Genomic DNA, 144179 nt, shown 5'->3' with positions numbered 1-144179 from the left:
TACCTGGAGCACACCAGTGTCGTCACCTGTATACCCTGGGGATCCAGCAGCCGTGATTGCAGTAAAGAGGCACACAACAGCCAATGGTTGTAACTGCTTTATTAACCCCTATCTCTTGTAAGTGAGCATACATACTGTATGAGCCAAGCTCCAGTCCCTACTCTCACAATTCTATATACAGTGTAAACTATTACTGTTTTTTTCCTTCTGGGTTGATCCTGCTCCTTCTGGATTTTGGAGGAGATACAATGAGTTCAGCCCGTAGAAAGTCTAATTTCTTGTGGCTTGCCCATAGTCACAATGAGTGGTTCAAACTTGGCTCACCTAGTGGCGTTACAACGGAGTCACTCTGTCAGCCCATTAAAAAGGAGCGCCAAAACCAGTTATATCTATGTACAGTATACTGAAACGGCAGAAATATAATTGTAGCCCTCTTTCCTCCTAGGGCAAGAGTCTACGGGTGCTGACTTTACCTGTTGGCTCGCAGAGATCCCAAACCTCCGCCACGTGGAGCCCGGGGTGATACAACAATACAACTTGGTACAGTGCCTCCACCTGGGAGGGATCCCAACGTAGTGGGAGTAGCCCCTCACAGGAACCTCAACACTGATATACACACATTATATAATAAAATAAGCTCTTTACTGCATAACATATAATAAACAGTGATAGCCGGATAGTAACCCTACTGGTTACAGCTACCCCTTCGCCTCGCGGGGCCTTATCCCACCACCGTGTCATCCACACAGTGTCCACCGTACCTGAGGGGCCCTCAGGTTCCCAACCACCCTGGTGTCCACAAGGATAACAGCCCCCACCCCTATATGTGGTCAGCGCTGTCACTATGGTGTGTGTATTCTGTTGGTGCACTTTTAGGATATAGGTACCTGCCGGGTGCCCCACCACCCGGGCGCGCCGAGTAGACAATGGGAAGGATCCGCCGATCCAGCGATGTCCTCCGCGACGAGTCCACCTCCGCGTGAGGTGGTATCCTGCAGAGTGATCCCACTCGCAGATAGTCTCTCTCTCTCTCGCTCTGGGGATCTGGTCCCAGACCACACTAGTCAGCGCCGCGCAGCTTGCAGCTGTGTCCCTGGCTTATCAAATGGCTAATGGGGCAGGGTCCCTACCTAAGGGCCTGTCCCTGTAGCAGCCACAATCTTAGGGCATGAGTCGGGGCCTAGTTGGGGCCATGGGTGGAATCTGGACTAGTGCAGAGGGTCACAGAACCCTGCACCTACCTCCTACCCTATCCTTGTCCCAGCACCGACTGACTTTCCTCTCTCAGCGCGCTCACACCTCTTCCTGGCTGCCTGCAATCCTCGCAGCCCTATTGGCCGATCTGCACCGTGTGATCCGCATGCCCCTATGCCTGCTGGGAGATGTAGTCCCTTGCGGAGCCTTCCCCTATTGCCACCGCGTGCTTCTAGGGTACTGCGCATGGGCGAACCTGCAATGGCCGCCACTGATTCCTCTGCGCAAAGTGCAGGCCTGCGCGTGCCCTGCGGAGGGAGCCGCCGACGAGCCTGTCGCCACCTGCACCTCCCCACAACAGCGGAGGTAAGGCAGGGGGTGAACCGGAGTACCGGGGAGCCATGGGGGACTTGGCTACATACCATTCAAATGTTTAAGAGTAATCAAACAAAAGAGTTTATACAGAAGCTGAAATATACTTGCACCATTTAGGTGTTCAATGTGCAGCACCATTATCAAGCATCAATGAGGGTTGAACGCAGAGGAACGTCTTTATCCATCACTACTTCAGCAGATCCAATGGTCTTTACACAAAGAACCTGGCTAAAAGAGGGGGGAAAACCCCCCAGGAAATCTGAATTACAGCATGTCATGATCAGGGGTTGATCAGACAACCAGGTTCATTAAGATCGCCCGTCAAACCACAGGAGTTTAATAAAACAGGTTTATTTAGCAAATGCTATTAGGGAACCACACATAGCTATATACAAAGGTAACTTTCTGGGGGTAATCAGGAAGGGGGACTAGGGGGAACTATGGGAGGTGTCCCGGGGTAAAGTACAGCGAAGTCACCCACTGCGATATTACCACCAAAGTCCTTTAGTCTCCAGGCACTGAGATGGAGTTTACCAATAGGACCAAATAAGATAAAGTTCCTTGAAAGTGGGAGTCCCCAAAGCCAGGGAATAAACGGGAAAGAAATCCGATCGTAGGCTGAAAAGGGCCAGAACAAAGGGTGGCTTTCCCAGCCTCTGAGAAAGTGGGAAGAGCGTCCATGTTCTCCGGCTGGAGAAAGTCAGTCTTGGGTTGCTCCAAAGCCTCTAGAATGGGAGCCAGCTGGTTCTGTAGTCTGCAATAGAGTCAGCTAGCCAGGCACAAGGTAGGAGAGATGCTGCGGGAGCGAGCGGGTCTGACACAGGGTTCCTTGTGCGTATTGCTGAACAGGTTTTCCCCGACCGAGGAAACTGCTCACTGTGTCCGGGAAGCAGGCAGCCTTGTCGGCAAGCCGAGCCGCACTCACGGCTTACAGCAGGATGCAGACAGAGCACAACGGGCTCAGGACACTCAGCACAGAATCCACACAGAGACTCACACAGAGACTCCCGTAGAATCAGGATCAGAAAAGAACACACAATGATGGCTATTACTGGGCAGTTATACCCCAGGGTCAAGTAGAAATGTGTCATGGAGTCTGGTTTGGGACAAAGGACATCTGCACATGGTCCTAATTCAATCAGCCAGGGCTGCACACGACCCTCAAACATTAATATGGCAGGCCGAGCCCGGGCCAGACAGAGAGGAACCTGGGCGGGCACTGGCCATTTACCCAAATACCTTCCATTTATAATACTTTGCGACATTCCTATAGGGAATACATTACACATAGTTTACACATGCAGTATATAAGGAGAAACTCATGACAGGAATACAAAGCAAACATACAGGTTGATAGTGGTAACAGACGGTGGGCATATGGTCTGCAAACTAGAGATCTGCAAGCCCCACCGTCTCATAACATAACATTGTCAAATGTATTGGAGACTACTTCCCCCAGAAAAGCAAAGTTAACATGGAAACTAATTCTAGATAATGCCAAACCAAACACCAAAAGAGACACCAACAACATAAAAATAAGAATCGGATTCCTGTCCATTAAGGGGGCCTCTAGCCGGGATGGTGGAAATGATGGCTCTTCAGAAAACTTGTGCTTTTCAATACTGTCCAACAAATATGCACTCATAATTTTAATTTGGGGATGGAAATGTCTCAGAATATTGCTTTTGATTTTGGAAAGAGATTTGTTTGAGAATGTGATAAATTGTGATGAATTAAACATGACATTTCCCAAATAACCCACCTTTTATGCCCTCCCCCAAAATCCATTACGATCATCATAAACCTTCTGGAAGACGCATTGTATCACGTTGGGTAGCATTACGGGACATCTCAGGATGTATGCTGACATGTTCTTTTGTGTTTAATTTACCATCTCTTGTAACTCAAGCAATGTTTGGAAACATTTACATAATATACTGTACAGTTGAAACCAGGCACTATAGTGGTTTCTGTAGAGGGCGCACTGTATGTATCAGGGCACAAGAGGGGCAATCGTGGGACAAACACAATGCTCAACGGAAAAAAAATCCATTACTTCAAATAGGTTGTGTTTATTTAATACCTGTACATGATGCAGATTTGGTTGCCCCAGATTTGCACCCCTTTTACCTTGATAAACACTGTATGCCCCAATGGAGAATCTACCTAAACAAGCAGTGCTGTCTCTATCTCTGTGTTATGCTCTTGTTTCCTGCTCCTGCTGTTGCTAGGTAACCTGTTGCCATCAGTAACTCCCCTTCCCAAGCCCCTGATGTTTGGGTTTGTCCCTCCCTCCTTGGCCATTGGTTTAGTCCCGTCCTGTCCCCTCATGGTCAGCACTGCAGTTAGAGCTTTTCAGGTCTTGCAGTGATCTGCTTTGTCACCCCTCCCCTTCCCCCCCCCCCCCCCCCCATCCACTGGTCTCCCTGTGATAACATTTGTTTTTGAACATATTCCTTACTTTGTGCATTTTGGAGCGTTTTCCCTTCATTTCTATTTGTGTTCCCATAACAAAGATAATCAGACATTCCAAGAAGACATCAACTTTGTATGAAAGAATGAGTTGCGCTATTTGTATGTCTAAGCTTATTAAGCCACAGTAAGCCTAGGACAGAACTAAAGCATTGAACAATTTGTAATCGCACCTCAGATTTGGCTCCTGAATATGAAGCTAGATTTGAAGGCAATAGCACCACCACAAAATTCTTAAAACTGGATATTAGTGAGCTAAATTCACCAACAGTCAAGTAAAAGGATGGGCATGATGTGGGTACCTATAATTATTATTAGCATTAATTTGTAAAGCGCCAACATATTCCGCAGTGTGGTACAAAGGGGAGTACAGAGATTTGCTAATAACATAAACAGAGTTGCATACAAATAAAAAATAAGGACAACCAGCACAAACAGAAACAAAGAGGTAATGAGCGCCCTGCCCCTAAGTGCTTACACTCTAGAGGGAATGAGGGACAATGTTGAAACAAGTGTAACGTTGCTCGTCTCTGAATAAGAAGCGGACCCGCAGGGCTGAGTCCTGTTAGAGTAGACTTGATCCAGGCAGAGGTCAAGGCAGGTGGCAAAGGTGCAAGGCAGTGTCAAGGCAGGCGGCACAGAAGCGGTGGTCGGTGTCACAGGCTGAGGTCGGCAACAGGGAATCCAAAAGAACAGGGAGGGTTCCGGAACATGGCAGGCTCAGGAATCAGAATACACGCAAAATGCATACAATGCTCGGGCGGAGAATGGGAGTCACTGGCTCCTATTTAAGCCCTGGAACAGCTGCAGTCAATATAGCAGGCTGCCAGTAACCAAAATGTCCACAGCAGCCAGGTAAGGGCGGGTTCCAGCCAAAGCCTGGACTGAACCCTTACAACAAGAAGGTCAAGTGACTGCTCATGGTGGGATGGAGTGTGCCTCAGAGAGGAGACCTGCTGGTCCGATTAAGGTAACATACCCACCCTCAAAGCTTAATCGGATCAGCAGGACTCCTCCCTGAGGCACACTCCATCCCACAATGAGAAGTCACTTGACCTTCTTGTTTCAAGCATGGAAATTGGTCCCGCCGCACAGCTTGTCCCAATGGGGTTGGATGGGGGGAGGGTGGGTAGTAGGATATTAGAGGCACAGGGCAGGAGAGAGGGGAAGAGGTAATTTGGATGTCATCAGCATAGAGATGACACTGAAAGCTAAAAGATTGTATTAGTTCTCCAAGAGAAAAGGTGTAAAGTGAGAAGAGCAGAAGGCCAAGGACAGAGCCTTGTGGGACCCCAACAGAGTGATTGAGTGAAGATGAGGAGACACCAGAGAAGGAAACACTGCAGGAACAGTTGGATAGGTAGGACGTGAGCCAGGAGAAGGCTGCATCACAGAGGCCAATGGAGTGGAGAATGTTCAGGAGTAAGGATGATCAACAGTGTTGAAGGCAGCAGAGAGATCCAGGAGAATTCGTATGGAGAAGTGACCCTTAGACTTAGTTGTGAGTAGACCATTGGCCACTTTTGTTAGCGCTGTCTCAGTGGAGTATAGAGGACAGAAATCAGATTGTAAAGAGTCAAGCAGGGAGTTGGAGTCAGGCGTTTGTATACAAGTCTCTCGAGGCAAAGGGGAGAAGAGAGATAGGTCGGCAGTTAGAGAGGGAGGTTGGATGAAGAGAGGGTTTCATTCGAATGGGCGTGATGAGGGCATGTTTGAAAGAAGAAGGGAATGTGCCGGAGATGAGGCAGAGGTTAACATTTTGTAACTTATGGGCCAGAAAGTGATCTGTAAGCCTTTAACCATATGTTTATTATCCCTGTACAAATCGTATTTCATTGTATATGTAACCCTCCTTTGTGGGATTTACTATATTCAATTAAGGGGTTAATGGACCATAAAGATGTTAACTGTATGGGTAACTACAGTGTAACTCTTTCTCGTCACATGCGTGGAGTTGTTGGGAAGAGAAATCCTTAACCACGCCCCCTTTCTAGAAGGTGTTTGTCCTGCCACCTGGTGGAGGGGATAGAATATATCATTATAGCCACTCCCATTGTAGTAATGGCGATCTGTGATGTCACCAGGGAGTGTATGTGGAGTTGTAATGAGCTTCTGACCTCAGATTCCTGGAGGTTGAGAGGAGCCTATAGTTAAGAAGTATGTTCCTAAGTGTATAGGGAAGACCAGCCCCCATTTGTTATGATTTAGATAGCGACAGTGCCCTTCAAGATAGGACCCCAAGGTATGGCCAAAGTTAATTTGCATGTTCACAGAATAGGAGGAAGGCACGCTACAGAGCTCCCTGTTAGGACGGCCACGGGTGCCACGGGATCAGCCCTACAAACAGATCCACACCTGCTGCACATATTAGTCTGTCTAGAAGTGGCAGTACAGGAATAGGACAGGAATGGGGTGTAGACCCCCCTAAAGTAACGAGTCGACCAGGACCTAAGGAGGAACCCCTAGAGACAGAGCATAATGGATGCCATGAAGAACAGGGATGGTTCAATATGATAAGTCAGCAAAGTGCCCGCACCTCCTCAGCGTGAAAAGAGGGGGGTGACTGAGGGCGCAGCACGTTAAGAGTACAGACAACAGCTTTGGCAATGTGTAATGTACCTGCAGGAGAAGAGCCCACGCATCAGGGGGCCACCAATAGAAAGTGGTGTCTGTATTATAAAAGTTCCTGGCGCCCATCATTGTGTGCCAACCCCCAGCCGCCCGCATCCTGCACCCGGAACAAGGTGATGTACCCGGAGCAGCCGTAATACAGAGACCAATGTAAACCTCCTAGGAGCTGGGCAGGGAGATTTACACATATAATCTACGTTGTAACTCTTTTATTTACCCCGGTTATGTTTAATCCAACCCCAACCCTCGCTCTTTTAAAAAAAGGCTTTAATAAAAATGTCAAACTTAAAATAAAAGTGAGTTATGGGGGGGGGGAGGGAGCCTTAGTGCGCCAGAGAGGGAGCGGAGGAGATGTGAGGGCAAAGGATCAAGGGGTCAAGATGTAGGACGAGACGATGAGAGGTGAGCGGAGACCTCATCCTCACTAACAGGAGAAGATGAGCTTAGTGTGGATTTGGGTGTGCGAGGGGAGGTAGGTGTTGCGTGCAGGGCCAGGTTAACCACTAGGCCAGCTAGGCGGGAATGTGAGAGTGGCAGCCGCTGAGTTTTCCTAGTTCAGTGCTGTGTAACCGTCCGGGGGGATTTCCCCGAGCAGGGAGAGAGCAGGGCTGCTGCTAGAGAGTGGGGTAGATTCTTTCATCCTGATTCGCTGCTGATGGGTCCCCTCCAAGACGGCTCGGATTCTCGATCACGCCCAGACTGTAACTCGCTGCTCCTGCTGACACACCGCAAACTCTCCAATCCTCAACCCAACCTGATAGCTCAGGCTCACGCAGGTTTGCCCTCAATATGGCCGCCCCCCTTTTTAATCCCATTTGCCACCTTTAACTCCCTTCTGAGCATTACGCCCGCACCCCCTTCTACCCTCATGGCCCTCACCACCTACTTCACAGACTATATTCAGCCAATCAGACATGACATCTCTTCAGATCAAATGTGCCACGCAACCATGGCTGGTGCAAGGGTATTCGTGCTCTAGGCAAACCGTCCGCCATCTCCCGCTCAAGGACCTTTTGGATTCTTTTCTGTCTAATTGAAAAATGTAAATGTTATACCCAATTGATTTTTTCTACCATTCATACACACTCTCCCCTCTCTCCCTGTCATTCTCTCCCCCCTCTCCCTCTCTACCTTATTCTCTCTCCCTTATTTTCTCTCCCCCTCGCTCCCCCATTGTCTGTCCCTCATTCTCCTCCGCTCTCCCTCATTCTCTCTCTCTCCCTCATTCGCTCTCCCCCTCTTTCCCTCATTCTCTGTCCTCTCTCTCTCCCTCGTTCTCTCTCTACCCTCCCTCCACCCTCTCTCATTCTCTGTCCCCCATTCTCTCTCTCCCTCAGTCACTCATTGTTTCTTCCCCCGCTCTCCCTCATTCCCTCTCCGTCATTCTCTCCCCTTCCAATCTCTCCTCTCCCCTTCATTCTCTCTCCACCTCACTCCTTCTTTCTCTTTCCCTCCTCTCTCCCTGATTCTCTCTCCCCCTCATTCTTTCTCCCACTTCTCTCTGTCATTCACTCTCCCGCCTCTCTCCCTCACTATATACCCCTCTCTCCCTCCCTCATTCTCTCTCCCCCCTCTACGTCATTCTCTCTCCTCCTCTCACCCCTTCATTCTCTCTCCCTCTCATTCTCTCCCTCCCATTCTCTCTCCTCTTTCCCTCATTCTCTCTACTCCCTCTCCCCCTTTCTTTCTCCCCCACAGTAACCCATACCCCCCCGCCCCCACCCACCCCACTCTCTGGTCCATGCTGCTTCCTCCTCTGCTTGGCCCCACCCAAATTAGTACACAACGAGCTCCCACGGTGTGCGGCACCACCACAAAGCCAATATAGCCAGGATGGGGCGGCTGACTCCCCACTGACACTGACTTACACCGGCGCAGCGTTGGGCTAAGGCCCCACTCCTTCAGTCAGCACGCCCGCACTGCAGACAGGCGGCGCGCTGACAGGCAATTGACCGCTACCTGCGGTCTGTAAAGAGCGGGAGTGGCGGCCGGGGGCATGGTTTGAGCGGAGGGACCCGCTACTCTCCCCCTCCCTCCACATGCCCTCTGCTGCTCCCGTAAATCCCCCCGCCCCTCCCCTGCGGATGGCTGCAGCGGGGGGTCGGTCTCCCGGGCTGCAGGAGACGGTCTGAATCAGCTGTGCATCGGCAGCATCTGGTTACCAGCGCATCACTACGGTCGTATTCATCCTCTCCGCGCGCGCACACGCGCACACACACACACCCCTACCTTGTGGAGGAAGCTCTCTGACAGCTCCCGCTCCCGCCCCCGCCGCTGATAGGCTCATCAGCGCACCACGTGATGCGTCACCGCTCGGGATCGCAATTTTCTTGCATTCCCTGGCGGCTGACGCATCACAGCGCGTTGTGAGCCGTGCAGCGAGGGGGGGACTGAGACCGGCTAGGAAAGGATACCCCTGCTGGTGAGGAACGTGCACGCAGCCACGCGCGCCGCCGGACGCAGCGGGACCAAAGCCTTAGTGGGGAGTGTGCTATAATTGTATAATGTATGTAGTGATCCTCTGCTGAGGATCACAGGTTGCCCGAGTTATTAGGGGTACAGTAAACCTGTTGTATCCCCCTTATACCGTGTCTGTATTTTCCCCGCTATCTGACTGCTGGCCATGTGTGGTCTTGTGAGTTATCAATAGGGACGCGGGCGACACCTCAACAATAATCTGAGAGCTAAAAAGTGGAGGGGTTATATCATTAATAACTAGTAGTGTTTGATATATGTGTATATGGGCTCATCCAGTTATCTATTTCTCCTATATGTAAGGTGTGAGGGCCATCTATAGTCTATAGTACTGGGGCACATAGATAGATCATACTTGCCTATGTTCTGGAGTGCCCAGGTGCACTAACTTTGTTTGGCTATTTAACCTAACGTTAACCTAGATTGATATCAGGTTAATCGTAAGGCCTGTCCACTAAACAGAATAAAGTCCCATTATCCCAGTGCTGCTGCTGGTAATAGCATGTGGTTATATTTCTCTGGGCGTTTAGTTGCCTCTTTTGATCAAAACATGATTGAAGCGTTCTAGCCCCATCAGGGTAAACCCCAAATATAGCTAGGCTAAATGTATATTATTTCTCATTGTTCTGTGGTCTAAGCGTAGTGATATATGTGAACGTGCCTACATCACACATAGCATTATGCATCATTCAAAACCCTTTATAGCACTTTAGGCACTTTCATCAGTAAGGTTAGTCCTGAGAACAATAAGAACTAATACACATTTAGTACTCCCACCCCACAGACAGCTTGTGTAGAGCACTGCATACACTGTGGCGCTGTATACATTTATATTTACATACACACACACACTCTCTCTTACATCAGCAACATTCAGGGACCATTTAACACCTCAAGTCATAAATTGCATACTGCACAGGGGGGAGGGATAGGTTTCAGTCACAGATCACATTCTAGGATGCACTGTTTTAGAGCAAAACCCTGTCATGCTTTATTCATTGTAACATCGCCAGAAGAAGAGATCAGTTTATCTTGAAAGCTCCACAATTAAAGCATTTCGTTAGGCATAGAACGGTATCGTCTATTTTGTTTTCTATCTATCTATACGCACATATAATGTACAGTTTGGTCCGGAAATAATTGGACACTGATACAAGTTTTGTTATTTCGGCTATGTACCAAAATAAATCCAAGTTACAGTTAAATAATGAATATGGGCTTAAAGTGCAGTCTATCAGCTTTAATTTGAGGGTATTCACATCCAAATTGGAGGAAGGTTTTAGGAATTACATCTCTTTAATATGTAGCCCCCTCTTTTTCAAGGGACCAAAAGTAATTGGACAATTGACTCAAAAGCTGTTTCATGGACAGGTGTGGGCTATTCCTTTGATATTTCATCAACAATTAAGCAGGTAAAAGGTCTGGAGTTGATTCCAGGTGTACATTCGCATTTGGAAGCTGTTGCTGTGAACCCACAACATGCGGTCAAAGGAGCTCTCAATGCAAGTGAAACAGGGCATCCTTAGGCTGCAAAAAAAAAGAAAATCCATCAGAGAGATAGCAGGAATATTAGGAGTGGCCAAATCAAGAGTTTGGTACATTCTGAGAAAAAAAGAACGCACTGGTGAGCTCTGCAACACAAAAAGGTCTGGACGTCCACAGAAGACAACAGTGGTAGATGATTGTAGGATCCTTTCCATGGTAAAGAAAAACCCCTTCACAACATCCAGCCAAGTGAAGAACACTCTCCAGGAGGTAGGCATATCATCCAAGTCTACCATAAAGAGAAGACTTCATGAGAGCAAATACAGAGGGTTCACCACAAGGTGCAAACCATTCATAAGCCTCAAGAATAGAAAGGTCAGATTAGACTTTGCCAAACAATATCTAAAAAAGCCAGCCCAGTTCTGGAACAGCATTCTTTGGACAGATGAAACTAAGATCAACCTGTACCAGAATGATGGGAAGAAAAAAGTATGGAGAAGGCTTGGAACGGCTCATGATCCGAAGCATACCACATCATCTATAAAACACGTGGAGGCAGTGTGATGGCATGGGCATGCATGGCTTACAATGGCACTGGGTCACTAGTGTTTATTGATGATGTGACAGAAGACAGAAGCAGCCGGATGAATTCTGAAGTGTATAGGGATATTATCTGCTCACATTCAGCCAAATTCAGCGAAGTTGATTGGACGGCGCTTCACTTTACAGATGGACAATGACCCAAAACATACTGCGAAAGCAACCCAGGTGTTTTTTTAAGGCAAAGAAGTGGAATATTCTGCAATGGCCGAGTCAATCACCTGATCTCAACCCGATCGAGCATGCATTTCACTTGCTGAAGACAAAACTTAAGGCAGAAAGACCCACGAACAAACAACAACTGAAGACAGCTGCAGTAAAGACCTGGCAAAGCATCACAAAGGAGGAAACCCAGTGTTTGGTGATATCCATACGTTCCAGACTTCAAGCAGTCATTGCCTGCAAAGGATTCTCGACAAAGTATTAAAAATGAGCATTTTATTTATGTTTGTGTTAATTTGTCCAATTACATTTGAGCTCCTAAAATAAGGGGACTGTGTATGAAAATGGTTGCAATTCCTAAACGTTTCATACGATATTTTTGTTCAACCCCTTGAATTAAAGCTGAAAGTCTGCACTTGTATTGCATCTCGGCTGTTTCATTTCAGATCCATTGTGGTGGCGTACAGAGCCAAAATTCTGAAAATTGTGTCAGTGTCCAATTATTTCCGGACCTAACTGTATATGTGTTTATAACCCTAATACTGAGGTATTTTTCTCTCAGAATGAGTGAAGTGATGAGTCAGCCATAATATGACCCAGGCAGCCTGTGCGCACTAAGCACATATTGCCCACAAACACAGTCATCGGAGAAAATAACCCTCATTTGCTGCTGGCACTGGGCTGGTTATTGATTTTCTGACTGTGAGGCAATCTTTGCTCCTTACAGGATTTATTAGGTGTACCACGGATGTGGTTTTCCCTCATTACCCCCTCGTTCAGCACCGCACGGCTTATTGCATCAGTTACACAACAGCTCAGCCAGCGCCGGTCGCTGCGTGAGGGGCGGGTCACATGAGAGGCGGGCGCTGCGTGGGAGGCGGGTTACATGGGTCATGTTTTTTTTTTTTTGCCAGAAGTAATTTTACAATCTTTGAAGTGGATCATCAATCCCAAAGGAAGACGTGTAACAGTACTAAGCGGTAAACAAGTACCACCAGTGGTAGGAGTGTAACAGTACTAAGCGGTAAACAAGTACCACCAGTGGTAGGAGTGTAACAGTACTAAAGGGTAAACAAGTACCACCAGTGGTAGGAGTGTAACAGTACTAAGGGGAAAACAAGCACCACCAGTGGTAGGAGTGTAACAGTACTAAGGGGAAAACAAGTACCACCAGTGGTAGGAGTGTAACAGTACTAAAGGGTAAACAAGTACCACCAGTGGTAGGAGTGTAACAGTACTAAGGGGAAAACAAGTACCACCAGTGGTAGGAGTGTAACAGTACTAAAGGGTAAACAAGTACCACCAGTGGTAGGAGTGTAACAGTACTAAGGGGAAAACAAGTACCACCAGTGGTAGGAGTGTAACAGTACTAAAGGGTAAACAAGTACCACCAGTGGTAGGAGTGTAACAGTACTAAGGGGTAAACAAATACCACCAGTGGTAGGAGTGTTACAGTACTAAAGGGTAAACAAGTAGCATCAGTGCTAGGAGTGTAAAAGTAATAAAGGGTAACAAGTACCACCAGTGGTAGGAGTGTAACAGTACTAAAAGGTAAACAAGTACCACCAGTGGTAGGAGTGTAACAGTATTAAAAAGGGTAAACAAATACCACCAGTGGTAGGAGTGTAACAGTACTAAAAAGGGTAAACAAATACCACCAGTGGTAGGAGTGTAACAATACTAAAAAGGGTAAACAAGTGCCACCAGTGGTAGGAGTGTAACAGTACTAAAAAGGCTAAACAAGTACCACCAGTGGTAGGAGTGTAACCGTACTAAAAAGGATAAACAAGTACCACCAGTGGTAGGAGTGTAACAGTACTAAAAAGGATAAACAAGTACCACCAGTGGTAGGAGTGTAACAGTACTAAAAAGGATAAACAAGTACCACCAGTGGTAGGAGTGTAACAGTACTAAAAAGGATAAACAAGTACCACTAATCTTTTATTTTCACAAACGACTTTTTTTATTTACAGGCTCACAATCCCACGTTCTTTCTTCCCCCACCAAACAATGTTGATGTATTTATTAAGTTGCATTATACGGGGCGGGGTACAGAAATAAGAAGGGGGGAGGTATGGGAATACAAATAATGGAGGGGGGGAGGGAAAGATGAGAGCAATTACATTGCGTATACATTAGATGTCAGTTAGAAAGATAATACACGATATTTAGTACAAATCTATCAACAAGACATTATAGCCAGCGACTCTGCTGACCAATATCGCCTCGCGTATATCTTGCATTGATTAAATGTCTTGTGGAAAGGCTGTTATCCACGGGAGCCAGAACCCATGAAATCTAGATACGGAGTTATTTATTATTGCCGTGAGTTTTTCCATTTCTAAAACATCTCACTTTCTCCCAGAAATGTGACAAGACGGTGTGTCGGTCCGCGGCGCGTCGTGCGGCTGTCAGGAGGTGTGCAATCAGTTTATTAGTGTTAGGAGGGATGTCTGGAACTGGGTTACCCGGAACCATTATCACAGTGCCAGTCAGGATAGCTATCCCTAGTGCGTGATGGATCTGTGCTTTAATTTGCACCCAGAAAGGAACAACCTTCAGCCCTGTCCAACATAAGTGCTATAGATATCCCGTGTCTGTTCTGCCAATGGAGGTACGTTGTTTATCCTTTAAAAGGTGAGATATAGTAGTGATAAAGTGCTTAATTTGATTATATATGAAACTCGCTGATATACCCGGCGTTGCCCGGGATTTAATTTTCCCGCTCCCCCTCTCACTCCTCTCCCCCCTCTCTCTCTCCACTCCCCCCACTCTCTCCCCCTTCCCTCCTCTCTCTCCCCCTTCCCCCCTCTCTCTCCCCCTCCCCCCCCCCCCCGTTCACATCAATCCGGTCCACCCCTTCACATGAATGCGCCCCCCCGTTTCCCCCCCCAGTTGACAGCTCCAGTCTCCTCTGAGTCCCATGGTGCACCCCTCACTCTCTCCCCCGGCGGGTGGGAGAGTTGCTCGGCGGCTCACTGTTTTTTCTCGGTGGGGACGGCTCACTTTGGGTTGGTCGGGGGTGGCGGGTCAGTGGGGGGGGCAGGTGGGAGGGTGTCTCGGCGGCGGCTCAATGCGGGTGCGGGCGGGGGGTTGCTTACTGGCGGCGGTTTGCTGCGGGTGCGGTGGGGGGGTTGCGCGGCGGCGGTGCACTGCGGGGGTGGAGGGGAGTGTTGGTTAGTGGCGCCGGCTCACTGCGGGGGCGGGCGGGTTTCTCGGCGCCGGCTCACCGCGTGGGCGGTCGAAGGGGTTTCTGGCGGGCGGCTCACTGCGGGGGCGGGTTGGTCGGCGGTGGGTCATGGGGGGGGCTGGTTGCTTGGCAGCAGCTCACTCACTGTGGGGCGGACGGGTTGTTTGTCGGCGGCTGTCCGCTACTGGGGCGGGCGGGAGGGTTGTGCAGCCTCTCGCTCTGGTTTCCCCCAGTTCACAGGTACGGTCATCCCCAGTTCCCAGCTCCGAACGTGGCCATGCTCTTGACGTCACCCCGCCTCGCAGTCACAGAGCGCGAGAGCCAATGAGAGCCAAGGCCCGCCCCGCCAATGAGAGCCAGTGAGAGCCAAGGCCTGCCCCCGCAGTCAGCCAATGGGAGAGCGCGAGAACCAATGAGAGCCAATGAGAATGCACACAAACAAACCCACAAACAAACAGATTTTGACATTTATATATATAGATACTCAGATTGAGGAATGTTATATTTTTCTTGTATTTCCTTGGAAGTTTTAAGTTTGCCAAAGAACATGACAGGAGAGGGAGTGGCTCAGTGAGTAACGACACTGACTAGCACTGAGTTTGAAGCATCGGAGCCTGGTTCAATTCCCGGTGTCAGCTCCTTGTGACCTTGGGCATGTCACTTTATCTCCCTGTGCCTCAGGCACCAATAAAAAAACATAGATTGTAAGCTCCATGGGGCAGGGACCTGTGCCTGCAAAATTACACTACGTATAACTAGCAGCAATATACAAGAACATGTTATTATTATTATTATTATTATTATGACATCTCTAACCCTCTGTATAGTTTATTTTGATTAGCAGCACCTGTCTGCTACTTAGCATCTTATTTCCTATGGAAGCAGTAAGGGTGTACTTAGTTTTCACACATGGCTTCTCCATTTTGGCTTTATTTTTGTTAAATAAATCATGACACGGTGTAATATGTCATGTGTTGTTGTTCATCTGAGGTTGTATTTACCTAATTTTAAGACCTGCTAAGGAACAGATGATTGTTATTATGTCCTGATATGTAAAACCATAGAATTCAAAGAGGGTGTACTTTCTTTTTCACACAACTGTATCACTATTATATGTCATTAGCCTAAATTCGCTATTCAGCAGAGCATTATTTGTTTTCAACTCACAAATAACTTCCTTTTCAATAGCAAGCCCATAGCCATATCCTATTGGACATCACATCTAGTCCAATACGATACATATATGAGTACTGATCACATAAAATAATACTCCTCTGGAGCATACCCCCTCACACTTTTAATTGATTTTATATTTTTTTGCAACAATCTATGTATCTGTTGTGATGTTTTAGAATTGAGGTTCAATTAAAAATTATTTTTAATATTAAACTCACTGTACCACAAACCTTACTTTTGGGGGGCATTCAAAGAGTGCGGGACATATATATATATATATTTCAGAAAGTTATTTCTGTTGTATACATTTGCCACGCTCAGTAGCACTCATTTTGGCATAAATATATATTCATGATGTGGTGGATGTAGGAGTTTGAGCTATCTGGGAATATGTGTGTTAACATATATATATAATTGTAGCCATGTGTAAAAATGGTGTACATATCTTTCTCATGCTGGCAGTAATCCTGGTAAGCAGGCAGGGTTGCCAGTAACTATCATGGAGGTTTGCCCTCAAACCCTGGTGAAGTGTCATATGTAACAAAGGAAGTGACGACATGCTTTGTGTCCACTGTTAGTGACACAAAGGTGGGTCTGTTTCTGGAGTCTATATAAGACACAGAACTGCCTAAAGTTAGTTGTTCAGAAGAAGAGTTCAAGGTGGTCAGTCTGCAGCAGTTCAAGTCTGTCTGTCAGAAAGTCAAGTGACAAGCTGAGTACACACTGTGTCCAGGGCTCTGGCACAGATGGTGATCTCCCTTAAGGGGAGAGGTGGAGAGCAACTCAATTAAGAGAGGAGGAATCTTCTGCATGGAGTACCTCAACGAAATGAGAGGCTAAGTGCTGGCCGTGATGAGGGGCAGTCTGCCAGAGGAGATGACATTAAAGATGCCCTGGTTCAAAAGATCCCTTCTGTGTGAGTGTGGAGTTATTCCCCAGGAGGATGCACCAAGAAGGAGTTCCCCATCAGATACTTCCCCCTGCTGCCGTAGGGATCCTGATGAGGTGGAGGCGCTGTACCGAATGTGAGTAGAACTCAGAAAACTATCTCAGACGCCTGTCATGGTGATACTCCCCAATACCAACCCAGCGGGAGACTCAGGAGTCCTGTTGCCAGCAGGTGCACCACATATCCCACATCCATGTAATTGAGGGATTTTCTTACATATGGGTCAGGATCAGAAGGGCCCATGGGAAAACACAGTTACATATATATACTAGCTTTTGTACCCTGTATCGCCCGGGGAATGTAATATTGAATACATGTCCTCCCCCTCCTCCCCCCCCCCCCCCCCGCTGGCGGCACATCTCCCCGGCGCAAACCTCACCCCCCCCCCCCCCAGTGACACATCTCCCCAGCGCCCCCCTCTCCCCCCCCTGCTGCTGGATGTAGTGCGGGGTAAGATTTGTCTCTGTGTGTGTGTGTCTGTGTATATGTGTGTGTCTCCCCCCGCTGCCGGAACATGCCCCCCCCCCCCCCGCTGGCGGCACATCTCCCCGCACTGCTGTAGCATGTCCCCTCACTGTCAAATCCGGAACAGAATGTCCAGTGAAAGTTTTGTTGTTGTCTGTGGTGCCGTTTCTGAGATTTCGATGCATCGACATGTGGTTTGTTTTGGGTGTATAAGGATATATATCTGAGAAGCCCCCACTCCTCTGTGTGGCAGACAGGAGCCATCTTGTGACAGACACACGCCATCACCTCATAGCCACCGACCATCACCTCACAGCAAACCCCCCTGCCACCCGTAAAAGGATGTTTAATCCGGATTCACACTACTTTCCGGTTGTATTATTTGTTTTATTACTGGGACAGGGCTGCGCCAGTCACCGCCCCGGGGACTGGCCAACGCCAACATATACACATGAAATACGTGCTGCCGTACAGGAGGGGCCTTGCTCGGTATACTCACTCTGCCCTCGAACTGCTTCTCATCCACGTCGCTCATGGCGGCGGCCGCTGCTCTAACAAAGCGGATACTCGAGGGAAGGTCAGACCGGCGGCGGCGGCTGCTGCTCCCGCGGATATCCCAGTCCCTCTGTGCTTTTTCCTCTCCGTGTGTTCTTCCTCCCCCCCACCCCCCGTTGGCACATCTCCCGCCCAACACCCCCCCCATTGGCATATCTCCCCCGCACATCTCCCCCCCCCCCCCGCTGAAACATCTCTCCCGCACATCTCACATGACCAGTGATTCACAACCTTTTTTGTTTGGAGGAACCCTTTAAGTATTTTGTAAAATATCGGGGGAACCCCTATCTGGATGACACATGTTCGATAGGGGTAAATCACAAAATAGATGTGTAAAGCAGTAGGGGTAATAAATAATAATTAACTCATACTTTTGAATAAACAATGTGTATATATTTTGTAATGATTTTGGTTTAAACATCACCCCCCCTTCATCTCACATCACCCCCCCCCCCCTGCATCACATCACCTCCCCCCCTGCATCTCACATCACGCCCCCACGGATCGATCGATTTCTGTCCCCCTCTCCTCTACACCTCCCTCCTTCTCTCTCCTCTGTGCCTACCTCCTTCTCTCTCCTCTGCCTCTCCCTCCTCTCTCCTCTGCCTCTCTCACCTCTGGCTCTCCCTCCTTCTCTCTCCTCTCCCTCCTAATCTCTCTTCCTCTCTCCTCTCTCCCACACACACAGTGTCATACACACACACAGTGACACACACTGTGACACACACAGTGACACACACAGTGACACACACACAGTCATGCAGTCACACACACACACACACACACACACACACACAGTCACAGTCACACACAGTGTCACACACATACACAGTCACAGTCACACACACATTGTCACAGTCACACAAACACTGTCACACAGTCACACACAGTCACACACACACAAAGTTTGCAGCAAGCAAAAGTAGCCTCTCTCCCTCCCTCAGCTCACATGTAAGGAATCAGCAGCCTCTACACTGTCACACACACACACACACACACTGTCACACTCACACACAGTCGCACTCACACACAGTCACACACAAAGTTTGCAGGAAGCAAAAATAGCCTCTCTCCCTCAGCTCACATGTAAGGAAAGCAGCAGCCTCTACACTGTCACACACACACAGTGTGACAGTGTGTGTGTGTGTCACACAGACACACACACACACAGTCACACAAAGTTTGCATCAAGCAAAAGTAGCCTCTCTCCCTCCCTCAGCTCACATGTAAGGATAGCAGACGCCTCTCGCCCTCCCCCCCCCCTCACTTCACGGAGCTCCGGTTGAGAATCACTGCACATGACACACACAGCTCGATCCAGGCAAGGACACGCCCCCTCCCTTAGTAGCCACGCCCCGCCGCCCCTCTGTTCCTGCACTAAGAGATTTGCTGGACATTAGAATGTCCATAATTTGCGGGGTGAGTGAGTTTGGAAGCTCAAAATAGTTGCGTTGACCTACAAATCCGCCGCAGAATGTACAGTGAAATTTCCGTGGTACTACGTGGTGCCGTTTGTGAGATTTTGATGCTTCTGACATACAAACAAACGGAAAACGGAATCCAACTTAGAATTATAGTATAAATATACATGTAGCCCTGTTTAACCCTGAGCCTAAGTCTCCACCACTGGGAGCCTGGAGTGATATACTTACAAATACCGGTGCAACGCCTCCACCTGAGAGGGATCCCAACGGAGTGGAAGGAGCCCCTCACAGGACACAATTCAATACACACCCACACAACGTTTGATATATCAGAAACCTTTACTGGCCAACTTAACAATCTTAACACTCTATATGGATACAGTATGAACTATGGATACAACTACCTACACACCATGCAAGGCCGTAACCCTCCACCATGTACCCCCACACGTGTCCACAGTACCAGAGGAATCCCTTGGTCACCTCACCCACTGAGTGTCCCTAAAAGATGCCCACCCCTCTAGGTGTGATCAACGCCTTACTGTACAGTATGTTGGTGCACGTTTGGTGAACGGTACCTGCCGGGTGTGTCCACACCCGGGCGCACTGACAAATAGAAGTAGGGGATCCAACGATAGCCTCCGACGACTGTAAAGCCTCCCACTGGAATGACCGCCGTGGTGATGGTCGCTCTCTCTCTCTTGCTGTCTGGTCCCAGACTGTGGTAGCAAGAGGTCCACTGAAGCTGCTGTGGCCCTAAGCTGGCTGACTACTACGAACAGGGTCCCTAACTTCAGGGGCCTTCCTTAAAGCAGCCACAATCTTAGTGTGAGTTGGGGCCTAGCTGGGGCCTAGGGGGGTCTCTGTCCTAGTGCAGAGGGTCACAGACCCCTGCACCTATACACCCTCCCCTGTCTGTGTCCCAGCTCCAACTGACGTGGCTCTCCTTGCGCGCCAAATGTATCTCTTGCTTGCCGAGATCCTTGCCTTCCTATTGGCCCTGCTTGGCCACGTGTGCGCTTGCCCCTGTGCAGGCTGGGTGCTGTAGTCCCCGCTGCGTCTATTCCTATCTGCCGCCGCATGTGCCTAGCACATTGCGCATGCGCAAACTGTAATGGCCACTGCCGCTCATCTGCGCATGCGCGAGCATCCTAAGGCCCGGGCCATAGAGGGGTGAGGCGATCCGAGCCGCACTGACGCTGAGGCTCGCCTGCTGAAATCTGGGCGATTTCATGCCCATAGAGGCGAGCCAGCGGGCGCGATCGGAGCCGGAGGGAGGTGGTTGGAGGCGGGGCAGTGACGTCGCTGGGCCAATCACCCGTGATGCACTGACGTCGACGTCACGGCACCGACGTCATGGCGCCGTGACGTCGACACTGCTGTGCTGTGATTGGAGGTTTTCAGCCGACAGCACGCTGAAAAACAGCTTGGCGCTCGGCTGAAACCTCCATCTCGTTAGCACGCCTGCGGACGCTCGCGTGAGCCCCCTCTCAAGGCATCCTCATTGAGGATGCAAGAGCTCAGCGCGGAGCGTCCGCACGCCTCAGCACGGCCTGTCCGTCTATAGACTCGGCCTAAGAATGGGGCCGTCATTACCCGGAGACTGCCGGGAGCCGTGGTGATGCACTCGTCCCCTCTACAACCCCGCGCCTTCCGCAGAACTCCCGGAACCCACCGGACACCACAGTATACTTCCAGCAGCACCTGCCGCTGCCGCCACAGAGGTATATACATAGCAATCACTGAATTAAAACAAGACCTACATGGGCTGGGAGGAAGAACTGGCTGCTTGGAGGGTAAAGTGGATGAACCGAAACGTGACTGATCAGGAAATCAAAGCTCCTAAACACACACAGTTCCATACCTTAACCGCAGCACAGGAAGATATGGAAAATGGTTCCCGGCGGAACAATCTGAGAGTAAGAAATATTCCAGAAACCGTACTCCCGGAGGCGCCGGAGACGTTTCTCCTTAAATTATTTCAAACATTGCTGCCTGACGTTGCTGAGAAGCTGGCCTCTAGATAGGGTGCACCAGGCCCTGTGGCCAAAAGTGGCCCATCGTAACAAAAAGGGGGAAGTCATTCTGCATGCCCACTATTATACGCTTAAAGAGGTTATCTTATCGGTCTCCAGGACACAACCCTGGTTAGAATTTGAAGGGCACAAGATCCAAATCATTATTTTTGTCATTGTGCCCAGGATGTCACAGCCGTCATCTGCTGAGTTAATACGTCAGCAAAGAGGCATATTTAACCATGGGTGGAAGGTAGTGAGAACACTGCACCCCCTCCTTGCAGGGGAGGGGGTTAACCCTTTCACTTGCAGAGGGACCGGAAAGTCTCAGCGAAGCAATGAGTGGCAGCCCCCCCTCCCCAACCCCCGGGCAGCAGAAGGGTTAATATAAATGAGCAGGATTATAATGTAGGAGGTGTCAGCAGTGTGTGAATGAGAGAGGTTAGGATGACACCTACGCAGTGATAATGAGCAGAAAGTATATTATATTTATAACCCGAGTTGTCATTTTGTCCATCAGTGATGAATATATTTGAGTTCCTGTGTTTTTCTGGGTGTTTTTGAAGATACCTTTGAGAAATAACAGGGAGTTCTATAGGATGATTACTGCTTTTAAGAAGTGTTGATCAACAGGTGTGCTGGTCTGAGGGTCGGATATGGTAAATATGGGGTGACTCTAGGGTTGTCAAGTGTCTAGTATTGACCTGGACTGTCCTGTATTTGGACACACTGTCCAGTAATAAATTAGAGGTAATACTGGACATGTATGTGTCCAGTATTACCTCTCTGGACATACTGTAGTGAACTGACCGGCTTGGGGGGGGAGGGAGGGGTGTAATTTTCCCGAGAAGGGAGACAGTAGGGCTGTTGCTGTGGGGCTGGGCAGCTTCCTCCATCCTTATTGGCTGCTGCAGGGTAATGCAGCCAATAAGAAGGAGATGTCAGGAGCCTGGGGGTGGGGCCAAGTAGAGGAGGAAACACCATGGAACAGAGAGGTGTGTGTGTCTCTCGAGCTCGTCTCACCTTTTACCATTGTGTCCAGTATTTTTGGAGAAGCCATCTGGCAACCCTTGGCATCTCCTAGTTACGTGGCCCTATTTAGTTACCTTAATAATATTTTAATTGGTGCATTTTGAGCACTGGATACAAAACGTGTGGATTTGCTGAAAAACGATCCATTCACATCTATAAAATTAATAATTAGTTTCCTTTGATTAGGAGAAAGTTGGCCATGTATACAGATGGGTGGATAAAACTCAAATGTTGGACCTTACTAACCAATAAGAAAGGAAGTACCTCAGATACATGTTATAATCATTCCATTTGTATAGGTTCCAGTGAACCACTGTAATTGATTTACACACTCAGTAATCTGTATTCAAGCTAATGTTGTATTGTGCTTTCCTGTCTACACTGAATAAAAATTTAAGTACAATTTTTTTTTACTAATTAGTGCACTAAAAGCGCTAGTATCTACTAATAAAAAACTCTAATTAATAAATTAATTAATTAATTAATGTGCATGAAAATCAAACACCATAAGCAGAATAACTTAAGTAACTTAAAGTCCCATGTGGTAATCCTGTGATAATGTCCAATGCAGCCTAAAAAGTCTCACTGGGTGTCTTAAGTCCAGTATATATATATATACAAACAACAACAGACCGCTCTGGCGCTGAGGATCAAATATGATGAGGTCAAGATGAACTACACTGGGATCCTGCAAAGATGTAAACCTCAGAGAAAGGAGACAAGGAAACATATACACTGCAATAGTGCATTACCCTATATAAAGAGCTAATAAGCTAGGTAAATATGGCAAAGGATACCAACTGGATTGTGGCACAGCAAGGACACCGCAGTGGGAGCTCAGTGAGTGACGCCATTGGAAACGGCAGAGCGGCGGTGGCCGATTCGGAGGAGTTTGGCGCCACGAAGCTGTCCAGCAGACGGAGAGCAACATCCACAGACGGGGAAAGATTCCATTTTTACCCAACGGCGGAGGAGAGTATGAAGAAAAGTGTCTAAGGTCATTACTCATTTCTTTGCTATATTGTAAGCATGCCATATGTGTTTACCAATGTATTTTATACTTTATTTTATTGTCATACCTTTTATTAAATTGTTATCCTTTGCCATATTTACCTTGCTTATAAGCTCTTTATATAGGGTAATGCACTATTGCAGTGTATATGCTTTTTGTCTCCTTTCTCTGAGGTTTACATCTTTGCAAGATCCAAGCGTAGTTCATCTTGACCTTGTGAAGATTGAGATAATGTGTGTGGCTCAGGCTATATGAAGACAGACTATCATCACCACCATTTTGGCGCAGTAGCCATTTTGAGTGTTTGAATGTATGTATATCTGTTTATTTGTGTATGATTTGTGAAATGATTGATATGCTGCAGAGTATTGCTCCTGGCTGTAACTCGCCCTTGTATAATTCCTACTAGTCATAAAATTCAAATACTTGCATTCGTAAAGAGTTTTTCCTGCCTTAGACATTTCTGCTGACCTTAGGTTCTGTTATCTGACAGATACAGAACACACAGAGGGCTAAACAGGGTTACTCCTTAAGTCAGAAGGTTAAGGGGCCCACGTTATGGTGATATATAGGATAAGAATATAGCATGTGAAGCATATTTATGTATCAATAAGTATTTTTGTATAAGTCATCATATTGTTTTTTTATCTCTAAGCCAGCCCCCTTAAGGGGCGTATTACTCATTTTGAAATGTATAAAAATGTGATACCAAGCAATATGTTTTCGGAGGCATGAGTTCATTTTTGAATTCTCTCTCACTTATACCTTGGTGCAGATAAACTCACGTTGATACTTTGAACCCTTGACTCATTGATATTATTTCTACGCTTTCACAGCCTCATCATATTTGATCCTCAGCGCCAGAGAGGTCTGTTGTTGTTTGCATTCACATCTATGCCTTTATTATAATCAGGGGGAAATGTTTTTCTGTGCACAGGTTTTTAAGTTTTCCATTTTTTCTTGTAGACTGTGTTTTTGTTATTTGATTATATCACTTGTGAGCACATTCAAATCTCAGACAGGCCTGCAACCCTGCCTTTCCCCATTATCTCTTAGCATACAGTGCTTCCCCTGCAGCCAGGGGATCTGGTAATTTCATGCACATGAGCACACGGTACTCTAATAGCAGCATGTTTCTGATGAGAATATTGGAGATGCTATGAGAAAGTGATGGCTCCCGGGTTTTTTTAGGATGTGTATGTTTGAGTGGTGCTTATATGGGATGATAGGTTGTGACAGGGGAAGCCTGCTTCATTTGCTTTTTCACTCAGTATTGAAGCATGTGTCCTTTTTCCTCTATAAGGCTCAGTCAAAATAATATCCAAACGAAGGAGAGATGGAGCACAGCTGGAAACAAAATGAACTACTAGGAGAGTGGGACCCAGATAAAAAAAGTTAGTTTATTGGATCAGTGCAAAAATACAAAAAACGGAGCCCTCAGGCCCCCACCAACGCGTTTCGAGCCGGTGGCTCTTTCTCAATGCCACCGGCTCGAAACGCGTTGGTGGGGGCCTGAGGGCTCCGTTTTTTGTATTTTTGCACTGATCCAATAAACTAACTTTTTTTATCTGGGTCCCACTCTCCTAGTAGTTCATTTTGTTTCCAGCTGTGCTCCATCTCTCCTTCGTTTGGATGTCCGGTCTTGTGGAGTAACGGCAGCACGCACCCACGGAGGAATTCCCACAAAAGACCCTACAAATGTGAGTCACTCCAACCTGTTTATTTGTATACACCCATACTTACCCAACCGATGTTTATGTCTGGTCACTAGCCAGTGAAGGTCCCACATCATTGCAGTGGGATCTTTTCCAGCTAATCGGTATCTAGTGGAAGTGGTTTATTGCATGGGTTGGAGTATTTTGGTCTGGACTGTCTGGGACCTCCAGGGACACAATTTATATGCTTATAGTCTTGGGCTATTTAGCCAGTGGTTCATGTTGGAGCACCATACAGTTTCTTGTGACTGTCAGTCAAAATAATAATCACTCAGGTTACTCCCCTCCCCATCATGTGATATTGGATGACTATGTAGAAGGGATTGCCATTCCCTTGTAGGTCTTGTGACCAGTGATGTCACCAAAGGGAGTATAGAGGGTATATGTAGCTCCAGCTAATGTTCTAGAAGCAGGTTCTTCAGCGGTCTGACTGGGGTTCTCACTGTGAGTCCTGTAAATAGGTGTGTGTGCCTATCCAAGTGTATTTGTTGTTTTCAGTTAGGAGACATGCACTTTAAAGTAAGCGACAGTAGTATAAGTCCGAGACTATTCTCACTATTGAAAAGGAGGAAGCCTGCTCTTGAAAGCCTTTCTCTGCATAGTAACTCATAGTAACTGTATGTCGTATGTAAAGACCGACCTAACCAGAGACCCAATCCTGATCACATACTTTAGGTATGGAAGACGTGTGCAGTACTTAGTAGCGGGTTACTAATCCAGGAGCCCGATGTGTATTCCCGAGAGGCCCATTCGATATGGAGCATTACTGACTCTATGCAAGAGACTGTCACTGTATCACTTACTATGGGTAACAAAGTCTACATACAGTAAGTACCTCCCCAGCGTAGGAGTAAGAGCTGCCAGGGGAGGAAGACCATAGTATATAACAGGGGTGCGCAAACTGGGGGGGGGGGGGCGGGAGATTTGTCTCGGGGGCGTGGGCGGTTGCAGAGGTCCCGCGCTCTTCCCCCATCGCGTGAGGCCTCTGCAACAATAAAACTTACCGGGATTCAGACGCTGTGACGCGTCTCCATGGCAACGCAGTGTCAAATGACGCCGCGGGCCACGTGACTTGACGTCACGTGACCCCGGAGCGTCATTGGACGCAGCTGCCAGGTAGGAGGGGGGGGGGGGAGCTCCGGAGCAGGCAGACCGGGGGGGTGCAGCAGGAAAGGTTTGCGCTCCCCGGGTATATAGTTTGCCACAATTTCTGTCCAGTAACCAGTATGTCAGTGTCTGTGAAGCTTTAAACAACAGAGACCCCGGCGACTCCTACGGAGGTACGTATAGTATCGCAGGAAGCACGGGGTCCCCGGAGCTGAAATCAATGCGGTTCCGCCCCGGAGACCCCCGGCTTCAGTCCTATTCTTACTCTTTTATTTAAATGTTGCTGCTCTAAGTCTGGACAATTGGGGTGTTGTATTTTAATCAACGTTCGGCACCTACATGTAGTGAAATATTTTTTAAATTACTTTGTAATCGTGGTGTTTGATTTCCTGTGGCAAAGCCCTTCTCTTCCCCTCCCTTGTGGGCTCTGATACGTACACTGTGGGGTAAAGGTGCAGAAAACACTTACTTGACAAACACTACAAACACTTCACTAGCCCCAAAGAAAAATACACTGTACTTGCTTTCTAAATGAAGACAAGCGGCCAGATCTCCGAGTTTGGTCACATTTGTTTAAAGGAAGACACTTCTATTGCAATCTTGTTTACAAAATGGGTCAGTTACCAGGGATTGCGCCTTCACCCGGAAAATGGAACAATTGATGTTTTATAGATGTAGCCCTTGTACCCCTCCCCCCTAAGTGAGATTGGGGTGTACGATATAAAGATGCTGCTGGTGCGACCTTTACCTGTTGGCTCACAGGAAGCCTAAGGATGAGTCCCCGCTGACGCTGAGCGCGCTCATGCTTGGAGAGCGCTCCAAGCATGAGCGCCGGGTGTCCAGCTTGTACGCGCGCGGGGGTGGGGGGGGGGCATTGCGGGCCAGCTGAGCGCGTGGGTAAGTATAGGTTTTTTGTTTACCTAAGCGCCGATCGCGGCTGAGCGTGTGTGCACGAGCGCCGCGCGCACCGCGTGAGAGGGGACTTACATATATCTATATAGGTAATTCCCCGCTGCAAGCGCCGCCCGCTCAGCGCTAGCGGGGACTTAGCCTAAGCCTCCGCCACGGAGAGCCTGGGGTGATACAATTAACGTCTTGGTGCAGCGCCTCCACCTGAGAGGGATCCCAGCGTAGTGGGAGGAGCCCCTCACAGGACCCAATAACAGTAATCACACACTTTGTATAAAACAAAACCTTTACTGGCAACATATAACTTTGAACGGTTCTAATGGTCACGAAAACGTACAACTACCCACCAAGCCTGGCACGGCCATAACCCAACACCGTGTCCGACGAGTCCCACACCTAACCCCAATGTGCGAGACTGCGCTGCCCACTAATTTGAGTTGTTGGTTGGTGCACGTGTTGTGGTGAGGCACCTGCCGGGTGTGTCCACACCCGGGCGCGCCGATTGGAAGACCGTTGGGATCCGCCGATCCAGCGATGTCATCCGCGTTGAGTCCGCCTCCACGTGGGGTGGTATCCCACTGGAGTGTCCCACACGAAGACAGTCTCTAAACCTTGCAGGGTGATCTGGTCCCAGACCTCAATCATCAGGGCTGCGCAACGTTGCAGCTGTGTCCCTGAACTTAAGCAGCTAATGGGGCAGTGTCCCTACCTAAGCGCCTGTCCCTGTAGCAGCTACAATCTTGACTTGTGAGTCGGGGCCTAGCTGGGCCTAGGGGGGTACCTGGCCTAGTGCAGGGGCCACAGACGCCCTGCACCTGCAACCTCCCCTATCTGTGTCCCAGCTCCGACTGACTATCTGGCCTCAGTGCGCCAAATGTAACTCATCCCCGCAGGAGAATACTCCAGCCCTATTGGCTCTCGCGCGACATGTGGTTAGCATGCCCCTATGCATTATGGGGCTTGTAGTCCCCACGGAGCCTATCCCTAACAGCCGCCGCGTGCGCCTAACGTGCTGCGCATGCGCGACTCCAAAATGGCCACCGCGACTCCTTCTGCGCATGCACAAACTGGTAATGGCCGCCGGAGCTCCCTCTGCAAATGCGCAACTCTTCGCGCATGCGCCCACACTCCAACATGGCGGCGACCCCTTGACAGAAGCCGCCAACGAGCCCGTCGCCACCTGCACCTCCCCGCAACATCCCCCCGCAGCAGCGGCGGTAAGGGGGCGGGGAACAGTAAACCGGGGGACCGGAGGTGACCTGGTTACATAGATAAGTGCATTTGGACATATTCCATATCGCTACACATTGGACAGGTGCTTTAAGTCTAGTAAAGATGGGTGGTGAACACAGACACTGCTTTATGTGACAAGAAACAAGGCATTTTCCTTAAATCCCTCTCCACACCCTTATTTTCCTGACTCACCTCCCCTCGCCTGTTCTCTCCCAGTTTATTGGGATGCTATGTTGTTCTTCCATTGTTCTTTTCTTACAAGGATTAATTAAAGTATTGAAAGCTTAATAGATGTGTGTGTGTCATATATTATATATAAATATATACCCCTGTTCCCCGCCCCCCAACATGAGGGATAAGGCGTGGATGAAAAAATGAGGGGTTAGCAACAGTTTCTAGTTCCTGACAGGGCTTATACCTGTTCACAGGTGTGTATTAGCTCAGCGGTTACCTGTTCACAGGTGTGTATTAGCTCAGCGGTTACCTGTTCACAGGTGTGTATTAGCTCAGCGGTTACCTGTTCACAGGTGTGTATTAGCTCAGCGGTTACCTGTTCACAGGTGTGTATTAGCTCAGCGGTTACCTGTTCACAGGTGTGTATTAGCTCAGCGGTTACCTGTTCATCTCGGGGTAGATGGTGACTGCGTGCCAGCTTGTGTAAGGGAGTTTGGCGAACAGAAGAGGGCGCCAGGAACTTTGGAACTTGCCTTTATTTAGAACCAGCAGCATAGCCCAGACAACAGGAATGGGTTTCAGCATACAAAACACAGCATGCACAATCTCTTGCATTGCGAGTCCATCTCTGATCCCTACTTAAATCTGGAGAATGGAACCCAGTATAGAACCTCCCCAGGTCCCTACTTAGCCCTGGGAATGAACTGCTCCCTGCAGCAAGGTAGAGTCCTATAGCTCCTCTCTATGGGGCCCTACACTGTAAGGCCCGGGCCATAGAGGGGTGAAGAGAGCGGAGGCGCGCTAACGCTGAGGCTCGCCTGCTTCAGTCAGCGCGATTGCACGGACTTGCAGGCGAGCCAGCGTGCGGGAAGGGAGCCGGGGGGAGGTGGTTGGAGGCGGGGCAGTGACGTCGCTGGGCCAATCGCCTGCGACGCACTGACGTCAACGTCACGGCGCCAACGTCACGGCGCCGTGACGTTGACGCTGCTTCAGGCTGATTGGATGTTTTCAGCCGACAGCGCGCTGAAAAACAGCTTGGCGCTCGGCTGAAAACTCCAAAGCCTCCGCACGCCTGCGGACGCTCGCGTGAGCCCCCTCTCAAGGCATCCTCATTGAGGATGCAGGGGCTCAGCGCTGAGCGTCCGCACGCCTCAGCACGGCCTGTCCGTCTATGGACTCGGCCTAACACTGTCCCTATATAGAAACAAATAAAAGGTGTTGCTTGCTGCTTTACAGGCTAGGACAGCCTGAGACCTCCTGAAGGTATTTGGAGTCTGTGTCTTCCCTGGTGTTATGGGGATGGAGATCGGGGGATCAGGTCTGGCTATAACATGGAGGAAGCCAACCTTTTATACCCCAGGCGTGCCCGATACTCTGCCCCAGTACCTGGGCAGATTAACTGTTGCCACTTGGTCACACCGCTAGGCATGTGACCCTCTAGCCACATCTAGAGAAGCACAAGGCCAGACATGTGCCTTCGAAGTGCCACATTAAAATAACATCCTGGAAACTGAGTCACGTGTCAGAGCCTGGTGAGGGCGTAACCCCGGCACTGCCTGCAGCTACCAGGACTGACATGCAGGGCACAGGGGGTTTCTAGCATATGATTTTAAGAGTCCAATCCGCAGATTCAGCAATCCGTGCGCGGATAGTATCCAATGGCTTTTTTTTTTATTCCGTGCGCGGATTGTATCCAATGGCGGTTTTTTTATTCCGCGCGCGGATTTGTATCCAATGGCGGTTTTTTTATTCCGCGCGCGGATTGTATCCAATGGCGTTTTTTTATTCCGCGCGCGGATTGTATCCAATGGCGGTTTTTTTATTCCGCGCGCGGATTCTATCCAATGGCGGTTTTTTTATTCCGCGCGCGGATTGTATCCAATGGCGGTTTTTTTATTCCGCGCACGGATTGTATCCAATGGCGGGTTTTTTATTCCGCGCACGGATTATATCCAATGGCGGTTTTTTTATTCCACGCGCGGATTGTATCCAATGGCGTTTTTTTATTCCGCACGGATTGAAACTGGAACAATCCCACTGACGGATTTTACATGGCGCAGCAGATCTTGGATGGAAAGCTCAGGAAATTCCGCGATCCGGATGGGGACAGTTGCGCCCGTCTCTTAACATCGTTTTAAAAGCAAACGTTGCCAGTGTGGGAACTCAATCCAGAACTGTCTGTGTAAGTCACGCACACATTCTTCTTACACCGTCTAGCATAAAAGTCCCCAAATACTGTAATACGTACATGGGGCACATGTTCTCTGTACATGGAATTGTTAACATGTAATCCCCTGCCCCGAAGATCTTCTAATCTAAGTTTTCGGTGATTGAAAAGAGTAAGGGGTTATTCTAAAGCAGTGATCAAGGTCACAGGGAACTGAAACTGTCATTTAAACCAGTTTCAGCCACTTCAAAGACGGTGATACTATCTCTATGCTACTCCGTGCCTATCTCACTAAAGGTTAACAAAGGTCATCCCAGTTTATTTCTTTAATTTATCCCTGTGCGTCTTTCTGGGGGGACCTGCTGGTAATCCAATTGCAGAATGTCTGATGTAACTAAGCTGCCTAACACCGGAGTAATGATCACGCGTTTGTGCCTTAACCATTATCTTTGTAGTCCGCAGATTACTTTGCTCAGTTTATCTGAGAATCCCTGTAAATTTGCGTCCGTTTTTCAAGCTCGGCCCCAGAAGGGCAACGCATCACTGAATGAAGGAATCTCAAGTACCGTATATTGACATTATTTCATACCTTTTCAACTATCGCCAATCCTGCAAAAGACATCTTGGACCAGTCCTGGATTTTGATTCCCATATTTAAGCATTCTGGAATTCCACTGCTGCTTTGGTGGTAGCGAAAAGACAAACCCCCCAGCATGCTTAGTATGGGTGTATAGAGGAGCTTGGATGTGAGTGGCTGTTTGTTCCCATATTGTCCGGAATGGCAGAAGTTAGCCAATCTTTGCATTGCTCATACACCACATAAGGCTGGTTATATAGTCGTGTGCGGCAGTTTTAGTTGGCTGAGGTGAGTCGGCCATTCTATAATGGTGCCGCGCATGGCAGGGAGCATGGAGCGGACAGACGAGGGAGAAGATGAAGAAATTAATGATTTCGCGCTGCTACCGGCACTGTAATGTATGTGTGTACACTACCGACACACTTTATTAGAGTGTGGCCGGTACCGCAAGCCGGGAGATTTCCCGGCTTGCTAGTGGCCGCTCCTCGGCGTGCGCGCGGTCACGCGTCTTCGGGAGCGTGCGCCCCCTGCACGCGCGTCCAGGGGCTCCCCGAGGGAGCCCTGGTGTCCCGCGATCGCGGGACAGCGGCAGGGGGTTCCGGGGGACCCGGCGGACCCGGCAGCGGTAGGGAGAGCGCCCCGATCGGAGGGCGCTCTTCCGCTGCTTCGGCGCGCGCCCGTCACTCTCGGGCGCGCGCCAGGCTACTGCTGCGGCCAAGAACGGTCAAATGCTCGAATAAACTTGGCCGCAGCAGTATGTACGTACGTACGTATGTGTGTGTATGTGTCAAAGTTAAATAAATAAAAATATATTTTTATTACAACTTTTTTTTATTTTAAAAATATTATTTCATACATAATACACACACACACACACACACACACACACACACACACACACACACACACACACACACAGCCGCAAACAGTATAGAACGGGCCTAAGGCTCCTAGCAGTTTAATAAAAGCAAACACTGCAAGTGTTAAAGATCCAACCCCACCCCAAACCAGCGGGGAGCTATTTTATTTATTTATTTAAAGGTTATGGGGGTGGCCACCGGATTGGGGAGACCATGTTGTCATTTCCGCTCCCAGAATCCTCTGCTTGTCTCATTCTCACTGCTTATTGGCTTTCCCTGCAAGGTGACGGCAGTGACATCGTAAGACTGGAAATAAAGTTTTGTTTCATTCAGATGGAATGTGGAGAGAATAAAATGCAGAAACCAGCACAGCCTCAGTGAGCCAATGCCCAGAAACCGGAGTCAGACCGCTTAGCCAAGCAATTCCCAATCTCAATTTCTTCCCTAGCTAAGGAACGTCCATCTTACTTAGAGATTGGTGACTGGCGCATGATCAGCGATTACACATTTAGGTTTCATAGCGTCAGGAACAAGTGCTGGAAATTTGACTTGTTTTTTGATTAGCTGAAAGAGTTGCAATTATCCTGCCTCAATGTGCCAAATAGCACCAATTTCACACTCATTACTGTAAAGACAGGAAACACCCTGTACAAATAAAGAAACACGCGTACTGGAGTGGGTCATTCTCTACCACTCAGCTCCTTTTCTGCCTGAGGTTCCAGCTACACATCGCTCTGCATTCAACTTCTCCAACAGAGAAGGGGTTAATCCTAGCAAGCTACCAGCGAGTACCTAAAATGTGGAATCACCCGCCCCCCCATACAAGTTTCTGAGTGATACTAGGGAGCGCCATGTTTTTATTTGTCATAATAGAGCTGATATTATACACATTTCATTGTTTGGCAGCAAAACTATTTCCAGTGGAAATAATAGCAAGTGGTCAGCATTGACCCCTCTCACACGTCTCACATACTCATTCCCACTATGGGGTGGCTCTGCGAGTTTTAGGCTTGATAGCCTTGTTAACCCCCCCATTGCCTCGTCCTTCCCACAATCTGTAAGCTTCCAGCCCATCCACCCACTCCTAGCAGTTTAGCAAAAGTCCACGTCCGAGGTCTGCGGTCTGGAGACTATTACACGGCGTCTCCTTCCCCGTCCATTCCCATAGGTGCAAGTGTCCCATTCTGTCTCTAGATCATCAAAAAAAAGGGGGGGGGGGGAATGGTTCAATCAAAATAAAGAGGTATGATAGTTAGGCGCTTGGGGTTGCATGCAACAGAAAGATGGACGAGACTGCTATATCTAAGTCTAAGTTCTTTCAAAACCAAAGCTGTCTCACATTTCAGTCTGGCCTGTAACTGTTACATACGCCTATAACATGTATTATCTCTTACTGTGCATGCTATGTCTTGTATATGTAATGGGTTTCCCCCCCCCCCCCCCCAATCTCACATTGGCCCGGGTACTTGTATTAACCAACTCCCATTACGTGTGTGTGTGGTGGTGCACCTGTAGGCAACAGGACTCCTGAGTCTCCCGCTTGATGTTAGTAGGGGATATTCAACAGGCAGGTAGCTGAGGTAGTGGGTGCGAGTTCAACTTACATCATGTGCAGCGCCTCCACCTCATCAGGGTCTATGCTTCCGCAGGGAGATGGTCCTGGTGAGGAACTCCTTCTTGGTGGTGCCATCCACGTGTGAGTAATCTCACACTCACACAGTGGGGGTATCTTTAAACAGGGCATCTTTATTGTAGACGGTGATGTAGCAGACTGCCCCATGCAGCTACCGGCTCTAGCCGCACATCTCTCCGTGCTGTCCCTTCGCCAGGTACGCCCTCCTGAATTGAAGTGGGGTTCCCTCTTCTCCTAGGGAGACCCTCTCTGTGCCAGGTCCCTGGACACAGAGTGGCTAGACAGGCTGATTGGTCAACCTGGACCGCTAGTTCCTTCACTAGGGTCACAAAGTGTTCCCACAATCCCTTATGCAGGCCATACAATCTTCCACTGTAGAGAACACTGTAGAACTACTGGTAGAACACTTGCCGAACCACGTTAGACCCACTAACTAACTAACTGTGTTGTGCCTTATATACTTCAGGAGGCAGGCGCATCCCTGATGTCACTATCCAGGGACTCAGAGCATACAGCCACTCCCCTCCATACATAGGGCACCTCACCATTGGATGAGGGAAAACCTCCATAACTACTGCTGGCATACCTGTTCTTACCAGGACTTACTGCCAACAGAGAGGAAAGCAATATACCATTATTATGCATGGCTATATATAGAATGTATACCCCTGCTCACTTAATGTCACTATGTATTTATAACCATGTATCTGTCATCACAACTCTGTGCCCGGGACATACCTGAAAACGAGAGGTAACTCTCACTGTCTTACTTCCTGGTAACACAGTTTATAAATAAATCTTGCTTGTATCACAATCAGTAAATAGAAGGCTCCGTGATGCAAGCATTACACATCTATCTACTATATATTTCTGAAAGCACTGTATGACTGCATGGCCTGTGTCCCTCAGGCCAATGAGATTGCTCCCTTGGCGCACCGCCCCTGCACACCTCTCATTGGCTGGTGTGGTCTAACAGTATATACACACACCTATGTCTTACCCCTCCGGATTGCTGCCCCCCCCCCCCCCCTAACCCCTGGCCACACTACTACTACTGCTGCCGCCTGAGGTGACGAATTGGTACTGCTGGATGGGGGGGTTGACCCTACGTTTTTGACCCTCCCCAGCTCCGTTTTTGACCCTCCCCAGCTCCGTTTTTGACCCCTCCCCCAGCTCCGTTTTGGACCCCCCCAGCTCCGTTTTTGACCCCTCCCCCAGCTCCGTTTTGGACCCCCCCCCCCAGCTCCGTTTTGGACACCCCCCCCAGCTCCGTTTTTGACCCCTCCCCCAGCTCCGTTTTTGACCCCCCCAGCTCCGTTTTTGACCCCTCCCCTGCTCCGTTTTGCACCCCCCTAGCTCCGATTTTGACCCCTCCCCCAGCTCCGTTTTTGACCCCCCCAGCTCCGTTTTTGACCCCTCCCCCAGCTCCGTTTTTGACCCCTCCCCCAGCTCCTTTTTTGACCCCCCCAGCTCCGTTTTTGACCCCTCCCCTGACCCACCCACCAACCCCCCGTCATACCGAGTGACAGACACACTGACACACACAGGGACAGACACACACTGACACACACAGGGACAGACACACTGACACACACAGGGACAGACACACTGACACACACAGGGACAGACACAGTGACACACACAGGGACAGACACACAGACACACACTGACACACACAGGGACAGACACACTGACACACACAGGGACAGACACACAGACACACACTGACACACACAGGGACAGACACACTGACACACACAGGGACAGACACACAGACACACACTGACACACACAGGGACAGACACACTGACACACACAGGGACAGACACACTGACACACACAGGGACAGACACACACTGACAGACACACAGTGACACTCCCGCCCCTGCCTTCCCCCCTCTCTCCTGCCACCCCTCCCCCTCCCCCCTTGCCCGTCCCCTGCCTTCCCCCCCTCTCCCCTGCCTTCCACCCCCTTCCCCCCCTCCCCACCTCCCCACCTCCCCTGCCTTCCCCCCTCCCCCCTTCCCCTCTCACCCCCCTTCCCCATCCCCTCTCCCCCCCTTCCCGCTCCCTCCCTTCCCCCCTTCCCGCTCCCTCCCTTCCCCTCCTACCTCCCCGCTCCCTCCCTTCCCCTCCCACCTCCCCGTCCTTCCCCCCCCTCCTCCCCTGCCTCCCCCCCCTCCCCTGCCAGCCCCCCCTCCCCTGCCTTCCCCCCCCTCCCCTGCCTTTCCCCCCCCTCCCCCCTTCCCCTCTCACCCCCCTTCCCCATCCCCTCTCCCCCCCTTCCCGCTCCCTCCCTTCCCCCCTTCCCGCTCCCTCCCTTCCCCTCCTACCTCCCCGCTCCCTCCCTTCCCCTCCCACCTCCCCGTCCTTCCCCCCCATCCTCCCCTGCCTCCCCCCCTCCCCTGCCAGCCCCCCCTCCCCTGCCTTCCCCCCCCTCCCCTGCCTTTCCCCCCCCTCCCCTGCCTTTCCCCCCCGCCCCTGCCTTTCACCCCCCTCCCCGCCCCTGCCTTTCACCCACCCGCCGCACTCCTGCCTCTGCCTTTCACCCACTCGCCGCCCTCACGCCTTTCACCCACCCGCCACCCACACTACCGCCGCCTCCCGCCTCTGCCTTTCAGCCACCCGCCGCCTCACACCCCTGCACCCCACAGCCGCCGCCCTCACTCAACAGACACCTGCCGCCTCTCACCCACCTGCCACACTCGACACACACCCGCCGCCTCCCGCCCCTACGCACCGACATCACTGACTAGCCGCCGCACCCACTCACCACCCACCCGGCGCCTCCCGCCTCACACCCACCCGCCACACTCACACCCCTACGCACCCACATCACTGACCAACCGCGGCACGCTCTCACCAGACACCCGCCGCCTCACACCCTAGCGGGACTCCCACCCACAGCCAGCACTCCACTACCCACCCGCCACCCGTACTGAACACCCACCCGATGCCTCACACCCACTCACACCCTAGCGGAACACACACCTCACATTTTTACATCACTTATGTCACCAAAATATACATTGTACTGTGGTGTGTTTACAATAAACCATTTTTAAACAACAATATCGTATTACATTTTCTTCCATGTTTCTTTTCAACTATTTATAAATAATAATACCTATTACGGATTTACATCCCGGGCAACGCCGGGTATATCAGCTAGTAATATATGCATATTTGTTCAGGACATGATGAAATTTGCGGACGTTTTGACCCACGAGGGTCTTTTTCAAGGCATGAAAGGGTCTCAACCATAACAGCCCTGTCCTCTCAACGCCTTCTCCGGGCAGCGGTGTCGTTGCCAGGCCGAGCTGCTTCCAGCAATACCAGGCACGGAATATATTTATATGTGTGTATTGAAGGTGCAACCCATCTCAGTTTATGAACAAGCAACACAGGGCAAACAACGAAACAATGGCACTGGCTTTCTTATACAAATATAGTCACGTTTAGAGCAAATACTTCATTATTTGGTTTCTTTGGAAACAAAGAGATTTTGGGTTCATCAGAGGGCCTCTAATTAGGGCACAGTTTGTTAATCAATTGTTTCCACTGTCCTTGTCCCCCATTGTCCTTAGCAGAGGGCCTATAAAAGTAAGGCAGTGAGTAGGGGATTCCCTAATCATTATTTATTCCTTATTCTAATTGAACGTACAGTGACATCACAGAGAATGGAGTAGTTAGAGGTTATCAAACCCCAGCCATGTGTGTACAGACCAAGGTTAATATATATATTTATTACAATCAAATATATTACAAATACTTACAGGTATCTGCTTTTTTTTGGTGTCAGGCACCCGGTTCTCACCCCTGAAACATGTCACTGACCGCGGCTCATTTTTGCCCTAGGAGGGACTTCACCTTTAGGTTTGTGTGTCTGAAAGAAGTGTGTGTTTTGGTCACCACATGTCTGGGTCAGTAAGCGAATGTATCCCTGCTTGAGGAGTACAGTGAGGCCTTGTCTGTCTTCCCCATGGGACAACGCGGACGAGCCTTAAAGCATGTATTTCCCTCGTGTTATCGTGGTTAATGTTTAAATAATGTGGGGACTATGTGTGTGTGTGTGTGCGCTATTCAATGGCGTGTATAAGGAAACAGTGAGTGAAAGTGCGAATGGGTGAATGCCGGGGTGTCATTTGGTGCATGCAATCTTTTGTATGTAGCCCTGTTTCCCCTAGAATACAGGAAGACTACTATTGCTGTATAACCTGTTGGCTCGCAGGGCCCGAGCCTCCGCCACGGAGAGCCTGGGGCAATCTATATATATGTATTGTTTCTCACCAGATGCAGCGCCTCCACCTGCGATGGCTCCCAGCAGAGCAGAGCGGGAGTTGTTCCTCGCAGGACACCAATATAATGATATACACGCAGTACATAAAATAACAGATATCTTTACTAATAGCAATCATAGACTCATATGCATAACATTCACATACTCCTCCCAATAGAGACACAACTAGCCAAAGCGTCTCGCAGGACGCGACCCTCCACCGCGTCCCCCACACCGTGTCCAATGTCCCACACCCACAACCCCAAGTGTATGGTGACCGCGCGGCCACTAGAGTGAGAGTGTTACAGTTGGTGCACTTTGGTGTAGAGTTACCTGCCGAGCGCTCCTCGGGGGCGATCCCACCCAGGTATATGTAAATGTCTCTGAGGAGGTTTGGTCCCAAACCTCTGATCACAAACTGCAGTGACCTCTGTGTCCCTGACTTTGCACACTACTGGGGCAGGTTCTTATTCTAGGGCCTGTCCCTACAGCAACCACAAGCTGCCGGTGACTCAGGGGCCTCTCTTGGGCCTAGGGGGGTTTATGGCCCAGTGTAGAGGCTACTGGCCTCTCTACACATAGAGCTCCTACCTCTTCCCATGCCTGGTCTTGACTTGCCAATGTGCTCCCCTGCGCAACCTCCTATCTCCTTCCTGCAGAGCCCCTGTCACCCTATGGGCTCCCTGGCATCACATAGTCTCTCTGGTGCTCATGGGACTTGTAGTCCCCTGCTCTAGCCCTCCTCCCATTGGTCCGAGCTTCGTGCGCTACCGCAGCCGCTCCCTGCGCATGCGCGAACTCTCTTCACTCGTCGTCGCATCTCAAACGCCTCCCGTGCACCGGAGCGCTCCCTGCACACTCTGCAACCCTCCCACCGCGGCGGAGGGGAGGGCAAACCTGGGGGACCTCGCTACATGTATATAATGTATAACCTGCTCACTTATGTAACTATGTATTTGTAACCATGTATTTGACATCATAACTCTGTGCCCAGGACATACCTGAAAACGAGAGGTAACTCTCACTGTATTACTTCCTGGTAACACATTTTATAAATAAAGAATATAAGTACAATTTGAATAGACATCATTCACTAAAACCCAGAGTAGGATAAGAAACGTTGAAAAATTCCTTACCTTAAGCACAGCCCCAGAGTAAAAATATAAACAGGCGGGTACAGTAACAGTCTCTCTTGCAGATTGAGGAAGTGAAACAAATTAATCATGAATAAACAACTTTGCAGATGGTTCACGATACTATTTATGATATTTACAGTAGAAAGTTGATACTCATAGACCCATGTTCACTGCAATAAAGTAGCATGACTCAGGTGTGTACAGATTGCGCTATGTCACCCAAGGTACTGGCTGTGCTGTACAATACGGTATCAGTGACACTTCCTTACGCTGCCATAGAAAGGCTAGTCCAGTATTTCTCAGGAGGGGTTCCCCAGGCATTCCTATAGAGTTCCCCGCCCTGCAATATTCAAGTCATTTGAAAATTGTACCAAATACTGAAGAATTTACAATGCATCTGATCCCAGACGCGCAATTAGAGAGGGTTGGGGTTCCTTACAATGCATCTGATTTCAGAAATGCTATTAGAGAGGGTTGGGGTTCTTTACAATGCATCTGATCTCAGACACGCTATTAGAGAGGGTTGGGGTTCCTTACAATGCATCTGATCTCAGACGCGCTATTAGAGAGGGTTGGGGTTCCTTACAATGCATCTGATCTCAGACATGCTATTAGAGAGGGTTGGGGTTCCTTACAATGCATCTGATCTCAGATACGCTATTAGTGAGGGTTGGGGTTCCTTACAATGCATCTGATCTCAGACACGCTATTAGAGAGGGTTGGGGTTCCTTACAATGCATCTGATCTCAGACGCGCTATTAGAGAGGGTTGGGGTTCCTTACAATGCATCTGATCTCAGACACGCTATTAGAGAGGGTTGGGGTTCCTTACAATGCATCTGATCTCAGATACGCTATTAGAGAGGGTTGGGGTTCCTTACAATGCATCTGATCTCAGACTCGCTATTAGAGAGGGTTGGGGTTCCACAGAATTTCATAATATAATTATAGGAATTCTTAACAACAACAAAAAAGGTTGAAAATCACTGGGCTGAGATCTGCTACTTTGCATTTTCAGGACTGTGCTTAATGCAGGGAATTGAGCAGCATATTTAAATTGTATAATGTACTATATAATTTCCCATTTTCATTTTAACTACGGTATTTAATAAAGAGCTTGTTTTGGTCACACTTATTAAGAAATAATTATCCATTTGTTCAGCATTTCTAAACTCTACATTGTTTAATATTTGTTTTTATAGAGAGGTTTGGCTTGCCACCCCCACATATAATTTTGGGGGTTTGCGGCAGGCTCTTTCATACAGTATTTGTACTACAAATTTAACTGGTCCTTTTTCAAAGGACGGACTAAAAAAAACACAATTCTCTTCAATGGAAGCTAGAAAACAGGACAGGCCCAAACTGTTCGGAATGCTTGGATGGAGGATCTGACCTTAGAGCTCACTATTAGTTTGAAAGCAAAAGGGGTGATGTGAATCCAAGCCGTCTCCTGCCATAAATCACATTTACATTGTTAACCTGTCTGCTGTAATTATGCAGAGATTATAGGGTTAATCCGTTCTAGATCCAACGTGAGCTAATTCAACTGACATATTTAAAGGGTTTCATCTGGGTGATTTTTTACCCAAATCTGACACCTTTATGTATTTTTACTTATTTTGTTAGAAAGTTTGGGAGGGGTTTAATTCCATCTGGCTGCTCCCTTTGTGTGATGTCACTGTGTGATGTCACCGTGTGATGTCAACGTGTGATCAGTAAGTCCTTGTACAGCCGGAGTCCCCCCTCCCCCCTTATCTTTATTGTCTCTCTGATAAGGGCAAGGTGGTGTAAGGGGACAGAAAACGTGATTAACAAACACTACCCCATTCAGAGACCCCCTAAGAAATTCAGCCTGTAACTAATTTCCAAGAATAAGAAATTAGCCAAATCTTTGCTATTAGCATGGTTATATTTGTTTAGGGAAGCCAGGTGGGCTTTGTTTTATATACAAAGGTATGTTTTATGGACGAGAATGTGGGATTGCACCTTTAAGTGTGAAATTTGTATTATTCTAGTCCTACCTATTTTTTCTGCCAAAATAAAAAAATCACCTTTTAAAATAAATTTTGTTTATCAACATTTAAGGTGCGGGATTTTATAGCTATTTTACAGTATTAAGATCTCCTGATTGGGTTTTTATGTGCCCATTATTCTCATTTCTACAATCATACCAAGTGCTTAATTTAATTATGAGTTCAGTGAGTACTGAGAAATGTAATTAAAATGTGCAGGATAATGGGAATTACTGCTCTAATATCAGTGTACTGTATGTGTGTACTAATTGCCCTGTTTAATAATAATGTACATCATATAGAGTGGATATGGGATCATAATAATCACGCTGGTAAACATAACACATTAAACTACCCAAGAGGAGGTGAAAAGACACATGAAAGGTGAGGCTACATAGACAGTCCTAACTAGGAAAAAAAAAAAGTGACCAAAGGAAGGTGGCATATATATATATATATATATATATATATATATATATATATATATAGATATATACGCACACACGCACACTATATGTGTATATATATATGTGTGTGTATATGTTAAATGTAGCGCATTGACACTTAAAATCAAATATAATTATTTTTACTTTTTTTATGGTAAACTAAAGCTTGTTACCATCTCTTTATGGAATGTATTTTGGTGATAAGACTGTTTGTCCGTCCTCTATATCAAAGGTGGGTTCTGGCCTTTGTTTTATCCATTCTGTGCGCAGTCTTTCCGAGACCTCATCAATCCGATAACCACAGGCAGGCGATGTGCTAGACGTCGGCGAACGCGGCGAGAAACAAAGCACCTCATACACTTACCTTGGCCCCCTGCAGATGCAGTTACCAGAACGCCCTCCCACTGTCTCTGTACGTTCTCCCTACCTACCAGTTAGATTGTAAGCTCTTCGGAGCAGGGACTCCTCTTCCTAAATGTTACTTTTATGTCTGAAAGCGTTTCTTCCCATTATGTGTTATTTATATCTTATTATTTATACGATTGTAACTATTACTGCTGTGAAGCGCTATGTACATTAATGGCGCTATACAAATAAAGACATACATACATACATACACACATACACATACATACACACACATACATACATACATACATACACATACATACATACACACATACACATACACATATACACACACATACATACATACATACATACACATATACACATACATACATACACATACATACACATATACATACATACACACATACATACACATACATACATACACACATACATACATACACACATACACATACATACATACACACACACACACATACACCTGCATGTATTTTTATTACAGGCTGCAGATAAGTAAAGCGTTTAGACGAAGGGGGATTGAGTCTTTGTAAGGAAGACGATTATGCGAAATATTCTGGGACTGGCCCATTGAGAGGCATCGTCACCCAGTTCAAAATGTACCCAATGAGTAACTCAGGGAGAGGCGGGCTCCAGTCCAACTGCAAGCAAGGTGTGCTGCTGAAAGAGAAGGTATGCTGTGCTGCTATTGGCTGGGATCTGTGTCTGTCACTGATCAAGAGAAGAGGGGGGAAGGGGGCAGGTAAACTGAGACCTGTTTTCTGTTGTGAACCTGGACTTCCTTGAAAGACACCAGTGGCTTTCTGCTTAGATAACGTGCTCACCTGGTGGACCTGGACTTGAGGAGTGGGGACCATGAGGACACAGAGGAGAGGATGTGTAACGTTTATTCTGTGTGCAGGTGAGTTATTTAATGGCGATACCTGCAGGATTCAGCGCTGGGAGACGGCCAGGGAAGGTATATTCTCTCTCTTCTCCCTGCCCCTCCCCATGGTTCCTCTTTCCCTCCCTCCGTCTGCTCAGTTTGTTCACAGGTAGAGTTACAAGTACCCTGCTGGTAACCATGCTACAGGAGTGTTTCAGTATTTACTTGATGCGATAAAACAGGGCTGCCCAACTCCAGTCCTCAAGGGCCACCAACAGGTCAGGTTTTCAGCATATCCCTGCTTTAGCACAGGTGGCTCAGTCTTCGACTAGCCAACTCCCAGTCTTCGAGGGCCACCAACAGGTAAGGTTTAAGCATATCCCTGCTTCAGCTCAGGAGGCTCAATCAGTGTCTGCCATCGACTGAGCCCGATTGATCCACTTGTGCTGAAGCAGGGATATCCTGAAAACCTGACCTGTTGGTGGCCCTTTAAAGCCTGGAGTTGTCCACCCCTGGGCTAAGTGGACCTCTGTGCCCAGGGTTGCTTTTTTGTTTGGGGGTTACATTCCAACACGACCATTCCTTGCAGCTTTTCAGTTTCCTGCTCCCCCTTTTAACCCCTTCAGTCAGCAGGGCAAGCACAGCACCGTAGCGTTTGCAATGCGTTGCTGCTCCTCCGGCAGCCGAGGGGGGGTTAATGTCAAGGAGGGAGAGGCACAAGAATTAAAGCTTCACTAGGACCTGGACAGCCAGGCACCAGGATAAGTGTGAACGTTGGGCTTTCCTTGCCCAAAGAGCTTACCCACTATCGTGGTAGCCAAAAATAGCCGGGTGGTTTCAGCTTATAATGTGTTATATTTGTGCTAAAATTTTTTTATATATATATATATATATATATATATATATATATTTATATTATATATATTTATTATATTAGATTTACTTTTTACAACGCTTTCCAAAAGCCGGGCTGCTTATGCTGGGGCTGGGGCTTTACTCCCCATGTACTGTAATTGCTGCCCTCATCCATCTTGAAATTGCTTGGAGGCAGAGTTATTAGCAGAGCAAATGGGACAGACATGGTGACAATTTGGCACAGGTCCTTCAATTATTTGCCTTTCCAGCGCTGGCTTTCATGTGTCGTGATATAGCTCATGCAATGCAACGGAACTAATGGTTGCAATTGTGCCCATTCTGACTCTCCTGTGCAAACCATATTCGTTATCCTCCCAGCTACGACAGATTAGTTATGTGGGTGTAATGGGTGTATCCCCCCAATCGCAGATGTGGGTGGTGCCAGGAATTACATGTTACCAGGTGTGGGGCGTTTACCTGCAGGTTCACAGGAGGCCTGAGCCTCCGCTTACTGGGAACCTGGGGTGCTTCTCCGGAACGTTCTCTCGTCGGTCAGAGCCTCCACCTATGTAGGATTCTATAGGAATGTAGAATGGCCCTCACATAGGAACCCACCCAGAAACCACATACACCAGGGTTATGGCTAAAAGGTTTACTGAGCGAGCAACAGAACACACAGTTTCATAATATAACAGTGCAACAAGATCAGCATACACAAAAGTATATAGGCCACCCTCTGCCACAAGCTGGCGGCTATAACCTTGCCCCTAACTGGGCTGTAACCTTCTTAGCCCCTAACTGTGCTATAACCCCGCACCCCCTACCCAGAGTCCAAGCCCACCCAAGTGTGTGAACAGGCCTGTCACATGTGAGGAACAAGATAACGATAACGTTGGTGCACGTGTGTAACGGGTATTCTCTCTATCCCAATCACAGATATAGTGTGTGTGGGTGGAAACCAATGTGTTACCAGGTGTGGTGCATATACCTGTAGGTTCATAATAGGCCTGAGCCTCCGCTTGTTGGGAGCCTGGGGTGAGTCCTTCAGCTCGATCTGGTTTACAGCGCCTCCACCTGTGTAGGGTTCTAGGACGATCCCACCCTGGATATAGTCTCTATCTCTTTGGGCACAGACTTAAGCCCAAGTCTATCCTCGGGGAGCGCTGTGTCCCTAACTAACACTAGTACTAAGGTGGCAGGGTCCCTAACCTAGGGCCTGTCCCTGTAGCACCACAAACTGTAAGGGGCTCTGGACCTAACTGGGGCCTAGGGGGCTGCTGGCCTAATGCAGCCCAATGCACTCACCTCCTTCCCCTAGCTCTTCCTGGTCCTGACTAACGTGGGCTCCTTCAGCTCGCGAAATGTATAAAAAATCTCCTCTGCAGTGAGATTCTAAGCCCTATTGGCTCCCTGGCGTCACATGGGGTCCCCTAAGGCTCATGGGACTCGTTGTCCCGTCCAAGAGCCTTCCCTGGTATGCTAGGGTTTCGCGGGCTGCTACTGCGCATGCGCAACTCGTCTGGGCCGCCGGAGCCTACTGCGCATGTGCCAACTATTCAAGATGGCGGCGCCCTGCACGTGAGCCACCGGGAGCCGTAACAACACGATCGCGGCCCTAACAACTGGCCGCACGCGTCCCCGGCAACCTCCGCACTCCTTCCCATCCGCCCCCCCTCCTGCAACCGCCGACGGGTCCGCCATGGGGCTCGGCGGCACCCGCGATCGCCAGCAAGGTGAGGAGGGGGGGGCGACAGGCAGAGGGAGACCTGGCTACAGGTGTAAATACCTGGGTGTCTTCGCAAAGGTTCTACCGGCGCCGCTTGGTCCAGCGCTGATCTGTACCTCCGCGTGGGATGGGGTCCAGCCGGACGTCCCACCGTAATGACAGTCTCTAGATCAGCAACACAGCACACAGGGACATGCGGCAACACTATCACTGGGTCCCTGCACTAAGGAACTGCAGTGGACACTATCACTCAGTCCCTGCCTAACACACAGCTGAAGGGGCACAGGGTCCTTACCTAAGGGCTTGTCCCTATGAACATCCACCCTCACTAGTGGGGGAGTCAGGGCCTCAACTCTAGCCCGGGGTATTTCTGGCCTAGGGCAGAAGCTCGCAGCTCTCTGCCCCCCTTCCTTCCCCAACTGTCTCTTCAGTCTGACTGACTTCCTGCACATTGCCCATACAATGATTCTACTCTCTGCAGGGGAAGCTGCAAACACTATTGGCTGCCTGCAATCATCTAACTCACCTGCCTCTAAGCCTGCTGGGAGTTGTAGTTCCCTGTGAGGCTTTTTCCTATGAGGACCGCGTGGGTTGCTGGCTAATGGCGGCCATTGCCTCTCTTCCTGCACTACCTGTAATGGCCACCGCAATGCCTCCCTGCGCTTGCGCAAAATATTGGGGCCCGCGGCGCCTCACGCGCTCTTCCGCTCCTCTCCTACTGGTACTAAGATGGCCACCGTGGCTATCTGCGCATGTGCGACCCTCCGCATGCACGAGCATCCCCAAGGTGGCGACGCCAACCAACATGGTGGCACCCTCCTGCGGAGGTGCTCCGGTGCCTCCCGCCACCTCCAAGATGACGCCTGATAGTGCCCGCGCATGCACGAGCCTTCGTGCATGCGTGAGCACCAGGACCCCGACGGCGCCGGCCAAGATGGCGCGCCAACCGGGAGAAGTCGCTGTTCCCTTCCCCCACTGCCACAGAGGGGGCAAGGGAAAATCAGGGGAACCGGGGGTGAATTACATAGGCATATCGGATAGATGTCGGTATATCGGATAGATGCCGGTATATCGGATAGATGCCGGTATATCGGATAGATGCCGGTATATCGGATAGATGCCGGTATATCGGATAGATGCCGGTATATCGGATAGATGCCGGTAGATCGCCTTGAAGCAGAACACTGCACATTCGTTTTCCTTTTTTAGTTCAAGTTTTGTCTTGAGTTACTTTGGTTCAGGGCTGTCCATCTCTATACGATGCCGAATCCAGGAACCTGTTCTGTAAATATCTTGCAATGTAACCTTCGGTACCATAAGGGCACAGGTGAAAAACGTGAGCTTGGTCAATGTCACATGGAGCGAAAACTGGGGTTTGAACAGCGCTTTTCCACTTCAAAGACTTAACTACAGGGCTATATGCGAAAAATTCAGTAGGTTGGAAGCCCCAACGTGGTGCTGAAGGGAAGAGGTGTCACTGCTCCATATAACAGTTCGATACGGTCAGAACTCAAATATTATTCAGAAGCACAACATTTGAATGACGACCTACTTCTGTAAGTAACACTGCCCAGGAATATCTGAAGTTTACAGGGGCTGTTCCATTTAGCAGATAAGAAGGTAGACGATGCATCATTGAAATTGGCTTGGTTAATAAGATTCTCGCTTACAATGAGAACTTCAATTCTTTGTGTCTATGAAAAGCTGATTTCTCTCCCCCTCCCACCCCCAAACCCTGTGACTTAAAAAATGTTGCTTATTGCCCTTAAACTTCAGCTGTTTGCCTTATTACTATATTATTATGTTACTTCCCAGTGCAAAGAACAAACCTGGGATGAATTTTAAAGCTTCCACAAACAGTCGTCGAATCTGGTTACCATGGAAACATTAGGATTAACCCGCATGGTGCCATATGGAACCATTTCGGTGTTGGTGGGTTCAATGAATTAAACTATTCATTGGACCATTAGCACAGTGTTTTCTTGCAACGTGGGCTGCTGTTATCCCTTGGGTTCTGCGGTCATCCCTACAGGGGTCCCTGCAAATTTCAGGTCATTAGAAAATTGTACCAAATACAGAATAATGTATAATGCATCTGATATCTGACGTGCTATTAGAGAGGGTGGGGGTTCCTTACACTGTATCTGATATCTGACGCGCTATTAGAGAGGGTGGGGGTTCCTTACACTGTATCTGATATCTGACGCGCTATTAGAGAGGGTTGGGGTTCCTTACACTGTATCTGATATAAGACTCGCTATTAGAGAGGGTGGGGATCTGCAGAATTTCACAATATAATTATAGGCTTCCTTAACCAAAAAAAGGTAAAATCCCCTGCGCTCACATGCACAGTAGTTTCACTGCCTTCGGCGTGGATAGTAATTCTCCAATTCATTGAATGCTGCTTCTCGCAGGACTCTCTCTCGTCACTCTCTCTCGTCACTCTCTCTTTTTGGGGGATCCAATTACAGCATGTCCTAATCAGGTGGCCAAGCACTTCCTGTCACTGTGAAACTCTGCTGGATTCCAGCCCTGAAGGTGCGGGGGGGGGGGGGGGGGGGAAAGGGGGGAGAGAGGCGAGCTTTCACTCAAACCGGACAAACCGGTTTCTTCTTTCGCACCCATTCAACTCTGCTTGTACCACAGGCAAAGCACAGGATACAACATTCCCCCCAAATCTCTCTGTACTACAGTATATTCTGTAACCCCATCAGGACCAGGAAGGGCTGAGATGCATTGTGGGGCCGTGGCTCTGACTCAATAGGCCCTCAGGAAGTTAATAATAAAAAGTTGTGCGTGTAAATCTGTTTTCTGTCACCCTCTCCCATTCCGTCGGGTGTCCACGTGTTACCAGCTTCTGCTTTTTGAACATCACAGTGTTGATGGCCGAGCTACATTTCAAACCCACCTGCTCGTGTGACCGAGACGCACCCTGAAAGAAAGCACTTTGAGACGGTAGAACGCAGCCATACTCAGTAATGTCATGTTCATATCCTGGGCTGTGGTCATGAGCTAGAGGAATAAGCATTACCACCATGATTCTTCCCCCCCCCCCCCCCCTCTCAACAGGTCAGGTTTTCAGGATATCCCAGCTTCAGCACAGGTGACCTGTTGGCGGTGGGGGAGATTGGAGTTGAGAACCCCTGATTGAAGGGATATGCTTGGCTGCAGTGTTAAGCAGATCTCCGCTGCAATTGTTCAGGGTCCTAGCTGTATACAGGGTTGTGTATATTATAATTCTTACTATACAAAAACGTCACCTTGTCCCCCCCAGTGTTCCTGCTCTGCCCCAGATTCCTTTTCTGACTTCACTGCCTTAATCGGCACACTTCTTCTTCTTTCCTTCACCTTCTCTTAGGCTAGGTCCCAGCTGCAGGGACAAGAGCTGCCCCTCAATGGGGCCGGCCCCGCTACCCACCTTTCCCGCCGCGTTAGGCGAACAGATTTCTCTGAAGACAGGAAATCTGTGCTCACAACTTGCGATGGAGCGCTGGCCACGCCCCCTCGGCCGTTCAGCCAATGAGGGTGAACCTGCCGGGTAGTGTCATGGCCGCGCCCCCGCCACACCCCTGTGACGCCCCCCTCCAGCTCACCGGGGATCTCGGCTGCCAGCCTGGCAGGCGCGCGTGCAGCGCCGACACCGGGGCCTTAGGCCATGCGTATAGAGCTCGCGACGGGACGGGTGACATCACCCGTCACTGCTAGCGAAAGTTATATTTCGCTTTGCGGCAGCGTCGCGGGCGTACTGGCATTTGATTGGTTCAAGGGCTGTCACATGAGGCGACAGCCCTTGAAAAATCAAATGCCAGCTTCCAAAATTCGCGACGTCGCTCCGACGCATTGTCGCCGTCGTGCTTACTATAAGTGCACGCGGCGGCGGCGGCAATGCATTTGTTTTTGGGCGCCGTCGCCCGTCGCGGGCACTATACGCACGGCCTTACTTGGGCCTGAGACATTGTTACACGCCTATCCTATCCCAAGCAGCATTACCTCCAAAATTACCTCAAAAAATAAATAACAATCAGCAGCGTAGCTGTAACCCTGCCTGTCTGTCCCTACGGAGGTTACATGGGATAGGCTCTGTATTTGGCTCCCCCGTGTATTGCCTTATCAGGGTGCTGGGTCCCTGCCGCTGGGTGCTGGAGAAAGGATGGGTGCCAGGACGTTTGTAATGCTGAATAAGATGGTCTTTATTTACATTGCATAGTAGTACCATTTCTTCCCCAGCTGCATTACTGCATTCCCGGAGAGGCACATTCCTTCAACAGTTGTAGTATTGGCGGAGACATACAAGATAGCTTCTTTCTCTTGTTACTTGTCCTCACAATACTTCCTGGGTCCCTGCTTGGGCTACCCCTTTATCTCTTTGGTCAACAAGACCTTAGTTATATAACTTACTCTGACCATCCTTGTAGTAGTGCTTCGGTGCTAGGATGGCAGCGGGGATCCCTTTCTCTTGAGCCCCACCTTGTACTCCCCAGGGATGCTCACAGCATGAGGGTGTCCATGAACACAAGGCACTATTCTTTTCCTCTCGTTACTAAGGAGATCTGTATCTCTTCTGCCCATCCCATATGCATGTTTCAGTGCTGGGGTGGCAGAGGTAAGTCCTCTTTTTTTTTTTTTTTTTTTTTTAAGGGTGCTCCACCCATTATTCCCTGGAGATACTCTCCATGGAATGAGTCAAACGAGTTCCATATTACTGCTTCTCCATGCCAGTCCCAAGGCTACTATTTGGGTAACCCCTAGGGTACCCAGGCCGCCCTTATGGGAGCCTGTACTACTCTGCTTCTCCAATTCTAAGGAGCCTATCTTCAGAGTGTACTTCCCTATCTGTAACACAAAGAAGTGTTACTACTTATTTACGTTTCTATATACAGATGAGACCACTCCACTGTCACTCCTCCAGGGGTCTCGGGGTAGTGTTCTTCTCCCCTCCTATTTACAACCTCTCTCCCACTCCCTCTCTCTGGGCAGAAAAGGGGCGGAGCTTAGCCTCTGCTGAGTCACCCTAGACCAGGTGACCCATCCATCATATTTCAGAAGCAGGGAGTGGCCGCGCCCCCCCCCCCTTACCTTGAATGAGGCATCAAATGATGCTGCGGTAACCACGTCACATGACCCCGCGGTCTCATTTTGTCGCCATGTGGACGCGAGGTCTGGTAAGTGAATTTACAGAGGCTCGCGCTGAATAGCACGGGGCCTCTGTAACCGCTGCGCCCCCCCCCCTAAAATCTGTCATGCGCACCCCTGCCTTAAAGCTAAGCAACTGCTGTATTTATTAAAACAATATTAATGGCAAGAGGCAGTGCCATTTTAAGTTGTTTATAAATTCATAGTCTGCCCATTGGAGACGAACATTTTCTCCCAGACTCCTTCACTCAGTGCTACCTTATCACCACTCCCTTCTCATCTGTATCTGCTGCGCCTCCTTCCAATTAGAGGTAATCCCTCCTAGAACCAGCATGTGACGAATATAACGGGCACTGCTGGGGGCTATTTGAAAACATAGTGTCATTTTATTCATGTAATTCTGAATAAAATTACTTTATTTAGTCAACCGACCCCCTCCCGCCCCGCAGTGCCTGTTCTACTTTTTAGTTCCTGATACGTCCCCACCTTCGTGGCTTACAGTGCACCCGTGGCAGTTATCATCATACGTCTGTGTGCACCCATCTTCGTATTTAAGGGCGATCAGTGTCTCTCAGGAATGTGACATCCAAGTGTATTTTTAAATGTAATTTTTTTTAACATGGTGAGAGAACCTATTTGTGTAATATCAGTGTGTGTTTGTGAGTTTGCACAGTCTGAGCCTCCGGCCACCCTCCCCTTTTATTTCCATTAACTGCTAATTACAGGATGGACAAAGGGTTAAGAAAGACTGGAATTAAAGCGCCCTTCCATTGGGAGGTGCCTGATATATGCCATTGGTAATTCATTATCAGAAACAGGAGGCACATTTTTGCTTTTAGCATGCTTAGATTGCTAAACCATTTACAAATTAAATTGAAATAGTGCCTGTTCGCCCAGTTGTGATCGTGCAGAGTAAGTGAGTACTTCAGTATTGGGTAATGCAGAGTAAGTGAGTACTTCAGTATTGGGTAATGCAGAGTAAGTGAGTACTTCAGTATTGGGTAATGCAGAGTATGTGGAGTACTTCAGTATTGGGTAATGCAGAGTAAGTGAGTACTTCAGTATTGGGTAATGCAGAGTAAGTGAGTACTTCAGTATTGGGTAATGCAGAGTAACTGAGTACTTCAGTATTGGGTAATGCAGAGTAAGTGAGTACTTCAGTATTGGGTAATGCAGAGTAAGTGAGTACTTCAGTATTGGGTAATGCAGAGTAAGTGAGTACTTCAGTATTGGGTAATGCAGAGTAAGTGAGTACTTCAGTATTGGGTAATGCAGAGTAAGTGAGTACTTCAGTATTGGGTAATGCCTTTTTCATTTGGACTAAATCTATATTATAAGACCTGATCTGGAATCTCTGTATTGCCGACCTGCGGAAGAGGGAGAACTCTCAGAAGCTTGTCTTGTATGATCTGTTGTTAGTCCAAATAAATATATCACCTAATACTGAAGTACTCATTTGCTCTGCACTAAATACTTTGCAAAAGATTGTTGTTTTTGCCAGCTATTTTTAACCCCTTTAAAGCCGTTATAACGTAACCCAGGGGCGGCCAATTCCAGTCCTCAAGTGCCACCAGCAGGTTGTGTTTTCAGGATATCCCTGCTTCAGCACAGGTGGTGCAGTTCAAGACTGAGCCATCTGTGCGAAAGCAGGGATATCCTTAACCTGCGAAAAGAAACAAAAGTGCGCAACCCAAAAGAGACCAAATTGTGTTAAAAGAACTATGTCTATACTGTGAAAAACCTCTAAATTGAGTGAACCCTCCTTAATAAACAATTAAAGACAATATTTCAGGCACAACCCTACTGTGGAAGTGATAACAAATATAACCATACAAAACCGTTGGTTCGTTGCGTTTGCTGCTACAGTTAAAGAGTGGCTCAACACTCCAATGAGTCTTTTAAAAAAGACAAAAAACAAGCGCAAAACGCAAATAGTGAAGTATATCAAAATTAGTTTTAGTGTTTAAAAAGGGTAAGTATTCTGCGTACATCAGAAAAATAGAACATATGCATTTCGTGTAATAATACACGAGTTACCACATAGTTCACGACAGGACACACGATGGAAGGGAACGCCTCAGGTAAGTGGACCTCCGCGCACTCCAGGTGTTGTCTGGCTCTTTGGTAGTAGTCGATCACCAGTATCCAAACCGTCTCAGGTACACTCTCATTGTAGTCTCCGTGACGATGAAGGGAAGTCTGTATTCCAAACAGGACACACTATGTGTGTATTAGGACAGAGTCTCTAAGTCCATAGATGTATGCTAATAGCGGGTAAACCACCGCAGCGTGTCCGCATCCACGCCTCACAGTCCGTCGATCTGCAGTGACGTCACTCCTCGCGCATATGTGTGACGTTACACAAAGTGCGTACCTCCAACGGGAGACACCCGGCAGGATATCTCGTGTACACAATAACACGAAAAATGGCATATAAAAGTAACAATAAAAGTAGTAATCCTACGCGTTTCGTAGCTAGAGTGCTACTTCTTCAGGGATAAAATCATTGTCATTACCCATGTCGCTATATACCAGCACCACCTCACACATTGGACCTCAAGTCTTAATTATCTGACCAATCAGGTGCATTGGAATAATTAACAGGGTATGGCATTGAATTATACGGAAATACATTTAAACAACACAACTTTAATAAAATGCAGAAAAAACAGGATATTCAGCGCTCGTGCTGTGTGATGGTGTGGATGATCCCTTTGCAGCATGTACATAAAGCGTCTCCCCAGAAACTCTCAAATCTAGGTGAAGCCCCCTTAGAAAGGGGGGAAGGCACCCTGAAATACAAGATAATAAAAAATGCACAAATGCGCACCAGGGATTAGTGGAAAGTAATTTATTAAAAATACACAAAAACTGAGGGGATCCAACCCCACCTCAGAACAGCTGTGCAGCTGGACGGCTAAGTACTACCCAGGAGAACACCTAATGGTGACTAAACCCTAAGCTGGAAACCGCCATAGGGTTGGGCACTGGCAAGGGGAAACGGAGGTCCTGACGAAGTACTTGGTACGAAACGCGTAGAGGTCACGACAGGTCATCCTGCGCGTGTATGCTGGTAAGCTGAGACTGAGCCTGCAGGAGACAGCAGCGGTTTTATCCATCTCCGCGGTGCCGAGATCCGGATCCTGTGCAGACACCGCGAGTCTGCTGACTGTCTCAGTGTGAGTGTCCGTTTCCCCTTGCCAGTGCCCAACCCTATGGCGGTTTCTATACAAATCTGTTGATAAGTTGTTTGCATGTTTGTTTTTTTCTTTCATGTTTTTTATATAAATTTTACTGTATTTGTATACTGTGCAGCTTAGGGTTTAGTCACCATCAGGTGTTCTCCTTGGTAGTACTTAGCCGTCCAGCTGCACAGCTGTTTTGAGGTGGGGTTGGATCCCCTCAGTTTTTGTGTATTTTTAATAAATTACTTTCCACTAATCCCTGGTGCGCATTTGTGCATTTTTTATTATCTTTAATAAAATGCAATACAAGTAAGAATATAAAAATCTGTAAAGGAAAAAGATATAACATTAATCATACAAAATACATTGTTGCACAAACGAAAATTGGATCACTACGCTTGTTCAATGGATCTAATTCGCGGCCACAATAGTGTACCCTCAATCAACATATAGTTCAATAAAAGGACCAGACATCTAAATCTTCATTTAACCCTTTCGGGGCCATACAATCCAATTTATGTATCCAATAAGATTCCTGAGCAGATAGTGCTTTGAGTCTATCACGGTCAAGGAGTTTACTAGCCTGTTTCAAAAAAGTATCATTGTTACTGCAGTTCCTTCGTAGTCGCATGAACTGTCCTCCTGGGATATTCTTAATCCATGTATTCTTAGGGTTACTTGTGGCCATCAATAGATTGTTAGTATCTTAGATTTAGATCTAAATAGTCAATAGCCATGCTATCTGTATGGTGTGTAAACACCAAATTGTAATCATGGTTTACACACCATACAGATAGCAGAGTATTGTGTAACGTTAGCAAGATACTGCTCAAATATCCGTCTTCCGGCATAATTGCAAGTGACTGTGAATCACACTTGTAGTTTCATTGACATCACTGCCGTGTCCCACCAGCTGTCTGCAGTTTCACTTGAGCTGCTGTCTATTTCTGTAAATGAGTGACAAAGGTTAATAAAATGCTGTATAAAACCCAGGACGTTTACAGCAGCAATTCCGACTACATGAAATTGTACTTTTTTTTTTTTTAATTCACTTTTATTTACATAAGTGGAACCAGAGGTCTCTCCGAAGCTGGAAGTGCCGTTTCCAACGCCGGGGTTCCCTGGATCTTGAGATATTTAATGGTGTGCTGCCTCCTGGGAAACAATATGGCTGCCAAATATCGTGGGACCCACAGGCCAATTGGAAGCTGACATCCATCAGTGGTTGCTTCCTATTGGTCGGCAGCGGCGCCCATGTTGGCTTCTCAATGAAGTGCACCAGCATGGAAAGCTGTAAACTGAGCATACCTGAAGTTGGGGGCAATCCAAGCAGCTTACATTCTATCTATTTATTTATTTCTTAATATATGCAGCCTTAAATTACCTTTCCTGAAAACTAATGACCTAAACTGCCGATTTGATTCATTCTCCCGTGATTGATTAGCAAAATCCTGCTTCCCAGAGTTCACTAAATGGCCGCCTTTCAGTTTCAAATCAATCCTTCAGTGTGTAACTCAGCAGCTACAACATATCCTTATATTACTACGGTAACATTATTTATTGTTGCAGTTTTCAGCTCAATTTGCTGGGAACATTGGCAACAAATGATCACAAACAGGAAAGTGTTGCAAAGATCTTGCACTGCTGAGAAAGTGTTAAAAAAACTTCTATAGCAATCAAAGGATTATCAGTATATTAAAACTCATTAAAAGTGTGTGGGGGAGGAGAGGGGGGCCTGGCTGCAATTATGTAATCGAAACTTCTTTTCCCCCCTTTTATTTTGTTTTCTGCTGTAGTAGGGTTATCTATCTATTTATTTATGTTATAAGTAATTTTTACACTTATTTGGCTGCATAATCGCGTCTCCGTTACTTGATCACTGCAGCCGCTGTCCCTTTTTTGCTTCTTCACTCTGACAATTGTAATGACAAACTAACTTTAATACTGCAAATCGGGTCCGAACCGGAGGCTCTGGCAGCTTTTCTGACCCAGATCGCACAACTTCCCAGTTTCATGCCGAACACACAGGTTTTGTCCCGTGATGGTGCCGCCCCTCCACCATTCTGCTCTGTTCCTAAGGGCATGGTTTTGGGAAGTGGGGTGATTGTGAGACCGATTCTGGTTCTGGCTCCGGCCCACACACTGACTCGCACTTTTATGGGTTTCCTTCTACGAACACCGGAGGCGAATGAAGAAAGTAAAGTCTTACAGTCCTCCCAAAAAGAGATTTTAATGAGCCAGAAATAACCCGTTTGGGGTGGAGATTGCAGCCTTTATCAAGGTGAGGGTTAACCATTACTGTAAAAAGCCAGGATTTATACCCCACCCTTTCCCCCAAACCTATCCTGCTTCCTCCTACTGCCGGCGTTCGCCAGGCGCCGCCCCTGTGGTCACGTCAGAACTCTCTCTAGGGCCTCTCTCTACTGGCACTCTTCTGCCTCTCCCCCGCCGGGCCTCTCTCTACTGCTTCTCCCCAGCCGGGCCTCTCTCTACTGCCTCTCCTCCTCCGGGACTCTCTTTCTGCCAATCCCCAGCCGGGCCTCTCTCTACTGCCTCTCTTCCTCCGGGCCTCTCTCTACTGCCAATCCCCTGCCGGGCCTCTCTCTGCTGCCTTTCTCCAGCCGGGTCTCTCTCTCTACTGCATCTCCGCCGCCGGGCCTCTCTCTGCTGCCTTTTTCCAGCCGGGCCTCTCTCTCTACTGCCTTTCCCCAGCCGGGCCTCTCTCTCTGCTGCCTCTCCCCCACCGGGCCTCTCTCTACTGCCTTTCCCCAGCTGAGCCTCTCTCTCTGCTGCCTCTCCCCCGCCAGGCCTCTCTCTACTGCCTCTCCCCTGCCGGGCCTCTCTCTACTGCCTCTCCCCTGTCGGGCCTCTCTCTCTGCTGCCTCTCCCCTGCCGGGCCTCTCTCTCTGCTGCCTCTCCCCTGCCGGGCCTCTCTTTCTGCTGCCTCTTCCCCGCCGGGCCTCTCTCTGCTGCCTTTCCCCAGCTGGGCCGCTCTCTCTCTGCTGCCTCTCCCCCGCCAGGCCTCTCTCTCTACTGCCTCTCCCCCGCCGGGCCTCTCTCTCTACTGCCTCTCCCCCGCCGGGCCTCTCTCTCTACTGCCTCTCCCCCGCCGGGCCTCTCTCTCTGCTGCCTCTCCCCCGCCGGGCCTCTCTCTCTGCTGCCTCTCCCCTGCCGGGCCTCTCTCTCTGCTGCCTCTCCCCCGCCGTGCCTCTCTCTTTCTGCTGCCTCTCCCCCGCCGGGCCTCTCTTTCTGCTGCCTCTCCCCCGCCGGGCCTCTCTGTCTCTACTGCCTCTCCCCCGCCGGGCCTCTCTGTCTCTACTGCCTCTCCCCCGCCGGGCCTCTCTGTCTCTACTGCCTCTCCCCCGCCGGGCCTCTCTGTCTCTACTGCCTCTCCCCCTTTTTTGTGGACTTTAGTAGCTCGGGATCATTTTCATTGATCAGAAGTAGTTCATTACAGTAAAGGTTTGAGACCCCTGCGCTAGCCAATATCCACTTCAGAGCTGGGCTTATATTGTGATCTAATAATGAGGTGGCTCTAGTAGTCGTGTATTTTATTAGCCTCTTAGATTGATATTTAATTTAATTTTGGTTGATACACATTTTGTTCTTTCCTGATTTCTGTGACATTTGTTACTTCCAATATCACTTGGGTGTTGCGGCCTGTCCCTCCCGCGTTTCCTTATCCCTTATCCCTTGGGTGTTGCGGCCTGTCCTTCCCGCGTTTCCTTATCCCTTGGGTGTTGCGGCCTGTCCTTCCCGCGTTGCCTTGGGTGTTGCGGCCTGTCCTTCCCGCGTTGCCTTATCCCTTGTCCCTTGGGTGTTGCGGCCTGTCCTTCCCGCGTTGCCTTATCCCTTGGGTGTTGCGGCCTGTCCTTCCCGCGTTTCCTTATCCCTTGGGTGTTGCGGCCTGTCCTTCCCGCGTTTCCTTATCCCTTGGGTGTTGCGGCCTGTCCTTCCCGCGTTGCCTTGTCCCTTGGGTGTTGCGGCCTGTCCTTCCCGCGTTGCCTTATCCCTTGGGTGTTGCGGCCTGTCCTTCCCGCGTTGCCTTATCCCTTGGGTGTTGCGGCCTGTCCTTCCCGCGTTTCCTTATCCCTTGGGTGTTGCGGCCTGTCCTTCCCGCGTTGCCTTATCCCTTGGGTGTTGCGGCCTGTCCTTCCTGCGTTGCCTTATCCCTTGGGTGTTGCGGCCTGTCCATCCCGCGTTGCCTTGTCCCTTGGGTGTTGCGGCCTGTCCTTCCCGTGTTGCCTTGTCCCTTGGGTGTTGCAGCCTGTCCTTCCCGCGTTGCCTTGTCCCTTGGGTGTTGCGGCCTGTCCTTCCCGTGTTGCCTTGTCACTTGGGTGTTGCGGCCTGTCCTTCCCGCGTTGCCTTATCCCTTGGGTGTTCAGGCCTGTCCTTCCCGTGTTTCCTTGTCCCTTGGGTGTTGCGGCCTGTCCTTCCCGCGTTGCCTTATCCCTTGGGTGTTGCGGCCTGTCCTTCCCGCGTTGCCTGGTATCCTTATACTGAAGCCAGGGTCATGAATGGTGTATGAATGACTCCAGTTAGCTTAACTCATTTCTCACCTCTTCCAAAGCACAAACAAGTCCTTTTCTCTTTCTTGATTTTATTGAGGGAAATCACAGGGAGATAGGTGCTTGGTGATGTAATGTAGATAGAGAGGGCTTCTCTGTCTGATGTGCAGTGTATCAATGATGAGACAGTGTAAAACAAAAAGGCCTTGCTGGGGTGTATAGCAGGCGGTTACTCACTCAGAGTCCTGGGTGAAAGGAAGTGAGGAGCAGTGTGGGTAAAGGGAATAGCCTTGGGACAGACTATCTTAGAACAAACAAAAGGGGGGGCAGACTAGCCCATTCTGGAGAGAAAGGCTGCTGCTGCTATGGCAACTCACAGAATGTCTGAGGGAACTACAACATGTAGCAATAATGTTGCATTCTACATGCAGTGTTGCTGCTGGGACAGTGGAAACTGACAGGCAATTAAACAAGAGAGAAATGGATCCCATAACTAAAGGAAAGACGACAGAGGAATATGGAATCTAGTTCCAGGACAATCCTGGCCATGGGAGACGCACATTCTTTTGTGGTTTCCATGGCTATTCCGGAGTGATGTCATCACGTGACGAGGCGCCGCGTTCTGACTTGATTGCAGGGGTGACCCTCGCAAATGGCGGCAGTAGGTTGAAGCGGGGGCAGTCTGAGGGCAAGTGTGTGAGGGTATAAATGCTGGCTTTCTGTAATAATGTTAGTCCTCGCCTTGATAAAAGCTGCGATATATGTACCCGAAACAGTGGTTATTTTTGGGAAGACCATAGTGTCTTACTTTCTTTTGCTACCAGCGGATTGTTTTTATGGGTGGGCGGGTGGCTCTACAGGAAGACCCTGCAGCAGTATTGACCACGGGCTTTTGTATCACTTTATATCTATTCGTGCGGTGTGCCTGAATTATTCTCTCATTGTACAGGTTCCTTCTACAAGCACACCATCCACCACTCCCCCTATATTGCTGTCTCTGGCAGTGAATGGGAAGGATACTGTGCTTGGACACCACACACCAAAAGCAACCTTCCTATTTAGTCTGATTTGATACATCGAGAGGAATTTGTTGGAGAAAACCCACCAAGGCACATAACATGTAATAACCCAGCTGGAATGTGTTACTGTATTTGTGTCCACTTACAATGATTGAATGTAAAATAGTCCACTCTTTCTAGTCTTCCAAAGAAATGAGATAGGAGCCCCCATTCTCTTAATGACCCTCCTTGGCATCTCCCTGCCACTTCAGCGTCAGTAACTGCATGGGGAGTACCAGCACCACACCCTGGTTTTGTGCAAATACACTTGCCCAGAATTGGAAGCCCTTGGACTCGGACTTAACCCTTTTCGGTGCCCTTGGACGTAGCCATTAGGCCATGGGGCCCGGCACTCCAGGGGCCCATGGGCCCCCCTGACGTAATTCCTAGCTCCTGCCCTTTCTGTGTTTCGTTTTCATGGGGAGATCTGTTGGGAGCACAGAAAGTGATCTGACACGTTTCCACGATAGCGTGATTGCAATTTACCAGAGAGCCACGGCTCCTCCGGGACCCAAAGGGTTAAAGAACTCCCCATCTAATTCTTGGTGTTCGGAGGCACCGGGCGATTGAGAGACTTGCCCAAGGTTACAAGGAGAACTAATGATAGTCGCTCTCTCACACCGTAAACAGAAGCGACTGTCATGCTCGTCAAAGACGAAAGCGTTACAGAGTAGCCCATGTGAACCACTGGCAGTGTGGAGATTAGTGGGCCATCTTGGTGATTTATAATAATAATAATAATATTAATATTAATAATAATAATAATAATAATAACAACATTCTATTTCCCCATGCAGCGCTGACTTTGTACGCAGCGCTGTACGACCGTGCACACAGTCCCCGTCTATAGAGCTTACAATCTAATGTTAATGCTGGAGGTACAGGGAGATTAAGTGACTTGCCCAAGGCCACAGGGAGAGCGAACACTGGAATGAACCAAGTTAACCCACTTCAAAGGCCAGTGATCTTACCACTGAGCTACTCCTTCAGCCCCTTCCAAAAAAACAAAATGGCGGTCGCCATGTTAACATCACAGAGGCAAATTTTCATCAACTCAGATCTCCAGAATGTAACTACAGGATGTGAAGAGGATGAGATTGCTAAATACAGTAGAAATAATACCCTATCTCCTTGATGCTAAGGCTTTTAGTAGCTCGGGATAATGCAGCGGCGCTACCCGCGATATAGCTGTACCAAAGGTTGCACACTGGTGTGCGATGTCGCTGGCGGCAAGGGGCGATGTGATTGGCTGCTGCCAGTCACATGGTGCGGCTGTCTCTCGAAATCTCATTCTTTTGACTACAGCGATTTTGGCCGCTGTGACATCACACATCGCCGTCACGCCCACTATGGCCAGTCGCTACTGACTACATTGAGTTGCTTTTGCGGCTGCAATCTGTAGCCAGTACTATAAATGTTTTTACTGGCGGACAATAGCATACATTTATCCATACACTACACCTTCACGCTCGGCACTGTGGGAGCTGCGCTGGGGCTGTCGGCAATGTAATTCCGTCATTCATTCATTCATTGGATCATGTGATACTTGCGTTGTATTCCGCCATCTTGTTGCGCTCCCTCTGCACCTCCTGCAGTTCCGGTGCCGTTAACAGTTACCCGCCAGACTGCCGAGAGTCGCAGGGAGGGAGGGGGCCGTGGTCGGAGCTGGGTAACACTGCCGAGAGTCGCAGGGAGGGATTGGGCCGTGGTCGGAGCTGGGTAACACTGCCGAGAGTCGCAGGGAGGGAGGGGGCCGTGGTCGGAGCTGGGTAACACTGCCGAGAGTCGCAGGGAGGGATTGGGCCGTGGTCGGAGCTGGGTAACACTGCCGAGAGTCGCAGGGAGGGAGGGGGCCGTGGTCGGAGCTGGGTAACACTGCCGAGAGTCGCAGGGAGGGAGGGGGCCGTGGTCGGAGCTGGGTAACACTGCCGAGAGTCGCAGGGAGGGAGGGGGCCGTGGTCGGAGCTGGTTAACACTGCCGAGCTGCTGCTGGGCGCGGTAAAGATCCCGCTGCCGCCGCTCCGGCCGCGCCTCCTTCCAGGCTAGTGTTGTGTTTTTTTTTAATCATCGATTCAAAGACACGTCCCAATTTCAGAGATGTGAAAATGGGGGAAAAACTGCGTTTTGGAAATATGGTACTTCACAATGGGTAAAAGATCCATCCTAAAGGTTCACGTTCCATCGTACACGTGATTACATGAATCGATCATTTCTGGCACATAAAGTTCCAGGTATCGGAAACATCACGGACATCTCCGATCACTTTGCTCTATAAGTTGCAGTAGGATGTATGATTAGCGTGCCATCCATGTGCCTAGCGCTCACAGATCCCGTGTAACTTCGTGATCCAGCCGCATGGAAACGTATAACGCTGGACATGCACGCCTGCTAAAGAAACCGCAACCACTGCGCAGCGATCACATGGTTGTAATGATACTTAACCCTTTCAGTGTCAGGGGCCGTGCTGCTGCCTCTACTTTGGCACTGACAGGCTTACGTATCGTTGCATAGTACGTTTACAATAGAACATCATATAAATGCAAGCTGTTTATTTCAATAATGATACAGGAATATCTTGGGCAGTTTATAATCTTATGGCGTATACGAAAATGGGGACATTTGTTTAACTATTGTCCTTTTTTATTTCTTTTTTATTAGTGTTGACCGCAGCTTCTGCCATCACTGTAGAAACACCGAAAAAAGTAGTGGAAGCAGCCAGAGGAAAAAGTGCCGCTTTGCCATGCACGTACAGGACCAATGCAAACGACCGGTTGGGGGGCAATGCTATGTGGAGGAGATTGCCCAGCCAGGTAAATGCAATGGTATTTCCATGAAGGGTTGGTGTATATTTTAATTGCATCCATCAACCTATGTAGGGTCTAAATACTAAGCTGATGGGCCGGCTTTGGGAAATGCGAGATCTGGATGTTGATACCAGCCCAACTGTCCTGTGGGGGTTATGTCTATCTATCGCCAGGGGGAGAGAGATGGGCAGTAGATGCAGGAGGTGGCAGGGGGAGAGAGATGGGCAGTAGATGCAGGAGGTGGCAGAGGGAGAGAGATGGGCAGTAGATGCAGGAGGTGGCAGGGGGAGAGAGATGGGCAGGAGGTGGCAGGGGGAGAGAGATGGACAGTAGATGCAGGAGGTGGCAGGGGGAGAGAGATGGGCAGTAGATGCAGGAGGTGGCAGGGGGAGAGAGATGGGCAGTAGATGCAGGAGGTGGCAGAGGGAGAGAGATGGGCAGTAGATGCAGGAGGTGGCAGGGGGAGAGAGATGGGCAGTAGATGCAGGAGGTGGCAGAGGGAGAGAGATGGGCAGTAGATGCAGGAGGTGGCAGGGGGAGAGAGATGGGCAGTAGATGCAGGGGGAGAGAGATGGGCAGTAGATGCATGAGGTGGCAGGGGGGGAGAGATGGGCAGGAGGTGGCAGGGGGAGAGAGATGGGCAGTAGATGCAGGGGGAAAGATGGGCAGCAGATGCAGGAGGTAGCAGGGGGAGAGAGATGGGCAGTAGATGCACGAGCTGGCAGGGGGAGAGAGATGGGCAGGAGGTGGCAGGGGGAGAGAGATGGGCAGTAGATGCAGGGGGAGAGAGATGGGCAGCAGATGCAGGAGGTGGCAGGGGGAGAGAGATGGGCAGCAGATGCAGGAGGTGGCAGGGGGAGAGAGATGGGCAGCAGATGCAGGAGGTGGCAGGGGGAGAGAGATGGGCAGCAGATGCATGAGGTGGCAGGGGGAGAGAGATGGGCAGTAGATGCATTAGGTGTCAGGGGGAGATAGATGGGCAGTAGATGCAGGAGGTGGCAGGGGGGAGAGATGGGCAGTAGATGCATGAGGTGTCAGGGAGAGAGAGATTGGCAGTAGATGCAGGAGGTGGCAGGGGGAGAGATGGGCAGTAGATGCAGGAGGTGGCAGGGGGGAGAGATGGGCAGTAGATGCAGGAGGTGGCACGGGGGGAGAGATGGGCAGTAGATGCAGGAGGTGACAGGGGGAGAGAGATGGGCAGTAGATGCATGAGGTGGCAGGGGGAGAGAGATGGGCAGGAGGTGACAGGGGGAGAGAGATGGGCAGGATGTGGCAGGGGGGGGAGAGATCGGCAGTAGATGCATGAGGTGACGGGGGAGAGAGATGGGTAGTAGATGCAGGAGGTGGCAGGGGGAGAGAGATGGGCAGTAGATCATGAGGTGGCAGGGGGAGAGATGGGCAGTAGATGCATGAGGTGGCAGGGGGAGAGAGATGGGCAGTAGATGCATGAGGTGGCAGGGGGAGAGAGATGGGCAGTAGATGCATGAGGTGGCAGGGAGAGAGAGAAGGGCAGTAGATGCATGAGGTGGCAGGGGGAGAGTTGGGCAGCAGATGCATGAGGTGACGGGGGAGAGAGATGGACAGTAGATGCAGGGGGAGAGAGATGGGCAGCAGATGCAGGCGGTGGCAGGGGTAGAGATGGGCAGTAGATGTGACAAGGGGAGAGAGGTGGCCAGTAGATGCAGGAGGTGGCAGGGGGAGAGAGATGGGCAGCAGATGCATGAGGTGACAGGGGGAGAGAGATGGGCAGGAGGTGGCAGGGGTAGAGAGATGGGCAGTAGATGCATGAGGTGGCAGGGGGAGAGAGATGGGCAGTAGATGCATGAGGTGGCAGGGGGAGAGAGATGGGCAGCAGATGCATGAGGTGGCAGGGGGAGAGAGATGGGCAGTAGATGCAGGAGGTGGCAGGGGGAGAGATGGGCAGTAGATGCAGGAGGTGGCAGGGGGAGAGAGATGGGCAGTAGATGCAGGGGGAGAGAGGTGGGCAGTAGATGCAGGAGGTGGCAGGGGGAGAGAGGTGGGCTGTAGATGCAGGAGGTGGCAGGGGGAGAGATGGGCAGTAGATGCAGGGGGAGAGAGATGGGCAGCAGATGCAGGAGGTGGCAGGGGGAGAGAGATGGGCAGTAGATGCAGGGGGAGAGAGATGGGCAGTAGATGCAGGGGGAGAGAGATGGGCAGTAGATGCAGGGGGAGAAAGATGGGCAGCAGATGCATGAGGTGGCAGGGGGAGAGATGGGCTGTAGATGCAGGGGGAGAGAGATGGGCAGCAGATGCATGAGGTGGCAGGGGTAGAGATGGGCTGTAGATGCAGGGGGAGAGAGCTGGGCAGTAGATGCAGGGGGAGAGAGATGGGCAGTAGATGCAGGGGGAGAGAGATGGGCAGCAGATGCATGAGGTGGCAGGGGGAGAGATGGGCTGTAGATGCAGGGGGAGAGAGATGGGCAGTAGATGCAGGGGGAGAGAGATGGGCAGTAGATGCAGGGGGAGAGAGATGGGCAGTAGATGCAGGAGGTGGCAGGGGTAGAGATGGGCAGTAGATGCAGGAGGTGGCAGGGAGAGAGAGATGGGCAGTAGATGCATGAGGTGGCAGGGGGAGAGAGATGGGCAGTAGATGCACGAGGTGGCAGGGGGAGAGATGGGCAGTAGATGTGACAAGGGGAGAGAGGTGGGCAGTAGATGCAGGAGGTGTCAGGGGGAGAGAGATGGGCAGTAGATGCAGGAGGTGGCAGGGGGGAGAGATGGGCAGTAGATGCAGGAGGTGGCAGGGGGGGAGAGATGGGCAGTAGATGCAGGAGGTGACGGGGAGAGAGATGGGCAGTAGATGCAGGAGGTGGCAGGGGGAGAGATGGGCAGTAGATGCAGGGGGGGAGAGATGGGCAGTAGATGCAGGAGGTGACGGGGAGAGAGATGGGCAGTAGATGCAGGAGGTGGAAGGGGGAGAGATGGGCAGTAGATGCAGGAGGTGGCAGGGGGGGAGAGATGGGCAGTAGATGCAGGAGGTGACAGGGGGAGAGAGATGGGCAGTAGATGCATGAGGTGGCAGGGGGAGAGAGATGGGCAGTAGATGCAGGGGGGGGAGAGATCGGCAGTAGATGCATGAGGTGACGGGGGAGAGAGATGGGCAGTAGATGCAGGAGGTGGCAGGGGGAGAGAGATGGGCAGTAGATGCATGAGGTGGCAGGGGGAGAGAGATGGGCAGTAGATGCATGAGGTGGCAGAGAGAGAGAGATGGGCGGTAGATGCATGAGGTGGCAGGGGGAGAGATGGGCAGTAGATGCATGAGGTGGCAGGGAGAGAGAGAAGGGCAGTAGATGCATGAGGTGGCAGGGGGAGAGTTGGGCAGCAGATGCATGAGGTGACGGGGGAGAGAGATGGGCAGTAGATGCAGGGGGAGAGAGATGGGCAGCAGATGCATGAGGTGGCAGGGGGAAAGATGGGCAGTAGATGCATGAGGTGGCAGAGGTAGAGATGGGCAGTAGATGCAGGGGGAGAGAGATGGGCAGTAGATGCATGAGGTGGCAGGGGGGGAGAGATGGGCAGGAGGTGGCAGGGGGAGAGAGATGGGCAGTAGATGCAGGGGGAAAGATGGGCAGCAGATGCAGGAGGTAGCAGGGGGAGAGAGATGGGCAGTAGATGCACGAGCTGGCAGGGGGAGAGAGATGGGCAGGAGGTGGCAGGGGGAGAGAGATGGGCAGTAGATGCATTAGGTGGCAGGGGGAGAGAGATGGGCAGCAGATGCAGGAGGTGGCAGGGGAGAGAGATGGGCAGTAGATGCATGAGGTGGCAGGGGGAGAGAGATGGGCAGCAGATGCAGGAGGTGGCAGGGGGAGAGAGATGGGCAGCAGATGCATGAGGTGGCAGGGGGAGAGAGATGGGCAGCAGATGCATGAGGTGGCAGGGGGAGAGAGATGGGCAGTAGATGCATGAGGTGTCAGGGGGAGATAGATGGGCAGTAGATGCAGGAGGTGGCAGGGGGGAGAGATGGGCAGTAGATGCATGAGGTGTCAGGGAGAGAGAGATGGGCAGTAGATGCAGGAGGTGGCAGGGGGAGAGATGGGCAGTAGATGCAGGAGGTGGCAGGGGGGAGAGATGGGCAGTAGATGCAGGAGGTGGCAGGGGGGGAGAGATGGGCAGTAGATGCAGGAGGTGACAGGGGGAGAGAGATGGGCAGTAGATGCATGAGGTGGCAGGGGGAGAGAGATGGGCAGGAGGTGACAGGGGGAGAGAGATGGGCAGGATGTGGCAGGGGGGGGGGGAGATCGGCAGTAGATGCATGAGGTGACGGGGGAGAGAGATGGGTAGTAGATGCAGGAGGTGGCAGGGGGAGAGAGATGGGCAGTAGATCATGAGGTGGCAGGGGGAGAGATGGGCAGTAGATGCATGAGGTGGCAGGGGGAGAGAGATGGGCAGTAGATGCATGAGGTGGCAGGGGGAGAGAGATGGGCAGTAGATGCATGAGGTGGCAGGGAGAGAGAGAAGGGCAGTAGATGCATGAGGTGGCAGGGGGAGAGTTGGGCAGCAGATGCATGAGGTGACGGGGGAGAGAGATGGACAGTAGATGCAGGGGGAGAGAGATGGGCAGCAGATGCAGGCGGTGGCAGGGGTAGAGATGGGCAGTAGATGTGACAAGGGGAGAGAGGTGGCCAGTAGATGCAGGAGGTGACAGGGGGAGAGAGATGGGCAGGAGGTGGCAGGGGTAGAGAGATGGGCAGTAGATGCATGAGGTGACAGGGGGAGAGAGATGGGCAGGAGGTGGCAGGGGTAGAGAGATGGGCAGTAGATGCATGAGGTGGCAGGGGGAGAGAGATGGGCAGTAGATGCATGAGGTGGCAGGGGGAGAGAGATGGGCAGCAGATGCATGAGGTGGCAGGGGGAGAGAGATGGGCAGTAGATGCAGGAGGTGGCAGGGGGAGAGATGGGCAGTAGATGCAGGAGGTGGCAGGGGGAGAGAGATGGGCAGTAGATGCAGGGGGAGAGAGGTGGGCAGTAGATGCAGGAGGTGGCAGGGGGAGAGAGGTGGGCTGTAGATGCAGGAGGTGGCAGGGGGAGAGATGGGCAGTAGATGCATGAGGTGACAGAGGGGGGGAGAGATGGGCAGTAGATGCAGGGGGAGAGAGATGGGCAGCAGATGCAGGAGGTGGCAGGGGGAGAGAGATGGGCAGTAGATGCAGGGGGAGAGAGATGGGCAGTAGATGCAGGGGGAGAGAGATGGGCAGTAGATGCAGGGGGAGAAAGATGGGCAGCAGATGCATGAGGTGGCAGGGGGAGAGATGGGCTGTAGATGCAGGGGGAGAGAGATGGGCAGCAGATGCATGAGGTGGCAGGGGTAGAGATGGGCTGTAGATGCAGGGGGAGAGAGATGGGCAGTAGATGCAGGGGGAGAGAGATGGGCAGTAGATGCAGGGGGAGAGAGATGGGCAGCAGATGCATGAGGTGGCAGGGGGAGAGATGGGCTGTAGATGCAGGGGGAGAGAGATGGGCAGTAGATGCAGGGGGAGAGAGATGGGCAGTAGATGCAGGGGGAGAGAGATGGGCAGTAGATGCAGGAGGTGGCAGGGGTAGAGATGGGCAGTAGATGCAGGAGGTGGCAGGGAGAGAGAGATGGGCAGTAGATGCATGAGGTGGCAGGGGGAGAGAGATGGGCAGTAGATGCACGAGGTGGCAGGGGGAGAGATGGGCAGTAGATGTGACAAGGGGAGAGAGGTGGGCAGTAGATGCAGGAGGTGTCAGGGGGAGAGAGATGGGCAGTAGATGCAGGAGGTGGCAGGGGGGGAGAGATGGGCAGTAGATGCAGGAGGTGACGGGGAGAGAGATGGGCAGTAGATGCAGGAGGTGGCAGGGGGAGAGATGGGCAGTAGATGCAGGGGGGGAGAGATGGGCAGTAGATGCAGGAGGTGACGGGGAGAGAGATGGGCAGTAGATGCAGGAGGTGGAAGGGGGAGAGATGGGCAGTAGATGCAGGAGGTGGCAGGGGGGGAGAGATGGGCAGTAGATGCAGGAGGTGACAGGGGGAGAGAGATGGGCAGTAGATGCATGAGGTGGCAGGGGGAGAGAGATGGGCAGTAGATGCAGGGGGGGGAGAGATCGGCAGTAGATGCATGAGGTGACGGGGGAGAGAGATGGGCAGTAGATGCAGGAGGTGGCAGGGGGAGAGAGATGGGCAGTAGATGCATGAGGTGGCAGGGGGAGAGAGATGGGCAGTAGATGCATGAGGTGGCAGAGAGAGAGAGATGGGCGGTAGATGCATGAGGTGGCAGGGGGAGAGATGGGCAGTAGATGCATGAGGTGGCAGGGAGAGAGAGAAGGGCAGTAGATGCATGAGGTGGCAGGGGGAGAGTTGGGCAGCAGATGCATGAGGTGACGGGGGAGAGAGATGGGCAGTAGATGCAGGGGGAGAGAGATGGCCAGCAGATGCATGAGGTGGCAGGGGGAAAGATGGGCAGTAGATGCATGAGGTGGCAGAGGTAGAGATGGGCAGTAGATGCAGGGGGAGAGAGATGGGCAGTAGATGCATGAGGTGGCAGGGGGGGAGAGATGGGCAGGAGGTGGCAGGGGGAGAGAGATGGGCAGTAGATGCAGGGGGAAAGATGGGCAGCAGATGCAGGAGGTAGCAGGGGGAGAGAGATGGGCAGTAGATGCACGAGCTGGCAGGGGGAGAGAGATGGGCAGGAGGTGGCAGGGGGAGAGAGATGGGCAGTAGATGCAGGAGGTGGCAGGGGGAGAGAGATGGGCAGCAGATGCATGAGGTGACAGGGGGAGAGAGATGGGCAGGAGGTGGCAGGGGTAGAGATGGGCAGTAGGTGTGACAAGGGGAGAGAGATGGGCAGTAGATGCATGAGGTGGCAGGGGGAGAGAGATGGGCAGTAGATGCATGAGGTGGCAGGGGGAGAGAGATGGGCAGCAGATGCATGAGGTGGCAGGGGGAGAGAGATGGGCAGTAGATGCAGGAGGTGGCAGGGGGAGAGATGGGCAGTAGATGCAGGAGGTGGCAGGGGGAGAGAGATGGGCAGTAGATGCAGGGGGAGAGAGGTGGGCAGTAGATGCAGGAGGTGGCAGGGGGAGAGAGGTGGGCTGTAGATGCAGGAGGTGGCAGGGGGAGAGATGGGCAGTAGATGCATGAGGTGACAGGGGGGGAGAGATGGGCAGTAGATGCAGGGGGAGAGAGATGGGCAGCAGATGCAGGAGGTGGCAGGGGGAGAGAGATGGGCAGTAGATGCAGGGGGAGAGATGGGCAGTAGATGCAGGGGGAGAGAGATGGGCAGTAGATGCAGGGGGAGAGAGATGGGCAGCAGATGCATGAGGTGGCAGGGGGAGAGATGGGCTGTAGATGCAGGGGTAGAGAGATGGGCAGTGGATGCAGGGGGAGAGAGATGGGCAGTAGATGCAGGAGGTGGCAGGGGTAGAGATGGGCAGTAGATGCAGGAGGTGGCAGGGGGAGAGAGGTGGGCTGTAGATGCAGGAGGTGGCAGGGGGAGAGAGATGGGCAGTAGATGCAGGGGGAGAGAGATGGGCAGCAGATGCATGAGGTGGCAGGGGGAGAGATGGGCTGTAGATGCAGGGGGAGAGAGATGGGCAGTAGATGCAGGGGCAGTAGATGCAGGAGGTGGCAGGGGTAGAGATGGGCAGTAGATGCAGGAGGTGGCAGGGAGAGAGAGATGGGCAGTAGATGCATGAGGTGGCAGGGGGAGAGAGATGGGCAGTAGATGCACGAGGTGGCAGGGGGAGAGATGGGCAGTAGATGTGACAAGGGGAGAGAGGTGGGCAGTAGATGCAGGAGGTGTCAGGGGGAGAGAGATGGGCAGTAGATGCAGGAGGTGGCAGGGGGGAGAGATGGGCAGTAGATGCATGAGGTGTCAGGGAGAGAGAGATGGGCAGTAGATGCAGGAGGTGGCAGGGAGAGAGAGATGGGCAGGAGGTGGCAGGGGGGGAGAGATGGGCAGTAGATGCAGGAGGTGACGGGGAGAGAGATGGGCAGTAGATGCAGGAGGTGGCAGGGGGAGAGATGGGCAGTAGATGCAGGGGGGGAGAGATGGGCAGTAGATGCAGGAGGTGACGGGGAGAGAGATGGGCAGTAGATGCAGGAGGTGGAAGGGGGAGAGATGGGCAGTAGATGCAGGAGGTGGCAGGGGGGGAGATGGGCAGTAGATGCAGGAGGTGACAGGGGGAGAGAGATGGGCAGTAGATGCATGAGGTGGCAGGGGGAGAGAGATGGGCAGTAGATGCAGGGGGGGGAGAGATCGGCAGTAGATGCATGAGGTGACGGGGGAGAGAGATGGGCAGTAGATGCAGGAGGTGGCAGGGGGAGAGAGATGGGCAGTAGATGCATGTGGTGGCAGGGGGAGAGAGATGGGCAGTAGATGCATGAGGTGGCAGAGAGAGAGAGATGGGCGGTAGATGCATGAGGTGGCAGGGGGAGAGATGGGCAGTAGATGCATGAGGTGGCAGGGGGAGAGAGATGGGCAGTAAATGCATGAGGTGGCAGGGAGAGAGAGAAGGGCAGTAGATGCATGAGGTGGCAGGGGGAGAGTTGGCCAGCAGATGCATGAGGTTACGGGGGAGAGAGATGGGCAGTAGATGCAGGGGGAGAGAGATGGGCAGCAGATGCAGGCGGTGGCAGGGGTAGAGATGGGCAGTAGATATGACAGGGGGAGAGAGGTGGGCAGTAGATGCATGAGGTGGCAGGGGGAGAGAGATGGGCAGTAGATGCACGAGGTGGCAGGGGGAGAGATGGGCAGTAGATGCAGGAGGTGGCAGGGGGAGAGAGATGGGCAGTAGATGCAGGGGGAGAGAGGTGGCCAGTAGATGCAGGAGGTGGCAGGGGGAGAGAGATGGGCAGCAGATGCATGAGGTGACAGGGGGAGAGAGATGGGCAGCAGATGCAGGAGGTGGCAGGGGGAGAGAGATGGGCAGTAGATGCAGGGGGAGAGAGATGGGCAGTAGATGCAGGGGGAGAGAGATGGGCAGTAGATGCAGGGGGAGAAAGATGGGCAGCAGATGCATGAGGTGGCAGGGGGAGAGATGGGCTGTAGATGCAGGGGGAGAGAGATGGGCAGCAGATGCATGAGGTGGCAGGGGTAGAGATGGGCTGTAGATGCAGGGGGAGAGAGATGGGCAGTAGATGCAGGGGGAGAGAGATGGGCAGTAGATGCAGGGGGAGAGAGATGGGCAGCAGATGCATGAGGTGGCAGGGGGAGAGATGGGCTGTAGATGCAGGGGGAGAGAGATGGGCAGTAGATGCAGGGGGAGAGAGATGGGCAGTAGATGCAGGGGGAGAGAGATGGGCAGTAGATGCAGGAGGTGGCAGGGGTAGAGATGGGCAGTAGATGCAGGAGGTGGCAGGGAGAGAGAGATGGGCAGTAGATGCATGAGGTGGCAGGGGGAGAGAGATGGGCAGTAGATGCACGAGGTGGCAGGGGGAGAGATGGGCAGTAGATGTGACAAGGGGAGAGAGGTGGGCAGTAGATGCAGGAGGTGTCAGGGGGAGAGAGATGGGCAGTAGATGCAGGAGGTGGCAGGGGGGGAGAGATGGGCAGTAGATGCAGGAGGTGACGGGGAGAGAGATGGGCAGTAGATGCAGGAGGTGGCAGGGGGAGAGATGGGCAGTAGATGCAGGGGGGGAGAGATGGGCAGTAGATGCAGGAGGTGACGGGGAGAGAGATGGGCAGTAGATGCAGGAGGTGGAAGGGGGAGAGATGGGCAGTAGATGCAGGAGGTGGCAGGGGGGGAGAGATGGGCAGTAGATGCAGGAGGTGACAGGGGGAGAGAGATGGGCAGTAGATGCATGAGGTGGCAGGGGGAGAGAGATGGGCAGTAGATGCAGGGGGGGGAGAGATCGGCAGTAGATGCATGAGGTGACGGGGGAGAGAGATGGGCAGTAGATGCAGGAGGTGGCAGGGGGAGAGAGATGGGCAGTAGATGCATGAGGTGGCAGGGGGAGAGAGATGGGCAGTAGATGCATGAGGTGGCAGAGAGAGAGAGATGGGCGGTAGATGCATGAGGTGGCAGGGGGAGAGATGGGCAGTAGATGCATGAGGTGGCAGGGAGAGAGAGAAGGGCAGTAGATGCATGAGGTGGCAGGGGGAGAGTTGGGCAGCAGATGCATGAGGTGACGGGGGAGAGAGATGGGCAGTAGATGCAGGGGGAGAGAGATGGCCAGCAGATGCATGAGGTGGCAGGGGGAAAGATGGGCAGTAGATGCATGAGGTGGCAGAGGTAGAGATGGGCAGTAGATGCAGGGGGAGAGAGATGGGCAGTAGATGCATGAGGTGGCAGGGGGGGAGAGATGGGCAGGAGGTGGCAGGGGGAGAGAGATGGGCAGTAGATGCAGGGGGAAAGATGGGCAGCAGATGCAGGAGGTAGCAGGGGGAGAGAGATGGGCAGTAGATGCACGAGCTGGCAGGGGGAGAGAGATGGGCAGGAGGTGGCAGGGGGAGAGAGATGGGCAGTAGATGCAGGAGGTGGCAGGGGGAGAGAGATGGGCAGCAGATGCATGAGGTGACAGGGGGAGAGAGATGGGCAGGAGGTGGCAGGGGTAGAGATGGGCAGTAGGTGTGACAAGGGGAGAGAGATGGGCAGTAGATGCATGAGGTGGCAGGGGGAGAGAGATGGGCAGTAGATGCATGAGGTGGCAGGGGGAGAGAGATGGGCAGCAGATGCATGAGGTGGCAGGGGGAGAGAGATGGGCAGTAGATGCAGGAGGTGGCAGGGGGAGAGATGGGCAGTAGATGCAGGAGGTGGCAGGGGGAGAGAGATGGGCAGTAGATGCAGGGGGAGAGAGGTGGGCAGTAGATGCAGGAGGTGGCAGGGGGAGAGAGGTGGGCTGTAGATGCAGGAGGTGGCAGGGGGAGAGATGGGCAGTAGATGCATGAGGTGACAGGGGGGGAGAGATGGGCAGTAGATGCAGGGGGAGAGAGATGGGCAGCAGATGCAGGAGGTGGCAGGGGGAGAGAGATGGGCAGTAGATGCAGGGGGAGAGATGGGCAGTAGATGCAGGGGGAGAGAGATGGGCAGTAGATGCAGGGGGAGAGAGATGGGCAGCAGATGCATGAGGTGGCAGGGGGAGAGATGGGCTGTAGATGCAGGGGTAGAGAGATGGGCAGTGGATGCAGGGGGAGAGAGATGGGCAGTAGATGCAGGAGGTGGCAGGGGTAGAGATGGGCAGTAGATGCAGGAGGTGGCAGGGGGAGAGAGGTGGGCTGTAGATGCAGGAGGTGGCAGGGGGAGAGAGATGGGCAGTAGATGCAGGGGGAGAGAGATGGGCAGCAGATGCATGAGGTGGCAGGGGGAGAGATGGGCTGTAGATGCAGGGGGAGAGAGATGGGCAGTAGATGCAGGGGCAGTAGATGCAGGAGGTGGCAGGGGTAGAGATGGGCAGTAGATGCAGGAGGTGGCAGGGAGAGAGAGATGGGCAGTAGATGCATGAGGTGGCAGGGGGAGAGAGATGGGCAGTAGATGCACGAGGTGGCAGGGGGAGAGATGGGCAGTAGATGTGACAAGGGGAGAGAGGTGGGCAGTAGATGCAGGAGGTGTCAGGGGGAGAGAGATGGGCAGTAGATGCAGGAGGTGGCAGGGGGGAGAGATGGGCAGTAGATGCATGAGGTGTCAGGGAGAGAGAGATGGGCAGTAGATGCAGGAGGTGGCAGGGAGAGAGAGATGGGCAGGAGGTGGCAGGGGGGGAGAGATGGGCAGTAGATGCAGGAGGTGACGGGGAGAGAGATGGGCAGTAGATGCAGGAGGTGGCAGGGGGAGAGATGGGCAGTAGATGCAGGGGGGGAGAGATGGGCAGTAGATGCAGGAGGTGACGGGGAGAGAGATGGGCAGTAGATGCAGGAGGTGGAAGGGGGAGAGATGGGCAGTAGATGCAGGAGGTGGCAGGGGGGGAGATGGGCAGTAGATGCAGGAGGTGACAGGGGGAGAGAGATGGGCAGTAGATGCATGAGGTGGCAGGGGGAGAGAGATGGGCAGTAGATGCAGGGGGGGGAGAGATCGGCAGTAGATGCATGAGGTGACGGGGGAGAGAGATGGGCAGTAGATGCAGGAGGTGGCAGGGGGAGAGAGATGGGCAGTAGATGCATGAGGTGGCAGGGGGAGAGAGATGGGCAGTAGATGCATGAGGTGGCAGAGAGAGAGAGATGGGCGGTAGATGCATGAGGTGGCAGGGGGAGAGATGGGCAGTAGATGCATGAGGTGGCAGGGGGAGAGAGATGGGCAGTAAATGCATGAGGTGGCAGGGAGAGAGAGAAGGGCAGTAGATGCATGAGGTGGCAGGGGGAGAGTTGGCCAGCAGATGCATGAGGTTACGGGGGAGAGAGATGGGCAGTAGATGCAGGGGGAGAGAGATGGGCAGCAGATGCAGGCGGTGGCAGGGGTAGAGATGGGCAGTAGATATGACAGGGGGAGAGAGGTGGGCAGTAGATGCATGAGGTGGCAGGGGGAGAGAGATGGGCAGTAGATGCACGAGGTGGCAGGGGGAGAGATGGGCAGTAGATGCAGGAGGTGGCAGGGGGAGAGAGATGGGCAGTAGATGCAGGGGGAGAGAGGTGGCCAGTAGATGCAGGAGGTGGCAGGGGGAGAGAGATGGGCAGCAGATGCATGAGGTGACAGGGGGAGAGAGATGGGCAGGAGGTGGCAGGGGTAGAGAGATGGGCAGTAGATGCATGAGGTGGCAGGGGGAGAGAGATGGGCAGTAGATGCAGGAGGTGGCAGGGGGAGAGAGATGGGCAGCAGATGCATGAGGTGGCAGGGGGAGAGAGATGGGCAGTAGATGCAGGAGGTGGCAGGGGGAGAGATGGGCAGTAGATGCAGGAGGTGGCAGGGGGAGAGAGATGGGCAGTAGATGCAGGGGGAGAGAGGTGGGCAGTAGATGCAGGAGGTGGCAGGGGGAGAGAGGTGGGCTGTAGATGCAGGTGGTGTCAGGGGGAGAGATGGGCAGTAGATGCATGAGGTGACAGGGGGGGAGAGATGGGCAGTAGATGCAGGGGGAGAGAGATGGGCAGCAGATGCAGGAGGTGGCAGGGGGAGAGAGATGGGCAGTAGATGCAGGGGGAGAGATGGGCAGTAGATGCAGGGGGAGAGAGATGGGCAGTAGATGCAGGGGGAGAGAGATGGGCAGCAGATGCATGAGGTGGCAGGGGGAGAGATGGGCTGTAGATGCAGGGGGAGAGAGATGGGCAGTGGATGCAGGGGGAGAGAGATGGGCAGTAGATGCAGGAGGTGGCAGGGGTAGAGATGGGCAGTAGATGCAGGAGGTGGCAGGGGGAGAGATGGGCAGTAGATGTGACAGGGGGAGAGAGGTGGGCAGTAGATGCAGGAGGTGTCAGGGGGAGAGAGATGGGCAGTAGATGCAGGAGGTGGCAGGGGGGAGAGATGGGTAGTAGATGCATGAGGTTTCAGGGAGAGAGAGATGGGCAGTAGATGCAGGAGGTGGCAGGGAGAGAGAGATGGGCAGAAAATGCAGGAGGTGGCAGGGGGGGAGAGATGGGCAGTAGATGCAGGAGGTGACGGGGAGAGAGATGGGCAGTAGATGCAGGAGGTGGCAGGGGGAGAGATGGGCAGTAGATGCAGGAGGTGGCAGGGGGGGAGAGATGGGCAGTAGATGCAGGAGGTGACAGGGGGAGAGAGATGGGCAGTAGATGCATGAGGTGGCAGGGGGAGAGAGATGGGCAGGAGGTGGCAGGGGGAGAGATGGGCAGTAGATGCAGGGGGGGAGAGATCGGCAGTAGATGCATGAGGTGACGGGGGAGAGAGATGGGCAGTAGATGCAGGAGGTGGCAGGGGGAGAGAGATGGGCAGTAGATGCATGAGGTGGCAGAGAGAGAGAGATGGGCGGTAGATGCATGAGGTGGCAGGGGGAGAGATGGGCGGTAGATGCATGAGGTGGCAGGGGGAGAGATGGGCAGTAGATGCATGAGGTGGCAGGGGGAGAGAGATGGGCAGTAGATGCATGAGGTGGCAGGGAGAGAGAGAAGGGCAGTAGATGCATGAGGTGGCAGGGGGAGAGTTGGGCAGCAGATGCATGAGGTGACGGGGGAGAGAGATGGGCAGTAGATGCAGGGGGAGAGAGATGGGCAGCAGATGCAGGCGGTGGCAGGGGTAGAGATGGGCAGTAGATATGACAGGGGGAGAGAGGTGGGCAGTAGATGCATGAGGTGGCAGGGGGAGAGAGATGGGCAGTAGATGCACGAGGTGGCAGGGGGAGAGATGGGCAGTAGATGCAGGAGGTGGCAGGGGGAGAGAGATGGGCAGTAGATGCAGGGGGAGAGAGGTGGCCAGTAGATGCAGGAGGTGGCAGGGGGAGAGAGATGGGCAGCAGATGCATGAGGTGACAGGGGGAGAGAGATGGGCAGGAGGTGGCAGGGGTAGAGAGATGGGCAGTAGATGCATGAGGTGGCAGGGGGAGAGAGATGGGCAGTAGATGCAGGAGGTGGCAGGGGGAGAGAGATGGGCAGCAGATGCATGAGGTGGCAGGGGGAGAGAGATGGGCAGTAGATGCAGGAGGTGGCAGGGGGAGAGATGGGCAGTAGATGCAGGAGGTGGCAGGGGAGAGATGGGCAGTAGATGCAGGAGGTGGCAGGGGGAGAGAGGTGGGCAGTAGATGCAGGAGGTGGCAGGGGGAGAGAGGTGGGCTGTAGATGCAGGTGGTGTCAGGGGGAGAGATGGGCAGTAGATGCAGGGGGAGAGAGATGGGCAGCAGATGCAGGAGGTGGCAGGGGGAGAGAGATGGGCAGTAGATGCAGGGGGAGAGATGGGCAGTAGATGCAGGGGGAGAGAGATGGGCAGCAGGTGCATGAGGTGGCAGGGGTAGAGATGGGCTGTAGATGCAGGGGGAGAGAGATGGGCAGTAGATGCAGGGGGAGAGAGATGGGCAGCAGATGCATGAGGTGGCAGGGGGAGAGATGGGCTGTAGATGCAGGGGGAGAGAGATGGGCAGTAGATGCAGGGGGAGAGAGATGGGCAGTAGATGCAGGGGGAGAGAGATTGGCAGTAGATGCAGGAGGTGGCAGGGGTAGAGATGGGCAGTAGATGTATGAGGTGGCAGGGGGAGAGAGATGGGCAGCAGATGCATGAGGTGGCAGGGGGAGAGAGATGGGCAGTAGATGCTTGAGGTGGCAGAGGTAGAGATGGGCAGTAGATGCAGGGGGAGAGAGATGGGCAGTAGATGCATGAGGTGGCAGGGGGGGAGAGATGGGCAGGAGGTGGCAGGGGGAGAGAGATGGGCAGTAGATGCAGGGGGAAAGATGGGCAGCAGATGCAGGAGGTAGCAGGGGGAGAGAGATGGGCAGTAGATGCATGAGGTGGCAGGGGGAGAGAGATGGGCAGCAGATGCATGAGGTGGCAGGGGGAGAGGGCACAGAGTAAATAGAAGTGCTTCGTGTGAGTTCAGCTTTGGGAATGGAATTGTAAGTACATACTGCTCTCATACAGTAACGAGGGACTTGTCCGGCTAATCCCAGCCAAAACAGGTCAGCTAGGAGCTCACAGGATGGCTGTGAAAATGAATCTAAATCTCAACAATGTTATGCAAACACTATACATAAAACAGGCATTTTGGGCAGAGGGTCACTAGCACCTGCATCACAGGCATCAGACTTAAATCAAAAGGTGTTTCGGCTGCAACCGTCCGCCTTTATAAATGTGAGGGCTACAGACTATACACCTTGTCTACTTACCTGCCTCACTGACCGCAGTGTGCATTACACTCCACCTACCATTCAATACCCTGGGACGCTACAGGATTTGCCTCTGTAGTCTAAAACACCAGCATATTATTCCTCTTTGGCCTTTTTGGATGAGTGCCTGCATTACTAGACGCTCACCTTAACCGTCACACCCAGGTATCATGCTCTTATATTTATCTTCCAATAGTACAATACTGTGCAGCAATGTAAGTAATAATGTGATATAGCAAATAAATGAGCTAATGGCTTGCATGCTAACGCAGGTCTCGAGCCATGCTCATTACAGCTTACACTCTAAAAGGAATACGGGGGAGGAATACGGGGGAGTGTGGGGAAGAGGCTAGTGGCATTGAGATGACATTGGGCCGCATGGTGAGTTTGTGGCGTGGTAGCAGATGAAGGCTTTAATGTGATGAAGACTTGGGACCGGTCTTCAGACAAGAATGTGATGGATTTATGGGGGAAGAAAGGTCTAGGTCATGGGCAGAACAAGAAGCCCGTATATGTATTTATAAAGTGTTTAATCAGGAAGTAATGCATTGATAGTTACCTCTCGTTTTCAAGTATGTCCTGGGCACTGAGTTATGATGACAGATACATGGTTACAAATACATAGTTACATTAAGTGAGCAGGGTTATACATTATATACAAGACATTGCACGTACAGTAAGAGATAATATATGTTATATGCGTATGTAGCAGTTACAGACCACATTAAAATGTGAGACCGCTTTTAGTTTTGAAAAGACTTACACTGGTGGCGGCTGTGAGAGTCTCCGGCAGACTGTTCCAGTTTTGGGGTGCACGGTAAGAGGAGGAGCGGCCGGATACTTTGTAGAACCCTGGGACTATGAACAGACTTTCTGAATCAGATCTCCGATAAGTGCTGCATGTGGTAGGGGGTGTGTGGGGGAGATATACATGGAGATGTTTGGGATGTAGGTTGTGGGGAGTAGTGTATGTGAAGACTAGGCTCTAGAATTACGTTAACATGGCATTACAAGTGTAGCCCTATTTCTGACGCCTTTCCAAAGGGACTACTGGTAGCTGTATAACACCTGCGGCTCCAGGAGATCTGAGCCTCCGCTAGCTGGGAGCCTGGGGTATAACACATTCAATAATTAGCGCAGCGCCTCCACTTACCCAGGATCCCCATTATAGAAGATCTGCCCTGAGCAAGAACCATACCATACATTGTGCAACAAGCAACCTTTTACTATTATTATCAGTGATAACTCAGCGGGGACATAACATGATATAATATACAGTTGACTCTTAGCATTTGAATAACTTCAGTTCACCCTATAACCAGTCCTATAATAAAGTGGCTCGGCCACACCTCAAAGGGGATATTGTCCTGTACACTTGTGGCTCCGCCACGCTCTCATGGAGTATGTCCTTATGACCCGGGAAAGAATGTTATCAATCCGCTAGCCAAGCTAGGGTCTACTTAATTAGTGTTAAGGCGGGATCAGCGCCTGGTGACCGGAGTTGGTGCACTTGATGTATACCAAATACCTCCCAGTCACGGCGGTGACCACTCCTCTTCTCAAAGGGTCCGTCGCATCTGTTCCAGACCTTTTTGCTGTCACTCCGCTCCACCGTCTGCTCCCAGACCGTGATGGCGGTTCACAACTCCGTGCACTGCAAATGGTCTAACGGGACAATCCCTAACCACTACGGGCGTCCTTACAAATACTGCAACCTACAGTGACGTGGGGAACACTCCTCGGGCCTGGGAATAGTCTCTGTCCTAAGCAGTCGGGTCACGGACCCCCTGCTATCGCACTCCCTATTCCGGCAACTCTCCCTTGCTTCTCCTAGCATGGTCTCTCCCCCACGCTTCCTGTTCTCTTCCCCTCACCATTCAGCCTGTCCATTGGCTCTCAGCCGCAGCTGACTCCTCTAAGGTTCGCGAGGTTAAAGTTCAACACATAGTCCCTCCTTATTGGCTTTGCTATTCGCGCGCTTTCCACGGCGCCTGCGCGACCTTGCCTTGACACAGTGACCTCTTAATCTTTCACAGCAATATGGCGGCGCCCTGTACCAACTTGCCGGCACGGAACCCGACATACAATATACTTATGACGTTTGCTAACACATCCTTACACAAGGAAAAAACCAAACGCCAGTAATAACATTCAGCACTTCTTTTCTGTGCGTCTGTTTCCAGAAATGATAGGCAATGAAATGAGGTGCCTTTAATTACGCACTTGGTGACACATTTTAAGGTAAATGGAATTCCCTCACCTATGACATTTGCAATTCCCAATGAATGATTTCTTGAGCAACTATACAATGAAATGGTTATATAAACACATGTATATTTTACTATTCATTGGGTGACATTGAAACACTTTTTAAAGTGTCAGTCCCTCCTGGGATCAAAGTGTACGGATGGTAGTTATCTGTTGTAAGGGAATAAATCTGACGCGTTTAAAAAAAAAAAAGTTTGTAGACATGTTGTTTGAGACTTGGGAGGGGGTTGATTTCCTCTGGATACTCCCTTTTTGTGTGATATCACTATATGCGTTTAACAAGATTTTGCAGAACTCCCTCCATTCCCCCCCCCCCTTCTCCCTCACCTTTATTGGCTCCATAAGGACATTCAGAGCCACAGAAGAAAAGGTATTTTGTGCTCACTTTCCAGAAAAAAAATATATACATTAGGTGCCAAATATTTTCTTTATGTATCGTTACATGTGTTTAAGAAGGCCAATTAGGATTTTGAATTCTATACAAAATTTTTTTTTTTTTTTTTTTGGTCAGCTACCAGGGATTGCATCTTTTAAACGGTTGACATCTGTTCCCTCCACACGCCAGGAGACGTAACTCTAAAGTATGCCAGGATGTAAATAAAACATGAACCACTTTCCAACCTCTTTGTAGGATGAAGTGGCCAGCTATTTCTATGGGCAGACCAATACGACTGGGGCAAGTTACGAAGGAAGAGTGGAATTTACTGGCAAGGTTGATACCGATGATGCATCAATTATTATCAACCGGCTAACAATGGAGGATAACGGCACATACCAATGTGAGGCTACGATCCCCAAAGATCGCACAGGAACCCCTTCAGCCAGAATGGATCTTCTTATCTTGGGTAAAGCACTATTCGCAACAACCAGCCACATTCACGTTTCTTGCCATGGGTCTCCATTGCACAGGGGTGATATACAGAGAGTAAGTGGAGATACAGAGATGGAAATATTGAGTAGGTGGAGTTGGCGTTTAGTGTTGCTGATGGAAGGTACTTTGTAGGTTGTGAAACCTTTTTTTTTAATGGAATAACATATCAATCATATAACATATGTCCACAAAGATGATGTACTACACCTTCATTTAGGAGATCTGTACAGTTGTGGAAGCGATGGTGAAGCTACATGCTACCTGTTCACAAATTGATAGCAAACGTTCCATAAAGTGAGATTTTCTGGGCATGGAAGCAGTTATTCTTCCCACCACCCTTTTTTCCCTTGAATTATAATCCAGCAGTCAACAAATCTCGTCATCTCCAAATTCGTGCAGAAGTGTCCCAAATGTGGTAACCCTTCATTTCTCTGTTCAGTAGTAGACGGTGGGTGGAAGGTAGGAACAGGGTCGGCATTCAAAACGCAGCACTGCGGATTGACCGCTGTTTTACGCATCAATGCGCATCTTCAAGGCAGAAAAGGAAACTCGTCGCCCTACAGACTTTAGAGCCCTGAACATGACGTCCCCTATTTTTCTCCAATGAGACCTTAAACCGTAACCACCCAAACTAAAGTGAAGTGCGGAAAAAGAATAGATATATATTTATTTTATCTCGTTTAACCTTTACAGAGTGCACATATACGGTTATGCAACCCTATATTCATATTCTAGATGTCAACATTATATTACCTCTATCAAGTATGTCCTGGGCACAGTTATGGTTACAAATAGTTACATTAACTGAACAGGGTCATACATTATATACAGAACATTGCATGCACAGTAAGAGATAAATATATATTATAGGCGTATGTAACAGTTATAGACCAGATTAAAATGTGAGACAGCCTTAGATTTGAAAGAACTTACACTGGTGGTGGCTGTGAGAGTCTCCGGTAGATAATGGGAATCGAAACAAACGTTTGTTTCTTATGGGAATGGAACACATTCCTGTCCAAAGCCAGGGAGGGAATTCTGATCTTTTAATATTACAATTCGCAAGTCTGGATGGATATCTAGATTAAACGCACAAAAGTTTTGAAGGGTTTAATGATCTCTTACCATTCCTATGATTTTAATTTGTTAACGTAGATTTGAATAACCGTTTATGTGCAATCTGTAAAGCTCGGAGATTATCTATCTTCTTTATTTTTATCCGGTTTTGTTAACATTATGCACGTTATTCTTGGTGGTTACAGGTATTATTTGTTTTATTACTGGGACAGGGCTGCGCCAGTCACCGCCCCGGGGTCTGTCCAACGCGAACATATACACATGAAATACGTGCTGCAGTACAGGAGGGTCCCTGCTCGGTATTCTCACTCTGCCCTCGAACTGCTTCTCATCCACGTCACTCATGGTGGCGGCTGCTGCTCTAACAAAGCAGATAGTCGAGGGAAGGTCAGACCCGCGGCGGCGGCTGCTCCAGCGCGTATCCCAGTCCCTCCGCACTTTATCCTCTCCGTTTTTCGTCCCCCCCCCCACCCGTTGGTACATCTCCCCCCACTGGCGGCACATTTTCCCGGCCCCCCTCCCATTAGTACATCTCCTTCCGCTAGCTGGTACATCTCCCCCCGCTGGCACATCTCCCCCCCGCCCCCCCGCTGGCACATCTCCCCCCCGCTGACACATCTCTCTCCCCCCCAACCCCCCTGCTGGAACATCTCCCCCGCACATCTCACATGACCAGTGATTCCCAACCTTTTTTGTTTGGAGGAACCCTTTAAGTATTTTGTAAAATTTCGGGGGAACCCCTATCTGGATGACACATGTTCGATAGGGGTAAATCACAAAATAGATGTGTAAAGCAGTAGGGGTAATAAATAATAATTAACTCATATTTTTGAATAAACAATGTGTATATATTTTATAATGATTTTGGTTTAAACACCCCCCCTGCATCTCCCTTCACCTCCCCCCCATGCATCTCCCTTCACCTCCCCCCCTGCATCTCCCATCACCACCCCCCCTGCATCTCACATCACCTCCCCCCCCTGCATCTCTCATCACCTCCCCCAGAAGCGCCTCTCACATCACCTCCCCCCCCTGCATCTCACATCACCCCCCCCCCCTGCATTTCACATCACCCCCCCCCCTGCATCTCACATCACCCCTCCCCCCTGCATCTCACATCACCTCCCCCCCACTGCATCTCACTTCACCCCCCCCCCACTGCATCTCACTTCACCCCCCCACGGATCGATTTCTCTCCCCCTCCTCTCCCTGTCCTCTCCCCTCCCTCCTTCCCTCTGCCTCGCCCTCCTCTCTTCTCTCCCGTCTGCCTCTCCCTCTCTCCTCTCCCCCAGACACAGGGTCACACACACACCCACAGTGTCACACATACCCACAGTGTCACACAGACACACACAGTGACACATACACACAGTGACACACAGTGACACACAGTGACACACAGTGACACACAGTGACACACACACACACACAGTGTCACACACTGACACACACAGTGTCACACACTGACACACACACAGTGACACACTCACACAGTGGCAAACACACTGACACATACACAGTGACACACACTGGCAAACAGTCACACAGTCACGTTTTCAGCAAAAGTACTCTGTCCCTCCCTCAGCTCACATGTAAGGAGAAGCAGCAGCCCCCCCCTATCCCCGAAGTGCAGGGCTGCTAGAGCAGCTCCGAGGAGAGCGGAGGGGGGAGAGGAGGGGGAGCAGTGAGTGCGTGCGGCCATGGGACTGCGGAGCCTCGGTTGAGAATCACTGCACATGAAACACAGTTCCTGTAGAGGACACGCCCCTGCCTTGGTAGCCACGCCCCCTGCCTTGGTAGCCACGCCCCCCGCCCCCTGCTTTTACTGCTGTCCAGCGAGTGAAACTTAGAATGCCCATAACTTGGGGAGTGAGTGACATCGGAAGCTCAAAATAGTTGCGTTGACCTACAAATCTGCCGCAAAACGTACAGTGAACGTTTGGTTGTGCTACTTGGTGCCGTTTGTGAGATTTCGATGCTTCTGACATCCAAACAGAATCCAACTTAGAATTATAGTATAGATGCCACTATCTAAAAAGAATGTCACTTCAAGCCTGGCACATTTCATATAGATCTGATCCTGTAGCATGCTGGTTTAGTTAAGAGCACATATACCAAGACACGGGTGGAAACCAGCAACATTCAATATTCTGATGGAGACTGCTGAAGTACTATTCTTTTTTATTTTGTTCATTCAGAAACTCATTTAAATGCAGTATCACATACACATTTGCTTCTCTAAAGACTTCACATTCTCGCAGAGGCCAAGAACGCAGAGTATTAGTAACGTGGCATATTAAAGGTGTGTCTACTTCCAGTGGCTCCATCGAAACCAGAATGTGGGATTGTCGGCACAGCAGAATTCGGGCAGGTGATCAAACTGACTTGTTCCTCCAAAGAAGGATCTCCCATCCCACAGTATACATGGAAAAGCTACAGTCTGCAGGATATACCACGACAACTGCCACTGACTTCAGTAACAGGTACGCAAATATGTGCTGCAAAGAAGGCTCGACGGGCTAGGCACTAACGGTCTATTTTTCAAAAGAAAAAATTTATTTACAGCCTTAAAAAAAACAACCTATGAACTAAAGCAGGGGGGGGGGGGGGGGGCAACTATTGTGCTCAAGGGCCAACAAAGCAGGGATATCCTGAAAATCTGACCAGTTGGTGGCTCTTGAGGACTAGAGTTGGCCACCATGCATTAAAGCCATACCGTCAACTATCTATCTAACATGGTGCATGCAAATCACAATGCACATGATTATTGCTAAATAACCTATTCTATTCACTAAATCCCATGCTAAATCTGTGGTGAAATCCGGCTATCAACCAAAAATACTGCAGCCTTTTGTCAACTACCCTAATTGGTGTTGGGTGTATTCTTTATCTATTGTATATAGTGATCAATCTATACATAGTAGACAAGATGACTAAAGCCAACTTATAATAAGTGATACAAATAAATTACATGAACCTTTTTAATCTATTAATCACTTATTATTCCAAGTGGCCAGCTAGTTAAGGTCATGTCATGGCTAGCTGGCAACTAAGAAACCTTTTTGGTACGCGAGTGAGGGTCAGGTTGGACCAAAATGGTGTTGCTATTCTGCACTTGACCATTTAAAGAACTTATGGAATTTAACTCCTTTCTCATACAATGTGCTATTTATTTCTAAAAATGTTTTACCAGTAAGTAATACATTGAGTTACCACTCGTTTTCAAGTATGTCCTGGACACAGAGTTATGATGACAATAGTTTCATTAAATGAGCAGAGGTAATACATAATATTTAAAGATGTATGTATCATGATTTGTAACTCACTTTGGGTGTGTAATCCATAGAAAAATGTCTAAGAAAATAGCTAGCAACAATTTTTTTTCATTAAATTGATTTGCAGTCCCAAAGTTCCACAGTAGTGAAAAAAATACAAGTGTTCTCATTCCTATCTAACGGCGCTTAAACCAAATTTTGATTTTTTTAAAAAGTGTCTTCCTGTTGCAGTTAGCGGGGGCGTGAGAGGGTGAATGTGATAAAAACATTCACAAACGTTCACTGCCTTTATTAAACTGCTGGTAAAAGATTCCAGTACTTACTGTATTTAGATGTTGTGTAGTGCACTGTATATTCGCTGACATTTGTTTTTTTTAATTTGCAGAGGGAGGTGAATTGACATTAAAAAACGTTTCAGCGGACACGACGGGATTCTTCCTTTGCACATCCACCAACAAAATCGGAGAGGATTTCTGTAATATCACAGTTGGAGTGACACCACGTAAGAACTCCATCCAATATCTACTGTACTGCCATTATTTCAAAGAACGAAAAGGAAGGAAGACCCCCTCTCACACAGCCTCAAAATGCTGAAAATATAAATATCCACTAAGCTACAAGGGGAATTGTAAAATTAAAAGAATTTATCCTCTGAAGTTAGGACACCATATTTGATTAGTGAAGCCATTTGACACTGAAATGATCAGATGAATGAAATGCTAAATAATGTAATATTTACATAAGTACAACTATATTTATCATTGCCAGTTCTTGTATTCTAATTTTTTTTTTTTAAATATACATAAAACAGTTTCTTGCTTAATAGTAAAATTAGTCATGCTAAATAGAAGTCCCGTTTGATAACTTGAAGCATGTACTACATGTAATTTAAAAACGGAGTAGGGGACAACAAAATAAATTGGAAGAATAGAAAAAGACATATCTCGATCTGGATAAATACATGCTGAATCATTTATCTTGCTAGAATTAGTGAAAATTATTCATTTAAATTGTTCTAATTTGGGGAAAAAAGATTTTTACTGTGAAAGTTGCGTCATGTGGTTCAATCAATTTGTGTTCTGTCTTGGAACAGCTTCCATGAACATTGCTTTTTATGCTGGAATCATTGGTGGAATTGTTGCTGGCATCATAGTTCTTGGCATAATTGTTTATTGTTGCTGCTGCCGAAATAAAGAGGACAAAGAAGACTATGAAATGGCGTAAGTTAATCCCGGCAATGCACTGTGAAATAAAAGCCAGGTGGCAAGGTGGAAAGGGGACAGGGCTCACTGGAGTCTTGTAGCTGACTTCCAAACAGTTTCGCCCTTGGATTATGGCATTCACAAGCGTTCAATCACTTTTGTTTAGCCGGTGTTTGCATTATCACGCACAGTAGTTCTTGGTCGACACTTTTTATTGTAGTATTTGATATTCAGACAAATTTATTTTATTTATTTCCCCCCCCCCCCCCCCCCAATCTTTTAAGCATGAGCTCAAGTTTTATACATTTTTGTATAATATAAGTATATTACAGAAACAAATACATTTTATTTAAATGAGTAGTTGAAGAGGATAAAGGTTTCTTGCAAATGCAGTATATTGTGAACCACTACAAATCTTTTTGGTTAGAAAATGATTTAGAGTACATGCAGACTTGGCAAACGGTCTAATTGGGGTAGTTTGAATGTAGCTTTAAAACAGGGATGATCAACTGCAGTCCTCAAGGGCCATCAACAGGCCAGTGTGGATATACGGAGAGGGGGGGGATCTCTGGGAGTTGGAATGTGGTATAGGGTCTCTGAGACACACACTGTGGTATGCCAAGACTGGAGCCGGGTGACGAGGGGGTTAATCGGTTTATGCGAGGCTTGCAGAATGAATGTCTAGGAGGTATGGGGAAGTGAAAATAGAATGAATAGCCAGAAAAAGAGGGGTTCCAGGCAGTTTAGGGCTCAAAATAAGATTACAGAAATCCTATTTTGGCCTGGACTTTCGATTTGATTGATTCAGGCAATGACACCAGGTGTTGGGGCTATCCCTGCTTCAGCACAGGTGGCGGTTATTCTGAGCCACTGATTGATCCACCTGTGCTGAAGCAGAGATATCCTTTAAACCTGACCTGTTGGTGGCCCTTGGGGACTGGAGTTGGCAACCCCTGCCTTAAACCTTTAATAATCTCAATGGAGCACAGATGTTGATTCACTGTGATCAATCCGTGACTTTTCTAGTTCAGGCTCACGCGTTCCAAGTTTATTCACCTGGCCAAATGTGCTCATGGTTGAGAAATGAATGAATGACCCAAGTGAATCAATCAACAAGTCCGGAGGGAAATAAGTGCGTAATAATCCCATCTAGGCTGTCATTCATTACAGTATATCTTCAGTATTTCAAACAATGGATCCACTTGACACTCATACTCCTAGCAAAATGTTTTCTCAACATCAGTAATAGTCTGTAATAAGTGAAAATTACATCTTTCCCGTGCTAATAAAACAAACTTTTAAAAATAGTTACATTGTTTTATAATGTTGAAAACTTTAATTGCATATAATAGTCTCATGTTTTGATGTTTAGACAGAAACAAATATCTCATTTAAACTGTTTTTTTTTTTTAAACACAAGTAAGGGGGCAAGTGAACCAGAAGTGTTACTGAAATATAATTACATCAAATATCATCTTCAGTATATATGCAATTTTTTTCTGTGGCAGGGACAGAGAAGAGGAGGAAGAAGAGGATGAACCGCCACCAAAAAAACCACATCAGCTGCAGCAGAAACAGCCGAAACCGCAGTCCCCGGATGATGATGAAGCAGATGATGACTATCAGGAGCGTAATCCGCGCAGAGTTGGACCGCCAATGCTTCCCACTAACAAACCTCGTTTGGTTATCAATGAAGTGGACGCTTAAAGTAGGAACTAGGATTCGGCAAAACATTTTTATATACGGACAATTTTCCTAACAAACTGTTTTTTTAGCCTTGTTTTTTTCCCTGAAGCAGGGGTGTAAAACGTTTATTTTAGATTCTCTTCATTGTAGCCGCAGCATACAACTTGTTCTTCAATGCGTCAGACACTCCTCCATCAGTGAAGGTTAAAGACAAAATGAGATGCGTAGAGTACTTCCCCTGCATACAAAGTTGAACAAATATAGGGCACAGTATTACTCTTTTTAATTTCCAGGCATGTTACTAAAGTTAGTCTTCTTTGGATGGTAGCATTAGTGGTATTTGAGGTCATAATGGAGTCTTATGCTTTCAAATCATAATCATAACATATTTCCATAATCTGGATCTTTGGACAATAAGCACCTTTTTTCCCCCCCTCATGGTTATATCTTTGAATGTGTACACAAGAACTGCTAAATCTTACAAATGTACGTGAATTTGTATATGTTATGATAGGCATCTTTAACCAACCAAAAGCCTTATTCTACAAGAGACAGATGACAGCAAACCTTTGGACACAGCCCTTTTCCGATTCAGGGGCAAAGGATGTTAAAAGGATACTTTGGTTTATTAAAGATACTTGTGATGGAGGGTTAAGTGTTTACCTCCCTTACTTACTTGCAGTCTAGATTGTAATTGTTTTCGTAGGGGTTCATGACCTGTCTTTCAAATACCATTATAGTATTTAATCTAACATTTAACATTTAATGGACTCCATTTCTTCGACTGCTTTAATCCTATCCACTTCCCATGCAGCTCTTCACTTATCAGTTGTCATAATGTTTCAAAGGAAGTGAAGAGAGAAGGGAACATGTAAACATATCAAACATTCTGACCAGCCTTACCCAGACCACTGCTTTTCAGTATGTAAATAGCTGGTAACAAAGCTGCAGCAATAGAGAATCTATTCTAATACACACTGTGCAAGTAGAAATGGAGAGTGAGCTTTTCCAGTTCTGTTCCTGCAAAAGTACATAACTGAAACAATGGATTTTCTAACAAAATATCTTCAATTTACTTTTCTCATCTAGACAAAGATATTGTAAGAGATATGTAACCGTAGATGTGTATGTATATAATAGTGCTACGTGGCCATGAGTACAGCAGTTCTATGGCTACATGTGTTTTTTTGTTTTTAAATATAAAAGTGTGAAAATAAAACTTAATCCTTCCATGTTTGTACTACATAATGTTATTAAAATGTACCTTTTTTTTAAAGGAAATCCTTTCTGATGTACATTTTTTTTTCTTGTCTCACAATGTATAATGCTATAGATGGAGATGAACACTGTTCTTTAACAATGGTATGATTTTAGTAAGACTGCACTGAGAACTTTTAGAACTGTTCAGGGATTGTGGTCAAGTATTGAAAAACAGATTCCATTATTATAATTTTTTTAAATTGAATCTTACAATCAAGACAATGCAAGTTTTATATAGAAGTGGCCCATAGAATAAGCAAACTAACAGAATCCGAGCAATGAAAGCTTTAAGCAAATTATCTAAAACCGAACATTTTTAGTTTCTTTGGAAAATAACGGTAAATAAAAATACCACTTGTGGTGCATTTGCATGTCTCGGAGAGGTCCGTAACCAGGGTTACCATCACTCCGGGTTTGAGCCACATATCTCCGAGCTACAGGTTTACCTGTAACCTCTCCAGGTGGCGGCGGCATCTCCCCCCAGCAAATCCCATCAACATGGCTTTGCGACGTCAAATGGTGCCGCGTCGCCATGACAACGAGACGCTACGTGACATCACAGCGCCAAGCACCGTTCGGTTGCCATGACAATGGGGTGTCACGTGGTGCCATACGGTGTCCTATTGTCATGGCAACGCCCACCATTTGACGTCGCGGAGCCATGCTTACTGGACCTTGCAGGGGGAGATGACGCAGGTAAGATAAATGTAAAAATAAAATAATTGTTGCAAAAAGTCTCGGTTAGCTTTCAATAAAACTTGGTAACCCTGTCTTTCCCAATTATCGGTTAGCAAAACAGTGCTTCCCACTGCAGACAGGGATTCTGGGTATTGACATGCAAATTAGCAGTGTCACTCTTTCTTAAACCATTATAACATGGACCCCTATAAGCTTATGCCTGCTGTATTGCACAGCCTGGGTTAAATAAGTGTATAGCCAGTAAACCTGCTCCGACCGCTATTGACCTTTTTGGGACTTGTCAGTGTGAGGTTGGTTGGTTGCTGGCAAAGCACATACTGTACATACATACAATGCAACATGAAGCGGGTACAAGGGTATAACCAAGAAAGGAAGAGTAGAGGCTCCTCGGGTTTTATAAATGCAATAATTTATTGAAGCCAAATAAAGTGTCCAACATTTCGGCAGCCACAGCAGCCTTTGTCAAGGAGTGGCAGCCGAAACATTGGACACTTTATTTGGCGTCAATAAATTATTGTATTTATAAAACCCGTGGAACCTCTACTCTTCCTTCCCTGTGTATCCTGTACTTGGATGGCAGCGGGCCTTCCCTCATCACGTTGGAGAGCACCGGTATTAGTATCTCAGATTTATTTCCATTTTTGGTGTGCAACATGTTCCCATATTACACATGGGTACTGTATAAAAAGACATTAAAAAATAGTTTGTCACTTTTTTTTTTTAATGGCGAAAAAGGAAGGTTTTGAGTCTGCAACTCGACACTGCATGCCTCTCTTCTCTCTCCAAGAACAATCGCAAGGATGCCACAGTAAAGGAACAGGCTCATGTAGCACGTTTTTATATACAGCATCTCTTTGAAATGTGTAATCACCCGTAAAGCAACAGCTTATTTTTATTTTGAAAATGAAATTTAAATCTTTTCTTGTTTCTCTGAATTTAAGCATATCCGATACATTCATTGATTGTGTATGACTGCTTCATTATTATTAGTATAGGATAGCAGATTTAGCACACTAAAAAACAGTGAATATAGTGATGTAACCCATGGTAATAGTCTTCAGCCCACACCCATGCACTGTCCCCTGCCTGGCTCTTCTCCACAGTATGCTGAGCACGGGCCTTATGAGGCACATGGCAGCAGCCTTAGACAATAGACTATGAATAGGAAGGGCTAAGGGATAGGAGCCTTTAAGTGAACTGGCCTGAGCATGAGAGAGCGGCTGCACCTTGATGGATCTCAGGGCCGAGCGGTTGTGGTCAGAAGCTAGGCCGAGAGCCATTTGATAAGACACTGGCTGAAGGGATTTCAGATCAATGCAGAGAGGGAGGCAAGCAGTCCTCTCACAGCTGAAGGCACGTGGAGCAACATAGGGGATCCTCGTGGAAGCCAAGTAAAGGGTACCAACGTATTTGTAAAGTACAGGTCTGCCACATTGATATACTACATAAGAGCTCCAATTGTGTGTTGGCACCTTTACACAGACCCTTACACCCAGGGTCGGGTGATCAGAGACATTGACACACAGGTGCTGTGTTGCATTCAGTAGGAGGGGTGGTTATGGTCCTATGTAGTATACCTGCATTGAATGATCTTCCAGTTGAGTATCATATGGTTTAGCTGGGTATCTGCTGATTATTACATTCTAAATATCTTTGTGTTGGAGATATCGCGGTGGCTGTCCCTTTTATTTTATCTACGGCCATGTGTTAGGTAATGCATCACGGAGGACACAGGCCCCCACCTTAGCAGTGGATGTCAAGTCTATGGGAAATAGATGGGTTACATTGTAGGCACTGCTGATATCCTTGTAATTGGTGTGATAAACACCATATCGTTCCCAAATTTAGGCTGCTGTCTGGGCTCCCGCTCACCTCCCTCTCACTGCTGAGTGTTCTGGCTCCCAAAGCAACCTGTGACATCACAGCTACGTCATATCAGTTATCACTACTGTTATGTATACTGTTCACCATTTGTTTCACTGGGTACATTTATAATACTCTCAGTTCAAATTTTTCCATACAGTATGCTCTATGCCCTGTGTTTTCTCTACTACTCGCAGCTGTAGGACAGAAGGGGAAAAGAAGAAGACCAGCAGGTGACGGTGGGAGGGGCCTTTTATAGTTCTACCGGCAGAATTCAATTTCCTGTCCTACTCAAGCCAAAGATGGAGTTAACCCTACAGTTCCCCGTCATGGGGAACAGGATGGCAATATTGCAGTAATTACTTTCTAATATCACAGCGTAGCGACCCGCCAGCCATGGGGCCCTGACATTTGAGACAGTGCAATGCCTTAAGACCAAGCCGCCACTATAAACAGGAACTTGGGACCTCTGCTTTACCCTCTACTCTTTGTGGATAGCACCCCCACCATCTCAGAGAATTGCTTTGCACATTTTTCTACTGCTTCGTCTTTTTCCCCAATCTCACATGCTCAAGGATTTAGTGCACCCCAAATGTGCTGCCATACCAAGCTTCATTTATAAAGAAAATTCAGGAAGATGGGTGGTTTGAAAGATAGTTTAATCAGCACAATACAGAAATCCCATGCTGCCTGGGAAATTATATATTCATTTACAACCGGTGTGCCATACGTGCTGCACCTAGATCTATTCTCGTGGCTGCCAAATCTCACATGATCAGTAGGCTAATAGGAAGCTACTGTATTTATCTTTGGATTCCGGCAGCCATGTTGCATTCTGCATAGGAGTAATTGTCTTTGGAACTAAGATGAAAATGGCACAGTTAAGCACTGCACAACCACCCTGGTTCCAATTACACTACACAAACAAACAAACACCACAACCTATTTTGGGGGGTTACTGCTTTAATGTCAACTTTTTTCGCTCAAAAAAAAAACCAAACAAAAAGACAACAAATCCCAAATACTTGGACTAACCCATGGGAGTATGAAAAAAGGACGATTTATTCCTTGTACATACTGTAGCTTTTTAAATATTTTTTTATTTTTATTTTTTATAAAAAAAATTGTGATCCACCATTTGGATTTTGTCTCAAGTTTCAAAATGAACTATTTTGCAAAGGAATATCCAGAATATGATTACTGGAAAAAACAGGAACACGATGATCACATTTTATTAAAGCGGTGGTTCTGCCAAGCCTTTTCCTTTTTCGCATCTAGGCATGAAGCAGGGGGTCGCCGCAGTTAAACCGTGTTAATTTCAGCTCTGAGGACCCACTGCTTCCCGAGATACATACTGCCATCGGTGCTCCCCAACAGCATTCCCGGCTAGGTGGAGAATATGGAGGATTAAATGACTTGTATGAGAGCCAATAGTAAACTGTGATGTCATGCGTCGCGTTTTATTGGCCCATGTGACGTGGGAGCTTTAACACCAGCATAAAGGAACCGGCCACATTTGGAGATGTGCATCTCAGGAAGCAAGGGTCTCTGCAGCTGAAATGAACACGGTTCAGATCCGGTGACACCCTGCTTCAGATACATTAAAAAAAATAAAGGTAAACTCCAACCAATGTGTCTAAGTGCATCATCTCAGCAATAACCGAGGGGGGAAAGTTGTACAGGAAGTGTAGCAATGTCTAACAAAATACATCACTAATTTTGAGATTAAACTTCAACTCTTATTCATTATAAAATGGGCATCACCTGAAGAAACATTACAAAACAAACACCACAAGGTTGGAAATCTGGTTCTCATGTAATTTATAAAGAAGCACACCGACGTGGGGAACACACCCCCCACCCCCAAACCACCTGGAACATTACTTTTAAATGAGTATGATTTATACACCGTGACGTATGTACCAAAGTCACCCTGGTACAATATTTATCAAAGAATAAGTTAAATTGCTTTCACCAGTTTAACAGATATGTACCATTAAAATATGAACATAAAATGAAAACTCCAACAACCTGTGGACACATTTAGAACAGTCTGTGCTGGTATTTTTTTAAAACAAAAAAGCAAGGTGATTCTGAACAGTACCCACAAGAATATAATTTCCATTTAAACCACATTTGAGATGACACCTTTTCATATCTAGGTATGAAAGGATCTTCTTTATTCGTTATTTTTCAGCGAACGACAGGCTTTCCAGCAATCGAACGATTCCTCTTCCACGGCCCAAGCTGGGCTTGTAGGGCGTCAGTCCCCTGGGTACCAATGCATGGTTACCTAAAATTTTCAGGAAAATTTGATTTCTTGGAGATAAAACAAAATTGCTTGGCGTTTTAAAATGATACATAAACAGGCGCAGCCTCATTTCATCGGCTGGTTATCTTACCAAGTCAGACTTGTCCACGCTTGCTTAATGTAGCAAACTGAAGCTTTAGGAAATGCATAAAAAGGGAACTTAGGAGTCATTAAACTTCTCATTTGCATGTCGGCACGAATATAATGAACGAAAAGCACGAGTTCTTGAGCATTTTTAGCGGTTACCTTTAACAAAGGTCATATAGCTTAACTGTACAAAAGATCTTCAGCTTAATTCAGAACTCTCTAATGCACTCCGATACACAAAGGTAATTGATCTTGCAAAGGTAGGATGGTTTGGTTTTTATTAATCTACTACCCCGTTAAAATAAGATTGCTCATATTAAAGGAGAAATCCAAGACAATTAATTATTTTTTTTTAAGTTATTATTTTTTTAATACAAAATTGAAGCCGCATGTGACGGTGAAGGGGTAACCAAGCCATCAATAAAAGGTATTATGCCTGGCTGGTTACCTCTTGAGCCCCATTTCAGGTTTTAGAGCGTCAGCTCTTCAACCTGTGTATTGTACCTGCAATTAATGTAATTGTATGACAATAAAGACTGTATGTGTGTTTTACCTTTCCAGGAGTGCTAACCAGTGGAGATTATCAGGCTGAGTTTCAGGGGGGACTTTGCGGTAAAAGTGGTGTCAGAATGTGTCTAGTTAGATAGAAGGGGTCCAGAGTTTCGGGCCACTCCAAAAATGTATCCGGGAATCAGGTCACATTCCCGGGGACATATAGACATCACTCCGATCAAAGTCCTCCCGTGAAACCAGTTACACAACTCGCCACCAGGTCTCCCTGCTTCAGCACAGACCAGAAAGGTAAATGAGGACATAGGGATTTGTATATCCAGAGTACAGTCAAGGTTCCCCAAGTTGGTGAGGGTTCCCCAGTATATGCCCACGTACCCCAGAATCAGTATAGAGGGTCTAAGGGGTTTCTCCAACTGTATATTAAGTTGCGAGAGGTTTTATGAAAGCTAAGTACTAGTTTCAGAAAAGGAAAGAGATACAGCCCTGGGAGTGCGCCTAAGCGTTTTTTTGGTTCTAAAGAAAGGAGAAAATTTAAACAACTTACCGTAATTTTCTTTTCCTGGAACCATGGCAGTGGGCACATAGTTACCCTCCCTATGGATGTCTAATGTCTATGTGCCCACTGCCATGGTTCCAGGAAAAGAAAATTACGGTAAGTTGTTTAAATTTTCTCCTTTCCTGATCACCCTGGCAGTGGGCACCATTGGGACATACCCAAGCAGTGCAAATTTTAGGGAGGGATACATCAGAATAGACAACACCAGTTTAATGTCTTATCAGTTCAACCTTTATTAATACACTTTATTTCACTACAGTTTCTAACACTCTACGCCCAAAGCTTGCGTCAGCTGATGATTGTACGTCTAGTCTGTAGTATTTCAAGAATGTATTAAATGAGGACCAGACAGCTGCTTTGCATATTTGTCCTGGTGTAGCCTGGGCCGTAAATGCCCATGAAGTAGCCATGGCCCTTGTAGAATGAGCTTTCACGTTCAAAGGTTTATCTTGTCCTTTGCTTTCATAAGCTTTTTTGATATAAGATACAATCCACTGTGCAATTGTTGTCTTTGATGCTGCTTGTCCTTTCTTTGGTCCCTCTGGAATGACGAATAATTTGTCTGAGTTTCTGATATCTCTCATCCTTTCTAGGTACACTTTAAGACATCTTACCACGTCTAATTTGTGTAGTCTTTCTTCTTTCTTATTTTTTGGTTCTGGACAAAATGACGGAATCACAATCTCTTGATTCATGTGGAACTGTGATACCACCTTTGGCAGGAATTGATGTACTGGTCTAAGAACTGCCTTGTCTTGATGTATGATTAGGAATGGTTCCTTGGCAGATAGAGCCTGTAGTTCTCCCACTCTCCTTGCTGAGGTGATTGCTATCAGAAACGCCATTTTCCATGACAACCATTTTAGGCCTATCTCCTGTATAGGTTCAAACGGAGCTGCTGTTAATACATCCAACACTAAAGACAAGTCCCATGTAGGTACCCTGTTCTTGATTTGAGGTTTTAACCTTTTAACTGCTTGAAAAAACCTGATTATCAATCTTTTCATTGCCAGATTTCTTTCCAACAACGCTGATAGTGCAGACACTTGTACTTTCAATGAGCTGAGACTGAGACCTTTCTCAAATCCTTTATGCAGGAACTCCACTATAGATACAATTATTGGTGAAAGGAAATTTTGTTTCTCTTTTTCACACCAATCACAAAAGCAAAGCCAGATTCTATGGTATACTCTTGATGTGGAACTTTTCCTTGCTTGTAACAGGGTTTGAATTGTTTTCTCTGAACAACCCTTCAGTTTCAATGTTTCCCGCTCAATCGCCATGCCGTCAAAGCCCATTGTTTGGCATTCGGATGACATATTGGCCCTTGTCTCATCAGGCCTTTGCGATCTGGTATGTGCCATGGTGTATCTACTGCCATATTTACCAGGTGTGTAAACCAAAGCCTTCTTGGCCAGTATGGTGCTATGAATATCACCTCTGCTCTGTCTTCCCTGATTTTCCTGATTGCTTTCGGAATCAGAGGAATTGGAGGGAACAGGTATCCCAACTTGAAGTCCCACTTGAGACTGAGAGCATCTATAGCTTGTGCGCTTGGATGAAACTGTCTGGCACAGTAGTTCCTTACTTTGCGATTCTGGTGTGTCGCCATGAGATCGATGTCTGGTTGACCCCATCGCTCTACCAGTTCTTGAAATACTTCTGGATCTAATGCCCATTCTCCTGGGTGTATGATGTTCCGACTTAGAAAGTCTGCTGTGACATTTTCCAGTCCTGGGATATGTATGGCTGTAATATCTGACAAGTGGCACTCTGCCCAACAGAGTATTTCTGCTGTGAGCTTCATCAGCTTTCTGCTCCTGGTTCCTCCTTGTTTGGCTATATACTTGACAACTGACCTGTTGTCTGATTCTATCTTTATACAGCCACCTCTTATATGGTCTTGGAAAGCTTCTAGGGCCCTTTGTACTGCTTTTAATTCCAGTAGATTTGATGGCAGGTGCTTTCCCTGATTTCCCCAGGCTCCTTGCACCACCTTTTCTCCCATCTGGGCCCCCCAACCTGTCTTGCTCGCATCTGTTGTAATTTTTAACCAGTGTACTGGTTGTAGCGTTTTCCCTTTCTCCAGGTTTTGGGTATCTTCCCACCACTTTAACTCCTGTTTTGTGTGTGGGTGTAACAAGATTCTTTGTCTTGTGTCTTTGTGATTCCCGTTCCATTGTTGTAGAAAATTGTTTTGCAGTGGTCTCATATGTAGCGCTGCCCATTTTGTGACACTTAATGTTGAAGTGAAGTTCCCTAGGAGTTTCATGCATTCTTCTGCTGAAGTCCTGGTAGCTTCCCTGAGCCTCCTTGTTTGTACGGCTATGTCTTGCCTCTTTGACTCTGGTAGTCTCACTTCTCCTTTTTCTGTATCGAATTCTACGCCCAGAAATCTTAACAGCTGAGTGGGTACGAGATGGCTCTTGTCTCTGTTTATTAACCAACCGTGATGTTCTAGGAAGGTTATTACCATTCTCTGGTCTTGTTGGAGTTTCTCCAGATCCTTTGATTTTACCAAGATGTCGTCCAGGTAAGGGTATATCTCTACCCCCCTTTCTCTCATTTCTGCCACTAGAGGGGCTAGAACCTTTGTAAACGACCTTGGGGAGGTTGCCAGACCAAATGGTAGTGCTGTATACTGATAATGATCCTGATTTACTGCAAACCTTAGGAATCTTTGATGTCCTTTTGCTATGGGCACATGTAGATAAGCGTCTTTTAAGTCTATCGCCACCATCCAGTCTCCTGGTTGTACCTCCTGAATAATCAGATTTAAAGACACCATCTTGAACTTTCTTATCTTCAAGAATGAATTTATCCTTCTTAAGTCTAGGATTGCTCTGTAATCCCCTGTAGGTTTTTTTTACTAAAAAAATCCTGGAATAAATTCCACTTCCTCTGTCTTCCTGAGGTACCTTTTTTATTACTTCTGCTTGTAATAATTTCTTTAAAGCCGAATTCATCTGTCTTTTTTTCTCTTTGGACTGTATCCATGTTATTACGCCCATATTCCTTCTTGGTATCTCCCTGAATTCTATACTGTATCCTTGACGAATGGTCTGTAATACCCACTCGTCCTGTATTGTTTGGGCCCATGTTGCGGAAAACTTTCTCAGCCGCCCTCCTACAGACAACTGCTGGGCCCTCTGACCTTCATGTGGATTTATTCTTTGTGAATGATCCTCTTCCTCTGGAGCCACGAAAAAGCCGATTCTGGCCACCTCTCCATGTTGTTTGCCTTGGAAAAGACCTACCAGGCTTATATGCCTTTGCTTCTTTATACTGATTTCTATTAGTCTGTTGGAAGCCGAATCTTCTGGCTCTGTATTCCTGAGGTAGAAAGTGCTCTTCCCTCCTGATGCTTTCGTTATTATTGCATCTAGTTTGCTGCCGAAGAGGAATTCACCTTCAAATGGTAATGCACACAAGGTGTTCTTTGATGCTGTGTCAGCCATCCACTGCCTGAGCCATAAAGCCCTTCTTGCTGATACCGCCAGCGCCATAGATTTAGCAGCTAATTTTACTGCATCCAATGAGGCTTCTGCTATGTAATCTGTTGCCCATTTTACTTCTGACAGTGCCTTAAGAATAGCACTTCTTTTTACGCCTTTGTCTATTGCCTCTTCAATGTTGGCAATCCACACTCGCATAGCCCTTGCTGTTGACGTAGTTGCTATGGCTGGTTTGTAGGCTGTTCCTGCGGTAACATATGCTTTTTTCAATACATAATCCATCCTTTTATCCATAGCGTCCCTTAGTGACGCCGCTTCCTCTATAGGGATTGTGGTCTTTTTTTACTATTCTGGAAATAGCAGTATCCACCTTTGGGCTAACATCCCAATTTTTTACCTCTTCTTGCGGGAATGGATACATCTTCCCAAATCTTTTAGGCGCAAATATTTTGGCGTCTGGTCGGGCCAATTCCACCTGAATGAGGTCTTTAATCACTTGGTGGATAGGAAAAACTCTACCCTTTCTTTGTCTTGCCCCAAAAAGTTTATCTTTCTTGTGGGCTAACTCCTCTCTCATGGCTTTGATAAGTGGATCCACTACTTCTACATCAAATTCAGATTCTTCCTCCTGAATATCTTGATCTGATGAATCCATTTCTCCCTCTGATACTTGAAAACAATCAATTTCAGACTCATCTGACGAAAAACCTTTACCCCTATCCAGACTGGTTTGGGATCTAGATCTTTTTTGCGTAGGGTTAACAGCTTGCTGGACTGCTTCATCCACACTGTTTAACTGCCTCCTTCATCAATACAAGGAAAGTGCTCATCTGTTCATTAGCATCACCTGCTGCTGTCTTAAGACAATCTTTACATAATTTCTTCCCTATTAGAGCTGGTTTCTCACAAGCTGAACACCATTTCGTTTTTTTTTAGCAACCTTTCTTTTATGTTGCAGGGATTCCCCTGTCTCTTTTGAAGATTCTGCTTCTGGGAGGGTAACCACCGAACTAAATTATAAAAACAAAATAAATACTAAACATACACCCTAATGCATATATATATACCATCTCTCTTTCCCATGTAGAACTAAAACTAAGGACTCACCTAGTCTTGGGAACTGAAGTTTTGGGTGTTTCCATTTTTGAATCCATATCTAGCCCTTGGCTTCTCCCTGCTGAGCGTTCCATGCTGCAGCTTTCACTCACACATACACACAGTGTGGTCGTCGCTTCTCTGACGTCATCAAGTGCTCGTGCACGGCTCGCGTGTCTGTGCACGCATCTGCCAGCCTTCCATGACGCGCGCGCTCCCGAGCGGCCGCGTGCACTGTACCCTTTTACCGCAGTATCTCAGATACACATGCGGTCAATATGAACCCTTCGGTTCGCAGCAGAATTCCTGGGGTAGTTCACCGCCGCGTTCCAGACGCTAGTGCGGTCAATTGAGCCTCCTCTGCTCGCAGCTATGGCTGCTCCCCCCTCCGCCTGTGCGGGCTGCTGGGTACTTTACCGCAGCGTACCAGACGCTTATGCGGTGAGTCTGGGCCTCCACGGCTCCCAGCTGCAGCTGCTGTGCGCCTTCGATCGGTCCTGGGCTTTGCACCTAAGCTTCCCCGCCCGCGGCTGCAGCTGCTCCCCCCCCCAACAGGGGCTCCCCCGACTCTAAGGGGTCTCCGTCTTGCCACCCGTAGGGCGCGTCGACCGGAGCTTCAGGGCAGAGAGGCTGAGACCCTGGCTATCTGCACAAGGTGCAGTAGGTGAGTCCTGTTAGAAAATAAAAATCCTACTCCTAGCTGTGAGGACAGGAAAAAGACTGAGGTGCAGGTAGAGGGAGGGGCCTTATATGGCCTACCTGCAAAAGTCTATTTCCTGTCCTACCTAGAGTGAGAAGGGATTAACCCCAATGGTGACCACTACCAGGGTGATCAGGAAAATTAGGTTTCCTTAAGGGAAGGAGCTACAGCTCTGGGATTGAAGCTAAGCATCTTTTCCTTTCACTGTGGGACTTTAAAAATATTTCCCATTTTTCTTTTATGTTGTATAAAAATTTTATTAGCCAATGTGGCTATAAGGTTGCCAGTCTCAGTCAGGTTTACAGTGTATGAGGGATATGGCTAGTGGGAATAAAAGTATATAGTCCCATTCTACCCCTCATAGCCCAAAAGACTTAGACAAGGTAAAAGTATATTTTTTGTAAACAGAGGTGTTTGTAAATGTATTATACTTATAAGCTGGGACGTTCAAAGACGGTACTCTGAGGGGGCTAGTGGGCTACCAATTTGTGATGCCACGGAGTCTGCCCTAGGTCTGTACTTCAAAGCCACAGATACTGCGAGGTGTTAAAGCCATTTGGGCAGGATGGTTAGGTGGAGTACCCACGTCCGGGAAACAATGCCGGCCATCGCGGCTAGCATTTTCGTTCCCGGACTTAGAGGTACCTAACCCAGCGGGTGGATTCTGAATAACAAGTGGCTAAGGTGGCAATCTCGCGCATGCCCTCATTACATTCAGAAGAACCGCTTGTCCGGCTTTATAAGGCTGGCAGCCCTCTGATTGGCTGGTTGTAAAGTTCCCAGGCTCGGATTGGTTGTAGTATTTCATGAATGACAAGTAGTTAAGTTCTCTGCACTCGTGCCGTCAATCCATTCAGTTGAGATAATCCGTTTGCAGCTACACGGGAGGAGCCATTCCCCAAAACGCCCCTATTCTTGGGAATTCCCAAAACGTCAAAAACACAATGCACACAGAGCGCACCACGGAAAGAATAGAAAATAATATTTTAATAAAATAAATATAGTCAAATAGACCACAGAAAAAGTGTCAAATAATATACACAATACAATAATAACCATAAAATATATGTACTGTATAAACAAAATCCCCCACAAGTGGGGAAAAGACAGAGTGAGTGCTAAGATTAGAGCAAAGCAACAGGGCACACAAATACCAAAGAAGCAGCTGTAAGAGGAACCTCCTCCGAATTCAGTGCATCCGAGTGTGAGGTCTTGGAGTGATATATAACAAGTCTTGAACGGACTATGGAACGGGTATATAAGAACAAACAGCTGAGTATATCTTGATTGTAGAGCTCATTAATAGATTATCTGCTGCCTGTATGTTCAAGGGAACCCTGCCTGAATTCACCGGTGTAAGTACACATCAGTGTATTCGGCACGTCCCTATACAATGGGCAGCAACCCTAGAGTATAATGTATTCGCCAGTAGTCATCATAATTGAAATAGCTGTTGGTGTACCATCCCAGAAAAGCGTGCATCCAGCCAATATACAATACAAATGAAGATCCATGTGGGGGAAGCGAAGCACAGCCAGTCCAAACAAAAAAAAATCCGGGGCTAAGCAAAATTACTTAAAAAAAAAAAAAAATATTTATTGAGGGTGTACAACATGGTGGTGCAGGGATATATCCGACGCGTTCCGTGCTGGAATAGCGCTTTCTCAAAGAGTATCTTTATTAACACTTGTTTATTATGAGTTCATGTATATATCACACCATTATGGGTTATGTTTTTATTTTGGAGGTTCATTCAGGTGTTGTTGGCATATATATGCCTTGTATCAGCACTTAGTATTCGTCATATTTAGAGTCTGTGATTTACTCTCTATTGGCTGTGCCCGTTTGCTCATTAGCAGCCTCATTGGCTGCGAGTGTTATTTAATGCGTATGAGCAACCCCTGATGTGTTCTCCTGACGAAGCACGTGGTTGCGAAACGCGTAGAGGTCACGGGAGGTTGCTCTGCGCATGTGCACATTGACTGGAAGGGAACGATTAGGAAGTGTTAGCGGAGAGATCTGCGGTGCGTTGACGCTGTCCAGATTTTTTCGTGTTCACACAGGCCATCCGCTGCCACTTGGTTAGTATCCATTCCCCTCATTGTGTTTTTTTTTTTTTTTTTACCAGGGTGTTGATAGAACTCACAGCGATTGTTTTTATTTGTATTTTGGTGTTTGTGTGCCCTGTTGCTTTGCTCTAATCTTAGAACTCACTCTGGGCTTTTTCCCACTTGTGTGGGATTGTGTTTATACATATATTTTATGGTTATTATTGTATTGTGCATATTATTTGGCGACACTTTTTTGGGGTCTATTTGACTATATTTATTGTATTAAAATATTATTTTATATCTAATCCCCGGTGCGCTCTGTGTGCATTGTGTTTTAATTTCATGAATGAATCTGAAATACTATAAGAAACCCAGCAGCCAATCCGGACCTCAGATTCTAAGCGCCAAAACAGCAGCGGCAAGTTTGAACTGACCAAAAGATGCTCTGGGAGAAATAGACGCGAGCCGGCCTCAGAAATTTCAGGGCTGAAAATGTCCCACTTTTCGGGGCCAAGTTCTGATAAGAGAACGTAGCGGTCGCGTCTGGGACTACACGACGGAAAGAGTACCAGGACGTTTGGTACTGTCTCCCGGTCAAGGGATTTTGGCATCTCCGGATCAGATACAACGGTGGCGTCAGGAACTTCATGCCGATTTGAGTTCCAGGACTTTTCAGGCTACGTCCCGGTCAACCTGAAGACTTTGTTTTATGGACTATTTCAACTAGGAAAGTTTAGTTTTGTAGCCCAGACCCCCAGTAAGTGTTTTCTCCTGTATATCATAATCCATTGTGTGCGTGTGTGTGTTTCTAAGGAATAAATTGCAATTTGTTTTACTTCTTGGTTTAGCTCAATGATATGATCCTGATATAAAAGGTGTAAATCCCTGTTCCCCCGTGACACCGCGAATCTTTGGAACCGAACCCCGTTAATTTCAGCTTTGCGGACCCTCTATTTCCGGAGATACTTATCTCTGAAGTAGGTGCCAGTATGCTGCTCTGGCTCAGCAAGATAAACATCGATGTACGGATGTCACGGCTCCCTATTTGCCCGCAGGGCCTGAGCACTGAACAGCGGACATTGTGAATGCTGCTAACCGAGGACAGTTGCTACCGGCATATAATTCGCAGGTAAGTAGCTTCGGAAGCAGGGGGCCCCCGGAGCTGAAATTAATGGGGTTCAGCTTCAACAGAAATTTAGTAAAAACAATCTGTCACCCTTGGGATTGGCTCTTTAAAAGCAATGCAGTATGCTTAAAGCAGACTGTTGCACAACTCAAATGCTTAACAACCAAATTAACTTAATTATGTACAAAGCTAACATAATGTCTCACATAGGAATACTGCACTACATATTTCATTCTCATTGTGTTACTCACCATTTACATCTGCCGCTCCTGAATTCAAAGGATTATCGTAGAAATATCTGGAGTCCATACGATTCTGCAGAACAAAGATGAAAACTAAGCACATTTATACTTCAGAATACATATTTTAAACCAACAAAAGGATTTCACAATATGTGCTACATGCCACAGAACATTCAGTGAGGTTTGGGAAATAAGTACTAAAAAAAAAAAATATTCCCTTTCTCCTAGCCTCCCCATGGCAGTACAACATAACAGAATTAAAAGCATGGGGCATAAACCCCCCCAAAATCAGGATACACCAATCCTCAATAAAAGATTCCCTGCTCTTTCCATCAGTGGACTATAGCTATACAAAGAAGAGAAAAATAGACCAGTGAAGCAGACAACATATTGAATTAAAACCACAAAGGGTACCATGAACTAGCCATATAAAAAAAATCTGCATTCCAATAAAGTTTAGTAGGGAGAAACCGCTGTACTGAGATAGAGACACTAGAAGGGAATCAAGTGGTGTCTAAGTCCCACTAATGCAGATACACAACAATGGGGATTTACAAAAGCAAGCCCCAATCTTAAGTGGGGACAAATTATGGTGTCTAAAATCTAGCAGGAAAGTTGCTCTCTAAAACTTTCTTCAATGTACCCAGAATGGGACATAAGGCCCCCTGGCGTGTCGCCGTGACACCTCGTTGCAGCAGATCCGCTGCTAAAATCCCCATTTAAAATTTGTAAGTTGCCGGTTTATTCTTGTTTCCCAGATGCATCAATTTACATTTATCTGTATTAAACCTCATCTGCAATTTACCTGCCCACGTTTCCAGTCTCCTCAATTCCTTCTGGAGAGAAATTACATCCTGTTCTGATTCTATTACCTTACACAATTTAGTATTATCAGCAAAGATGGCGACTTTGCTCTCGATATTAATAAACAAGTTAAGAAGCAGGGGCCCCAGTACCGATCCCTGAGGTACTCCACTCATGAATTTAGCCCAACCTGAAATTGTTCCATTTAGGAGAATGCTCTGTTGTCTATCCTTCAACCAGCTTTCAATCCAGGTGCAAATACTTTAACCGAGTCCAATTTGCTTTATTTTGTACACCAACCTCATGTGGAACCTTATCAAAAACCTCTTGTGTGGAACCAGTACAAATCCTGGCCTGGCTTCCTCACCTACTAGTTTGAGCTATCCTGAAACTGCAGTGGTGCAACAGGCCATCCTGCTCTCGGAATTCCCCCCCCCCCCCCCCAGAACCCATTAAAGTGCAAATACAGTCATTCCCTAATTTACACAGAACATTTCCATGAGGCTGATTACTTATATACACACAGTATTACTGATACACATGACAATATCTGTACAAGTCCACTGACTAGGATACTTATTACAAGGTAATCTGCAGGAACACCACACAGTATCTTCATTGCCACCACTGACTGATGTCAATAATGTTGGTTTAAGATCTTCAGACAGAACATGCTTCAGAAGCCCTACTCTGCAAATAGAACGGTTGAAGCTCTCAGAATCTCAAGCAAAAAATAAATAAATCATGTTTTTTGATTCCTTCTGGTAGCCATCAGGTCTATGCTAGACTGGCTCCATCTCTGTACCGCTTCTTGGAAAATTAGAGGATTTAAATTCCTATTCCGCTAGATAAATCTTGTACCTCCTGGGAAAATCTGCTTTGTAATTCAAAGCTCACGGAATGTGGATTGCTGAAATACAGCTCACGTTCTTTCCCGACCACTTGAAAAAAATTGAGTGTGGTGCATAAGAGACCGACTTTTCGTTCCTCCATTTGTTCATACAAGCTACGACCGTAGTGTTCTGTGACTGGATTCTCAAATCCACGCCATTTAGTCGATGAGAGTTTAGATCGCTATCTATACTCCTTTCACGTCTAACATATTGTAGGAAAGGTTCCAGACTTCTGACAGCTGCCTTGCGTGACACGATAGCTTACAGGGTTATAATATACACCAAAGTAACTGGGTCGAATTGAATGCGACTGCGATATGATAAAGAAAGTTTATTCCTTCAGGGAAGGTTAACACACAATATTGAACAAATAACACAGAATATATACACTTACGTGGGAATGGGGCAATGAAGTAATCAGGATTCGGATTAGCAATTCATCAGGCATCAGTCAGGTAAAGTCACGAACAACATTGGGCATAGAGCTGACAATCAGTTTGATAGGATTTGGGCTCTATCCCTAACATTGGGTCTCATACATTGGTTCACAATTAGCTATACCCAATTACCTTTTGCCAGCTAACGTGGGAAACACTTTGGTACCTGCCCCCAGGTAGCTGGCACATGCACACAATCCCTTAGTCAGGCTCCCATTTTCCTAACCTCACTCAAAAGAGTTGGCCCTTTGGGGTGTAACCCCACACCCCCATCGCCACATTGCGCCTTGCTGGTACTCAGATGCACCTGCACCTCCCCCTCTCTGGCTGGCACCTGAAGTCTGGATTTTCCATTATGGGAATCTCTACACTTCCAGTAGGCTGCCAGGTTTCTCACACCAACAAAGCGAGCTTTAGAGTATGCAAATCCAAGGACTCCAGTCTCATCTTCCATATCATCGAACAATCTTGCTGGACTTCCTTCATATGACGTCGGGCCCAGGGAATCGCCTGGATAGAAGCAGACGTGTCCCAAAGTGTTATGCATTTTGAGTGAAACTGAAGTGGCCCTTCTTAAATTTGACACAAAGCGGGTGAGATTAGGAAAAGAATAAAGTTTACACCTGAATTTCAGGGCCAAGAGCAAAACCACTGACCAGGTGATTTTTTTTTTGAGGGGGGGGGGGGGGGGGGGGGCGTGGCGGTTGCAGAGGCCCCGCACTCTTCCCTGAGGCATTTAAGTTAAATGCTGGGAGACAGCGCAAGGCCTCTGCAACCTCAACTTACTGCGATTCAGAAGGCTTCTGAATGCGTCTCCATGGCAACGCATTCAGGAGGCTTCTGAATGCGTCGCCATGGCAACGCGGCGTCACTTGCCGCCGCAGGGTTATGGGACGTGCGTATCGCCATTTGCAGTACACACCTAGCTAGCAATTTGGGTCACCTTGCCACGATTATTTTCCTGGCTATTTGCAGACCTGGCTAGGATCTGCTTCCATGTCCGTTGCTTCATTGTGTCTTCAGGGTCCGTGCACTGGTATTTACTACTGCAGCAGAGTGCTTTAACTCTGGTTACCCTTACAAGTGTTGTATCGCATTCACTTGTTTTGATTGCAAGACACTATTTATGAGTTTTCTTGTAATCTCTATTTTTGATCCAGAACATTGTAATGCATGTTCATACCCAGGATCTAAGCGTTTAATACTCGTTTTATTCCCCATCATTTTAAGTGGTTAATAAAGTTAAGTTTTAACTCCTTCACATTCCACCCACTAGATGTTTTGAGTGCCAGTCTAGGTTTCTTTTCTCTGTTCGTTGATTACCTATACCTACCTAGGGAGCACCTATATCTATACCATCATTTGACAGCTGCGGGGGTCCCCTCCTAGTATCCGGGTGTAATTGTTACCCAGGGACCAATGCAATTTGCACATTTTTAAAACCTTTATACAATACATTTTTGGGGTCCATGTCCTGGTGTGTAACCTAGAAAACAAGACAGTAATAACAAGTGTAATTTCAAATGGTCATTGGACCCATGTGGATATTTGGTGATGAGACCTCACCAATCTAATTAGTATGCAAATAATAAGGAGTCATTTGCCAAACTGTACATGCAGTATGCAATAGTATGCAACAAATTATTTGGAATAACCATATTTCAAATGACAAAAATAAAACCAGTCGTCAATATTAAAAAAATATATATTAAATTCAATACATTTTCGTTTTTTTTTCATGTAAAAAAAATGAAACCAAAAGGGTGGTGTCCTAAAGTAGCGTAAGAAACGGCTTTTTCCTCCTCATGTAATTACAGTAACTAAACCGTAATACAGGAACAGCTTGCATTTTTTTTAAATTAGTGTGCCAAAGGAATCCTGGGATTGGTCACTTGGACGTGTCGTACAAAGGCTGACAATGTAGAGTGTGCCTTTCTACAACAGATGAAATAAAAATGGGGTGATTAGTCTACGCCAGCAGAGGGAGTGCATTTTGATAGCCCCGGTCAGGCCCCGTTTTATTTTCAGAAATAGGTCAGAGAAGATCCTGCCTAAAGTTAATGAAAGCGGAGTCCATTTTTGTGACAATAACAATGTGCCTGCGGGATCCTGTGAAAAAAAGTGCTCCAAAAAAGGGTTACATATTCAATGTATAGGAGTTTATTTTCAGAAAACATCTCAGAAAACAATTTTACTCCAAAAAATACCGAAGTACCCACGATTGATAGGGACTCTGCCCTCTATCAATAGTACCCATATATTCATAATAAAAATGGTATCTAGGAGCCCTTGTAACTGACACACAAAAAAAAAAAAAAAAAAAAAAATAAAAAAGACAGAACTTCATATCAAGAGGGACCATGCCGGGGGAAGAAGGTAAGAGTTCAGGCACCTCATATAAAGAGGGACCATGCCAGGGGAAGAAGGTAAGAGTTCAGGCACCTCATATCAAGAGGGACCATGCCGGGGGAAGAAGGTAAGAGTTCAGGCACCTCATATAAAGAGGGACCATGCCGGGGGAAGAAGGTAAGAGTTCAGGCACCTCATATCAAGAGGGACCATGCCGGGGGAAGAAGGTAAGAGTTCAGGCACCTCATATAAAGAGGGACCATGCCGGGGGAAGAAGGTAAGAGTTCAGGCACCTCATATCAAGAGGGACCATGCCGGGGGAAGAAGGTAAGAGTTCAGGCACCTCATATAAAGAGGGACCATGCCGGGGGAAGAAGGTAAGAGTTCAGGCACCTCATATCAAGAGGGACCATGCCGGGGGAAGAAGGTAAGAGTTCAGGCACCTCATATAAAGAGGGACCATGCCGGGGGAAGAAGGTAAGAGTTCAGGCACCTCATATAAAGAGGGTCCATGCCGGGGGAAGAAGGTAAGAGTTCAGGCACCTCATATAAAGAGGGTCCATGCCGGGGGAAGAAGGTAAGAGTTCAGGCACCTCATATCAAGAGGGACCATGCCAGGGGAAGAAGGTAAGAGTTCAGGCACCTCATATAAAGAGGGTCCATGCCAGGGGAAGAAGGTAAGAGTTCAGGCACCTCATATAAAGAGGGTCCATGCCAGGGGGAAGAAGGTAAGAGTTCAGGCACCTCATAAAGAGGGACCATGCCGGGGGAAGAAGGTAAGAGTTCAGGCACCTCATATAAAGAGGGTCCATGCCAGGGGAAGAAGGTAAGAGTTCAGGCACCTCATATAAAGAGGGTCCATGCCGGGGGAAGAAGGTAAGAGTTCAGGCACCTCATAAAGAGGGACCATGCCAGGGGAAGAAGGTAAGAATTCAGGCACCTCATATAAAGAGGGTCCATGCCAGGGGAAGAAGGTAAGAGTTCAGGCACCTCATATAAAGAGGGTCCATGCCAGGGGAAGAAGGTAAGAGTTCAGGCACCTCATATAAAGAGGGACCATGCCGGGGGGAAGAAGGTAAGAGTTCAGGCACCTCATATAAAGAGGGTCCATGCCAGGGGAAGAAGGTAAGAGTTCAGGCACCTCATATCAAGAGGGACCATGCCGGGGGAAGAAGGTAAGAGTTCAGGCACCTCATATAAAGAGGGTCCATGCCGGGGGAAGAAGGTAAGAGTTCAGGCACCTCATATAAAGAGGGACCATGCCGGGGGAAGAAGGTAAGAGTTCAGGCACCTCATATAAAGAGGGTCCATGCCGGGGGAAGAAGGTAAGAGTTCAGGCACCTCATAAAGAGGGACCATGCCGGGGGAAGAAGGTAAGAGTTCAGGCACCTCATATAAAGAGGGACCATGCCGGGGGAAGAAGGTAAGAGTTCAGGCACCTCATATCAAGAGGGTCCATGCCGGGGGAAGAAGGTAAGAGTTCAGGCACCTCATATAAAGAGGGACCATGCCGGGGGAAGAAGGTAAGAGTTCAGGCACCTCATATAAAGAGGGACCATGCCGGGGGAAGAAGGTAAGAGTTCAGGCACCTCATAAAGAGGGACCATGCCGGGGGAAGAAGGTAAGAGTTCAGGCACCTCACATGTACCTACACTGATCCCCCCGCAAACATCCCAGCCGGCCCTGACTAGTACTCAGCAGTCATAACAGTCACGGCAAGTATAAGCAGAAGGTCAATGTATCCCCATTACTGTAATAACAATCTGACTGCAGAAGACCCACTTCTCCTCCTCTGTCCAGCAAACAATGAAATCCCAGTCAAGAAGAAATATAAAAAGGGAAGCAAGTTCAGGACAGCCGGCTATGTCCCTATCACCTAGATAGTACTTCTGAAACTAAAATGGAGAATGCTAATAAAACGCTCAGTTGTACAGAGAAAAAAAGAAAAACCCAGGCCCGCCACCACCACACCAGCACGTCCGAGGCCGTTACTGCGGCCAGTGTCAACAACATGCCTGTCACTATTACTATTACAGTAAGTCATTTCCAAGAGGCTTATCCTTGTCACAGTCCAAAAAAAGCAATTAGTGCAGAACAAGTTCTGACATTTATGTTATTAGACTCTAAAGAGCTGTTAAAACTGTCAGATGTTGAAGACTGAGTCATTGTCACAAACTACATCCCAAGGACCTGACTTTGAGGAGCAGGGGGGCGTTCTGGATGAATCATCTGTTCAAATATCACTTGTTATGAATGAGGATTCTGCTGATGAGGATGTTGCAGATGCTGTTAAAGATAAGAGTTTAAACGGCACTGGAGTGGTGCCCTGGTCAAGGATTAATATATGATAATGTTTCAGATAAATGATAGTGTGTTCGTTCTCCACGATTGTGAAAATACAGATTCAATGACAAGTAAAGCGATCAATACAAGCAGTAATACTACTACTACGAACAACAACCACCCTGTATAGTCATTATTAAATAAACCGCAGCCATCACATGCATTGATGTTGAGGAGGAAGGAAACATGCTCTGTTACACAGATGTCAGCACAACAACAATTCATCAATCGTGGTTCTAGTTGTTGCGATATCGTCAACCTTTCCAGGGCCAACAGCACCTGCACCACAACATGGACGACCACAGCCACCAGTTACGCCTCCCGTTGCCCATACTTCTGCTTTATTTTCAATTCTAAGGATCTGGCTGAAGCTACATGTTTAAGTAGAACAGTAGTAGTTGTGAAACGGGGTAAACCAGGCACCTCTAAGAGCGCACATAATCCGCTACCAAACACACAAAGTGGTAGGCAACATTACACAAAGGGCGGTTACCGCAATCAGACAACACAGCAATGCTACAGGTGGAGGTGGAGACAATAAGTCACAGGCATCACTAGACTTAACAGTGATATTTATGATGATGATGTGGGTGCTAGTCATGCTCTCCTGGGCAGCATCAGTTTGCAAAGCAGTCATGATGATGCGAGTAATAAAGTACCTAGTACTCGTACAAGCAGCCTGATATGAAGCAGCAGTAGACCTCAGTCCGGGAAGCGTTTGATACGAGGATAAATCTCGGACTGGCCATGTTGTCCTCCTGCAGGCGCGTGGTCAGTGTGTAGTGCAGCTGCTGCCAGCCTAACATTCTCAATATAAGGCCCTTTTTGCAGCCGCTGCTCTGCCGTAGGACAACACATACTGTTTGCATCAGTTACGAGCAATTCTTTTTATTGATAATTTCTCAGTTCTGTTACGTAGATCATTAAAAACACAAACACAATATTATTGGTAAACGGGCACCCCAACCAACAGCAGCTAAAAACCATGGTGTGCACTGTAATCCAGAATGCAAAAACAAGATACCGTAGAATACAAGATATCATTAAGGCAGACACTCGCCAATACCAATTGAAGATTTATTGCGTTCCAATCAACGTTTCAGCTCCAATGTAGCCTTGATAAAGGCACAACGCAACGAATCTTCTAAGCATTGGTGAGTGTATCTTGATGACATTGTAATTATATTATAATACACACAACAGATGGGAACCCTGGTTCTCAAAACACTTACCACTGGTAGTGCATAGCAAATGGAGGTTTAAAATCTACCCCCTAATGGCCTGTGCTACAGTATTTGAATTCTAAAAAACTACCAGCACTATCTTTACCAATAAGTAGCTCAGGAGCCAGGGGGTCACTGGAAAAGAAAGGTATGCAGTTCAGTTTCTGGGACCCGCTGATGCTTTAACCAAGGCTATTACCATTATTGCATACCTACAACAGGAGGACTCAGTCACAGTAGTTGCAATAGGGAAGCTAAAGAGGAAGAAAATGCTGGGAGGATTAAGAAGTGATCAACTTACTTGAAACCGTTTGGCATCAAGGACAACAATTTTAGGATTCCCAGAATTCTGGACGTCCTTCTCTCGGGTGGGCAAGTGGGCAGGTGTAAGATTAATTCCATACACAGGTGCCAACGCTCTGCTAATACAATACCTGGAAACAAAAGTACAAGTAGTACAGTACAATAAATTAAACAATTCTGCAGACATTCACCTGGAAAAAAATGCAAATAAAAACAGTTCTTTTGAAAAACGTATTATGCCTGAAAACCATTGGTTTTAAACTTTTTTTGGTGTGTGTCGTGTGTAGTAACACTTCTATTAAGTATAATTCTTCAACTAATCCTCCAGATCAGGTCTTCAGAAAAAGACAATGGGTACACTTCAGAAATCCCAGTAAACTGCCCAAAGTAATTACACATCTTTGGCCATGCTAATTAATTGCTGCACAGTCAAATACAAGAAGGCTTTAGCCTATCAAAATGGTTGCTTCCAATTCCGAGGTCTTCAATTCAGACTTTGGAGGAACTCCCTTCAAGTGTGCCCCTTACATGAGGGCCTTTTAGACTGTGTTCGAAATATTTACTTCGGGAAGCATTACAACTAGATCTAAGCACGCGACAAACATTGAGGAAAATAAGCAATGTAAAATGTACACGACAAGACTATACAGACGTACTATGATATCCCACTTGTTTATATCAAATATAGTGTGCCAGTTGCATTAGTTACTGATATATTACAGGACGTGTCTTTCAGATTCTTATTGGGGGATATGGTTAGGCATTTTATTTTTGGGTGGGGGAGGTGGGGGAGAGAATATTTGAATACACATTAACTTTTAAACTTTAAGATAAAACTTTAAGATAATAGTGTATGTGCATCTTTGGGATTTTAGGAGTGTCCAGATAATGCTTTCCCTCCTGCAATTGTGACCTGAGCATTCCCTACCATTTTACAGCAGTTTCTAGTGTATATGAGGTACTTCTAGTACCTGTAGTCAAGAGTAATGCCCAAGAAAATAAAGAGACAATACACAGGACTAATGCCAGACATTTACGCAAACTGAAACATGCATAAAAATCCCACAAAAAAGGGAGGGGTGGACTTCTTCGGCCAAGGGGGAAACAGCCACCATTTAGTGTTCCATAATATTTTTACATTAGGACCATGTCGCTGCCCCGCACATATCGGACAATGTTCTCCACCCAGGATTAGGAAAGTGATCTTGCACAGCGAGTCCTTGGAACTCGTAGTGGCAATAACCCCTCAGACATATGCTTTAGATATGCAGTATGCAACCAATCTTCAAAAAGGTAGCCATTAAAATCACTTCCCCTTTTCTGACTTTACTATACCACACAAAAAGCCTATTTTCTAAAGTGTGAGTGGGGCGGGGGGAGGTCTCAATACCCATGCATCTGAAGTAGTATGGGTCAACTCTAACAGAAACAATGCTGCCTCCTACTGGAACATACAAGGAATCATCCCCTCTGATCTTCAAGGCCAATTGAAAAATCTCACGCAGTGCAAGTCAGTACTGGCTGTGACAAAGTAGCGCGCTACAATCTGCATAGTCAGCATCTACTATATTTTCTTAAAATCTACGCCCTTCAGCTATACCATTCAATCATATACAAAAGATATGGGAGGATACCAACGAAGCCGAAAACTCTACTGTCGAAACGCGTAGAGTAGGACCGCCCAGAGATGGAGAGGATTAGTGCCGAGCCGCTGTCAATCAAAGAAGCCCTACCGGAAGTGACGTGATGCATTGGAGACTGAGAACGAAGCCGAGTTACCAAACGCTGCTGAGAGGACTGCAGCAGACTGCGGAGTGTTGCAGAATCCATCACAACACAGAACAGAGGAGGTGGGGTGAGCTTCGGCACTATCCGACCTATGCTTCATTCACTTGAGTGATACATGCTGTTTTAACATTTTATTATTGTAAGTGCGCATTCTTAAGTCTCTATATAAAGGATTACCATTTTATCATTGATCTGCACCATGAGTATTTTTCTCTGTCCTCATGTTCCATCATCCTAATGTAATTCGGGTTGGAGTGAATCTATGTCGGTGTGTAGAAGATTGGATACATCTCCAGTAACCTGTTGCCCATACACTACTGTCACCCTGTGAGTAGGCTGCACGTACGAGCCAAGACATCCAGTGAATTATTACACACTTGATTCTACCGTCTGCACTTAGATTGTTTCTCTTGTTGTTTTTTCCATATGCGCCCCCCTGGGTTGTGAGAAAGGATACCAATAAAGGACAATATGGCCAGGAACCACCTGTTTGGTCAGAGGTCAAAACAGGAGCTCCGCAACAAAAATGACGACTTTGTAAAGTGGGTTCAGCGTCTTCCTGCTGCACATGTTATTTCTGTGATTGTACTAGATTATATTATTATTATTATTATTAACTGAAAAATATATAGCAGTAGGTATAAATTGATATTACTGGGAAAAATAATCCCAAGATCTTTATATTAAGCTTCCAGAACAGTTTAATTGTAACTGACAATTTTTGGCAAGGACAGTCAGGGATAATATATCCAGTGCTGTACTGCTGCAGCAGGACTAATAGCAGCAGTCACCCACTGGCTGCCATTGCATAACATATACAAAAGTGAAGTAAAATGACATTAACAAATATTTGGAAAGTTGACAGAGGCAGGGGAAGATTAAGTGGACTTCATTGTGGTGGTGGCTGCATTGGTGGTGAAAGAATCTAATCAGTTAAAAAAAAATGTGGTACTGGTGATGATCCAGCTACAACTAGTACTCAGTCATCAGCATAACCATCACAGCAAACATAAGCTGAAGGACAATGACAGAGTCAATGAATTACATTCACAATGTCACTGCAGAAGGCCCACTTCCAATGCGCCCCCTCCACTGTTTAGTAGACAATGAAATTCTATTCAAGAAGTGATATAAAAAGGGAAAGAGAAAGTTCGTCAGCTGGCGGTTTCTATCCCTGGCTAGTACGTCTGAAACTAAAATGGACAATGCGTGGAAGCAGATCGAGAACGTTAATAAAATGGTCAGTTGTACTGGAATAAAAACAAGGACCCACCCCCCAATGTCATCTTCTGCAGTGCCTGAGGCGGTTACTGCTGCCAGTGTCAACATGCCCACCACTAGCAAGTCATTTTCAAAAGGCTTATCCTCGACACAGCCCAAAAAAGCAATTTGTGCCGAACACGTTGTGACATGTTGCTAGACTCTGAAGAGAGAGAGAGTCAGATGTTGAAGAGGGAAAGTTATACTCACAAATTTAAATCACAGGGACTTCATGACTGATGAGCAAGGGGGTGTACTTGATGAATCTGCTGAACTATCACTGGTTATGAATGAGGATTCTGGAGATGAGTACAGTATGTTGCAGTTAAAGATGGATTTAAGTGGCGGCAGTGGAGTTACGCTCGTAAATGATGAATATGATGTTTCAGATAAAAGTGATGATACTGTGATCGTTTGTCACGATTGTGAAAATACAGGTGCAATGACAAGTAAAGCGATCAATACAATATTACAGTAATAATAAAAACTCTATAGATATTTAATAAACAGAAGCCATCATCAACATCACGTACATTGACATTTTCTCCATCGTCATCAGCATCAATAACATGCACAGACATTACCATCTTAGATAGTCAGTATAAGACAAAGGAGGGCAATAAGACAATGTAATCGGTGTAGATGGAGACAATAGGTCAATGGAAATTCGTTTCCTAACTCAGTTTTAGAACTTGCTGAGCATTTTGATTGTAGCTAGAAAAATGTGCTCAGTTTAGCTGATCGTACTCGGCCCGCAAAGCCATCAAACCATGACTCATCACCGGCAAAAAGGTTTGTGCCTACACGCTGGAATTCCCCCGTGCATGTGCTTGAGCGCCTCCAGCCAGCAGCAGCTGGGTGGGCTCTATCTGCAGTCTAGATAGTGGCATGTGATGGGAGAGCTGTGAGGTTGCTGGGGCCCTTTGAGGAAGCCACCGTTTGTGAGCAGTAATTGACCTTGCAGAAGTCAGATCATTCCTCTAATATAAAGCAGCAGAACGACAAAACGATCCCATGGAGAGTAGAAAGGTTCACTTATCAAGATGAATAAACACCCGATTCCTTCTAAATATACAGCCCCTGCACCCAAGAGGCTATGGTCATGGATGGAGCACCTGGCTAGTATATTATTAACACTTCTACCGGAACTATAGCTGTACTTTAGAAATACCACCCCCCCCTATGGCTGGCTGCCACTGGCATCACTCATAATACATAAAACTAATTGAAAAAATAAAATTTTAGAAAACCACATTTAAAAAAACAAAAAAACTATGGCGGCCTCTCGCATATGCAGGTGGTGCCGGCCGCTGCTGCTTCTGTGAATGTGCGGCCTACAACCTCCGTGCGGCCTACACCATTGCGTTATGCACGTGTGCGCCCATCAGTAGCGTGACGTCACTTTTTCGTTACCAGCTAAGAGATTTTTCCCATCAAAACGCTGCAGGTACCAGTAAAGTTTCGCTTAAAAAAAAAACAAAAAAACACCTACATGTTTCATGCATCAGCAAATTTACCAATGTGTAATGCAAAAGTAAAAATCAGCATATATAAAAATCCTCCATAGTGACGACATCACACACCCGCGATCCATGCCGCGACCCATGAACAAAAAGTCCACCGACGCAAGTGCCGACTATGTCAATCATCGGTTCCTGTCTCATCGAGCCCAAGAATGATTAGACTTCACGGTTGTTCAGCGAGTTTGTATCCAGCTGGTTACCTTTTCAACAATCCTGGGTTGTGTATAGTATTGATTAGGCAATTACAAGGGTTTTTATTTTTTTTAAACTTTTTATTTAATAAGGTTTCATATACATACATTTCTATTCTAAAGGAATAATTATAAAATATATACAAACAAATTGTTGTACAGAATATATATTACATAAAAATATCAATACATATAGTATTGAATATTTAATCTTCGATACACAATATTCGATTAATACAACTTTTTTTTTTTTTTTTTACAAGGGTTTTTATGTGAACAAAGGAAAACCGGTGCCTTACAAGTCCAATGGAGCGAAAATGGAAGTCGATTGGATGAGAAATACTGTCCCAATATTACAGATCATAAAGTATCATGTGGTCTGATGTGGCTCCCGCCGTGCGTTCAGCTATATGAGGAAAAAACATATAGCTGAACGCACGGCGGGAGCCACATCAGACCACATGGTACTTTATGATCTGTAATATTGGGACAGTATTTCTCATCGATTGGACTTCCATTTTCACTCCATTGGACTTGTAAGGCGCCCGTTTTCCTTTGTTCACATCTTGTCATCTGATTTGTACAAATCAGTATTTCACCAGGCAGCCTAGCCCACTAATTAAGGGGTATTCTTAATGAGGTTTATTATTTGCAATTTGTAGCGCTGATTATACACCGTCTTTTTTCTTTGTTACAAGGGTTTTTATGATACTGGTTTTATAATGTTCACATTATCTGTGTATTTTAAAAAATTGGTTCATTTTATTTGCTTATTTAAGATTTGTCATTGTTTTTTTGTTATTTATCATACTTGAGTATTTTTTTTTGGAAGTATTTTTCAGCGCTTACACTTTTTCTCCTCGTTTGTTCATTCATATTAGCAATTTTGTTTATGCTGTTTTTTTCCCAATAGTTTTTCACATTCTCTTGGGCTCGATGAGACAGGAGCCAATAGGGATTCACGGAGCCAGCGCTTGCGCCAGTGGATGTTTTGCTCACGGGTGGCAGGCGCGTGACGTCATCACTGTGGTGGATTTGTGTGCGGATTTTTACTCTTGCATTACAAAAACACACAGAACCCCTACAAGCTCATATTGAACCCCCAAAATAACATTACACCTGGATAAAGTGCGGTCACGCAAAATGCGTAGGTGCGTTTAGTATCCTTTGGAATCCGGGATGCAATAAATATATATTTTTATTGGAGTCCCCTCTTCTGGCATCGTGATGTACTCCAGATTCTAACTTAACAAGCCTGGACTTCTTTCGGGTGCAGCACCTTGGAATATCAGGGTTCTTCATGAGGACGCACATCGGACACCCTGGTACTGTTTGGTTGGACTTTTCTACGCCCCAAATTTTCAGTCTACCAATATTGGATGATGTTTATTACGCTGCACTGTTAGCCTGCGCTCTTGGGGGGGCCCCGCTGTACCCCTGGTATGCTGCGGCCGACAGGGGGGGGGGAGATTGACACAAACCGGGACCCAGTGGTTGCTGGCGTCCACTCAAAGCAGTTACCGCCGGGCCCAGCTCTCACCTGCTGCAGGTTTCTCTCCCTCCCACACTGTCCCACACCGGAACTGCTTTGTGCGGCTGCCGACCCGCCAGTCACCACCAGGTCCGGCCTGAGCCCATACGGTGTATTTTTATTATGTATTGGGGAGGGTGGTGTATGTATTGGGGGGTGGGGGGGTGGAATTGTGTATTGTGGTGTATTTTTATGTATTGGTGAGGGGGTGTATTTATTATGTATTGGGAGGGGGGTGTATTTTTATGTATTGGGGAGGGGTGTATTTATTAAGTATTGGGGAGGGGGGTAATTATGTATTGGGGAGGGGGTGTATTTATTATGTATTAGGGAGGGGGGTATTGTGTATTGGGAAGGGGGGTGTATTTATTATGTATTAGGGAGGGGGGTATTTATTATGTATTGGGAGGGTGGGTGTATTTTTTATTATGTATTGGTAGGAGGGAAGAGATGATGAGATGGGGGAGAGATGAGGGTATCAGGGAGAGGATGGGGAGGGAGAAAAAAAAATTACAGTCCGTATTAATATTAATGGGGCCCTGAAGTTTTTTTGCCCGGGGGCCCGCGTATTTCTAGCTATGCCACTGTTTGGGAGCCATCGGTAAGGACTGAAATAGGCGCTATTCTTCATTTACCTGTGTATACTTATTACACCTCACCAAGGATATTCCAGACATTATGTAGTTTATAGCTTTATCTTAACAGCCAATGAGTCTGAGCATCATACCTTATTGGACTTTATTATAAAATATTTTTCGATATACATTTTCCAACCTAGCCAAAATATTGATAGTCAAAACATTAGCATGCCCGTCCCCCAAAGAAATGTGACCCATATTTTTAGCAAAAAAATAATAATCACATGATCTATAATTTAAGGGAGCCAGAAACATGAAAGAAGGGATGCAGAGACGCTTCCAAAAAAGAAATCCCTAAACTACTCACGTAATCTTCTTGCAGCTTGCAAGGGAGCAGAACAAAATATCCTTCTCCTCATGCCACTTGCACCTGCAGATAGACAAGAAGGTCTGTTTGACTCTACAGCGCATTTTCACAAACGCAAATGCCAGGAGAAAGAAATCTGAATGATAAAATGAAATATAGACAGTGTATGCACTGCAGGTTAGAGTACTTATGGTTACCTAGTATTTCTCGCGTAATCCCACTCAGAGACCTCAAATAAACTGCACACTCTTGTTCTTGAAGGCTCCTCCCGAAGCTTGTCTTTATAAAGTTTTACAATGAGATCTTCTACATTCAGCAATTTAAATTTATTTTCCATCCCTGCATTTAACGAATACAGCAGTTACTACTTTTTACATATATTAAAAAAAATAAATAACGTAAATCACAAAATCAATCCTGTTTGCATTAACTGAAAGAAACATTTGACAATTTGAGGGCACTCTGGACGTAGCTTCTATGTCTCGGGGTCTTGCACTCAATGGGACCACATGGCACAGTGGTCACATGATCAGGAGTGCCGGTGGGACTTCGGTACCTCCAGCACTCAAAAAGGTTAAATCTATTTCCCCTTCTGACTTATTTTTTTATTTTAAATGTTATACAATATGGTCTTACCTGCTTTGTCAGCTAGCCACTTCAGACACCATTTAATTCTGTATAAATCATCTGACTTAAAGAAAAACACGTTATTAATATCTTGGTAATATAATGCTACCCAATCATATGCATCACAAGGACAGATTGTGACATGTTAAATGTACGGCACGTTTCCGGACAATTATAGTTTCGCATTTGCTCATATCAGACCCTAAAAAGTCTAATGTGCATGGCTACGGCTGCGGTCCCAGTGCACGCGCGCCGGGGGGGAGGGGGGGGGAGGTGCGGCGCGTGCACAGCGCTGCACCCGCACACGCGGTCCTGGGAGGGAGAAGTTGCGACGGGAGGGGGCGTGGTGGGGGGTGGCCATGATCTCACGCGGCGATTTCGCCCTCATTGGCTAAACCGCCGCCGGGGGCGTGGCCACGGCTCCGTCGCAAGTCACACACACAATTTTTGTGTGTGTGGGGAATCTTGCAGTACAGCGTGGCTGCTGAATGTGCGCAGACTGGGGGGCCGGTGCTTGTGCGCTCAGCGGCAGTCACTGGGACCGCAGCCTAAGGCCGAAGTTATAGTGCCGGCGACGGGCTAGCGAAAGTTGTAATTCTCTTTCTGGCGACGTCGCAGGCGACCAGGTCTTTGGTTGGTTCAGAGGCTGTCACGTGGCGACAGCCTCTGAAAAATCAAATTTGACCGGCATCAAAAATTTGCGCCCGCCAGCGTCACGCCGCGCTTACTATAAGTGCTTGCGACGGCGTCAATGCATTTGTTTTCGAGCGACGTGACGTCGCCGCCACTATAAGCGCAGGCTAACACTGTAGCTTTTGCTTCATAAAAAGAGCAAGCAGAAAAACCCCAGTTTTTGTTTTACTTGGACATAAAGTAAAGCTATGAAAATACAAACTGGCTGCTCTGGGCTGGGCTTCTGGTTATCATAGATTATGATAGACTAGCAATGGTCACATAAGCCAATGACCGGGGATGTCGTAAATGTGACTGCCTAATATACTCCATCTTGTCTAAATAAACAGGCTCCATTTCAACGTGTTGCTGCAAATCCTGTACTTGCAGTGTGAAGCAGGTTCTCACGGGAAACAAGGAAGAAAACAGAAGTGAAGTCTTCAACATAGTACACGTATTGAAATTGTGCAACCTAATTTGGAGTTGTGGTTGATGACCCATCAAGCAATCTGATTGGAGGGGAAATGGGCAAAGAGCTGGATTTTATACACGGGAATGCATTTGAAGTAGTGTAATATACTTTTGTTCCAACTGTCACAGCCTTGAGATACGATCATTCATATCGGATGTTAGAGGTATAAAGCAGACAGCATCCTAGCATACTGCCATTACATGGTCTTTATATTTACCATACGTATTTTGTTTCTATGCCCACATACCTAGATTATTTTATTCTAATAAATTTATTGAAGACACCAGATGGATTGAAGGTTTGTGTATATGATACAAACCTCCACCCCACAAAAACAACACTAAACCTCTTTTCTACTAGAATAACCATTGTACTGCATTTTTGGGTCCTTGCCACAGCAGAGTAATAAAATAGAATCGTTGCATAACTTCTTACTATGGTTAATCAGACCGATTGTAATTTCCCCAAAATGATGTTGCACGGAATCTCCTTGGAGGTTCCATTACATAGGATAACAACAGTTCCCTTTGTTGCTGAACAAAGTAGCTACAGAGAAGCACTTGGGGGCATAGCCCCAATACCATGGGGGCTATCCTGTGACAGTCTCATGTCACCGGAACACAGTTATCGCCTGGCAGATGGACATGCATGGGATTTGAAAAGCAGCACCACCTCCCATATAATAAATGGGGAACTCCAAACACTTAATTGTGGAAAGCTGGGAGGTAATCAAGGCAACGCCATAAGAGAAACTTTAAGCTGGCAGAAAAATGTAAGCTATGCTGACAGCTTCAAGTGTTGCCAATTAAAACCAATTTAATATTCTCCTTACAGTGATGTTTTAAAAGTAAATATAATTTAGCTTGGGATATCTTTCAAACAAGTCTACAATGTCCAGTTCACAACTCAGAAGTGTATGTTATTTTGCAAGGCCAGGCTTTGAGGATGCAATAAAACATGCAAAAAACCTTGCAGTATACAGGTGGCCACGTCCCAGGAGCTGGACAGACAAAGCCACAGAGTTCACGAAACAGGTTATGGTAGTCACTATTTGTAAGCTCAAAGCCAGAAATGGGGATCTGATGGGTTGCAGTACCTAAAGGGGGATGGCGGGAAAAAAATAAAATTAAACGTTAGAGCCGTTCTCAAAGGAATCAACAGAGCAAAAGCACGCTTAAAATAATTCTTAATGCTTTGTGCAGAGCAACTCAATACGCAGGCACATTACATTATTCATCATAAAAACCATGGTTACTCATCAACATAATTGCGTCACATCAGATTATAAACAAAATATCGTACTTGCAGCTTGGCACTGAAAGCGAAACCCACGTGGTATCTCTCCTGTGGAAACCAATACATGCCAACAAATTAGTTGAGTTACATAAACGCTTTCTTTGCCATCACGTGAATACTAATTTACTCTACCAGCTCTAATAGTTTTACACTGGACTATATTAATTAAAAGATACAGAGCAATTTAGATGAATGCACCTTTCACAAGAAAGGCATTGCAGTTCCTCATGCAGCTGTAAAATATCCCTTTCTTTTGTATTTAAGTTGCAGCTTATTTTTATGTAGAGTTACATATGGCATGATGAATCGTTTTTCTTTACATAACTTTGATGTTCCATTTTACCGTGATTTTTTTTTTAATATTGTGCTCTATGGATGTAAAAATATTTGTGTAGGCCTTTTAAGATCAGCCACTAATGTGCTTTATAACACTGCTTTTTAGCATAACTGACATTATGAAACAAGGTTTCAAAATGGTGTTAAGCAGGAGAGTTATTTCCCTATTTTTCAGCTCTTATATTTGCCACGATGTAGAGATGCATCTTAAGCAGAATAGCTGCTGTAAGATGTGCTCACTCCTTAAACGTGAGGATATTGTAAGCAGCCATTAAACCAAAATAGCCCTAAAAAACGTGCGTTTACATTTGAGAGAAATTTGTATAAATTTACGAAGCTTGGATAAAAAATACAATACATATCAATCCGATAATACACATTTTACCAATAAAAAAAAATACAATAAAATAAAAAATGAAGTGTACAGCAAATTGAGCTCTACCTGCAAATATAAAGTTCTAGTTTTATGTATTGTCATCATTATAAAAAAAAGTGCCAGCAACAAAAAAACCTGTCATGACACAAATACCGTGGAAACAGGCAAAACTTTGTTCCATCCTAACCAGAACACCAATACATTTTAAAATAAAATGTATATTTCTGGTTTAGATTAATTGCATCATATTTCACTTTACTTTTAGTTTCCTGTATATGATTTACTGATTCTCTTGTAGGCACAAATAGGAGGCTGCCATAATGCGAACAGGTAAGCTTATTATGCTTTGTCAAAAACATGCAACAACTAAAACCTCAATTTAGATTATTAGAGGAAATGTATAATCAAAACGCAGTATTCATGAGTCTGGTTAGGTTAGAGCGTGCTAATCCTATTTGTTTTCAGAAACAAAAACAGAGTATATTGATGGAGAATACTATTTTGCAAAGACGGGAGAGGACGCCTACCAGGATCTATGAAGTGATGGAAACTGCCCATTAGTCCATCATGCAGAGAATATCGGACACAAGCAATCTCACAGGGAAGAAACCGCTGGTCACAGTGACTGGGTAATTCCCCATGGCTGAGTATGTGTAAGAAGTAAAACACACTTTCAGCCGATCCTGCAAAGAGAGAAAAGTAAATTATACCACATTTATATAAAAAAATATAGGAGTTTAAGTAAATAATTACAAATGTCAAGTAAACGATTTTACGATCCCTCGCTGCTAGATTCTGAACGAAAGTAATAGTCCTGAAACTTGTGTTTAAAGGACTAAAAACGGTTTCTACAATCTTTATTTTCGAAATAGCAATAGTCTGTCTATGCTGTAAAGTGACTGGATAAAAAGAAAGGAAGATGTGTCAGCATCTCCCCGTCAAAAAGCGGTTTCAGGATGTAGTACTGTACAAGGCTTTGGTCCTGCTGCGTCCAGCGGCGCACGAGGCCGCGGACCACCAGCCCCTTTCCTCTAGTGTGGAGGTCCCCGCTGGCTCCTTACTACTTGGCTGACTGCGTGCTGTGACGCGTCAGCCGGCCGATGCTGCAAGCTCTTAGTGATTCGCAGCTCTGACGCGTCACGTGGTGCGGCAGTCAGCCAATGAGGGAAGGAGGGGAGGGAAGGATCTACGGATGGGAGGCGGCTTGGGAGGGGAGCAGGGAAGGAGCTGCGGGGGAAACGTGTGTGAGTGTATGTGTTGTGTGTGGGGGTGGACGGCACCACGATCTCAGACCTGGCTCCCTACAGACCGCATATCGCGGTCAATTGCCTGTCAGCGTGCCGCCTGTCTGCAGTGCGGGTGCGCTGACTGAGGGAGCGGGGCCTTAGCCTTAGAAGAGTTTAGAAATGTTGACACTGCCATTGCAATGAACATACTTGATCAATCTTGCTAGCCAATGTTACTTAGAACAAAGTGCAACACAGACTAATTTCCTGTTTAAGGAAAAGTGTTTGCACAAGATGACACTGCACAAAATGTATTGAGACTTCTGGTCTGCTCAAGACCAAAAATGTATAGTCCCATACAGAAAGGGCAGAGGATATCTCCAGTAATTTAGTTGTGCCCAGAAATGCATCACAAATTCAGGCAGTCTTGACAATACAGTGCATTCTCTCATTTCTTACCCACTGGCCTTCAGTGGAAACAAAAGATGCTGGGCATCAATAATATCAGGGGGGGGGGTGTTTGCAAGATAGGAGTCTAGGATACTTCCTGAACCCAGTTGGCAGATCAACATTAAATGACTAAAAACGATATCTCCCACGGCGGAGAAAGCAGGCGGAGGGAGGAGAGGCTCCTGGAAACAGGCAGGGTGGTAATCACAGCCCATGAATGAGCTCTGTTCCAGAGGACACCGTGGGCCACAAACCTAACACGAATTCAAGTCTTTCCCTCCATGCTGGCAGGTCACAGAACCACTTATTAGTGGAGCGGAAAAAAGGGGTTGGGTGTCTACAAAAGATCAGGTGGTTTCCTACCTCCATCTGGGGAGTATCTGATCTCGTGTCATGCTCGGACAGAGGAACTGAGAGAAATGAATTTATTTTTACCACATCTCCTGGGAAAAATAAAGTAACTTGAGAGCCGACATTGGGGGTTGCAACAGGTTCACCCTGTTGAAAGAATAGGTTTACTACTACCTACAACTTCAGCAGCTTCAATGTTTAATGTACTTGTGTATAAATTGCTTGGCGGGCCGTTGTCCTACTGCTCCCTACATCCGGTTTAAATAGCTAAACCTAAACTAAACAATGCCAAAAGAAAACAAGGATAATAAAAACATTTCAATATTACAAACATTTTTTATTGAGAATCAATGGTGATTTCTGAACTTCATTTCAGTTAACAGTGTCTCAATATTAGGATTGATTTTCGCGATTTATAAAATAGAAGTAAATACAGGAATACCCCGCATTAACGTACGCAATGGGTCCAGAGCATGTGTGTAAAGCGAAAAAATGTACTTAAAGTGAAGCACTACCTTTTTTCCACTTATCGATGCATGTACTGTACTGTAATCGTCCTATACGAGCATAACTGATGTAAATAACGCATTTGTAAGAGGCTCTATAGTCTCCCCGCTTACACACAGCTTCGGTACAGGTAGGGAGCCGGTATTGCTGTTCAGGACGTGCTGACAGGCGCATGCGCAAGCTGCCGTTTGCCTATTGGGCGATATGTCCTTACTCGCAAGTGTACTTAAACCGGGGTATGCCTGTATACAATTCCAGCCCTCCTCCCAAAGTTGTGCGATTTCTACATTTCAAACCTAAATCCAATAACAAAGGAGTCATTTCGTTGCATCTTTGGATGAAAACATGATTCAAGTCTGCTAACCGCGTCAAGGTAAGCTCGAATAATAAAAAAAAGGTATCTATATTGAATTAATACAATTTCCTATGGCCCTATAGGAAAAAAGTCTTAGTTTGGATTGGAAAGGGAGCGCTCCAGTCAGTGACACATCATGTAAATAAAAAACATAAAAAACAATGATTGTGCAGCGTGTTAATTCAAATGTTGGTCTGATGTAGTTCTTGGCTCTTGGGGCAATTCTACTTACAGCAATAAAGAATATTTAAAGCCTGTATCTGACTTAGTCAGAAGTTGTGTAGATTGTTGGTATTGTTGTTATCAATTGTTCCCCAGACTTTTCTCCCACCGTTTGGGCTTTTCCGGTGGGAGAAAAGTCTGGGGAACAATTGATAACAACAATACCAACAATCTACACAACTTCTGACTAAGTCAGATACAGGCTTTAAATATTCTTTATTGCTGTAAGTAGAATTGCCCCAAGAGCCAAGAACTACATCAGACCAACATTTGAATTAACACGCTGCACAATCATTGTTTTTTTATGTTTTTTATTTACATGATGTGTCACTGACTGGAGCGCTCCCTTTCCAATCCAAACTAAGACTTCTATCGTGGGAAATCTTAGCACATTTCCAGGAGAGGTTGAGAAGTATCCGGTTGGGTAATCACTTCATGGTTATTATATCTTGTTTTATCACTATTAATATTTAAGGAAACGGTGGCGCCAGCGCAAATCATTTAAATACTTCGTGCCTATAGGAAAAAAACAAGGACAGTCATGCTGGGATAATATGGATTAACATTGGAATAAATGGATCAAATATAAAAGTAAAGTTTGGGAGAAGCATCTCTGCCCTGGAGAGCGTGGTACAATTTAATCATTGCATTGCTGATACATTTAATACAAGCCGATTTACATTAAATTAAAACCGGAGTACAAAGTTATTTAAAGAAACAAAAGCATATCTCATATACACACACACGTACGTTTGCTTAAGCCGCGCTTACAGTGCCGGCGACACGACGTCGCCCGAAACAAATGCATTGTCGCCGCGTCAATGTAATCGTAAATGTATAGTAAGCGCGACGGCGATAAAGCGACACGATTTTTCGGAATACGGGAATATTTGATTTTTCAGGGGCTGTCGCTCATGTGACAGCCCCTAAACCAATCAATGCCCGGGTTGCCCGCGACGCCGCAGCAAACCAAAATACAACTTTCGCTAGCGGCAATGGGTGACGTCACGCGTCGCCGTCACTATAGGCGCGGCCTTAGATTGACAAACAGGTGACATGCGATTGTGCCTAATATTTGATGTATCCAGGACAAATATTTTAAAAATAAATAAAATAAAACATAGCTCAAGCTGTTGTACGAAATGTCCTCCGTTTTCACACATCTATATATTTGAAGGTTTAATTTATTATATATTTAATCATATGTTGTGTTAAATGCTTTTTTTTGCCAAGAATATTTTTAAAACGTTAATGCTGCGAAATGCTTAAACTGAAATAGAATACAAGTATACATTTTAAATATAAAAACCGCGCTCCTTTAACCATGTGGGTGCCTGAAGATGTAGCCACTAAGTACTGGGCACTCCGGGGGCTCAATGACATCGTAGCCATGTCATGGCCTTTTACCGCTTGTTTACCCGGGTACGCAGGGAAACACAAGAGGGGGGCTCCTCTTCCATTTCCGGATTAAACCACGCCAAGGTTATGTGATCGCAATGTGGCAGAGCGGCGGTGGCACCCTGGTACTAGCAACCCTTTAGGTGCCCAAAGGGTTAAGAGATGGATAACACACAATTTTACTTTCTACAACAGAGTTGCAATAACAATAAAACACAAGACTTTACCTTGATTTCGCTTAGATGATGCATCAAGTTGAACAACGGCCTTTTCTGTCAATGTTGGCACCAGAGCAGCTTTCCCCTGCACCTTCAATAAATAAGGTAAATCTCAAAATTAATTCCATCCAGTCAAGATTCCTACAAACGTAAGATGAGTTATTACATTGCTATAAAACTGAAAACAAATACGCTTGTAAATTTGGATGAGTACGATACATTTCCTGTACTGAAAATGGGTTAATGGGGAACTAACCTATTCTTAAAAAAAAAAAAAAAAAAAAAAAGAGAGAGAGGAGAATTTAGCTAATTATGATCCTTTCCCACCTTCCTCTGACCAAACACTTGATCCGGGTGACTATTCTTAGAAGTTGATGGTTCAGGGTCACTATTCTTCCACAGACGTGCCATCTCTGCATATTTCTCTTTTTCTTCAGGACTCAGTAACTGAAATGTAAAGCCACCAAACAGATCACACTGGCCACCAAACAGATCACACTGGCCACCAAACAGATCACACTGGCATGCCTGAAGGGACTGCTGTCCTCCCAGAACTTTGCATGCGCTCTTTAAACTTACCAACCGTTAGTACTTCTATTACAATAGAATAGAAAAGCCTTATTTCTGTCTACTCTAGGAGCCAGCACATAAAACACAGACAAAGCTCAGTTTTAGCACATTCAGTGAAAATCATACACGGTACAGTGCCTAAATATATATGTATAAATATCTATTAAGTAAAATGGTCTTTTAGTTTGACATTTTTGGCCAAAATTGTTGTAAGCCCCTGAGCCAACGTCACGGCAGACCACAATTCAGGGGTCCCTATCGCTAATATAAATTCTTAATAACCTGTGTAATAACAGGAAGAATGATTTATAGTAAATCTGTCAATATTAGTTGCAAAGTTCTAAGTCTTATTGAAGCCTTTAGAACTTTGCAACTAATATTGACAGATTTACTATAAATCATTCTTCCTGTTATTACACAGGTTATTAAGAATTTATATTAGCGTTAGGGACCCCTGAATTGTGGTCTGCCGTCACGTGACGTTGGCTCAGGGGCTTACAACAATTTTGGCCAAAAATGTCAAACTAAAAGACCATTTTACTTAATAGATATTTATACATATATATTTAGGCACTGTACCGTGTATGATTTTCACTGAATGTGCTAAAACTGAGCTTTGTCTGTGTTTTATGTGCTGTCTTTGGTTTTAAATATATATTGCCATGCTCAGTAGCACTCCTCTGTGACATTCATATGCTTATATATATGTTGTGGTTATTTTGGGGGTTCAATAGGAGCTTGTTAGGTGTCCAGTATATTTTACTCTAGGAGCCAACATGCTATCATGCTCTATTTTCTGGGGTGGACAGAAGGGCGGGGGAGGGGAAGAGTAGAGAGAAATAAAGCCATACCGTATATTTACCAAAACCACCTGCACGGTTTCCTCCTGCAATTCGACAAAGACCCTCTCTAACATTAGAACACACGAAGGCCGTGATTATAACGGTGACGCCGGAACAATCATATGCAGATCAATGAAGGCGCACACAGTGCGCGCAACCACAGCGACCGATTTTGAAAAAGATTTCCAGAATTGTTTTCCCTGCGCAGCGGCCGCGTCACGTGAGCGGTTCAGCCAACGGGGGCCAACCACTCACGTGACGTCACGCATCCCAATGTCTCCAGCCGGCAGCGCATGTTTTGTGCGCGCGCACACCACTTGAGTGACGTCCTGCGGTCGCACTGCCGGCTCTACTATAAACGAAGCCTAATATAGGGGCTCCCAACAGGTCACATTTTAAGGCTATTTCTACATCAGCACAGGTAGCAAAATCAGTTGCTCAGTCAAAGAGCCTGCTTCAGCACAGGTGGCACAATCACGGATTGAGCCACCAGTGCTGAATCAGGGATATCTTAAAAGCTTCAGCTGTTGGGAGGGTTTTGAGGACTGGACTTGAGAACCCGGCACTAATGTAAAGAAATGCTTTGCTAGTGTCCAATAATATGAAATACTTGGGAATCAGACATGCAGAAACCAGCGTTTAGTAACCAGGAGGATGGGGGTGATTGTGTGTGTGGGGGGCAAAGAGAGGAAGAGAGAACGCTTCCGTCAAATCACTTCCCACCCAGCACTTGGGCTGCGATTATACCCGATTTGGCAATGCGTGCATCCATTTGGCAATGCGTGCATCCTCGAGACGTCACTAGGGTGATGCACACGCCGTAAACCTGCACTGCAGGTAGGTGGCAAACGGAGGAGAGGCCGTGAACGGTTCGCCCTCATTGGCTGAACCGCTCACGGGGTAGGGGTCAGGGGGTACATTTTAGGCTCCTGGGAGTAGTTCATCCCGCTTTACTGTGATACTCTTGTCAAACGCAGTAATTTCTTATGGTTCCTAGTTAAAACGCAGTAATAACCCAGCACAATGTTTTAGTAAAGCAACATTATCGAATAGTACTGTACCATTAGATAATGTTGCTCAACAAGATTGGCCCATAGCACCACAAGACCCCCACAGAATGATGTGTATACCAAGAGGTTGAATTACAACCAAATGACTAACATTAGGGATTTTATTATTGCAAATGCGCTATCGTCGTCGGGTAAATACAACCTAAAAATGTAATATGTGCTAAAGTGGATATTTGAAGTGTTCAATATTTTAATGCGCAGCAGGCTTTTTTTTTAAAAACATTATGCTGGGCTGTTTCCGCCTCCTTTTATAGATTAACCACTACGTGGGAAGTTGAGGAATCTGTCACCGGGACCTGCACCAAGTCACCCACAGCACCTCCTCTTCCTTTTATTGTCACCCAGCATCTCACAGCCTTCTATACAATATCACCCATTGATATTGTAATCCCATTTGGATTTTATATTTTGGACTTTGTTTATTTTGTATTTCATTGGGTTCCTCATTTTTTTCTACATTTAAAACTTGTGTGTTAAAATGTATGGGTGGTTGTCAAGGGAATCCTCACTGGATATAAATACATCAAATAATATGGGATTTGATGGGGGATAGGGGAGAATACAGAATAAATCACAACCCCCCCCCCCCCCCCCATCTCGTTAGCCTGGCTACATAGAAGTCCAAAAGGTGTAGTATCAGTCCCTACAAATGTATGATGTCTCATTAACAGTTCATTCAACCTACAGACGTAGCAAATATTATTCGCGCGGGCACGTTGCGGTGAGCAGCACTGAACAAGTGTTAAGGGGGCAGGGATAATGAATGATCGAATCTACTGCAGAGAACCAGCGGGTCAATAACGCAGGCTACATCTCCAGAAACTATTTCACCTTAAAAAAAAAAAAAAAAAAAAAAATTGTGTTTGGTTTTTTTAAATAAAAAAAAAAAAAAAAAAAAATGGTCTCCTGGAACCTGTGTTTCGCGGCGCTCTCTGCCCCGCAACCAGCCACAGGGTGTCAGATTCTGCTTCACCCACACGAAATCATGGTCAGATCAGGCGCGCTGTAACCGGCTATAGCGGTGACTCACAGGTTAAGACTGGCTGGACTGGGGGGGGGGGGGGAGCGGAACTGGCCGGACTGGGGGGGGGGGGGAGCGGGACTGGCCGGACTGGGGGGGGGGGGGAGCGGGACTGGCCGGACTGGGGGGGGGGGGGGGGGAGCGGGACTGGCCGGACTGGGGGGGGGGGGGGGAGCGGGACTGGCCGGACTGGGGGGGGGGGGGGAGCGGGACTGGCCGGACTGGGGGGGGGGGGGGGGAGCGGGACTGGCCGGACTGGGGGGGGGGGAGCGGGACTGGCCGGACTGGGGGGGGGGGGGAGCGGGACTGGCCGGACTGGGGGGGGGGGAGCGGGACTGGCCGGACTGGGGGGGGGAGGGGAGCGGGACTGGCCGGACTGGGGGGGGAGGAGCGGGACTGGCCGGACTGGGGGGGGGGGGGGGGAGCGGGACTGGCCGGACTGGGGGGGGGGGAGCGGGACTGGCCGGACTGGGGGGGGGGGGAGCGGGAATGGCCGGACTGGGGGGGGGGGGGGGGCGGGACTGGCGGGACTGGGGGGGGGGGGGAGCGGGACTGGCCGGACTGGGGGGGGGGGGGGGAGCGGGACTGGCCGGACTGGGGGGGGGGGCAGGACTGGCCGGACTGGGGGGGGAGCGGGACTGGCCGGACTGGGGGGGGGGGAGCGGGACTGGCCGGACTGGGGGGGGGGGGGGGAGCGGGAATGGCCGGACTAGGGGGGGGGGGAGCCGGACTGGCCGGACTGGGGGGGGAGCCGGACTGGCCGGACTGGGGGGGGGGGGGGGGAGCCGGACTGGCCGGACTGGGGGGGGGGGGGGGGGAGCAGGACTGGCCGGACTGGGGGGGGGGGGGAGCAGGACTGGCCGGACTGGGGGGGGGGAGCGGGACTGGCCGGACTGGGGGGGGGGAGCGGGACTGGCCGGACTGGGGGGGGGGGAGCGGGACTGCCGGACTGGGGGGGGGGGGGAGCGGGACTGGGGGGGGGGAGCGGGACTGGGGGGGGGGGAGCGGGACTGGCCGGACTGGGGGGGGGGGAGCGGGACTGGCCGGACTGGGGGGGGGGGGGGGAGCGGGACTGGCCGGACTGGGGGGGGGGGGGGAGCCGGACTGGCCGGACTGGGGGGGGGGGGGGGAGCCGGACTGGCCGGACTGGGGGGGGGGGGGGGAGCAGGACTGGCCGGACTGGGGGGGGGGGGGAGCAGGACTGGCCGGACTGGGGGGGGGGAGCGGGACTGGCCGGACTGGGGGGGGGGGAGCGGGACTGGCCGGACTGGGGGGGGGGGAGCGGGACTGGCCGGACTGGGGGGGGGGGGGAGCGGGACTGGGGGGGGGGAGCGGGACTGGGGGGGGGGGAGCGGGACTGGCCGGACTGGGGGGGGGGGAGCGGGACTGGCCGGACTGGGGGGGGGGGGGGAGCGGGACTGGCCGGACTGGGGGGGGGGGGGGAGCGGGACTGGCCGGACTGGGGGGGGGGGGAGCGGGACTGGCCGGACTGGGGGGGGGGGGGAGCGGGACTGGCCGGACTGGGGGGGGGGGGAGCGGGACTGGCCGGACTGGGGGGGGGGAGCGGGACTGGCCGGACTGGGGGGGGAGGCGAGTGGGACTGGCCGGACTGGGGGGGGGGGGAGGGGGCTTGATAGCACAGCGCACGCCGAGCCGTGCGCTGTGGCGGTGACTGGAACCGCAGCCTTAGCGCTCAGCCCCACCCTGGACTTGGTCTTAAGGCCATGCTAAGTGCACGACCGTCAAGGCTCCGCGCGAGGATCTCGCGCCGGTCGGGCAGGGGCTCAGCGCGGGCACCTCGTTCCGGTTAGGCCGGGGCTCTACACCGGTCACCTCGCGCCGGTAATCCAGGACTCCGCGCGAACACCTCGCGCCGGTCAGGCGGGGGCTACGCGCGAGCACCTCGCGCAGTTGGACTTACCGCCCACTCCTCGGAGCAGTGAGGCACCGCGTCCCGCAGCCCTTTCACGGGCAGCCCGCGGCGCCGCAGCTCCGGCATCATCTCCATCACGAAGAAGACGTAGGCGTTGCGAGGAGGCCGCTTGTTCGGCATGTCTGCGAGAGAGGAGCGGGCGACGCCACGGAGCGAGAGAGGAACGGTGGCGCCTGGAGGTGGCGGGTAAACCGAAAGAGGGCTGCCCGCGCGCTCCGCGCAGAGAGATAGGCACGTGAGGCATTGCGCAACATGCGTGCAGCACGTGGCTGACACGTCAGAGCTAGGCGGGAACATGCAGGGGTGAGTGACGTCACAGGTTTCAAAGCGCCCCAGCTATACCATGCTTTTTGCTTTTAATTTAGGCCAGGTCCATAGTGGCTTCGCCCGTGCGCAGCCGTGACGTTTTTTGGCCATGGTACACGCACCGTCCGTGGGCGTTCCTAGGGGCGTGCCTGTGACGTCAGGGAGCTGGTTCGCCCTCAGTTTGAACTGATTTCTTGCGCAACACGCGCCCCGTCCGCGCCCGCACGCCTCATGGACACGAACTCAGTCTGTTTGCTCAGCGCGCGGATGCCTCCGCACAGTCTGCGGTACCGTGGCCCCAGCCTAAGGGCTCGTCCAGGGTGGCGCTGAGCGGGCGCGCACGCTAGATACGTTGCGACAATGCACGTGCTCAGCCGCTTGCGAGCGACCAAATTTGAATTTGCCGCTCGCAAGCGCGTCACGTGAGTGGTTCGCCCAATGAGGGCGAACCGGCTCCGTTACGTAGAAGCCGCGCTCCCACACGCGTGCGCACCTAGCCGGCCAGGAAAAGCTCGACCGGGCGGGGCGCATGGCTGGAGCGCTAGCGCGCCTCTACCCACCCTGGACGAGGCCTAAGGCTGTGGCCAGGGTGTGCTGAGAATGCAGGCGCTCATGCGCGGCGGCGCAAGCAAGCGGTAAATTCATGCTCAGGCGCTCCCTCACTGCCACCCTGGTCGAGGCCTAATAAGGGGTGGGCAGATTTCTGTGCTTCAGCACAGGAGGCTCCCGTAGTTTGGGGCCTTATTAAGTGTCTTCTCCGAGCTCAGGTCCCTATTCTGCTTGGGATCAGTCACACATGGAGCTCAGGTCCCTATACTGCCTGGGATCAGTCACACAGGGAGCTCAGGTCCCTATACTGCCTGGGATCAGTCACACAGGGAGCTCAGGTCCCTATACTGCCTGGGATCAGTCACACAGGGAGCTCAGGTCCCTATACTGCCTGGGATCAGTCACACAGGGAGCTCAGGTCCCTATCCTGCCTGGGATCAGTCACACAGGGAGCTCAGGTCCCTACACTGCCTGGGATCAGTCACACATGGAGCTCAGGTCCCTATACTGCCTGGGATCAGTCACACAGGGAGCTCAGGTCCCTATACTGCCTGGGATCAGTCACACAGGGAGCTCAGGTCCCTATACTGCCTGGGATCAATCACACATGGAGCTCAGGTCCCTATACTGCCTGGGATCAGTCACAAAGGGAGCTCAGGTCCCTATACTGCCTGGGATCAGACACAGGGAGCTCAGGTCCCTATACTGCCTGGGATCAGTCACACAGGGAGCTCAGGTCCCTATACTGCCTAGGATCAGTCACACAGGGAGCTCAGGTCCCTATCCTGCCTGGGATCAGTCACACAGGGAGCTCAGGTCCCTATCCTGTCTGGGATCAGTCACACAGGGAGCTCAGATCCCTATCCTGTCTGGGATCAGTCACACAGGGAGCTCTGGTCCCTATCCTGCCTGGGATCAGTCACACAGGGAGCTCAGGTCCCTATACTGCCTGGGATCAGTCACACAGGGAGCTCAGGTCCCTATCCTGTCTGGGATCAGTCACACAGGGAGCTCAGGTCCCTATCCTGCCTGGGATCAGTCACACAGGGAGCTCAGGTCCCTATCCTGCCTGGGATCAGTCACACAGGGAGCTCAGGTCCCTATCCTGCCTGGGATCAGTCACACAGGGAGCTCAGGTCCCTATACTGCCTGGGATCAGTCACACAGGGAGCTCAGGTCCCTATCCTGCCTGGGATCAGTCACACAGGGAGCTCAGGTCCCTACACTGCCTGGGATCAGTCACACATGGAGCTCAGGTCCCTATACTGCCTGGGATCAGTCACACAGGGAGCTCAGGTCCCTATACTGCCTGGGATCAGTCACACAGGGAGCTCAGGTCCCTATCCTGCCTGGGATCAGTCACACAGGGAGCTCAGGTCCCTACACTGCCTGGGCTCAGTCACACATGGAGCTCAGGTCCCTATACTGCCTGGGATCAGTCACACAGGGAGCTCAGGTCCCTATCCTGCCTGGGATCAGTCACACAGGGAGCTCATGTCCCTATACTGCCTGGGATCAGTCACACAGGGAGCTCAGGTCCCTATCCTGTCTGGGATCAGTCACACAGGGAGCTAAGGTCACTATCCTGTCTGGGATCAGTCACAGGGAGCTCAGGTCACTATCCTGCTTGGGATCAGTCACAGGGAGCTCAGGTCCCTATCCTGCCTGGGATCAGTCACACAGGGAGCTCAGGTCCCTATCCTGCCTGGGATCAGTCACAGGGAGCTCAGGTCCCTATCCTGCCTGGGATCAGTCACACACGGAGCTCAGGTCCCTATCCTGTCTGGGATCAGTCACACAGGGAGCTCAGGTCACTATACTGCCTGGGATCAGTCACACAGGGAGCTCAGGTCCCTATCCTGTCTGGGATCAGTCACACAGGGAACTCAGGTCCGTATCCTGCCTGGGATCAGTCACACAGGGAGCTCAGGTCACTATACTGCCTGGGATCAGTCACAGGGTTGATCCGCTGGGATCTTTACAAGAAGATTTGGACATATATTATTAAGGGATGTGTGTTGGAGCTGGATATACTATGTGCCTTGTGCATTATAGCAAGTCATGTTACCGTGGTCTCAACTTTACACACAGCACATAGATACTCCGTAGGAATATTTCCTCGTATGATTGGACATTTGGAAGTTTCATTTGTATCGATATATCAGTACAGCCATTTAAAACAAATAGCCATGTTTAATGCCATATGTCTGGCATAAACCTAGATGCACAGTGGTGGAGCTTCTCCAATACCGTTGTACTTTCTGAAGCTGGGATATCCTGAAAACCTGAGCTGTTGGGGGTGCTTGAGGACCGGAATTGAGCACCCCTGCATCAGACTATCGCTAACAAACCTGTGTGCCCGATCCCAGGCAGTATAGGGTCCTGAGCTCATGGGGGGAACACGCTTAATAAGGCCCCAAACTGCCCCCAAACAGTGTGTGCAGGCAGCATGGGGGGTATAGCTGTCACTCACTGCGGGAGCTTCCAAAGTCACGTCCCACAATGCCTTGCCGCTGTGGATGCAAAGCATTGTGGGGAGCAACTATGTAAGCGCCTATCGTAATTAACAGCCATACCCCCCCACGCTAAGGTGCAGTTTGGGGCCTTCCTACACTGGCGACACATTTAATTGCACTGCGGCCAGATCCGCAAGCCGGGAGATTTCCCGGCTTGCTAGTGGCCGCCCCTCGGCGTGCCGCGCGGTCACGCGTCTTCGGGAGCGTGCGCCCCCTGCACGCACGTCCAGGGGCTCCCCGAGGGAGCCCTGGTGTCCCGCGATCGCGGGACAGCGGCAGGGGGTTCCGGGGGACCCGGCGGACCCGGCAGCGGTAGGGAGAGCGCCCCGATCGGAGGGCGCTCTTCCGCTGCTTCGGCGCGCGCCCGTCACACTCGGGCGCGCGCCAGGCTACTGCTGCGGCACAGAACGGGCAAATGCTCGAATAAACTGTGCCGCAGCAGTAAGTGCGCAGTCCCCACACAGGCTCAGGAACCCGCTATGCTGCCTGGGACCCGCCATCACAGATGTTTGTTGGCAAATCCCTTTAGGTCGTGATTATAGTAAAAAAACGCCGGCGACTTCGCGTGGTGTGACGCCGCGCGGCGCAAAAACAAAATGCAATCAAATTGAGGTATACATACCTCGAGTGACGTGCGCGCCGCCTGAAGCTGCAGGGCGGCAGACTGGAGAAGGGACAGAGGAATTGGTTTTCGGGCAGGTCGGCGGGTCGCGTCACGTGAGCGGTTCAGCCAATGAGGGCGAACCGCTCACGGCCACGCCTCCCTGTCTCCTCTGCTTCTCTCCTCTCCTGTCTCCTCTGCAGGATCAAGATGCCGCTCAGGGCGGCAGCGTGAGGGTGACGTTTCCGGATCGCGCTGCTGCCCTGCGGCATCTGGTACACTCGCAGCCTTAGAGACGCCTCACACTCCCAGTGATTCACCAACCCCCTGTTGGAAATGAGTGCTCTAGTGCCCTTTTCGGCCGCGCCCATGCTGAGCGCGCGTGTGCGAGCTGCGTGATGAAACACATTAGGTGAATGAGATCGTGTATAGTGCGCACGCGCACGTCAGCGAGAGCGAAGCATGAGAAGACAAATAAATTTGTCCTTGTAGACACGGCATGGTCACGTGAGCGGTTCACCCAATGAGGGAGAACGAGCTGCGTGACGTGACATCATGGCCACACCCCCCGCTCCCCCACGGCTCCCCGACGCGTCTACCTACAGGACCAAAAAAGGAGTGCGTGACGCCGCGCGCGTGCACTAACCATGGATGCGGCCTTATATGTACTGGATCCTTTATGACAATTTGATAGAGAGAACTAATCTGGGACGTAGGATGGTATTCTTTAACAAAATGTGACCTTTTCAGAGTTATCGATCACTTAAGTAAGTGTGGCCTTTAAAAGACAAATGACCACTGGCTATTTCCGTGAGCTTATCTTAGAATGCATAAGCTATTGTCCATAACCCTATGCATTTTAATATGAGTTCTTTATCATCCACATTGTGCTCTGGCTGCTATATCCTCTTTCTTGATATCATTTTTTCCCCCCTTCTTTTGTTCAAACAATATAGACTTCTAGTAAATTAACAGTCCCTTGAATTTGCTATCAAAGACTAATTTTCATCCTAAATTACCAATAAATGCTGTGTGCTACAGGGAATCCTTTGCTTTGGCGGGTTAGTATACCTTAGTACAGGGGCGGCCGACTCCAGTCCCCAAGGGCCACCAACAGGTCAAGTTTTAAGGATATCCCTGCTTCAGCACAGGTGGCTCAATCAGTGGCTCAGTCGAAGACTGCACCACATGTGTTAAAGCCGGGATATCCTGAAAACCTGACCTGTTGTTGGCCCTTGAGGACTGGAGTTGGCCACCCCTGTCTTAGTATTTGGTGGCGGAAAAAATGTCCAACCCCCCATATACATTTGCAGCGCTCTCTGGTCAATCGGGCCTAGTGGGAAGGCCCTTAGCTGTGGCGGCTGCCACCGTCCTTCCGAATCGCAGCGTAAAATTATGACGTGGACGGCATCAACGTGATGTCACACGGCGTCTCATTACCATGGCAACATGGCGTCAAATGATGTCGCGTTACCATGGCATCGTGGCGACGTCGAAGGAATAGGTGGGGCGGCAGGTAAGGTGGCGACCCACCACAGATAAGTGCCTAGGTGCGGATATCTGCAAGGGCTTCATTTTCTCTTGCCTACAGCTTACCCGCGGCCAGGGATCGCTGTGGTCATTTCCCCCTCAACAAACCCTGGCCATGGGGTTTTAGTTAAATCGGACATCTGTGAGGTGTACTTTGTAAGAACGCCAGTAGAGGGCACCAAACCACCAGTTTGGAACGTCTTTTAATTCCTAAAGCAGAGAAAGCAGTCACTAGAATTCAGCCTTCATGTGATTGTGTGGGGTATGTAATGTGCGGTAAATGCCCTTAACCATGGACTTATTGAGCAACATGACGATGCTCCTGTAAGGGAGATTTGGAAGGCATTGGCTGGTGATGTACTTGTGCAACAAGAGATGCATAAAGGAGGCACGTTGCATTTTCACCTTGTGTGAAATGAAGTTATTAGCTGGCTTATAACCCGTTGAATGCCCAAGCCATACGGATCTATTTAGGTAGCTTCGAAAAGTGACTTAAAGCTTGTTTAATGCACTTTCCTAGCGATTTTGCTATTCAATAATCTTTGATAACATGTCAAAATCGCTTGGAAGCGCCTTTTAAACGCTCCTTAGCACTCCTGCTTCCACAAGCCACGCGGTATCTCAAAAAAATGACCAAACACATTTTTTCGCCAGCCACTGCTATTCAGGTAACTTCGATATGCACATCGCACCTTAATCTTGCATATTTTTATATATTGCGTCTTATAGCGCTTTTGTCCATTCAAATATACAGTACAGTGCAATTAAATATAATACAATACAAATTATAACACTATAAAAAAAAAGTTGTGTGTGCTGATCACGCGCATTTTAAGTGAAATTTCTTTGTCTTTTGTCACTGTTTTGTCACAGAAATTGTAATTATAGTGGTGATGTTTTTAATTAAAAACACAATTTCAGCGCCAAAACGCAAAGAAGTTTGATGTACAACGCATGTTTGAGCTATTTGCACTTCTATATTTATAGTAAGTGAATTCCTTGTGTATGTGTGTCAGTCAGTGTGTGTGTGTGTGTGTGTGTGTCAGTCAGTGTCTGTGTGTGCGTCAGTCAGTGTGTGTGTGTCAGTATGTGTGTGTCAGTGTATGTATGTGTGTCAGTTAGTGTGTGTGTGTGTGTCAGTGTGTGTGAGTCAGCGTGTGTGTCAGTGTGTCAGTGTGTCAGTCAGTCAGTGTGTGTGTGTGTCAGTCAGCGTCTGTGTCAGTCTGTCAGTCAGTCAGTGTGTGTGTCAGTCAGTGTGTGTGTGTGTGTCAGTCAGTGTATAGGTGTGTGTCAGTCAGTGTGTTTGTATGTGTGTGTGTCTGTCAGTGTGTGTGTCAGTCAGTGTGTGTGTGTGTCAGTGTGTGTGTGTGTGTGTGTGTGTGTGTGTGTGTGTGTGTGTGTGTGTGTGTGTGTGTGTGTGTGTGTCAGTCAGTGTGTCAGTGTGTGTGTCAGTCAGCGTCTGTCAGTCAGTCAGTGTGTGTGTGTGTGTGTGTGTGTGTGTGTGTGTGTGTGTGTGTGTGTGTGTGTGTGTGTGTGTGTGTGTGTGTGTGTGTGTGTGTGTGTGTGTCAGTAAGTGTGTGTGTGTGTGTGTGTCAGTCAGTGTATGGGTGTGTGTCAGTCAGTGTATGGGTGTCAGTGTGTGTGTGAGTCTGTGTGCCTCTGTGTGTGTGTTATTATCAGGGTCCTGCCACCCTATCTCCTGACTCCCCCCCCTCTACCCCCCCAGAGCAGCCCCCCCTCACTCTCTCCCCCAGCGGAGCTGTGTCCTGCTGCTGGTGCCAGCCCTCCGGGCGGAGGTACGGGGACATGGACGCGGCTCACAGGGGGGAGGGGTGTACTCGGCGGCTCACGGGGGAGGGGTGTGAGGGTGTGCTCGGCAGCTCACTGGGGGGGTGAGGGTGTGCTCGGCAGCTCACTGGGGGGTTGAGGGTGTGCTCGGCAGCTCACTGGGGGGGTGAGGGTGTGCTCGGCAGCTCACGGGGAGGAGAGGATGTACTCGGTGGCTCCCTGTGGGGGGGAGAGGGTGCACTCGGTGACTCATGGGGGGGGGGGGTGCTCGGCGGCTCATGGGGGGGGTTACGTGTGCTTGGCGGCTCACTGGGAGGGGGGGGAAGAGGGTGTGCTTGGTGGCTCACTTGGCGATGGGTGCTCGGTGGCTCACGGTGTGTGTGTGTTCCTCCTGCTGCTGGAAGCTGGCAAAATTCAGTGATAGTGAATGTTGCTGATGGCCTCTTCTGCCAGCAGTGATGTCACTTCCGTCACCACTGACTTCCATCAACTCCATTCACTGCCACTGAATTTTGCTCATGTGGTAGGTGCGCTAAAGAAGTTTCACTACAAAAATACACTAGCCATTTAAACCGTTGATTGGCACTGTGGTTATCTATGCTCTCAATGGGACACAGATCACCACATTGGCAACCCTACTACTGGTGCCCTACTACTCACCCCCTCTATCCCCAACAAACCCCACCACCACAACACATAATAATGGGCAAAGGCCCTACTAGCCATATATGACTAATAGCACTTTTACCCATTAAAATTAAATCAATAGCCACCGTGTCATAAATAAAAGTTGTACTTACCCCTGCCAGGATGAAGGCCGTCCTTGTCCTGCTCTTCCGTGACACCAACATTCACATTAACACATTAGCTATTTGCCAATAACCCCTTAATTACCCTTGCAGGTAGTAACCACTATGGTAATTAAGGGGTTAACTAAACCCCATACCCACCCGGGACGCCTACCCAACCCCCACCCTCTCTACCCCCATCAACACACACACGCAAATGGGCAAAAGCCCTAATAGCCAAATATGACAATGCTTATTCACATTTGTGATGCCTAAGAAAAAAAATACACAATGAAATAAACAACACATTACAATACAATTAAACTAATAAGTAACAAACAAATGCATTGATTGTCACTGTTGTTAACTATGCCCTCAACGGGGGCACAGATAGCCACATTGGCGATCACTGGTCACCCTAAAAAAGACATTTAAATAAACACATTACAATACAATTAAACTAAACAGTAGTCAAGAAATGCATTGATTGTCACTGTGGTTATCTATGCCCTCAACGGGGGCACAGATAGCCATATTACCAAATCAATGGGCACCCTATATTCAATCAAAGTGTTTCTTTCCCTTGCCGGGATGAAGGCTCAACCTCCTCATCCAACTGCGGCATCAACAACTCTTGACCCACGAAGCAATGATCCTCAGCTAGAAGTACAGCTTGATGCGCAGAAATCCACGATCCTCTTTCGCTTGAAGAGGAGTCACCGGTGAGTAGATCTTCTTCATCTTCTTCTTCTCTGTCCCAGCTTGCACCTTGGGGGGTGTGAATTGGAGGAGTTGTGGGGAGTTACATGGTGCTCAGATTATTATGAGATGTATCACAGTCGGAGTCTCCCTGGGCCTTTTGTTTTGCCTTTTATTTTCCCCCAAAAATCATCCATATCTGAAGTGACGTAAGAAACTGCTCTTATATATACCGCGGCAGTGCGTTTAAACACACTTTCTCCTACGTTGATACATAAAGCCCTGTAAGCAGAGCTAGTGAATCTGATTACTGAAGCAGGCCATTTCAGGAAATTAATATGATAACCAATAAAGTCATCGGGGACCGTCATTATTACACTCCAGAAGATCAAAATATGCTGAAAGCCATTATTTTGTCCCACAGATCATATCAGACAGTAATTATAATATGTGACTAAAATAATTTCCTTTTAATTCAACTCAACATTATATTTCCCTGTAAGCAAATGAAGGAAAATGTGCAATCCATGAATTAATTAACCAGCTAGTCACAGATTAACCACCAGCAATGAACAAATATAAGCCTTACTTACAAAGGACTTTGTATTAGGACTTTGTATTTTCTCACATTACTTAATTTCATCGGCTGCTATAAAAATAACACTGACGTTTTGTACAGTATCCGTTGATCTTCTCACTTTTAGGTTCCTGCTTCTTACACATTGAAGGAAGTAATAACAATGTCTATTGAATTGCTATATAGTGTCAGACATCCTTACATCTAGGCTTGTGCATGCTGTTCTAACACTTTATATTGCTTGTTGCTTACATGTTAAGGCTAACGAAAGCCACCTGCTCCCATGTTACAAAGCAGTCCTGTCGAACAATCAATGTAGGCTGTATTAAGAGCGGCTTTGTCCCTGAAACAAGACTGAGAATTAATAAAAGTAATCTGAAATCAATTATCCTCAGAGAAGAAACAGTTTAGTGGTAAAAGCAGTGTCTTGAAAGCCAGTGAACCAATTCCTTATTCCAGTGGCGGCTGCTTATAACCTTGGATGAGTCACTTTATCATGTTATGTTAATGCAGCTTTATAATGTGCCTTCTTATCATTTCTACATATTTGGACTAGGAACGTCTGAGCATGTGAATAGTCACGTACAACAATATCTGTAACAGGACGTTCGTGTTGGCTCAGTTAAACATATTATCATCCCCATTCTATCTACAATTCTCCAGGACCATACTGGCCAACTCTTCCTATGTACAAAGTAGATCGCCTCAAAATTCAATGAAAAAGTGTGTAATGTTTCAGCACTTTTCCTGAGAAAACTTCCCACAACCTAATGGAGTATAGCCTGGGTCCGCCCTGGTCCCCCGTTCGTCCCCTTACCTCTTGCGCAGCTATGACTGGCAGCGGAGGCTGGGGGGGAGTGTGGGGAGAAATGCCAGAGCTGCAGAGGGTAGTGCAGGCCTTGCGGGCAGTCAGTCGAGGTGACTGGGTCGCTGGAGGTCCGCGGCGGTGCCCTGTGTAGGGCACCGCCATCTTGGTGTTGATCACGCATGCGCAATGCAGTTGTGCATGCACAGAGGAGTCCCGGTGCGGCGGCCAATAGAAAAGAATCTCTGTGAGAGATTACAGCCCCCAGAAGCCACTGGGAGGAACACCACATGTTGCGCAACAGCCAATAGGGCTGCAGCTTTCCCTGCAGGGGACTATAGATACATTTTGAGCGCTGCAGCCACGCCAGTCAGAGCTGGGACACGGTTAGGGTAGGTGCAGGGCGTCTGTGACCCCTGCACTAGGCCTGAGACCCCCCAGGCCCAGACTCCTCTCAGTTTATGGTTGCTGCAGGGACAGGCCCATAGATGGGGACACTG

At 48.4% G+C, this 144179-nt stretch overlaps 2 protein-coding genes across 3 annotated transcripts; one reads left to right on the top strand and one right to left on the bottom strand.

Annotated features, from left to right (window-relative positions):
- The first annotated feature begins 42558 nt into the window (after positions 1-42558).
- GPA33 (glycoprotein A33) lies at positions 42559-89316 on the top strand. The gene is made up of 7 exons (XM_075593600.1): positions 42559-42750; positions 61838-61989; positions 80551-80764; positions 84186-84350; positions 85528-85644; positions 86236-86362; positions 87853-89316. The coding sequence occupies exons 1-7, from the start codon at positions 42705-42707 to the stop codon at positions 88049-88051; spliced, it is 1020 nt and encodes a 339-aa protein (XP_075449715.1). The 5' UTR covers positions 42559-42704; the 3' UTR covers positions 88052-89316.
- A 3611-nt stretch (positions 89317-92927) lies between these two features.
- Positions 92928-133779, bottom strand: MAEL (maelstrom spermatogenic transposon silencer). 2 transcript variants are annotated; one of them, XM_075593598.1, is made up of 12 exons: positions 133509-133776; positions 128412-128531; positions 128094-128175; positions 123885-124040; positions 122652-122693; positions 122318-122445; positions 120215-120269; positions 119776-119917; positions 119579-119641; positions 112339-112471; positions 103998-104061; positions 92928-94145 (listed from the first exon to the last, which is right to left on the bottom strand). In XM_075593598.1, exons 1-12 carry the CDS (start codon positions 133638-133640, stop codon positions 94039-94041), a joined length of 1224 nt encoding a protein of 407 aa, XP_075449713.1. In that variant the 5' UTR covers positions 133641-133776; the 3' UTR covers positions 92928-94038. The 2 variants fall into 2 exon arrangements, with proteins under 2 accessions (XP_075449713.1, XP_075449714.1); XM_075593599.1 differs by lacking the exon at positions 128412-128531 and having other exon boundaries at positions 133509-133779.
- Between the last annotated feature and the right edge of the window lie 10400 nt (positions 133780-144179).

The sequence above is a fragment of the Ascaphus truei genome, chromosome 3 (genome assembly GCF_040206685.1).
Source record: "Ascaphus truei isolate aAscTru1 chromosome 3, aAscTru1.hap1, whole genome shotgun sequence".
Taxonomy (NCBI): domain Eukaryota; kingdom Metazoa; phylum Chordata; class Amphibia; order Anura; family Ascaphidae; genus Ascaphus; species Ascaphus truei.
The sequence above is the reverse complement of the archived record's forward strand: the minus strand, read 5'-3'. Positions and strand labels throughout refer to the sequence as shown.

What these genes read in the sequence shown, in the direction of transcription:
- GPA33 (XM_075593600.1), top strand. Translation starts at nt 42,705, where the DNA reads ATGAGGACACAGAGGAGAGGATGTGTAACGTTTATTCTGTGTGCAG. An exon ending in GGAGGAGATTGCCCAGCCAG is followed by an intron (nt 61,990 to 80,550) that starts GTAAATGCAATG and finishes ACCTCTTTGTAG; the next exon opens with GATGAAGTGGCCAGCTATTT. An exon ending in AAAGAAGACTATGAAATGGC is followed by an intron (nt 86,363 to 87,852) that starts GTAAGTTAATCC and finishes TTTCTGTGGCAG; the next exon opens with GGACAGAGAAGAGGAGGAAG.
- MAEL (XM_075593598.1), bottom strand. Translation starts at nt 133,640, where the DNA reads ATGCCGAACAAGCGGCCTCCTCGCAACGCCTACGTCTTCTTCGTGATG. An exon ending in AAGTGTTTGGTCAGAGGAAG is followed by an intron (nt 128,176 to 128,411) that starts GTGGGAAAGGAT and finishes TATTTATTGAAG; the next exon opens with GTGCAGGGGAAAGCTGCTCT. An exon ending in GCAAGCTGCAAGAAGATTAC is followed by an intron (nt 112,472 to 119,578) that starts GTGAGTAGTTTA and finishes TTTTGTTTCCAG; the next exon opens with GTATTGTATTAGCAGAGCGT.